General features: G+C 42.1%; 1 protein-coding gene across 1 annotated transcript; it reads left to right on the forward strand.

The window, feature by feature from the left end:
- The first annotated feature begins 14,574 nt into the window (after nt 1-14,574).
- PJA2 (praja ring finger ubiquitin ligase 2) lies at nt 14,575-94,385 on the forward strand. Its single transcript, XM_062212297.1, has 10 exons — nt 14,575-14,682; nt 44,459-44,575; nt 51,722-51,922; nt 53,331-54,366; nt 62,837-63,022; nt 70,697-70,882; nt 79,384-79,495; nt 88,226-88,340; nt 88,661-88,782; nt 91,771-94,385. Exons 2-10 carry the CDS (start codon nt 44,545-44,547, stop codon nt 91,894-91,896), a joined length of 2,115 nt encoding a protein of 704 aa, XP_062068281.1. The 5' UTR covers nt 14,575-14,682; nt 44,459-44,544; the 3' UTR covers nt 91,897-94,385.
- Nucleotides 94,386-144,179: the final 49,794 nt, after the last annotated feature.

A 144,179-nucleotide genomic window follows, 5' to 3' on the forward strand; every position in this document is an offset into this window, starting at 1 on the left:
ACCTCCTTTTGTGTTAGATATTGTATTAGACATTGTGTTAGAGACTTGGCATTTTCATCAAACTTTTTTTTTAAACTTTATTTTTGGGAACATAGTAACACAAAATAGTTCAGTCGTGTCAGGTTTGGGGTGGCATGGAACAAATAGTTGAGTATAGAAGGTTTGAAGCTATAGAAGAAAATACTTGGACATTTCTTTTGAAGAGGGAACTTTTGAACTTATAAACTAAGTCATTTTTTAGAGATGAAAAACTTGTGGATGCCTACAAAACGTATTTCAAATACATCTGTTCAATCTTAGAAACTTAAATGTGTGATTTTTGTGTTAAAATTATTGAAGCTTAAGTATTCCCTTAATCTGTGAAGGACAGCCCTTATTTATTATATAGAGCAATTGTATAATATGATGTTAGAAATTTTGGTATTGGGGCCGGCGCCGCGGCTCACTAGGCTAATCCTCCGCCTTGCGGCGCCGGCATACCGGGTTCTAGTCCCGGTCGGGGCACCGATCCTGTCCCGGTTGCCCCTCTTCCAGGCCAGCTCTCTGCTGTGGCCAGGGAGTGCAGTGGAGGATGGCCCAAGTCCTTGGGCCCTGCACCCCATGGGAGACCAGGAGAAGTACCTGGCTCCTGCCATCGGAACAGCGCCGGCCGCAGCACGCTACCGCGGCGGCCATTGGAGGGTGAACCAACGGCAAAGGAAGACCTTTCTCTCTGTCTCTCTCTCTCACTATCCACTTTGCCTGTCAAAAAAAAAAAAAAAAAAAAAGAAAGAAATTTTGGTATTGGGATAATGGTTAAGCAGGCTATTGTGTAATATAGAAATTCTTAGAAGATACCTGTGGGGGAAAGTAGTCTCCTTCCAAATAAAAGTTAATATCTTTGAAAAAAAAGAAAAAAGAAAATGTTATAATCAACTCTTGCTTGTCTACAATTACTAACTTTTACAGAAAATTAATGCAAGCTATTTGGTCCATTGCTTTATATTACTGCATTTTGTTCATATAGCTTTATGCTCTATTGTCAATATGGATAAGGATTTCAGTTACTTCAAGAAACATAAATACTACATCCTAAGAGTGACAGTGACAAGTATTGCTGAGAAAAGTGACAGGGCTATGATAAATCTGATAACCAAGTTATTTGATATTGTGATTTAATGTTAAAAACCCATGTATAAGTATATATATATATATATATATATGTATATATATATATATATATGTATATATTTGGTCTTGGGTTTGGCTCTTGCCACATAGCTCCTAAAACCCTTAAAATTTCCTAAGTGATGCTAGGAGTATCTTTTTGTTTTTTTTAAAATAATATTTTATTTTTATTTATTTGAAGTGTTGGAAGTGCAGAGAGAGGGAGACACACACACACACACACACACAGAGGGAGAGATCTTCCATCCTCTGGTCCACTCCCCAAGTGGCCAGTTTCTGGCTGGACCAGGCTGAAGCCAGGAGCTCAGAACTCCATCTGGGTTTCCCACATGAGTTGCAGGGGCCTGAGTACTTGGGTCATCATCTGTTGCTTTCCCAGGTGAATAAGCAGGGAGTTGGGCATTTGAATCAGTGTTCCCATCGACAATGCTAACAATGCAGGCAGTGGCTTAACCTGCTGCAGCACAATGCCAGCCTCCAGTGGCATCTTTTGTTCTAATATTTGGTTTTTGGTTCCTCACACAGAGGTGTTAAATCTGTTAGAAATTCCTGGGCTTTAGGAGCATCTTCGTGATGGGCTCCTGGATAGCTTCAGGTAGGAGATAGTCACCAGAAAGACCAAACCATAATGAGAAGCTTGGAAACCCTTTTCTCCAAGAAGTTGGGAGGGGCTGGAGATTGAGCATGGGGCCCGTGCCGTGGCATAGCAGGTAAGGCCACTGCCTGCATAGCCAGCATCCCATATGGGCACCTGTCCGAGTCCCCACTGCTCCACTTCCAATCCAACTCTCTGCTATAGCCTGGGTAAGCAGTGGAATATGGCCCTAGTCCGTGGTCCCTGCACCCGCATGGGAGATCCAGAGGAAACTCCTGGCTCCTGGCTTCAGATCGGTGCAGCTCTGGCCATTGCAGCCAGTTGGGGAGTGAACCAGAGGATGGAAGATACACACACACACACACACACTCTCTCTCTCTCTCTCTCTCTCTCTCTACCTCTCCTTCTGTGTGTAACTGTGACTTTCAAATAAATAAATCGTGTCTGTATGATGAAGTCTCCATTCATATCCCTAACACCCGGAGTCAGAGCTTCTCGGTAGGTGAACACATTCGTGTGCCAGGAGGGTGGTGCAGCCCAGCTTCCTACAGAGGTCACTCCTGTACTCAGGACTCTTCTGAACCTGGCCTTATGCACCTCTTCATCTGACTGTCCCTCTATATCCGTTATCATATCCTTTACAATAAACCAGTAAATGTGTTTTGGAGTTCTGTGAGCTATCCTAGCAAATTCTCAAACTTGAGGATGGTGTTGTGGGAACCCTGATATGCAGCCACATAGGACAGGGGAGTGGGTAACCTGGGGACCCCCCAACTGTGATTGACACCTGAAGTCGAGGGCAGTCTCACAGAACAGAGCTCTTGACCTGTGGGATGTGACACTAACCCCAGCCAGGTACATAGTGTCAGAACCGACCTGAAAGGTTGGACACCCTGCTGATGTGGGAGATTTTGTCCCTGTTGGGGGAGAAACCTACACATTTGTTCACAGAAGTGTTGGGTTTTGTAGAAGAAACAGTTTGTTTATCTTTCTGGCTTCCTACACAAGTTATATAAGGTATAGTTAATGGAACTGTAATGTTCACTATGGAGAACAGATGACATAAGTGTAACAGTCTCAGAATTTTAGAACCCAAAGGGATCTTGTAAAGAGAGTGTCATCCAAATACTGCATTTGGCAAAAAGAATACTATGCTACTTTCTAGGTTATGGAGTTAGTCCAGTACAACCAGATTACAACTGAAACTTCACTTCCACTTTCTTTTTCCAGTATTATTCTGTGTTTCCATGACAACTGCCTCTTAATTTTGAATGTCAACCATCATCACTGTTATCAATCAGTGATCATTGTCACTAATTAGTGAATAGTCACTCTGTGCGGGTTATTGTTCTAATCACAAATTGTCTCACCAAAATCTTTGTGATAGATGCTGTTACAATTCTCATTTTCCAGATACAGAAAACAAGAATTGGGTCAGCCAATTAGTTAAAAAAAAAAAAAAAGACTCCAGATGAAACTTTGGTCATTGTGTTGTGTTCTATTCTGAATGGAACAGTCATCAGATCTAGGACTCATGGGTAGACATTATAAAAGGAAATTCTCATCTCATCTAAGGAATATATTTCTAACTTTCTACTCCAAACAACTCAGAGTTGGAATGAACCTTATTTCAATGGGCTACCTGAATACTGTCCTGTTCTCCATTGGGTAAGAAGCTGGACCAGTCAAGAGCACCCTTTCCTTCTAATTCTTTAGATTTTTATCTTTTTACTTACAATTGACAAGGTGTTATGGATCCCAGAGTCTGTTTTTCTCTACATTTTGCAATTAGTACAATACACAATTACCCTAACTTTTCAAGATACTAAATATTCCTGTGTTTAAAAGGTATCCCGCCTATTGGCTGTGATGTTGCCTAGGAACCTACCATAGACACATATCATTCCTTTTGGCTGCCGGGCATCTGAACTTTCCTGTTCGGGGAATTTCCTACCATAGAAATCTTCAGTAGAGGCAGAGCTGCCCATTATAGTAGCATGCAATATCAGATACTTGCTCTCCCACCCTCTATCAGCATGTAACTTTAGCTCTAGTAATCTGGTACCCCTTCCACCCACTCAGGAGCTAGTGACATTAAAAAGCATGGTCAAGGATGAGTTAGTATTGGTAGCAGCAGCAGCCAATTTTGAGTGAGGGAGTTGCCAGAGGCACCCCCCTGTGTTGGTGTAGCCTATGTCACCTGTGTTCAGTTGAGTGGCAGCAGTGTCCTGGCCAGCCTGGACTGTGACAGCCGCAGGCTCTGATTCCACAAGCGTGGCCTCTGTCCCTGGGCTACCTCTGCAGTCTTCTCAGAGCTACTGGGTATCTTTTCAATAATTTCTTTTTCTTCTTTCATCACTAGGCTTTGGTTCATTACAACCCTGATACTGTTCCCACTGTAAGAATATAGAATTCATCATTGTCGGTTTGACCAAACAAGCTCTTTCTCTTACAAGTATGAAGTTCATAAAAAGTTAAATGAATCTCTATTGGGTCCAGTGCTCTGAGCTATACAGTGCAGAAGATACGTCTTACCATGTGACACAGAAATGTCTTCTAGGCTCAAAAAAGCTTCGCTTAGAGTATGCTCAAGATGGCACGCTATCTCCTTTTCCTCTTGAATCTACATTAAAGGCATTTTAAGAAAATGTAAAAGTGTGAACACCAAATGACAATGATAATGTAAGGGAGAAGGACATCAGCACCTAAAAGGATCCATTGCATTTTTAGGAAACAGTTCACAGATGGAGGAATTTGACTGATGGAGCTGGGCAGAAAAGTTAAAAGCTCAAGGACCTGCGGTAGGAGTTACAGCTGAGACAGGAAACAAGCAAACCCAGAGAATCCTAGAGACACTCAAGATTTCACAGTGCAACATATAAAAGCAAAAGATATAGAACTGGAAACAGAGTTAATTGAAATTTCTATATCATAATAAAACAACATGAAGCGACTTCAAAAAGTTCATTGAAGATGAAGTTCATTGGTAAGTTTATTCTACTGCCAAAAAAAATGAAATACATGCAGTTTTCTTACATACATTTTGATGAACTTTTTGTGAACTGGTATGCATGGATTTCAAAATTCATTTGCACTAAAATAAACTTATTTTTTATTTATTTTTATTTACTTGTGAGAGAGAAACAGACAGAGCTCCGATCCACCCTGCAATGGCCTGGGTTGGCCAGTCCAAGTCAGAAGCTATGGAGCCATAAAACTTTATCATGTGAGTGGCAAGCCTTCCAGGGTACAGGTTAGCAGGAGGCTAGAACAGCAAGCAGAGCCAGTTACTCAAGACATTCCAATGCGAGATGTGAGCATCCCAAACAGAGCCTTAATTGTCAGGCCAAATGCCTGCCCCTAATCTTATCTTTCATTTCCATTTTCCATGAAGTTTATGAAGGATTTGAAATTATATGCTAGTATTTATTTATTTGAAAGGCAGAGCAACAGAGAGGGATGGAAATGATATCGGACATAACCCCCAAAATCTATATCAAAATGTGGCCCCTTAAAGTTCCCAGAAGTGCCATCTGGGGTGCCACATATGTTATTATGCTTATTAATAAATCCCCAATATTAAAAAGCCCGAGAGGGTTGTTGCCAATATTTAGAGAAGAATTCGAAATACCGGCATAAATAAACGAGGCAGCATGGTACTTTTTAAGCTTTTATTTAGTGCGAAAGATGCATAGCAGAGAGAGCTTTATCTAAGAGAGAGGTAAATCTAGGTTCATACCGAGCACCAGGAACCAGCCACGTGGAGGAGCATCTAGGCCGGGAAGCATAGGGTGAGTGGCCCGAAGGCCACGCACACTGGAGGTGCAGGGCTACAGCCAGCTCCCTCCTGACTACAGGCCAGGGCAAAGGAGAGAGAAGAGCAGGGCACACTGTGTCCCGGGCTTTTAATCCACTTCCAAAGGGGAGTGGTTAATTAACCTGATTGGCTGGTGGGCACCCAGGTGTGGCCAGGTAGGAGCATGAGGTCACACAGGGGCGTGGCGAAGGCATGGTCTTTCAGCTCACAAACCTAATCCATTTTAACTGTATGCCTGCCTACTCCAGAGAGACAGAGAGAAAGATCTCCAGTCCACTGGTTTACGCCGCAAATGCCCACAGCAGCCAGTTCTGGGCCAGGCCTACAAGGGGAACCAGGAACTCCAACCTGCTCTCCCATGGGAGTGGCAGGGGCCCAGTGCTTGGGCATCTTGTGCTATCTTCTCAGGTGCTTCATCAGGCAGCTGGAACTGCTATGGGATTCCAGCATCGAAAGCAGCCGCTTAACCCATTGCACCACAATGCTGGCCCCAAATTTTAAATTTTCTAGTAGCACAATTTTTTCTTTTCAAGATTGATTTATTTACTTGAAAGAGAGAGAGAGGGAGAGACAGAGACAAAGAGGGATCTTCTATCAGCGATTTCAGTCCCCAGATGGCTGCAATGGCCAGAGCTGGACCAGATTGAAGCCAGGAGCTTCATCTGGGTCTACCATGTGGGTGCAGGGGCCCAAGTACTTGGGCCATCGTTTGCTGCTTTCCCAGATGCATCAGCAGGGAGCTGGATTGCTAGCGGAGCAGCTGGGATACAAATTGGCACCTATATGAAACGCCAGCACTACAGATGGTTGTTTAAATTGTTGCACCACAGCACTGGCCCCAAGTAGCCCAATTTTATAAAGGAAAATAGAATTCATTTAACATATAAAATATTAATATTTCAATATGCAATCTACATAAAGACTGTTAGTGAAATTATATATTTATATGTACTGAATCTGCAAATCTGGCGTATATTTTACACTTAGGCATCTTACTATACTTCAAGTGCTTAGTAGCCATTTATAACTAGTGACTACCATACTAGATGACATGGCTTTATATGATACTCTATGAAAAAAAAGAAAGTCAAGCATTTATTTCCCCAGACAGAGAAGTCAAAGGTATTGCCTTGCTCTGGAACAAAATTTTGCAATTTATTATTTATGGTTATAGTGTTTGTGGTTCTCCAATATAAAGCCTTCTGTATAAATAAATAAGTCTTTAAAAAATAAAGTTCAGGGTCCGGCACTGTGGGGCAGCGGGTTAATGCCCTGGCCTGAAGTGCCGGCATCCCATAAGGGCGCCCGTTCTAGTCCCAGCTGCTCCTCTTCTGATCCAGGTCTCTGCTATGGCCTGGGATAGCAGTAGAAGATGGCCCAAGTCCTTGGGCCCCTGTACCCATCTGGGAGACCCGGAAGAAGCTCCTGGCTCCTGGCTTCGGATCAGCGCAGCTCCGACCGTTGTGGCCAATTGGGGAGTGAACCACCAGATGGAAGACCTCTCTCTCTCTCTGCTTCTCCTCTCTCTGTATAACTCTGACTTTCAAATAAATAAATAAATAAATAAATAAATATTTAAAAATAAAAATAAAAAATAAAGTTCACCTTAAAGCAAGCAACAAGCTCCAGTCATATTTAGAGAAGTTCCTATTAATTTATTGTTTTCAAATCTGAACACAACCAGGGATTATCATATATGTAAAGAAAGCTTCAATCAGAAAATAATATTGATTTAAAAGTACTATACATGACACTGAAGGAAGCAGAGATGGTTCAAAGAACCGAAGAGAACTTCCAAGAAAAAGAAACCTCCACTTAGAATCTTTGGAGCACTTTAAGGAAAGATTGTATCTATAAAATAAAAGCAGTGTGGCTTGAAAAGGAAGAAATCACAGAAATTAAAACCATGATGGTTAAAAAAAAAATACCTCAGTAAAAGAAATTAAAGTTTAAGCATGCTCCTAGAACATTGGGCCAAAGTGGAGAAGAAGAAAGGAAAAGAATTGAAAGACACGTAGAGAACAAAGAAATGAAGAAATTATTGATATAGTGATACAAAAAGAATCTCCTTAGGCTCAAAGATTTAATCTTTTTATAGAAAGAACTTACGCAATGCCTAGCAAGCATGTGAATCAAAAAAGACCCACATTTAGGACGAATTATTGTAAAATTTTAGAACACAGAGGGAATGTGCTAAAAACTTCCCTAGGAAAAAGCAGGTCACCTGCTGTAGCATTTAGAGTCAGTTGTAGGCATTTAACCCACTATAACAAATTTAAGCAGAAAAAATAGTATTTGTTATGAAATGGCTCATTTTACTGTGGGGAAGACTGATGAAACAGGCTCTAATTTGAGCTTTCAAGAATTTCCCCCATAGGGCTGGCACTGTGACTTAGCTGGTTAAGCCACTGTCTGCAGTGCTGGCATCCCATATTGGCACTGGTTTTAGTCCCAGCTGCTCCAGTTCCAATCCAGCTCCTACTAATGAACTTGGGAAGGCAATGTAGAATGACCCAAGTCCTGGGGCCCCCGCACCCACACGGGAGACGCAGAGGGCGCTCTTGGCTCCTGGCTTCAGATCAGCCCAGCTCTAGCACTTTAAGGTCATCTGGGAAGTGAACAAGTGGATGCAAGATCTCTCTCTCTCTCTCTCTCTCTCTCTCTTTCTCTCTCTCTCCCACTCTGCCTTTCAAATAAATACATGAATCATTAAAAAAAATTTCTCCCAAAGTCATACTGCATGCATACTGGCCCACAAAAGAATGCCTGCCCTTGACATCTGCAACAAAACCGAGCACAAGATGCAGCTCGGCAACTCAAGGAAACCATGGCTGTGGTTCTCAGCTCCAGCACAACCCACCGCAGCAGCATAGACAGCCCAAACCCTAACTCTGCACTGCCACAGAACAGAGGCCAGACACAAGTGCCTGTGCCACAGCTGCTACTGATCATTCCAACTCCTCCAGACTGGCCTTGCAGCATTAACAGCCAAAGCAGTGGAACAGTGGATTCGACTTAGGACACTTCCACTTCCCAGGTCTCATGCGGGTGGATCGAATGGGCTGGTCCAAAACTGCATCTGAAAGCCCGGTGGCTAGGGTATCTAAACGGTGGAATTCTTAGCTTTCCAGAAGCTCCGGCACCAGGAGTCACGTAAGAAGGTGGTAAAGAAGGCTGAGAAAGCGAATCCATCACAGCCCAGAGCACAGACCCACTTCTTTCCACACTTGAACTTCTACAAAACAACAGTTACCATGTACCTGTGCTTAGACTGTCTACAAAAGGAAAAAAACATGAGTTTTATCAGTCACAGCTCCTATTTCTCAACTTAGGTTTTTTTATTTAAAAAAAATTTATTTTATTTATTTGAAAGAGTTACAGAGAGAGGTAGAGACAGAGAGAGAGGTTGTCCATCTGCTGGTTCACTCCCCAGATGGCCGCAACGGGGGAGCTGCGCCAATCCAAAGCCAGGAGCTTCTTCTGGGTCTCCCACGTGGGTGCAAGAGCCCAAGTGCTTGGGCCATCTTCTACTGCTTTCCCAGGCCGCATCAGAGAGCTGGATCTGAAGAGGAGCCGCAGGGACCAGAACCAGCGCCCATATGGCATGCCGGCGCTTCAGGCCAGGGCTTTAACCCGCTGCACCACAGCACTGGCCCCTCAACTTAGTATTGATGTCTTGTAACCCAGTGGCTCGTAAACCATAGCCTGCCAGAGAATCACCTGGAGGGGTCACCCATCACAGATGATTGGACCCCACTCCCAGTGTCTGATTTGCCGTGAGAGCAGCCCTCCGGTTTGCATTTCTACCAAGTCTAGGTTATGCTGAGGCTACTTATTCAGGGACAGCAGTTGGAAAGCCGCAGCTACAATCCGTGAAGAATTCATGTCACAGGCTGTGATCTGCAGAGCATTTGTAACTTCTTCTGAGCTCCTTTGCCCTCAATCAGCACTTAGCTGGCCAAAGTTCCTGAACTCTTTGGTGGAGATTATCAGAATGAACTTGGGATGGTTGGGCCTCTCCCAGGAAAGCGGCCTTGCATTACAGCATAAAACACAACTTCTGCCCTGAGCTAACTCTCCCCCACCACTAGACAAACTTTATGTACACATGAAATACACTGCTGTTGAGTTAAGCCATAACATTTTAGGCTTTATCTGTTATGTTAACCAATGTTGATTAATCAATGCAAGATTTCATATAACAAAGTATTAAAAACACATGGCACTGGGTTATCAGTTGCTGAGCCAACTGAAAACAGATGTAACAATGTTTGAAATCCATACCACGCAATCTCAAAGCATTTGGTTAAAAATTAGCTATCACTCGAGTGGGAAAAAAAATTGAAAATAGACTCTTATTGCTGCTGCCTTTCTAGTAAAGTAAAAGATGAAAGAGATGAATTGGGCAAGTAATGAAAATAGAAATTCCAAAGTTGGGGGCTGGGAAAGCAGAATTCCACTAGATCCTACACTATGAGCTAGGAAAATGAGGAAGATTTTGATGAACAGTGGCCAATTAAGACTAATCTTTATGAAAAAAATTCAGCCTGAAAGTGTGGCTTCTCTTTCTGAGCCTGTGGGTCTCAAGGCAGTCATTATTAAATGGAAAGAGAGTGAGCCATGGAAGTGAAGCAGCAAAGAATTAAACCAGACTTGAGAATTAAATCCGGGAAAGAACTCTGAATATGGCTAATGACTCATAAAATCGCCTGGAAGAAAAAATGTCACTTTATTAAGATTTGGAAGGAACTGTATTACTAAAGAACCATGCATGCATCTAGACTAAAAATGCATTTTCCTGTGAGACCTAAACCAACTCCCTGGTGAACTTCCAATTGCCACTGTTTACAGATGAACTTCTGTCTGACCGGCCCTCCCACTGCAGGCAACTGTAAAAAATAGGAAAATGGGCCAGGCAAATATTTGGAAGTACTGAAGAGCTGGCAGAGCAGTAGGACTTGAGAACCTATGATCCTCGAGAGAAGGGACACACGTGCGGTGAGCTGCCACTCCTCCTGGCTTTCCTCGGAGAGAGTTTGTGCCTGTTGTAGTGCCAGGGGAAGCATTCTAGGAAAAAGCATCCAGGGTAAAGGAGACAGAGGTCAAAGTGCAACATTGCCAAAATGGTAAAAATCCCCAAGAAGAGAGAACTGCAAAGAAGGAATCTCAGAACCTGTATACAAACTCCCCTGAGCCCTGTCTGACTCCTAAACGATTCATACAAAAAACAGCAAGCCTCCAAGAAACTTCGCGAGAAAAGAGGGTTTGGAACAGGGCAAGTTAAAATGCCCTAGAGCTCGCTGTTCTTACAGAGATGCAGCCATTTTTCTTGAATAAATTTGCTCCCTGGATTGCTGCAAGATGCTGGCTCATTTTCAGAGTCCTGAAAAAGTTGATCCTAGTAATTTTGCCTGTGTTCTCTTTGCTTTTATGGAAAGGAACATTTTCTGAGATCTGTTACCTCTCCTTTTTTGCTGACATCACTGTAAGGCAGTGATTAGAACACAAGTCCTTTTATTCCTTGACCAGCACCCCTTTTATTTATATCCTGGTCATCAAACATTACATGCGTCAGAATTACTTGGAGGCCTTCTTAAAATATAGCTGGACTCTGCACCTGCAGTTTCTGATTCAGGTCTAAGGTGGAATCTGAGAATTTGCATTTTCAAAGATTTATTTATTTATTTATTTGAAAGGTAATTACAGGGAGAGAAGGAGGGAGGAAAGTAGGGAGAGAAAGCAATCTTCCATCTACTGATTCACTCCCCAGATGGTCACATTGGCTGGGGCTGGGCCAACCAATACCAAGAGCCAGGAACTCCATTCCAGCACAGGCCCAAGTACTTGGACCCCTTCTGCTGCCTCCCGAGGCATATCAGCAGGGAGTTGGATCAGAAGCAGAGCAGCCGGAACTTGAATTAGCACCTGATATGGGATGCAGCTGGTGGTGGCTTAACTCTCTGTACCATAATACAGCCCCGCCTGGGGATCATTCTGTAAGAATTGCTGCATTACACCATGTGGTTCCTTCAACCCATTGCTTTAGGGAGTAGCTCTAAACTCTGGGATGGATAACAAAAAATATATAAGCTAATGATACATATTACCCACATTCCTATATAATAATATATGAGCTAATATGTATTTAGTATGTCATTCTAGGTGTGCTATGCATTGCATTGATTAGGTTACTTAATACCCCCCCCCAACAACCAATAAGTAGGTGTGATTACTTTCCCACATGAAAATTGGAAATCAAAGCCAGAGAGGAATGGAGCTTGCACAGAAGCACATAGCAATACAAGCAGGAGCTAGTATGAGAATATGCTCTTTGATTTGTACATGCTTTAAACCTGCAAACCAGTGTTTCTCAAAGAATAACATAGCTCATTTATGATGTCTTCAGATGACTGTAGCTGGGACATGGAGGCAAATTAAAAACCGTGACTCATACAGTGAGAAAATAATTGCTATTTTTGGCGCTATTTTTTCTAGCCTTTGATTACATCGTGATAAAAAGTGTCATTTGAGTGCTGTGTCTCTAATATGTGTATAATGCTTGGTAACCTCTCCGCTCAACAAAGAGAGTGGATTTGAGGCTCAGAGCCTTAGTGGACTGTACTTTCTAGCTAGTATTAAAAAGACTGTTTTACATTCACTTTTCTTAGTGACTTTCAGTTTAGGACAGGCGATGCTAATTTTTCAGTTCTTTAGTAGTTTCATAAAGGAAATGAAGGAGAGCCATTGTTGTGACGGAGCAGGTGAAACTTGCAACATGGGCATCTCAGATCAGAGTGCTGGTTTTGTTAGCGGGAGATGGGTGGGGTAGGTTCTTGTCTTCCCACAAGATGGGGGACAGAGAGCAGTGGTACGCAAAGGAAGCAAGGTTTAATGGGGTAGGGCATCCATCAAAATAGATGGGACAGAACCCGAGAGAGAGAGAGTGCCCAGTCATTCAGACTGGGGGAAGCAAGGCCACATGGCTCAATGGAGAGCATACACCTGGCAGGCCAGGCGTGCAGCACAGGAGAGCTGAGAGCCGGAGTGCCCTCAGTGTTGACAGGGGCTCCTAAGGGAAACGGGTCCAGTCCTTCCTGCAGTTTCTCCTTCCTTCTCCTCCTCCCTTTCCTCCTCCAGGACAAAGGGTTTGCTGAGGGTGAATCAGGTGAGATTCCTCCCAAGGTTTCACTATGCTACCCCAGGTTTCCCAGGGCTTTCAGTCTGGGAAGCCCACCTGGCTGGGGACAGAGGCGCCTACCCTAGGGTGTCTGCCTTGGAGGAAGGATGTAAAAGTTATTGCTCCACGTTATCAGGCCAGGTCAGCCATTTGGTGCTGAGGCCAGAGGATTCTCCTGGAGAGCCTTCCTTGGGGGGAAGGCGGAGACCACCTGGAAAGTGATCAGGGTCAGGGCAGGACTTGGTAGTGTAAGAGGGCTGCTTCCAAGGGGAGCTTCTGCAGATGCTTGTTGTCCTGCGGCCCCTCTCACACACAGGGGCTCATTTCTGACTTTCTACCTATCAGTTTGAGCCTCAGCTGCTGTGCTTCTGATCCAGTTCCCTGCTAACGCTCCTGGGGAGGAGGCGGTGGATGGAGTTCCTGGCTCCTGGCTTCCCTTTGACCCAGGCCTGGCTGTCACCGGCGTTTGCAGAGTGAACCAAGCAAATGGAGGCTCGCTCTCTCTCTTCCCCCTCTCTCTGTAGCTTAGCCTTTCAAATAAATAAAACAAGCAAACTTTTTTTAAAAAATGCATTTATTTAAAGAAAATAATGAATAAAAATGGAAATTTCAGAAACCCCGCCCACCCAAGGAAACTAGTGTTTTCAAGCAATCTGCAAGATCCTAACGGGAAATCAGGAAATACAATGACAACATGAATTCTTTCTCAAGTTGTGAAGGAGCTGGGTAGAAAAAGACGCCGAGCTCACACAGCAGCACGTGCGAAGGCAGTTAAGTACCAAGTGGGGAACGGGTTCTTGCAAAGATACTCACAGGTACTCTGGCTGCGCTGGGAATCAGACTTGCTGTCACAGAACACGCAGCAAGTTCCCACAAAACCAGCTTTCTACAGTACACTACGGATGATTTGTTTCCATCAACAAACTAGCGTCAGGTCCCTAACAGGGGCTGTCACAGGGCTGCAGGCGCGGGGCGCAGGGAAGCGATCGACCCATCCCGAGCGCCGCGGCCAGGGGCAAGGGGAGCGGACCCGCAGGTGCGTTTCAGGGCGGGGACGCGTGGCCGAGTGCGGGACGAAGCGGACTCGGTGTCGCGGGCGTAGCCAGTTACCCAGGTCTGAGCGAAGCCAGGCGTCCGGGGACGACCGCGGGCACTGCGGCCACGGCTGAGCAGGGACCAGGCGGGTCTCCCCGCGCAGGGGCAGGGCCTGAACTTCCGCCAGGTTTCCAGTCCAATCAGGACCGACCCGACGGCTCCATCTTGGCGGCCGCTCCCCGAATGCGTGATAAAGTCCTCCCTGCGCCAGCCCTGCCCTCCACAGCGCCCTGGGCTTCCCCGGAGACCCGCCCTCCTCCCCCGGCCCGCACCACAAAAGGCTGTGCGGCTTCAGCACCGCCCCCTGCCCAAACGTCGCAGTGCTGCGGGGCGAGGAGGCGGAGTCGGGCGCCGTCTTCCCGCTCCTCGACCAATCGGCGAGGGCCCCCGCCGAAGGACACGACGCTGAAGACAGTGCGAGTATTTTTCCCTTTTTCTGCCACGTCCCAACCATTGACGCGAGCCCACTCCTCAGGCTCCCATTGGGCGTGTGCGTTTAGCCCCCGGCAGAGGCTCCTGATTCCTATTGGCCGGCTCGGGCTCGGGGGCGGGGCCCGCGCGCCGTGCTCCTCCTCCTCCTCCCCACGGTGTCCGCCGCGGCGCAAGGGGCGGGACGCGCCGCCGCCACCTCTGCTTCCGCCGCCGCCGCCGCCGCCGCCGTCGCCGCCGCGCCGCGCCGCCGCCGCCGCCGCCGCCGCCGCCGCCGCCGTGCCGCCGCAGCCGCCTGCTGCTGCGCGTTCGGCGGGGGAGGAGTCGGAGGCGGAGAAGAAGGCGGTGGTGGCGGGTGGAGGATCGAGCGCCGTTCTCGCTCCGGAGCCGCTGCACATTTCGGTGAGGGGCTTTTTTTTTTTTTTTCTTCCTCTCCTCTTTTTTTTTTTTTTTTTTTTTCTTTTTAAAATCGGGCTTGTTCGGATGTCAGCAGTGTGGGGGTCGGGGCGAGGAAATGGCTGCCCTCATCTGCCGTTCTTGCCTCCCGGGAGCAGAGCGGGGCCTGTCCCCGGCCCGCAGCGCCGGCCATGGTGGGTGGGGTTGATGGCTGGGAAGAGGCCTTCCTCGCCTCCTGGGCCCTGCCCGCGCCGGGGGCCCCGCGGACGCCGCGTCCCCGGGATGGCAGCCCTCGGCGCGGCGGCGGCGGCGGCGGCGGGGGTCTCCGCCGGCCGCTCTCCCTCGGGCCTCGTCTGCTGTCCTTGGTGCCCTGGCCAAGGACCCCGCCGCCCTCGTCCCCACGCTCGCGGCCGCCCGCCAACGCCTCCCACCCGCCTGCGGTGCCCGCCGGGCGAGCCGGGCCGCTGACGCCGCAGGCCTGCGGCCCCCTCCCCCCGAAACCTGCCGTGGCCGTTGCCCGGCCGGCTGCGAGTGCGTGCTTCCACGGTCACGGAGGCCCCGGGCGCGCAGACACGCGCAGCCGACGGGCTCCCCCCGTCCCGGGAGCCCCTTCCCTGGGCGCCGCTGCCCGGGAGCGCGCCTCCGCCGCTGCTGGCCGCCCCGGGACGACTGCTAGTTAATCATTTTGCGCACTTCCAAAATGGTGAGTTTAAAGCCACTCAGACCCAGTCGAAGAGAGGGGGAGGCGGTCCAATAGCGTTTCTGCAGGGTGCAAGAATAATCCGGGAGGTTTCCCTGGCTTAGACGTAGCAGAAAAATTACATCTGCATAGGCACTGCTCGGAGTCCGCTGGTTCTGCGAAGTTGACGTTTTTCTTGGAAAAGAAAAAAGGTTCACTCCATTCTGTTATTTTTGTCATGAAATCTTTGGTCCCGTTTCCTTAAAATGGCAGTCACCTTTGTTAAAGGCTGCAGATCAGCTGAAGAGTATGTAAATAAAAGCGAAGATAATAAAGGTCTCAACTTTTTTTCGACTTTTGTCGTTTGTCTGGAATTGGTTTTCAATTGTGAAATAACCACTTCATTTCTGTTGTTGTTGACTACAGATGTGCAAGCTGGGTGTGCAGTCTGACGATGTAAATAAAGGACACTTAGGTGGAATGTGGAAAATTCTCCTCCTCCCCCAGTCTCACTCCAGTAACTAGCCTTAACAGTTTACTGTTAATCTTTCCAAATTCCTTTTACAAGTGCACTTTGAAACACGTGGACATCAAACATGCACAGTGCCTTGGCCTTTTTCTTGAGGTGGGAGTATATCCAGCACTTTTGTCCATCAGTCGTTTTTTCCACCTGATTGTACATCTTGGCGGACAGTTTCCTGGTCGTGTGTGGGTCTCTCCTAGAGCCCTGGAGGGGAAGTGGTAGTTCATCAGCCAATGGGCTGTTACTCAAGCAGCCAGCTTCTTCTTGGAAGACGTTTAAGTTAATTGCAGTTTCCTTTTTCAGTCACAAATAATGGCTTATAATGAAGTCCACTTTCTGATTTATTGCTTGATGTTTAATGACCTCCCTTAGAGCCTTGATTTACCAACTTTCAAGGGTGGAGGCCTGGAAGGTAAGAAGCACACCTCCCACTTGTCCTACCTGGCATCCTAAGAGTAGTCCCTGAGAACAAGTCAGCAAACTTCCTGTGTGAGCTGATTTCTGGAGCATGGATTCCTAGGGACGGAATTACTGAGTTAAAGGGTGGGCATATTTAAATTTTTGATAACCATTTATCTGTCATCTTTTGAGAATATTTTCTGCTTAAGCTTTTTCTCCTACTAGACAGACTTCAGACTCAAGTAAAAAGTATCCTGGGCTATATTGAATGATGTTGTATTGAACTTTTAGATTAATTTAGAGAGAGCTGACCTTTACAGTCCGAGTCTGTCCCCTTGGAAGAGGTGTTCTCTCCATTTTATCCACGTGTTCCTTCATATTCTTAGGGAATACAAAATTTTATAGTTTGTCTTTTGCCTTATATATGACATTCTGAATATTCCTAAATGTTTTAAAGTTTTGATTGTTGTGGTAGATGGTTCAATAACATTTTTCTTCTGGTTATAGGAAAGCATTTGAATTCCTAAGTTTATCATGTAGCTAATCATTTTATTGGGTGGTTGATGATTTGAAAATCTTTACTGTTTCGTGGTTTCCTTTCCAGTGTTTATAATGTAGTGAATTTCCCTCATTGCTGTATCAATCATAGCTAGTATCTAATGTTAATAATAGCACTAGTGGTGAAGCATTGAGTGTTCCTGACTTGAGGGGGAATACTCTTATTAGGGTGTTTGCTGAAGCTTTCTGATCAGTAGCCAGGATTAAAAAAATTCCTCCTATTCTTGGCCTTCCAACATGACTCTACTGTTTTCATTTTATTGATGTTTTTGATAACCATAAATAGGTATTGAGTTTTCTTGGATATTTTTGACATTTTTTGTGGGGAGTATATATTGGTGTCACCAGTATTATCTGGTTAATATTTTTCTCAGAGAGGTTAAATTAACCTTGAGGCTACCTTCAATACAATAAAATATACTTATTTGGAAGTAGAGAGCTCATTTTGTTTGGATAAGTGTGTGCTCATGTAGCTACCATCACAACTGCACAAAATAGTTTTGTGACCCAATCAGGATAGAGAAGATTTTCATCTCTCTTTAAAGTGCCCTTTTGTCATTTTGCAGTAAATCATGCTTTCACCCTCAGCACCAGGGAATCACGCATCTTTTCTCATAATATATTGATCTCATTGATTCTAGAATTTTATATAAATTAATTATATAATGTAAACTCCCACTCTCTTTTCCTCTCAGCATTTTTTTTTTTTTAAAGATTTATTTATTATTCGAAGGAAAGAGTTACACAGAGAGAGAAGGAGCGGCACAGAGGGAGAGGTCTTCCATCCACTGGTTCACTGCCCATTTGGCTGCACTGGCCGGAGCTGTGACAATCCAAAGCCAGGAGTCAGGAGCTTCCTCCAGGTCTTCCACATGGGTGCAGGGGCCCAAGGACTTGGGCCGTCTTCTGCTGCTTTCTCAGGCCATAGGAGAGAGCCAGATTGGAAGTGGAGTAGCTGGGACTTGAACCGGCACCCATATGGGATGTTGGCACTGCAGGTGGCGGCTTTACCCACAATGCCACAGCGCAACAGCATGTTTTTGAGGATCACCTGTGTTTTTGTGTTTAACTGGTTCACCCCTTCTTATTGCTGAATAGCAGCCCATGGTGATGATTTACACTTTCTTGACCATTTCACCTATTTCTGAATATTTGGATTGTTTTCCATTTGGTGTTGTTGTTAATAAAACTCTTCTGAACATTCATTCATTTTGAGTTTTGTGTCAACATGTTTCTGTTTCTGTTGGTAAATAGCTAGAAGTGGAATTTGTGGCATTGTATGATAAGTGAGTATTCCACCTTTTAAGAAACTGCCAAACTGGTAGACATGCCAGACTGACTATTGCATGTCTACCAGTAATGTATGAGAGTTCCAGTTGCTCCACATACTCATCAGCATTTGATTATTTCAGTCTTTTTCATTTTAGCCCTTTTCGTAGGTATACACTGTGGTACTATCACAATGTGATTTTAACTTAGGTTTACCTGAAGACTGGAGGCTGAGAATTTAGTCGTGGGCGTGTCATCCTGTCTAAAGGATATTTTTCAGATTTTTTTTTTTGCCCAGTTTAAGAAATTGAATTGTCTTACTAAATTTCAAGAATTTTATACATTGGTTTCTTTCTTTTACTTTAAAAAAGAGGAGCCTTACTCTACTTTTTATTTCTCTTTTTAAGATTTATTTATTTGAAAGGCAGAGTTACTGAGAGGGAGAGGCAGGAGATACATTGCATCCACTGGTTCACTCCCTGAATGACCACAACAGCTGGGGCTGGGTCAGGCTGAAGTCAGGAGCCTGAACTCCATTTGGACCTTCTACATGGGTGGTAGGAACCCAAGTATTTGGGTCCTCTTATGCTGCTTTTCCCAGGCACTTTAGCAGGGAATTGGATTAGAAGTGGAGCAGTTGGGGCTTGAACTGGTGTTCGTATGGGATGCCTACGTCACAAATAGTTTACAGTATGCCACAATGCCAGCCCCTCCAACTGAGAATTGTTCTCCTAGTGCAAGGTTGTACAGATTTCCTCTTTTCTTTGCTTCTACAAGTTTTGTAGTTTGGTCTTTTACATCAAAGTGTACTTGTTACACATTGCAGGTTCATTTTGAATATGGTGAATGATAGTGGTCCAGGCTCATTTTCTTTGCATTTGGGTATGTAGTTTGTTTGCTTCTTGTGTCAGGAGCATTTTCCTTTCCCCATTGAATTAACTGTCAGAAATCAGTTGAACATAAATGTGACTCTTACTTCTGGACTATCCCCTTGATTTTTCTGCCTATAATTTTGCCAGTAGTATTTTCTTTTTTTTTTTTTTTTTTGACAGGCAGAGTGGACAGTGAGAGACAGAGAGAAAGGTCTTCCTTTTCTGTTGGTTCACTCCCCAATGGCCGCTGTGGCTGGCGCATTGCACTGATCCGAAGCCAGGAGCCAGGTGCTTCTCCTGGTCTCCCATGGGGTTCAGGGCCCAAGTACTTGGGCCCTCCTCCACTGCCCTCCCGGGCCACAGCAGAGAGCTGGCCTGGAAGAGGGGCAACCGGGACAGAATCCGGCGCTCCGACCAGGACTAGAACCCAGTGTGCCGGTGCCACAGGCGGAGGATTAGCCTGTTGAGCCACGGCACCGGCCCCATGTTTATTTTTTTTTCACTTTGTAGTGAGTCTTGAAGTCAGGTAATATGAAGTCTTGAGCTTTATTCCTTTTCAAAATTGTTTCGACTATAATTTCTTTACTTTTCCATGATACTTGTAGAGGAATCTTGTTGGTTTCTATTAAAAAGTCCTGAGGGAATATTAATTTGTGTCGTTTTGAGTATATCAATCAGTTTGGGAACAATTGGTATGTTTGTATTGTGTCTTACAATTCATGAACATAGGTTTTCTGCATTTATTTAGATTCTCATTCATTTCTTTTGTAAACATCTTGTGGTTTCATCATCATCATACAGATAGTGTTACTTATTTTGTTAGGTTTATATCTAAGGATTTAATAGTTTTTGATACCATGGGGAATGATCATATTTGTTTCCATTTTTACTTTTTGCATATTGACCTTGAATCCTGCTACATATCCTAGTCATTTTTTTCTAGATTCTTTGAAATTTTCCTATGTTATTTGTGAGTTCAGTGCAACTTATTCTTTTTCAATTGTATGTGATCCCTTCTCCCTTTTTTTCTTGCTAATTTCACTAGGACTTCCAGCAGGATGTTGAATAGAAGTGGTGAGAGCAGATACACTGGTGATACACTTGTGATCTTCAGAGCAATCCTTTCTGCCTTTCATTTTTAACTGTGAAAAAGTGGTGCTATAATCTGAACATGTTCCCTCCAGATTCTTATGTCTAAACCTAATCTCCAGTAATAAGGCATTTGGGAAGTGAGAGATTGAATATTAATGGCTTAGTATCCTTATAAAAGAAGCCCCCAGAGAGATCCCTCCCCACTTTTAATGTATGAAGATTGAGGTCTAAGAACCAGGAAGTGACCCCTCCCTCTCCTGGAAGCTTCTGACACTTTGATCTTGGACTTCTCAAACTTCAGAACCTGAGAAATGTTTTTGTTGTGTATTAACCAGCCCAGTCTCTCAAAAGTTTGTTGTAGTAGCCTTAATGGACTAAATTAAGTAACCTTTTGTCACATTAAGGACATTCCCTTCTATTCTTGGATTGCTGTGCAAGTGGATGTTGAATTTAGTCAGATTTTTAAAATTGTATTGATTGAAATACTCATGATTTATTTATCTTCAGTGTTAATGATATGTTAATATAATCTCAAATGCTGAATAACCTTGTATTTTCTGATTAAATCCTACTTGATGGTGCATTATCATTTTCATAAATTGATGGGCTATATTTGCTAATATTCTGTTGAGTTGGGAATTTTTTTTGGTCCATGAATGATACCTCTTAATTCTCTATGTTAGGGGACTGCTGGCCTTATAGAGGGGATATCTTTCTTCCTCATATTTGCCCAGAAAAAACAATGATGTGAGATTACCGTTATTAGTTTGTAAATGTTTTAGACTTTACAGGCTAACCATTCTGGGCTTACAGTGTTCTTTGTTAGAAGACCTTTGCAAGATAGACTCAACTCCTGTAGTAGGTAGAAGTTGTTAAGATTAGCTATTTAATGAAAACTTTCAGATCTTGGTGATGTGAGTCACTTTCCCTTACTATTACAAGCATTAAAGACTTTTATCTTTTTAAGGAATTGGACTGTTTCTTGTAGACATTGCCTTAATGTTGTTTGTTAATTACCCTTTTGATGTCAGTAGCATTTGTAATGATGTCTTGTCTTTTCACTCCTGATGTTGGCAAAGTAGCCTCTCTCTTATCTTTGTTAGTGTGATTTCAGGCTTAACAGTTTTATTAATCTTCTCAAATAGCTTGTTTTTTTTTTTAATTAAACTTTTATTTAATGAATATAAATTTCCAAAGTACAGCTTATGGGTTACAATGGCTTCCCCCTCCTAAAACTTCCCTCCCACCCACAACCCTCCCCTTTCCCGCTCCCTCTCCCCTTCCAATCACATCATGATTCATTTTCTATTCTCTTTATATACAGAAGATCAGTTTAGTATATATTAGGTAACGATTTCAACAGTTTGCCCCATATAGCAACACAAAGTGAAAAAAAAAAAATACTGTTGGAGTACTAGTTATAGCATTAAATAAGAGTGTACAGCACATTAAAGACAGAGATCCTACATAATTTTTTTTTTAAAATTAATTAATTTTCTATGCCATTTCAATTTAACACCAGGTTTTTTTTTTTCATTTCCAATTATCTTTATATACAGAAGATTGATTCAGTATATAATTAGTAAAGATCTCATCAGTTTGTACCCATGCAGAAACACAAAGTGTAAAAATACTGTTTCAGTACTAGTTATAGCATCACTGTACATTAGACAACACATTAAAAACAGATCCCACATGGAATGTAAGTACACAGTGACTTCTGTTGCTAACTTAACAATTTGACACTCCTGTTCATGGTGTCAGTAATCTCCCTAAGCTCTAGTCATGAGTTGCCAGGGCTATGGAAGCCTTTAGAGTTCGCTGACTTTGATCTTATTTTGATAGGGTCATAGTCAAAGTGGAAGTTCTCTCCTCCCTTCAGAGAAAGGTACCTCCTTCTTTGATGGCCCCATTCTTTCCACTGGGATCTCACTCACAGAGATCTTTCATTTAGGTCTTCTTCTTTTTTTTCTTTTCCATGGTATCTTGGCTTTCCATGCCTACAATACTCTCATGGGTTCTTCAGCCAGATCCAAATGCCTTAAGGGCTGATTCTGAGGCCAGAGTGTTGTTTAGGACGTCTGCCATTCTATGAGTCTGCTGTGTATCCCACTTCCCATGTTGGATCTTTCTCTCCCTTTTTGATTCTATCAGTTAGTATGTCTATCAGTTAGCTTGTTTTTAAATTTTATTTCTTTTTTTATGTTTTTTATTTCATTAGTTTCTGCTTTTATCTTTATTTCCTTCGAGTTTAAACTTTCCTATGTTAATTTTTTTTTTTACTTTTATTTAATAAATATACATTTCCAAAGTACAGCTTTTGGATTACAGTGGCTTTTTCCCCTCAAAACCTCCCTCCCACCTGCAACCATCCTGTCTCCCACTCCCTCTCCCATCCCATTCATATCAAGATTCATTTTCAATTATCTTTATATACAGAAGATCAATTTAGTATATACTAAGTAAAGATTTCAACAGTTTGCACCCACACAGAAACACAAAGTGTAAAGTACTGTTTGAGTACTAGTTATACCATTAATTCACATAGTATGACACATTAAGGACAGAGATCCTACATGGTGATTAAGTGCACAGTGACTCCTGTTGTTGATTTTAACAATTGACTCTCTTGTTTATGGCGTCAGTAATCACCCGAGGCTCTTGTCATGAGTTGCCAAGACTATGGAAGCCTTTTGAGTTTGCCAACTCCAATCTTACTTTGACAAGGTCATAGTCAAAGTGGAAGTTCTCTCCTCCCTTCAGAGAAAGGTACCTCCTCCTTTGATGGTCCGTTCTTTCCGCTGGGATCTCCCTCACAGAGATCTTTCATTTGGGACTTTTTTTTTTTTTTTTTTTTGCCACAGTGTCTTGGCTTTCCATGCCTGAAATACTCTCATGGGCTTTTTAGCCAGATCCGAATGCCTTAAGGGCTGAATTTGAGGCCAGAGTGCTGTTTAGGACATCTGCCATTCTGAGTCTGCTGTGTATCCCGCTTCCCATGTTGGATCGTTCTCTCCCTTTTAATTCTATCAGTTAGTATTAGCAGACACTAGTCTTGTTTATATGATCCCTTTGACTCTTAATCCTATCATTATGATCAATTATGAACTGAAACCGATCACTTTTAACAAGTAAGATGGCATTGGTACATGCCACCTGGATGGGATTGAATTGGAATCCCCTGACTCGTTTCTAACTCTACCGTTTGGGGCAAATCCAATTGAGCATGTGCTGAACTGTACATCTCCTCCCTCTGTTATTCCCACTCTTATATTTAACAGGGAGAACTAAGAATAATTGTGTGTTAATTACAGAGTTCAACCAATAGCATTACGTAGAACAAAAAATACTAAAAGGGATAAAGTATCAAGTTGTTCCTCAATAGGACAAGGGCTGATCAAGTCATTGTTTCTCATAGTGTCCATTTCACTTCAACAGATTTTCCTTTTGGTGCTCGGTTAGTTGTCACCAATCAGGAGAACATATGATATTTGTCCTTTTGGGACTGGCTTAATTTACTCAGCGTAATATTTTCCAGATTCCTCCATTTTGTTGTAAATGACCAGATTTCATTGTTTTTGACTGCTGTATAGTATTCTATAGAGTACATATCCCATAATTTCTTTATCCAGTCTACTGTTCATGGGCATTTAGATTGATTCCAGGTCTTAGCTATTGTGAATTGAGCTGCAATAAACATTGAGGTGCTGACAGCTTTTTTATTTGCCAATTTAATTTCCTTTGGGTAAATCCCAAGGAGTGGGATGGCTGGGTTGTATTTTAGGGTTACCTTCAGGTTTCTGAGGAATCTTCAGACTGACTTCCATAGTGGCTTAACCAGTTTGCATTCCCACCAACAGTGGGTTAGTGTCCCTTTTCCCCCACATCCTTGCCAACATCTGTTGTTGGTAGATTTCTGAATGTGAGCCATTCTAACCGGGTGAGGTGAAACCTCATTGTGGTTTTGATTTGCATTTCCCTGATTGCTAGTGATCTTGAACTTGTTTTCATGTGCCTGTTGGCCATTTGGATTTCCTCTTTTGAAAAATGTCTATTGAGGTCCTTGGCCCATCTCTTAAGTGGGTTGTTTGTTTTGTTGTTGTGGAGTTTCTTGATCTCTTTGTAGATTCTGGTTATTAACCCTTTATCTGTTGCATAGTTTGCAAATATTTTTTCCCATTCTGTTGGTTGCCTCTTCACTTTCCTATTTCTTTTGCAGTACAGAAACCTCAATTTGATGTAATCCCAGTTGTTTAATTTTTTTAAGGTGTGAGCTTATGTAATTGGTTTGATACCTTCTTTTTCTTCAAAGCACTGTTTTAGGTGCTCACATAGATTTCATATGTTGATATATTGTTTCTAAGTTCCAATATGAATTATGTAAAAGTTTTTGTTTAATTTTAAATATATGGTGGTTTTGCTTCTCTCTATAATTGGTGTCTATGTTTACTTTTGTTGTAAATGGATAACATACTTCACATAATTTATTTTAAATTCATTTTTAAAGATTTATTTATTTTTATTTTCTTGTTTTGTTGATAAGAGTTGAAGTCTCCAATTATAATTTGTAGATTTGTGTATTTCTACCACTTATCCTGGTCGATTTTTCCTTCATATATTTTGTACTTCTGTTGGATACACTTATGTCTAGGATTATTATGTCATCTTGATGCGTTCAACTGTTTATCATTATATGGTATCCCTCTTTATCTCTGATAGTATTCCTTGTTATGAAGTCAACTTTAATATTAATATAGTTTCTTTAGCTTTATTTTGATTGGTGTTTGTATGTTGTATCCTTTTCCATCCTTTAACTTTCAGTCTATGCCCTCTTAATGTAGGTTTACTCTAGACTCTGCTTTTTAAAATTTCTTCCTGGCATTCTTTTAATTGCACTGATTAGGCCATTTATATTTAATGTAATTATTGATATGGTTGGATTTAAATCTATTATCTTAGTAATTGTTTTCTATTTAATTAACCTGATTTCTGCTACCTGTTTTAAAGTCCAGTTTGTCTTCAGTAATGGCTCATCATTTATACATACTTTTTTTCAAAAAATTACTTTCTTGAATGTTTTACATCTTTAATTACAAACTATATTTAAGCAGTGCTATACCTTTTTTTAAAATAGTGTCAGATCTCTAAAACAGTATATTTCAAATTTCCTTGTACTATTTTTGGGATATTTTACATTTTACTACGTTTTACTTTTACACATGCTATAAACCCCTAATACTTGGTTATGGTAGTTGTTCCTCTGTATTTGAAGAAGATTGGTTTCAGGACTCATTGGCACTACTGAAATCTGGATGCTCCAGTCACTAATGTAAACTAGCATAGTATTTGCATACAACCTGTGCAGTTCTTTTATATACTGTAAGTCATCTCTAAATTACTTACAATATCTAGTGTTTGTACATGTTATGTAAATAGTTGTATTGTTTAGGGGATAATGACAGGAAAAAAGGCCTGTACATGTTCAGGACTGGTGGTTTTTTTCTGTCAAATGTTGTCAGGATCCAAAGTTGAACATGTGGGTGTAAAAAGCTACTTGTATTCTGGTTATTTTATACCTGTGCTGTCCAGCATGATAGTTAATAGCCAGTGTAGCTATTTAAATCTGATTTTGAAGTACTTAATATAAATTAAGTTAAAATCCATTTCCTCTGTTGTATTTGCCACGTGCTTATTCCTTTTGCCTGAAGAACTTCCTTTTACATTTCTTTTTTTAAAAATATTTATTTATTTTATTTAAAAGTTAGAGTTACATAGAGAGAAAAGAAGAGGCAGAGAGAGAGAGATAGGTCTTCTATCCACTGGTTCACTCCCCAGTTGGCTGCAATGGACGGAGCTGAGCCAGTCTGAAGCCAGGAGCCAGGAGCTTCCTCCAGGTCTCCCACATGTGTGCAGAGGCCCAAGGACTTGGGCCATCTTCTGCTGCTTTCCCAGGCCATAACAGAGAGCTGGATAGGAAGTGGAGCAGCCAGGTCTTGAACTGGCGCCCATATGGGATGCAGGCACTGCAGGCAGTGGCTTAACTTGATATGCCACAGCGCTGGTCCCAACTTCCTTTTACATTTCTTGCAAATCAGGTATGCTGTAGCTCTCTCTGATTGCCTCAGAAATATGTTGTTTTACTTTTTCTTTTATAAGATATTTTGCATAATACAGAATTTAATCTTGCATAGTTTCTGGACAGGTGTCAGTTATAATTCTTTTTTCCTTCTTTTCTCTTCTACCTTATTTATAAAGATTTTTTTTTTTAAATAAAAAGATTTATTTATTTACTTGAAAGGATTTGAGGGAGAGACACACAGGGAGAGATCTTCCATCCTCTGGTTTAGTCCCCAGATGGCTGCATTGACCAGGGTTAGCCTGGTCTGGAGGCAGGAGCCAGGAGCTTCTTCTAGGTCTCCCATGTGAATTGCAGGGTCCCTAGCACTTGGACATTCTTCTGCTACTTTTCCCAGGCCATTAGAGGGGAGCTGGATCAGCAGTGGACCAACTGTGACTCAAACTGGCACCCATATGAGAAGCCAGCATTGCTGGCAGTGGCTTCACCTGCTATGCCACAATGCTGGCCACCCTCCTCCCCTTTTTTTAATGGTGGGTGGAGTTTGCTAAGTCCTGGTATGTATGTACATTTGTATTTTGTATTTACCTTGCTTTTGGAGGTGGTCACAGAACTTACTGAATTTATAATTTGGTCTTTTAAATAATGTTTGGAAATATTTCGATATTTTCTCTTTTATAATATTTGTTTATTCCTATTTACTCTTCTTTCCTTTTGTGAGGTTCTAATCACAATGTTTGCTTCACTTAATACAGTTCTGTTCTACTTTTTAGAGTGTTGTAACCACTTAAAAATCATTTTATAGGGGCTGGCACTGTGGTGCTGTGAAAGCCACCTCCCACAGCATAGGCATCTGGGCTGCCCCTGCTACTGTGCCTGGGAAAGCAGCGGAGGATGGCCCAGGAACTTGGGCCCCTGTGCCCACATGGGAGACCTGGAAGAAGCTCTTGGCCCAGCCTTGGCGATTGCAGCCAGTTGGAGAATGAAACATTGATTGGAAGATCTGTCTGTCTCTGCCTCTACTGTAGCTCTGCCTTTCAAATAAATAAACAATAGAAATCATTATGTAGATACATTTGGGTAATTTATTATGAATTACTGCACAACTCCTTTATACTTTTTTGACTAGTCTTTTGAAGAGACCATGAATGCATTCCTTATTTCTGTTATTTACGTTTTACTTCTTGCATTTCTATCTCTTGAAATTTCTCGTTTGTCTATATATGCTTTCCATCTTTTCTGGTACAGCCTATAGTAGAGTAATCTTAGTTATTTCAGTTTCCTTTCAGAGAGGCTCAACGTCTGGTTCTATTTATTGTTTTGTCTCTTGATGCTTTTTTTTTTTTTTCAATTTTGATTGAATAGTCAGCATTGAAGATCAGTAGATTGTGGTAAATTTTTTTTTAAAGATTTATTTATTTATTTGAAAGGCAGAGTTTCACAGAGGGAGAAGGAGAGCCAGAGAGAGAGAGCTCTTCCTTCCGCTGGTTCACTCCCATTGGCCGCACCTTTCTGAAGCCAGGAACCAGAAGCTTTCTCCAGATCTTCCCACAATGGGTGCAGGGGCTCAAGGACTTGGGCCATCTTCTACTGCTTTACCAGGCCACAGCAGAGAACAGTATTAGCCGGCGCCGTGGCTCAACAGGCTAATCCTCCGCCTTGCGGCGCCGGCACACCGGGTTCTAGTCCCGGTCGGGGCACCGATCCTGTCCCGGTTGCCCCTCTTCCAGGCCAGCTCTTTGCTGTGGCCAGGGAGTGCAGTGGAGGATGGCCCAAGTACTTGGGCCCTGCACCCCATGGGAGACCAGGATAAGCACCTGGCTCCTGCCATCGGAACAGCGCGGTGCGCCGGCCCAGCGCGCTACCGCGGCGGCCATTGGAGGGTGAACCAACGGCAAAAGGAAGACCTTTCTCCCTGTCTCTCTCTCACTGTCCACGCTGCCTGTCAAAAAAAAAAAAAAAAAAACAAAGTGGAGCAGCCGGGACTCGAACCGGTGCCCATATGGGATGCTGGCACTGCAGGCAGTGGCTGTACCCGCTATGCCACAGCGCCAGCCCCAGGTAAATTGGGTCTAAATGATGTGCCGAGCATTTAGTGTGGTAAGGCTGAATAATCAATGAGTGATCTGGGTTTGGATATTTTTGTTGTCATGATTACTTTCAGTGTACCAATTACCTTGACATTTGAGGTACCTGATTTTTCTAAGTGTTATAAGTCTGTCCTCAGCCTTCCCTGTGTGTCTGTGACTCACGGAGACAAGGCTTTCCAGATCCTGTCTTTTTCCAGTAGTGGACTTGTTACTTGATGCTGACTAGCCTGGGGATGGAGGCACAGGGTGTTCTGTCTTCCCCATCTGTGCTCAGGGTCTATACTCCCCGTGTCTCTTGATCTTGGGGATGGATCTGTGATCCTATTCCTTCTCTTTGTGGTAGCCAAACTCTGCTTCATATCCTCAGTGAGGTTTTTGTTTGTTTTTTGACAGAGTTAGACAGTGAGAGAGAGAGAGAGAGAAAGGTCTTCCTTCCATTGGTTCACCCGCCAAATGGCCGTTACGGCAATCCGAAGCCAGGAGCCAGGCGCTTCCTCCTGGTCTCCCATGCGGGTATAGGGCCCAAGCACTCGGGCCATCCTCCACTGCACTCCCGGGCCACAGTAGAGAGCAGGACTGGAAGAGGAGCAACCGGGACAGAATCCGGCGCCACAACAGGGACTAGAACCTGGGGTGCCGGTGCCACAGGCGGGGGATTAGCCAAGTGAGCCACGGTGCCCGCCCCTCAGTGAGTTTTATTAAGTTTTATTAAGGAGAGTCTTTCTGGCCCTTTTCCAGTCATGAGAGATCTCTAGTATGACCAGGACCATGAACTTTTTGCTAACCTTAATCCAGGGGTAAAGATTTATTTATTTGAGAGGCAGAGTTACAAACAGAGAGAGAGAGACATCCACTGGTTTACTCCCCAAATGACTTGGGTTGGGATCTAAAGCCAGAGCCAGGAGCTTCTTCCAGGTCTCTGACATGGGTACAAGGCCCCAAACACTTGGGTAATCTTCCACTGCCTTCTCAGGCCATGAGCAGGGAGCTGGATCAGAAGTGGAGCAGCTGGGACTTGAACTGGTGCCCATAAGGGATGCTGGTGCCACAGGCAGATGCTTAACCTACTATGCCACAGCACTGACCCCAAGGAGTAAAAGTCTTGTTTCACTTATCCTTACCATAGCCACAGATAAGGTCGATGATTGTCACCCTTCTGATGGTTTAAGGCTTTTTTCTGTGGAGCAGAAGAGTTATGTTAGGTTTCTTTAGCAATTAACACAAAAATGAGCTGATTTTTCTTTTATTTTTTTAAAGTTTATTTATTTACTTGAAAGAGTTAGAGAGAGAGAGAGAGAGAGAGAGAGGTCTTTCACCTGGTAGTTCACCCCCCAGATGGCCGCACTGGCTGGAGCTGTGCCAATTCGAAGCCAAGAGCCAGGAGCTTTTTCTGGGTCTCCCATGTGGGTGCAGGGGCCAAAGACTTGTGCCTTAGAAACTGTTTCCCAGGCCATAGCTGAGAGCTGGACTGGAAGAGGAGCAGCCGGGACTCAAACCACATGTGGGATGCCAGCACTGCAGGCAACAGCTTTACCTGATATGCCACAGTGCCAGCCCCAAGCTGATATTTTTTAATCCGCTTACGTGATGTGTGGTATCTTTTAACTCCCCTGTTAAAAGTGTTTTTAACACTTTTCTCCCCAGTGTTGTAGACAGCTTGATTACCATGCTACCTCAGATCTGATGGCCTTAAGAGAAGTGACTTTGTGGTTTATCTGGCACTTTTTTGTTAGTTTGGGAATGATATTTCAGGGTTTTAATCTTAGAACTTTTTATAACAACTGTTTATATGATGTTTAATTGTGACGTTTTCTTATCTTGATGTTATAACCAGCTTAGTCTATCCCTGTTGCTATAGGAAAAAAAATCTGAGCCTGCTTAATTTATAGAGAAATGAACATTTATTCTTGCAATTCTGGGTCCTGAAAGTCCAGAGTCAAGGAAGATTTAGTATCTGGGAGGGTTGCTCTTTGCTTCCAAGACAGCACCATGCTCCATGCTGCTGTGTCCTTACGTAGTAGAAAGGGGAAGGGCAGATGTATTCACTTCTGCACTTTCATGAGGTGCTAATCCATAGGCCCTGTCTCTCCTGTCTCTTCCCACCATCATTAAGTTTCAGCAAATTTTGGAAAGGGACAAAAACATTCAGGCCATGGTCAGTATTAGTAAATTTTCTTGTATGTTTCAGATTTTTTTCTTTAAGTTTTTTTTTTTTTTTGCTTTTTAAAAAGGATATTTCTTTTTTATTTTTTTCTACCTTTCCAATTTTTTTTTTTTTTTATATTCTGTTTCCCTTCCTTCTCTTCCTCCAGCTAGAACATTATATGTTGCCAAGTAGAAGCGGTGATAGGCGTTTAAAAAAAAAAAATAGAATGATATAAACATTTCACCATTAAATACAGTTTTGTTGTAGCTCTTTGATAGATTTTCTGAGGCTTAGGAAATTCCTTTTAGTTTGTTGTTTGTTGAGAGTTCTTTTTTTTTTTTAAGATTTTTTTTTATAAATAAAATCTTGTTTAACCTTCATTTAGTCTTAAGTTCTTTTTATTTTTTAAAGATTTATTTATTTATTTGAAAGAGTTACACAGAGAGAGGAGAGGCAAAGAGAGAGAGGAAGGGAGGAGGGAGGGAGGAAGGGAAGGAGGGAGGGGTCTTCCATCCGATGGTGATGGTTCACTCTCCAGTTGGCCGCAATGGCTGGAGCTGCACTAATCCGAAGCCAGGAGCCAGGAGCTTCTTCCAGGTCTCCCACGTGGGTTCAGGGACCCAAGCACTTGGGCCATCTTCTTTTTTTAAAGATTTTATTTATTTATTTATTTGACAGAGTTTGACAGAGAGAGACAGAGACAGAGAAAGGTCTTCCTTCCACTGGTTCACTCTGTAAATGGCTGCAATAGCCGGGCTGTGCTGATCTGAAGCCAAGAGCCAGGTGCTTCTTCTGGGTCTCCCACATGGGTGCAGGGGCCCAAGGACTTGGGCCATCATCTACTGCTATTCCAGGCCATAGCAGAGAGCTGGTTCACAAGTGGTAGAGCAGCTGTGCCCATATGGGATGCTGACAACTGCAGGTGGCAGCTTTATCTGCTGTGCCACAGCACCCTGGCCCATGAGAATTCTTCTATTCTTAAGGAAAGTTGAATTTTGTTAAATCTGTTTTCTTCCCTATTGAGGTGATTGCTGATGATAATGTAATTTATCACATCTAATGATGCAGGTATTTTGGAATAGACTCAGTATTACCATTATATTTATTGTAATTGGTTTGCAAATATCTTCATACTTTTCATCTTTGCTAATCACTAGAGCTGACCTGTAGACTTCCATTTTTGTAAATTGACTGACTGTGTTATACAGATTTTACTGTGCCTATAAAAGGAACTACATGTTTTCAAAACAAGCAATGAAGCTTTTTTCTGATCTCTGAGAAGTTAATTCAGCGTTAGCATTATCTTCCTTGAGTGTTTGATAGGAATTTCTATTAAAACCTATGGGCCTCATGCTTTTTTACTGGGAAATATTTACTCTGAGTTTCTTTAGTGAATGTTGAATTGCAATGCCTTTTTGTTATCTTTTGAGTCAACTTCAGTAATTTGTACTTTTCTTGCCATTTGTACAAATAAGTTTGCACATTTATTATTTGTGTGTATCTTTTTCATCTTTATTTCAAATATGAAAAACAGATGCACGGAAGTTAAATAATTTGTATGATATGAGTAAACTAGTCAAGGACCAAATTGAGAAATTGCCCAGGATGTTTTCACACAGGCTTGTAATAAACAATTTGAATAAATGAGTTAATCAAGTTTTGTAATGTAAAAGCCACATACTTCCCTCAAATACAGTAAGAATTCACTTGAAAGGTTTCTTGATAGCATCAATAAAGGTACAACACATTGTACAGAAATTGTATATTGAAATAGTCTGCAATGATGTGGAGGAGATGACAAATACATGCATTTTCTAAATCACACCAGATTTCATCATATACAACCAGACTTGTTTAATCCAAGACAAGAAGTCTTCCAGGATTTATTATAATATAGTCATTTAATCATCATATGACCAATTTTATAAGTATAGTGTATATTTTTATTTATATGTTTTGTGTAACTGGGTAATAACTACTTGATAAAATAGTGATTTAGATCTGACAACCTCTGCTTCATCTGGAGTTCTGCTCCAGTTATTTGGGCTCTCTTGCCCTTTTTCCCTGATTGCTTTCTAGAGCTTGAACTTTCTTCCAGTTACTATTAAGGTCTTCTCTCTTGGTGACCTGTACTCTTGGACACTATGAGAACACTAGGGGAATCTTATTTATCCTGTTTGGGATTCTTTGGACTAAGAATAATTCATGTCTTTCATCAATTGTGACACATTCTTGGCCATTTTATCTTTGATTATGGATAGCTATCCCCTTCTCTCATCGCTTTTTTGGAATGCTTAGAATTATATGGGGTCTTCAAGAAGTTCATAGAAAATGCCCATTATGGGAGAAAAAACCCATGGATTTCAAAAATTTTTGCATCAAAATAACTTATTTTTAATACCACTTTTCCACAGATATTTTGAAGTCCTCTCGTATTTGCCACTTTCTCACTGTTTCCTCCATATCTCTTTTCTTCTTTTTCATGAGTACATGTCTTTCTTTCTCTGTATTATATCCTGGTCATTTTTTCCCCCTAATTTCTGTCTTCTAATTAGAATTCTTTTTTTCAGCTTGATCTAATTAGCTATATTTAATTTATTTTTTCATTCATGCATTGTTTACTTTAATTATGTGTTACATTTTTAGAGGTTTCATTTTATTTCTGTTCTCTCTGGTCATTTTAACTCTTTTCCTAGTTATTTTATGTCTCATTTTTCACATATTAAAAGAAAAAGTCTGTTAATTTTAGTATCTAAATCTTAATATTTTGATATCAAGAATGAAAAGCATTTTCTTACTGGTTCATATTTTGCTAACTCATGTCAGTTTTATTTTTCATTTTATTTTGCTGTTTTTATTGTGAACTTACATTCTTTGGATTTTTCTACGTGAGAATTCTGACCTGGGTTGAAATTTGACTTGAAAGGTGACTTTCACCAGAGGAGAACTAATTAGCTTTACTTTTGCCATGTGCTTGGAACACTGTACCCTGAGACTAATAATATTCTCAACTGTGGCTCAGGGGCTCATGGAGGTAGTATTAATGTAACCACAAATCTAAATGAGGTGGGGGTTTGTGGGTTTGAATTATTAGGCAAGACATTCCTTTTCTTCCCTACCATCTTTCTGCCACGCAAAGATAAGATACTTTTAGGAGCTTTGAATTGAGAGGGGTTTTTGTTTGTTTTTTAATTGGCTTATGAGTACCATTGGAAATGGAAATAAAGAAGTTAAATTTTCATGAGCTCTTGTTCTATGCATGTGTTCTTTATTCTCTGATACTTACTTTAGTTATTAGAAGGATAGCCATATGTCCTAGTGTGCCCGGGGTAATTCCACTTGTGTTTTTTTCTTATGTAATTATTAATTGTATCTGTTTACATTCTCAAAAATACCTTACTTTACCAACCTAATTTTCAGTGACCCATAAAAGCCTGCTGCTAACAAAGCTATTAAAAGTTTTTCTGCCAATTACAAAAGCAGCACAAGTATTTGGAAAGAAAATTGGGAAAACAAACAAGATGGAATAAAAATCACTGGTAGACCCTAACTGAACTAGGATTTATTTTCTTCCAGTAAGTATTTAAAAGTTTGTATTGGAGTATGCATGTAGAAATGGGTGTAAACTATTGGGTATGCAACTTCAATAAGTTAATGCAGATTGAAGTCAGTCGAAACACTAACTAAATCAAGAAATAGATCATTAGTATGTTTGTTACCTTTTAACATTTTCTTCTTCTCCTGAAAGGTGCTTACTTTCTCTTGATTTCTAACATCATAGATTGATTTGTACTTTTTTTTTTTTTAAACTTGACAAAAGTGGAACCTACAGTCTGAACTTCTGTATTTCATCCTTTTTGTTTCATTGATCTTTTTGGTGAGGTAACATTCATGCTTGTGCAACTCATTCCTTTTAGGGTTAGCTGCATTTTTGTTGTATAATATTCTTTGTGTTCAATTCTACTGTTTTTGATAATTTGGGTTGCTTACAATTCAGGGTTATTATGAGCGGTGCTTCTCTGAACATGCTTGTACATGTTGGTACACATTTCTGGAGTGGATTGCTTAGCGATAGCATGTGCATATGCTTAGCTCTGGTAGGAATTTTCCAAAAGTTTTCCTTGATGGATACAGATATTTACACCCTTAATAATATATTAAAATATTCCAGTAGCTATAACATTCATACCAACGTTTGATATAGTTAGTCTTTTAATTTTGGTCTCTGTTGTGTAGGGGTAAATTGTTTTAATTTATATTTTTTGACAACTTATGAAATTAAAACCTTTTCATTTTTTAAAAACCATTTGAGTATACTTCTCTGGAATGTATGTCTTCAGATTATCCCATTTCTTTTAGATTCCCTTATTCATGTTTGGGAATGATTTTAGATTCCCCTATTGATTTTGGGTAAATTCTTTATATATTCTGGATGCAAGGTCTTTGTTACTTACATGTAATATATTTCTTTTTATTTGTGGCTTCTGTTTTTAATCTCTCAATGGTATCTTCTTATGAATTGAAGTTTTAAATTCTATTATAGTACAATTTATTGACCTTTTTCTTTGTTTAGAATTTGTGTGTGTGTGTGCCTTTCTTAAGAAAATCTTTCCTTATGCCAGCATCATAAAGATACCCTCTTTTAGGAGATTTACTGTTTTACATTTAGATCTACAGTTCTTTTGGAAGTGACTTTTGCATTTTTGGAAAACATGCCAAATTTTATTTCTGCATTTAGTATCCAAATACTCTAGTATATTTGGGGAAAAGCATCTTTGTTTTTTTTTTTTTTTAAGATTTTATTTATTTCTTCAAGAGGTAGATTTACAGACAAAGAAAGGGAGAAACAGAAAGTTCTTCATCCCCAAGTGGCCACAATGGCCAGAGCTGAGTTGACTTGACTCAGGAACTTCTTCCACACGTGTAGTACAGGGGCCCAAGCACTTGGGCCATCTTCCGCCGCTTTCTCAGGCCATAAACAAGAGAGCTGGATTGGAAGAGGAGCAGCTGGGATACAAACCAGCACCCAGATGGAATGCCAATGCTGCAGGCGGAAGCTTAGCCTACTACACCACAGAGCCGGCCCAAAAACATCTTGTTCTTAATAGCTCTGCAGTGTAGCGTTGTCATAAGTCAAGTCTACATAGCATGCATGTGTTTCTGGATACTATTCCTGTGCTGTTCAAGATGGAATTCACCATGTGTGGCCAGTGTTGTAGCACAGTGGAGTAGGCTGCCCCTAAAGATGCTGGCATCCATATTAAGAGTGCTGGTTTGTGTCCCAGTGTTGCTTTGCTTCCCATCTACCTCCCTGAAAATGTACCTGGGAAAGCAATTTAAGCTTGTACATTGCAGTTTCATCATTGTAGAAAGTTCTGTTGGACAACATTATTTTGTTCTATTCCACTGATCTATTTGCCCATTCCTATCTCTATATTAATAATTATATGGGTTTTCAAATTTTTCATATTTGAACTGCAGAGAGAGAGACAGAAAGACCCCCACCCACTGACTCAATGCAGCCCCCCTCTTCCCTAAATGCCCACAACTAGGGCTGAGCCAGGCTGAAGCCGGGAGCTGAGAACTCAATTCAAGTGTCCATGTGGGTGGCGGGAACTGAACCACTTTAGCTATTGCTTGCTGCCTCCCAGGTGCACAGTAGAGGAAGCTGGAATCAGGAGCAGAGACAGGACTTGAACCCAAGCACTTGTAGGTATCCCAGGTGGTATCTTAACCTGTAGCCAAAATGTGTGCCCCTATTACAGATTTTTAAAGGTATGGTTTGTAGATGAGTTGAATCTTTCTACTTGTTCTTTTTAAAGATTATTTTTACTGTTTTGGCTGTTTGCTGTCCTGTTTAAATTTTAGATTCACCTTATCAATTCACACAAAAAACTTGCTGAGATTTTATTATACTTACACTTCACTATAGATTATTTTAGGAGAATTGATATTCATAAAATTGATCTTCCATGCCAGTAAACATAGTATTTATGTTATGTATGCATTTAGTTATGTCTGCTTTAATATTTTTCAGTGATGTTTGGCATTAGGTTGATTTCTAGGAATTTGATATTTTTGATTGATATTGTAAATATGCTTTTTAGATAGCATTTGTAATTTAGCTTTGTAGCTATGTATCAGAATATCATAATATATATCAACCAGTTCAAACCTACTGTAATGGGTTATCTCTAAGCTCTTCCACTTTTGATGTTCAGAATTGTGCTGTCTCAATTATGAACTTTTTTCCTACTCCTTCAGTTGTTGAACTTCATACTCCCTTTTAACTTACTACACTAACAAGCACAGTCAGTTTTTGTTGTTTGAGTACATGAATTCCACTCAGATAACATAAATTTACAAACCAGAAATGTGGAAACCAGAAAACAATACCAATCTTTAACATGTCTAAAAGGAAAGAAAATAAATTGCCAAAGTAGAACTCTAGTCCTGTTGAAAATATCCTTCAAAAATAAAGATAGCTTTAGACCTCAGACCAGAGAGGGGAGTTATCACCAGCAGACTCATAATAAATGTTAAAGGATGTTAGCGGGCTGCAGGAAAGTCAAACAGATGAAGGCATGGAAATGGAACGTGGAATAGATGTCTTCAGAAACGAATATTGGAGATTATTGGGTGCTGAGCGAGTCATGATCTTGCTTGGTGGTATTTTTAATGTATGTAGTGTGAACGTATATGAAAATGACAGAAGGCCTAAGAGTAAATAGAGTTTAAACTGTTATGGTGGTCTTGCAATGTTTGGAGCATGACTGAAAGCTATTTTGAAAAAAGACAGCATTGGGGCCAGCACTGTGATGCAGCAGGCTAAGCTGCCATCTGTGATGCTTGTATTCATATTGGAGCACCAGTTTGAGTCCCAGCTACTGTGCTTCCTATCCAACTCCCTGCTAATGGATCTGGAAAAGCAGGGGAGGATGACCAAATTGCTTGAGGCCCCTGACTCATGTGGGAGACCCAGATGGAGTTCCAGGCCCCTGGCTTCAGCCTGGACAGACTTAGTCATTGCACCCATTTGGGAAGTGAACCTGTGGATGGAAGTGCTCTCTTGTGCTCCTCCTCACCCCCTATGCTCTGCTTTTTAATTAAATACATATTTTATTAGAAAAAAAGAAAGGGTAGTAGGAGCATAGGTCGTGCTTTCAAGTAAGGATAAATGGAAACGGACTTGCCCAACACAGGTCAAACCAATACTTCTGTGGTATTAAAGTGATCTCCCTGAGAGATGATTCCCTGCCAGAAGGAAGCTTAAATGCTCTTTTAAGGAGGGTAGGAACTTTTTTCTTTCTTAATTTATTTAAAAGGCAGAGTTAGAGAAGGGGAGATCTTACATCGCTGGTTCACTCCCCAAATGGCCACAATGGCCGGAGCTGAGCCCATCTGTAGCCAGGAACCAGGAGCCAGGAGCTGCTTCTGGGTCTCCCACATGGGTGTAGGACCCACTTTCCACTGGTTTCCCAGGCACATTAGCAGAGGAGCTGGATTGGAAGTGGAGTAGCTAGGACGTGAACCAGTGCCCATATGGAATGCCAGCATTGCAGACCGCAGCTTAATCTGTGCCACAGCACCGGCCCCTCAAGGGTTGATTTTTAAATTGGATCATAAATCTAAATTTAAAAGCTAATCTCTTGGAGGCCAGCGCTGTGGCACCGTGGCTTAAAGCCCCAGTCTACAGCGCCCCTATCCCATTATGAAGTCAGTTTTGAGTTCCAGCTACTCCACTTCAGATCCAGCTCCCTACTAGTGCACCTGGGAAAGCAGCAGAGGATGGCCCCAGTCCGTGGGCCCCTGCACCTGCTTGGGAGACCCAGAAGAAGCTCCTGGCTCCTGACTTCAGATGGGCTCAGCTCCAGCCATTGCAGCCATCTGGGGGAGTGAACTAGTGGATGGAAGGTTTCTCTCCTTCTGTCTCTACCTCTCTCTCTAACTCTTTCAAGTAAATTTTTTTTTTTAAGCTGAACTTAAGTTTCTAGGAGAAAACCTAGTGGAACATTTTCCTGATTTTGAGATAGGCAAATAGGACACAATATACACAAATTAGAATTCCTAGAATTTCTTTCCTTAAACTAAGGAAACTATTGATTTCTATTCTCTTTTTAATCTGAGAGATAGACACAGACTCTGTAGACAGACTGCAAACTCCCATCTGCTGGTTCATTTCCCAGATGCCCGCAATGGCTTGGATTAGGTGGACGCTGGGAACGTGATCTATCTCCAACATGAATGCAGGGACCCAACTAGTTGAGCCACCACAGGCTGTCAGGGTGCATATTAGCAGGAAAGTGCAGCTGCAAAAAGAGTCAGCACTTGAACCCAGGCACTGCAGTATGGGGTCTGGGCATCCAGATTGGTGTCAGCACTTGCCCCATGAGTTTCAAGTCTTGAAAAAAGGGAAGAAGTGAGCCACACAGACTCGACTGTATTCACAATAAAATGCAGAGGATACAGCTTAACTCTTATAAGTCAGGAAGAAAAAGGCAAACAGTCCATTAAAAATGTGGAGAGCTGAGCAGATTGTTTATAGAATAGGACATCTAAAAGACCAATATGCCTAGGTGAAGGTCCTTTGAATTATCACCCATCAGGGAAATGTCACAGTGAGACACCAGTACATCTCTCCTAGAATGGTTGAAACTAGAGACTATTTTAAATCAAGTATCGCAAACAACCGATACCCTTACTTATTTATGGTGGGAATGTAAATTGGCTTAGCCACTTTGGAAAACTGGCAGGATCTATCTCTTAAAGCTAATAAACACAGCCCTACAGTGGAGTAATTACAGGTCATGTGTACCTCAGATGGATTAAAAACATGCACGAAGATGTTTATAACAGTGAGTGTGAGTAAATCCCAGAAATGTGTTGAACAGCAAGTAGACACAAAAGAGTTTATACCTTATGATTCCACTTATAGAAAGTTTAAAACTAATTGGGGTAATAGAAGTCAAGATGCCTCTCTGTTTGGATGAGATAATGACTGGAACAGGGCAAGAAAGAACTTCCTGAAGTGCTATTCTCTATCTTAATCTAGCTGGTGATTATTCAGGTATATATGTTTGTAAAAATTCATTAAGTTGTGCACTTCAGCATTTTATATTTTATTATATGTAAATAATCTTTTACACATTTGATCATAGAGAAAGGAGAAATGCTTGAAAAGTTTTTAATCATGAAAATTTTCAAACAGATTTCTGTAGCATACAAAGAACCTCTGTCTACCCTGTTTCTAGTAATGTTTGTTGTAGTTGATCATAAATATATTTTGCCATAAAGTTTGTATTTCTGAATTTGTAGCTAAGTTGTAGGGAAATACAGAATAAATAATTACAGAAGTTTGGTTTTTCTTTTTTGATTTATTTCATTATTTATTTGAAAGGCAGAGTTATGGAGAGAGAGACCGGGAAATCTTGCATTTGGTGGTTCACTACCCAAAGGGCTACAACAGCCCAGGATGGGCCAGGCAAAGCCAGGAACCTAGAACTGCATCTGGGTCTCCCACAGTGGGTGACAGGGGCCCAAGTACTTGAACCATCTTCTGCTGCTTTCACAGGAACATTAGCAGAGAATTGGAGTGGAAGTAGGGATCAAATTATATTTTATTTCTCAACTAATCTTTCTTTTTCTAGAAGAGACTTTTTAAAAGTGAGGTTATTTCTGGCTCCTAGCAGATGGAGCGTACAAAGAACCATAGATCCATGCTATCAGTTAAACTTTTACATCTTCTGGAAATAAACTGAGTCTTTCTAACTCTGCGTAACACTTCATTTAAATAGTTAAAGTGATGATGTGATGACTTCTCAGTTACTTGGAAAAACTATATACCTCCCTGATTCACTTGTTTAATTCTTAGCAACTCATTTATATAATTTTTTTACAGTTAGTATGTAAATACCCTAAAATATTTAAAATGAATGATTGTCATAAATAGAAAGTTGTGTTATTTATTTGGTGAATAGTACAAGGGATAGAGTAATACAGCAAAAGAAATAGCTGTTTGGAGAAAACTTAGATACCGAATGTTCCCAGTTTAGTTTGTGTACAGAGATAGGAATCAGATAACAGTATCATAGACACTATTAAAATATAGTGTCCTCGGATGATGTAGAGCTAATCATTATTGACAGATTCCAGCCTGTGTATTAGTCATAAAACAAGAACCAATATTGAAGATAATAAAGAATTGGAAAACAAGAAAGAAGATATTAAAAAGAGCATTACAGACAATAATGGAAGACTAACATGGTGAATGAAATTTTCAGGCTAGGGAGTGAAAGTATGAACGAAAAGTTTAGAGTGCAGGTAGAAACCATATGGGCCAAATAGGAAAATAGGAAGAAAGTAAAGTACTTCTTTGAGGCATTGACAGGAGTCTCTAAATAAAACGGCGAAGAAGAAAATTTTATTTTAATTGCCTGCCTCTTAGTCCTTGTGAAATTGCAGAATACCAAAAGAATTTGGCTGCACACTAACAAGCAATGCTAGAAAACAATATTTTAGAGTTTGGAAAGAGTGGTTTTGTCTTAAACTGCACCAAAATGTGAAGAAAAGGTAAAAATACTTTCAGACATGCAGGGACTCAAAATTTACCTTCCACATACACTTCCTGAAACAATTATTTGTGGAGAAAAAACTGAGAAAAACATTCAAATCAGGGGACTTAGTGCAATCAAAAGATACCACAAAATTAGTTGAGTTAGGCCTTAAAAACAAGTAGATTAGATTTCAATCAGGATATTGGAGGGCTCTGAAAAGTATATATAAGAAGAAAAGCATGAGAAGTACAGTGGGGACAGCCACTTGACCTCAAGGTTGAGACACCCATGTGTCCTATCAGAGTACCTGGGTTGATCTCTGACTTCAGCTTCCTACTAATGCAGAGCCTGGGAGGCAGCAGTGATGGCTCAGGTCATTGGGTTCCTGCCACTCCTGTGGGTGACCTGGATTGGGTTCCTGGCTCCTGCCTTGGCCATTGTGGGGATTTGGGGAGCGAACATTTGTATGGGAGCTATGTCTCCATAATTTCATTCATTCATTCATTCATTCTCTCTCTCTTGGTCTCAGGCCTCAAATATTTTAAAAGGTGATTTTCATGATTTCTGCATTTATAATTCTTTGACTTTCTCCCATATTCCCACCAGGCTTTTGCATCCACCATTCTACAAGAGGAGTCCTTGTCTAGATCTCCAGCTTTCTCCATGTTGCTAAGTCTAGTGGCCAGTTAGTCTTTGTGATTCATACTGTATGCTTAAGAGGGCAGGAATGTGTATCCATTTTGTATATTGTATCCCCAGCTCTGAAAGTAGTGTTTAGGACATAATAGAGTAAGACCCTATCCAAAGAAAAGACTGAGTAGAATACTTGTTATATGAACTTAAATCCTTGGTCATCCATATTGAAGTTATGTCAGATTTCTCTTACTTAAATATGTTGGGGCAAGATTAATATGCAGCTTGGGACCCCTGCATCCCATATCAGAACACTGGTTCAAGTCCCACCTCTTCCACTTCCAATCCAGCTGCCTGCTAATGCACCCTGGGAGGCAGCAGATATTGGCTGAAGTACCTGAGTCCCTGCCACCTATGTAGGAGGTCCAGTTGGAGTTCCAGGCTCTTGGCTTCTACCTGGCACAGCCTTGGCTGGAACGGCATTTAGGGAGTGAAACCATGGCTGACAGTTCTCTGTGTTGTTCTTGTTCTCTTTTTTCTCTGCTTTCAAGTAAATGAAAATAAGTAGACATTTTTAAATTAGATTATTTGTTTTTATTGACGCACAATAATTGTACATGTTTATGGGGTACAATGCAATATTTTGATATGTGCATACATTTTAAAGATCAAATTAGGATAATTAGCATCCATCATGTCATATATTCAAGATTTCTTTGTAGTGTGAACATTCGAAAGTCTTTCTACTAGCTATTTAGACATGTACATTATGTTATTAACTATTTTTACCCTACTGTGCAGTAGAACACCAGGAGGATTATTTTTACAATAAGGAAAAAACTTTAATTCAATAAAAGTAAACCTTTCTGAGATTTAAATTATATTTTTTCAACTTCTGTGCATTTTTTGAGAAATAATTAACTTTGAAGAAGAACCCAAGAATGATACCATCTTTTGCAAGTACGTAGACATGACTATAGCTTATTAGACATAAGTATATCCTCCACTTAATACACTTAAACGAAGTAACAAGTTTTACTATTAACTCTCATAATCCAGCTCTTTGAGAATGAGGTAAATAGACGTTTTAAAAGTGGTAAGGAAAGCCTGTGTTTCTGCTGATATATTTTTTGTTTTGAACTCTAGCTACTGCTGACAGTGTGACCTGATTCATGTATATTTGGAGGATCACATCTGTTGATAAGTTTATCATTTATGGGGGTGAATGTGGATTTGCACACATACGCTTTATCCATATGCTGCTATAAAAGGTCAGAAAGATAACATACAAATCTTCTAATTTGCATTGGTGATGGACAATTAGCAACAGCTGTAGTGTTTTAAATTTTTTTTTTTTCAAACAGTCTTAAGAAAACCTACAGGTTGCAACTTTTCAAGTAGTAAATAAATAGGTCAATTTCAAAATGGAAGAAACTCTTTGCTTTTAATGCCTGTTCCCCACTGTCCCTGATGGCGCCTCTGGCTGCACTGCACATGCTCAGAGCTCTGGGCTGCTTCTACTGTCATCATAGTTATCAACCCGGATCTCACCCACCGTGATGAGCTGTTCTCCCACATTTACAAGGTCAAGAGTCTGCAGGCAGGCTCTATCTGCAGGTGGAGGGGAAGATGGTGTGGAGGACAGATGGTAACACTGATAACTTGTTCATCAGTGCTGATGCCTCCCCCAAAGGCCTGGAGGATGAAGGTACCAAAGGCACGGTGATCACTGATGGTGCAACCATCACTTGCAGGAAACTGGATTACAGGAAATCAAAGGCAAACATGAAGAACAGAGCCCAGAAAGAGTAAATCCTTTCATGATAGGGGCTGCAGAACAAATCAAGCACAACCTTACTAATTTAAAAAATCTTCCAGTTCTGGGCCAGCATTGTAGGTGCAGTAGCTGCAACATGGGCATCCCATATGAGTGCCTGTTCCAGCTGTGTGTCTGGCTCTGTCCCGGTGGCTGGGGCCGCTTTGGGGGTGAACCAGCAGATGGAAGCTCTATCGCTTACTCGCTCGCTCTTTCACATAAACAGTATAAATAGTTCTTAAACAAAACTGCCAGTTCAGTATTCGTGACAGCATGAACCAGGATGTCCTGGTTGCTTTGTTAGACTACTTTGAGGATGGTGTGGCCCATTTATGATTGTCTTTAAGGCTGGTTTAGAGATGGAAAACATTAATTTTGGCAGTTGCTTTGGGTCTATCACTGCCCATCATGACTGGCTGCTGCTCGTCATCCACACAGCACTGCACGAAGTGTTATCTTGAGCTCTGCATTTATTTTGACTGTGATTTACTTGGAGTGGAGGCATTGCTTTTAAGGAAAAAGCATTGTCATATAGGTTGTCTAAAAATAAAATGCATTTAAGCTTTAAAAAAGACCTCTTTTTGTATTTGTTACATGGTAAGTTTAGTTTTTTTCTAATTCAGAATAAGTTCTTATTTGAGGTTAAATTATCTGATGAGTTGGCTTTTGTAAAGAATAAATAATTATTTAGCAAGTCCAGGGTTAAGGAGCTATCATGCTTGATGGAATACCAAAGGTGCCACAGTGTGGTAGACTCCCAGACAGTTTGAGTCTGTACCACATTCAGCACTTCTTCCATTTTGGTTGCTTATTAATTATATGTGTGTTACTGTCATTGACAGTTTTAAGGCTGATAATGGGGGAGAGGTTTATTGCTTTATTAAGTATAGACATATATTTGTGTTTTAAATATTCATCTTGGTAGTTTTGAAGTTTGATTACCTTTTCAGATCAAGTTGTGTATTTCTGAGTTACAAGGCCAACAGAGTTTAACCAGGAAGAAATATCAATTTTGCCATTTTATTATTTTGTGCATTTATTATTAATAGTTTATTCAATCCATTGTTTCTCTGTAGGAATATTTTGCAACTTACCCATTGTGTGAGTAAAAAGTGAATTGCAACATAATTCTGCCGAACTGGGCACACAGAAACTGCCACATATGTCACAGTACACTGAAAAAGAGCCATCAGGTAAGGAAGGTGTCACTTCCTCTACCTTAGAGACTTCTGTAGTACCTTGAGTACCATATGTGACGTGTGATTGTCATACTAAAGGCAGGTTTTGGTTCATGTACTGAATACTTGTAATGCTTAATTTCTATTTTTTTATATGAAAATAAATATTAACAGGAATTCTAATACTGTTCCACACCTCTGTGGCTTCTGTTGTGTTTCCACTGTTCCTTTGGTGGAGCTGTTAATGGCATTGATTCTGGAATCATACTATTGAATTATTGGACAAGTTACCAAAGCACTTAATTTTGATTTTTGATTTTTTAAAATAGAATAGAGAATCAACCCCCTAAAGAAACTGAGGGGAGTTAATTAAGTGATGCTGTGTGTTATAAAGACATGCATGCTGTTTCTCCTTTGTGCTTGGAAGTGATATTTTTTATTTTGATGCAATAAAACAAAATATGTGAATATACCATCTATTAACTTTACATATAATGTTAATAAATATTTTGTTTAGTTCCTATATAGTATATGTCATTTAATTGGTTAGGCAAATTGATACTTAATATATGTATGTGTATGTATAAACAATATACTATGTAGTAAAAGATGCTACTGTTCACAATGTATATCCTTTGGATATCAAAACTTAAATTCAAATTGTTGAAATGTTAAATTACATTTTTACCATGATATCTGTCTTTCAGTGGTAGTTTGGATGGTGCGGTAGCATGTATTTGACTTGGCCTGTCACACTTTTCTCTGGGTGTACTTTATCTGATGCTAGTCATATTTTACTGTGATCTGGTTGGTTCTTTTCATGTGTTGTGTTTTTCTGTTTTAATTTTTCTACCTTTTTAATTTTTATTTTAAAATATTTCAATTCAGAAAACTAGAGAGAGTTCAGTGAGCACATAGATTTAGCAGCTTGCCCTATTTAATCTGTAAATAATATATATATACACACACGTGCCTGTTACTTTTGTTGAAAGCATGGATGGATATATTGATATCACATAACATAGGATTCATGATAAAGATCACAAAGTGAGAAAATAAAGGTACATTATTAAATAAGAGGTATAATGAAATAAAGACAGCTTTTACAAATACCTCTATATGCCAAATAATATGGCATTCACATGTTTTAATACTATATGATTATTTTCTACATAAGAGAAAAAAATGTGTTTGTCTTTCTGTGTATGATTTAATTGTACTTAGCATAATGATCTCCAGTTGCATTCATTTTGTTGCAAATGTCAGGATTTTGTTCTTTTTATGGCTGAGTAATATTCTATTGTGTATATATCACATAATCTTTTTTTTTAACTTTTATTTAATGAATATAAATTTCCAGTGTACAGCTCATGGATTACAATGGCTTCTCCCTCCCATAGCTTCGCTCCCACCCGCAACCCTCCCCTCTCCCGCTCCCTCTCCCCTTCCATTCACATCAAGATTCATTTTCAATTCTCTTTATATACAGAAGATCAATTTAGTATAAAGATTTCAACAGTTTGCACCCACATAGAAACACAAAGTGAAACATACTGTTTGAGTACTAGTTATAGCATTAAATCAAAATGTACAGCACATTAAGGACAGAGATCCCACATGAGGAGCAAGTGCACAGTGACTCCTGTTGTTGACCCAACAAATTGACACTCTAGTTTATGGCGCCAGTATACACCCTAGACTCTCGTCATGAGTTGCCAAGGCTTTGGAAGCCTTCCAAGTTTGCCGACTCTGATCATATTTAGACAAGGTCATAAAAGACAGAGTGAGGATAGTAACCAATGATCCCAAGAGTGGCATTTACCAGGTTTGAACAATTATACAGCATTAAGTGGGGAAGAGGACCATCAGTACACACAGGTTGGGAGTAGAGCCATTGGTGGTAGAGTAGAGGTTATGATTACAAAGGAATGAGGCCCAAGTGCACTAGACAGGGCCTAGAACAAAGGACAGAGTCATTATTAGGGGAGCTAAGAAAGGTGCTGTCCAAGCTACAAGTAATTTTTCTGATTGAGAGGCAAATAGAACCTGATAGAAGGGGCTTGATAATAATCTGGTGGGCTTTAGGCCTTGTAAGTTAAGAGGCCCAGGCCTATCTATCTCTTCACATGGGGTACATCCTAAGGGAGGTGTGAACCTCCTAGGGGAAGTCACTCTGTTGACTTTCATTCCTTGGCTGGCCTGGGAGGAGAGCTGGCCAGGTAAAGGCAGGGGGCATCTCTAACAAGAAATTTACAGTTCTGCCTGCAATGTTGCTGACCCTACTTGACCATCCCCTCAGCTGCAGTGGTCACTTTGGAAGTTGGGCTGAGTGAAGGGCTTTTCAGCTTAGAGCCAATAAGATCTGTGGCTCTGACCTGGGCATCCTTCGACTCCAGGGCAGGTCCATTTCCAGTGATCCAACTCTTGGCAGAGCTGCCAGGGCTCTTCACAAGCTGACTTCTGCTGAAGCCCAGGCTTACCACATTGAAAGCCACTGCTGTGGACTGGCCTGTTGGGTCTCCTTGAGGGCAGATCACTGTACAGATCAGCCATTAATAGGCCTGCCACCCATTGCTTCTGATGCCTAGCTTTCTTTTCCTCCTGGTTTGTGTTAAAGCAGACCAGAGGATGCAAGTCAAGGGAGTGCCCAAGTCCCATCTCTAATCTTCGCTGGCCTGAACTACAAGTCTCTAGTCACAGGCATGTTCTGTAGTAGTTTTTCTAAGGTAGACAATGCCCATGAGGAAAATTATATTCTCACTTTAAAACTTTCTTTCCCTTTGGTCTGAAAGGGAGGTTTTTTTCTACTTACTGTATACTTTGCTGATGGCGAAGTGAATCTAGCTATGAGATTATTATTTAAGTTCTTATTTTGGCTATGCTATTACAGAAAAATGTTAGTCATCTCTTTTATGAGTTCTAAAGATTAAATTGTGTGTCCTACAGATTCCTTTATAATAGAATTAGTTTCCTACCTTGAAGAGAATAGAGAAATGAAAGAACAAGTTGGGCTTAGAATAGAGAAATGAGGGAGCAAGTCCTAGATCGCTTGCTGACAATAGCAATATCACATGAATACTTAGCAAACCGTTTCAAACCATTAGATAACAACTTAAGAAAACATTTACCAGAAGGGCCAATGCCTTCTATAAATTTTAAGAATCATGTATTTGAAAACACCTCTTAAATATCTAACATGGTGTAGTTTGTTTAGCCAGTAAACTTAAGCACAACCATCTAAAATGTTTTTAGTTTCTTTCTACCAACACGTTTAAAACATATGATACACAGATTCAGGTCACACAAATTAAAATGTATCTTTGATTGATTTTAGCAGCTTAAATTTATGGACAATCTTATCTATAAGCCATTTAAAATAAAACTCTTAATAAAATTTCCCCATGTGGACATACAATATGTACACACATATAACATAGCATAATAGACCAATATAGCAATTTTAATAATAGCTTTTAAAATCTTTAACTCTTTTTGTAGATTGCCAATTGATTTGAATTGCTTTTTGTTTTTAGTAACCTCAGTTAACCATATTTTCTCTCAGTTGGTACTATTAATACATTATTGGCTTCATCTGTTGACAGAGCCATCCCAAAGTACTGAATACAATAGAAGTGGCTGGAAAAAGTCCATAGGAACCTATAGGAGGACAGCTAAACACAGAACCAACAACGCTTTAGTTTATGAGCAGCACATCATATATAACTATGGATTACAAAAGACTTTAAGTCGCCATGTTTAAAATTATAAACTCATCAACCAACAAGAGGCACTTGCTTCCTTCACAGTATTTTTGAAAGCACCTGTAGGATTTTACAAGTATTTAACCCTTTAGGCCTCTGGGGCTTTCTCATTAAGATAACTATCATGTCGAGTAACACAAGATCATTAGACTTTTTAATTCTCAAACATTTGTATTAATAGCATTTTCCATTATAGAAACTTAAAGTCTGGTACCACATCACATCTTGACAGTCCTTCTAATATACTCCAAATAGCCTGATTAGTTGGTGTCTCGATAAGATGAGAGACATAGGTCCTTCGATTTTTTCAATTGGGCCCAAACTGGAAAAACCAAAGTCCATGATTTACTGGAAATTTTAGAGACCAGATTGTTTGGAACTTTGATTTTTTGAATGCCTGTCAAGAATGCCAAGAAGGCTCAAAATCCAAAATATCTGGTTGAAATAAGATTCCTTAAAATCATGACATAACATAGACCAAATTTGATCACTGTTACAAGGTGATTATTCAAATCTTTGAAAATAAGCACATATTTAAATAACCCATAGCTCTTAATAAAAATTCAGCTGTTTTTGAACAATTAGAATTTAACAGACATCAAGAGAACATAATAGATTACTTTAACACATTGCTTTAACAGAGCATCAGAGTTTAATTCTATGTCAAAGAGAAATTGAGCTTCCTGTGATCTTTTGCTGTGAGGTTTCCTTCCTTTACCTTCTTTCATATTGGTGACGGTGTTTCTGTGTTTCTGTGTGTAACACATCTTTAAGCATCTTTTGCAGGGCAGGATGAGTGGCAACAAATTCTTTCAGTTTCTGTTTGCTATGAAAAGTCTTAATTTCACCTTCATTCACAGGATATAGTATTCTGGGCTGGCAGTTTTTCTCTCTTAGTACCTGGGCTATGTCTCGCCATTCCCTTCTAGCTTGTAGGGTTTCTGATGAGAAGTCTGCTGTGAGTCTAATTGGAGATCCTCTAAGAGTAATCTGACGTTTCTCTCTTGTGCATTTTAGGATCTTTTCCTTATGTTTCACTGTGGTGAGTTTGATTACAACGTGTCGTGGTGAGGATCTCTTTTGGTCATGTTTATTAGGGGTTCTATAAGCTTCCTGTACTAAGATGCCTCTGTCCTTCTCCAAACCTGGGAAATTTTCTGCTAGTATCTCACTGAAAATGCCTTCTAATCCTTTTTCCCTCTCCATGCCTTCAGGAACTCCTAGAACCCGAATGTTGGGTTTTTTAATAGTATCCTGTAGATTCCCGATAATATTTTTTAGATTTCTAATTTCTTCTTCTTTTCTTTGGTTTGCCTGTTTCCTTTCCTGTTCTCTGTCTTCTAAGTCTGATATTCTCTCTTCTGCTTCGCCAATTCTGTTTTTAAGGCTCTCTAATGTGTTTGTCATTTGATCTATTGAATTCTTCATTTCATTATGATTTCTCGTCACTATCACAGTTTCTTGTTCCACTAGTTGTTTCATTTCATTTTGATTCCTCCTTAATATTTCATTTTCATGAGAGAGATTTTCTATCTTGTCCATGAAGGATTTCTGTAGTTCAAGAATTTGTTTTTGAGAACTTCTTAATGTTCTTATCAATTTTTTGAGATCCGCTTCTTGCATTTCTTCGATCTCATCATCTTCATAATCTTGAATTGGGGTGTCTTTTTCATTTGGGGGCGTCATAGTGTCTTCCTTGTTCTTGTTAGCTTGGTTTTTGCGTTTGTTGTTTGGCATGTTGGAGATACTTGGTTTCTTCACTGTGGTGTTTTTTCTTGTTACACTATGGCTCTATATTAAGTGGACTGTCTGCTTTCGGTGGAGCCTTAGAGGCTTGAGATGAGTGTGGACTGAGAGCTGTGTTTGGTTCCTCAGGGTTGAGGGTGTGTCAAAGATGACACTCCCAGGTTAGGTGTGGTAAATCTCTCTTTCTTTCTTTCTTTTTTTGATTCAAAAGGGAAGTAATTCCGCACAGCTGAATGGAATTGGAGGTAGTTAGCAGGCAAATGATATACCCACAGGAGCCAGAGATCGGAAGCTCTTTCCCAAGGACCACACAGGGAATCTGTGCTGCCCTCAGTGTGGGCTCCAATTCTCCTGCAGTCTCCCACTGGGTTGCCAAGTTAGATCCTAATCTCCTGTTATTTCACCCCTCCCCCCAGAGTCCGGTGTTTCTGCTAGGCTCAGGGCCGGTGCAGACCTGAGGTTGCCCTGCTTATGACGTATGTCCAAAATGGCGCCTGCTCTGTCTTGCTCGCCTTTGAGAGGTGAGCGGAGAGAAAGAAACTTGTGTCCATATCGGTCACTTTTTAAATTTTTTTCCTCTCTCTCTTCTAGTTAGCCTGGTGAACTTTTCCCCACGGAGTTTCAAGCCTCGTTCCCTCTAGCCTCCTCTTTCCACTTGTCCGCTGGTGTCTCGGGCTATTGAGGTTCGGCTCACCTCGCGTTCCAGTGCTGGTGTGTTGAGTCTGCCGCTGGTGTCCCGAACTTGGGCTCCCACGCTCTCCACGCAGGTCCACTGTGAATCACTAGTTCCGGAAGAGTTTCCTCTGCTGTTTCTTCCCCTACTCTTCCTTGACCCTGCAGTATCTCCACTTTTATTAACCTGTCTCTCCCCCGGACTAATAGTGTGCTCTCTGCCTATTCCGCCATCTTGCCGCTCCATATCACATAATCTTGATCTAGTCATTCATTGGTGGACATCTAGATTGAGTCCATATCTTTGTTACTGTGAATTGGGCTTCAGTAAACAGGTGTCTTTCATATGCTGACTTCGTTTCCTTTGGATATATTCCCAAAAGTGGGATAGCTGGGACATATGGTAGGTCTAGTTCTAGTTTGTTGAGGAATCTACATACGGTTTGATTCTTTATGGTACAGTTACCATTTAAAGAGTTTACTTTTGACAGTAACATAGCCACTCTAAATGAAATCATCATGTTGTGTGCTAGTAATTGGCTCATCAAATATGTGTCAAGTGCTTATACATAAGGTACTTAGTTAATTTGGAAGATTATGCTTCACTCCATCAAGAACTTTGGCAGTATAGTAAGTAGGCATATGGAAAATATTTTCTGGTAGGTTTCATTATAAAAATCTGAAATACCTTAGAGGAGCCAAATTTTAAAAGATATTTTTTGGGGAGAAGAGACTAATAACTTTCATTAGATAGTATTCCATATTTAATTGTCTAGTATGTGAATATTGAAGAATAATGTTTCATAGTACTAGTAAGGTACTCTTGATTTTTAGTAGTATATAATTTGGTAAATAGCAGCATATATATTTTGAAATAGTACTCCCCCTCCCCCCACCGATTACCAGAACAAAAATTACTGCTATCGCTCTTTTTTTTTTTTTTTTTTTTTTTTAACTCATCCACTACCACTACCCACTCCAGCAATGGACCAAGAATCCAGCAAGGCTGCCTGGCCCAAACCAGCAGGAGGATATCAGACAATTACAGGCAGGCGATATGGAAGAAGACATGCATATGTTAGTTTTAAACCATGTATGACCAGGCACGAAAGAAGCTTAGGTCGGGCTGGTGACGACTATGAGGTGTTAGAACTAGATGATGTTCCAAAGGAAAATTCCTCAGGTATGTAAACATGTAGTTACATGAGTTATTAATTGTTATATAGGACTTGATCATGTACTTAAATTTTGAGTGGGATTTATATGTATCTATGTGTGTAAAATGCAGCACATTTCTTAGGAAATTCTATTTTGAAATTTTGTTATTGAATTTAATGTCAGTACCATGTATATTTAAACACAAAATAAAATAGAATATGGCTGTCATTAAAATACAACTACATTGTCATGGCAGTGATTATATTGCTCCATCCTTCATCCAAAATAAATCATCTTTCAATCAAAAAATCATTTTTATGTGAACTGAGTATATTTTTTCTGTATATTATAATTAAATGACTTTTCATTTTATCTCTGAATAATTAAGCTTGCCTAGTTTTTTAACAATTGTTTTATGAAATGCAGCTGTCAAATTCTACTTATTCAATTAAAGTTTCTTATTTAGTGGTTTGAAAAGGTATTTTGCATATATATATGTACTGTAATTTTTTATTTTTGGACTAGGTTTGTCTTTCTCTTATACTGAGCAAACTTCACAATTCTAGATTACTATTTATTATCATTAATATATAAAATCTAAATTACTTACTAAGGTAATTCTGTTAAAGCAGTTTTTTTTCCTAACAAAAATAAGCATCAGTTATTGTACAGTTTATAAATCCTTGTTCTACCAAATTCGAAATGTCTTGATTTTTAAAATGAAGCTAATGGTGATGAAAGATAGTCATGCTTAAAGTAACTTATAGACTAGATACAATTTTACTTTGTCTCAGAATTCTGACTATTAAACTTTGGCAAAGAGAATCAGCATATTGACTTACATGTTATTTTTCAGTCATTGCTATAGCACATCTAAAGTTAACTCATTACAGATATATTACAGTGATCAATTTTGACAGTAGAAATCTAATGTTATGTGTAGAGACTGAGGTAGAATCTTCTGAATTGACATAAAAACAAAATGGAATCTTGCATTTTTAATTTCTTGTTACATTTGTCATAAATACTTTCGAATTCTTTTTTAACTAGATGTAAGAAAGAAGGTAGGTTTGGAGATCATTGGCAGGGTAGGTTGGTTACCCTGTGGCTACCCTGTGACTTCCCTTATGCTTCCTGTTGAATGGCCTCTCATTAGACTTTCCTTTATGTGTGTTGCAGAAGGTTTAAGATACTAGGATTTAGGTGAAATCTCATCTACAGCAGACGTGGGAGGCTACACAGTGGCATAAATGAACTCAGAAACTAACCAGTCTATGCTTAGATAGGGAACATAGAAGCACTTGCCAAATAAATGCACTCATGTTTTTCAAGTAGGTAATGAATGGTGTAACTTCTCCTAAAGTGATATTTATTATGTAAAATTTTATCCAAATTAATTCCTCCAAATGTGTTTTGTTTTGTTTTCTGTGAAGGTTCCAGTCCACTGGATCAAGTTCATTCTTCTTTGCTCAGTGAATCCACATTTGAAAAAAATGAAACAGAAATTCCCTCTTGTGGTACAGCATTGAATCAAACTATTGAGAGCAGCCCATCCTTTGTTGCAGTGCATCATAGTGAGGAAGGCAGGGAGGCCTTAGAAAGCAGTGCAGATCTCCATAATCACTCTGAGTGCGAGTATACTCCAGGAGCTTGTAATGCTTCCACTGTCCAAAATGGAATTGCATTGGTTCATACTGACTCTTATGATCCAGATGGCAAACACGGAGAAGAGAATGAGCGTCTTCAACTTCCTGCAGAAGTTGTTGAAGATGGTAGATATCAGCAAGCATTAGGCAATACAATATGTGAGTTGGCAAATGGAGAGGCAGAGATGTACAATGGTCTTTCCCCACCAGTTCCCTCTTTTAACTGTGACATCAGAGATGAGTTTGAAGAGTTAGATTCAGCAGCTTTAGTGAAAAGTTCTACTGTCCATCCGAACAACCAGGAATTTCAGAGGTGCTCTTCTGAAGATGAAGTTGTGAGGAAGAAACAGCAAAATACTACTATCCAGGAAGGACAGACAGAAAGTTCAGCTGAAGATGCAGGCTGTGCTCCAGGGCATGCTTGTAGGGAACAAAATTTCCTGGAGAGGGACAGCCATCGAAGTTCTCCTGAACAGGTAGTGAGGCCAAAAGTTAGAAAACTGGTAAGTTCAAGCCAGGTGGACCAAGAAACAGGTTTTAGTAGGCATGAGGCTAAACAAAGAAGTGTTCAGAGATGGAGGGAGGCTTTGGAAGTTGAGGAATGCAGCAAAGATGATCCCTTAATAAAATGTGAAGAATATGATGGAGAACATGAATGTATGTTCTTGGATCCACCCTACTCAAGAGTTACACAAAGGGAAACAGAAAATAATCAAATAGCAGCAGAAAGTGGAGCCACTGCAGGAAGGCAAGACGTTGGAGATAATGCCTTTTGGAATGGCTGCGGAGACTATTACCAACTCTATGACAAAGACGAAGATAGGTAAGGTCTCATGCAGTACTTAGAGTGAACAAAGTGGTTTTTTTCTAGTATCATGATTGATGAATGGGTCCCTGATATCAGGGAGTTGGGTGTTTTCATTGATTAACTGTTCTTTTCATGCAGACTGCTGGTTACAGTTCTTCACAGAAACTTTCTTTGACATGTTTTAGTAGTTTACAGAAATCATAAGTCCAATAATGATTATTAGCTAATTAGTTCAATTTATGTTATTTCAATTAGTGAAATTATTGTGTTTATTAAAAGTCTGTGTTAAGCTAGTGTGGATTTAAAAGTGATTAAGATCACAAATTGTTAATAGGTAGTGTCAGCATGAACCAATAGTTCCTTATATCACCCATATCCCTTTTTGTCTTCCTGTTCTTCCCATCACTAAGTTTAAGTATTATTTATTTTTATTCAACATTTAATTCTGTGCTCTTTGTGGTAATTGCTGTTACTTCTCTCATTTGTAGGTGAGGAAACAGGCACAAGGATTTGACTAACTTCCTAAGGTCAGAGTAACTGCGTGATGCAGCTGGAACTTGAGCACCTCCTTTTTTTTTTGACAGGCAGAGTTTGACAGTGAGAGAGAGAGAGATGGAGAGAAAGGTCTTCCTTCCGTTGGTTCACCTCCCAAATGGCTGCTATAGCCGGTGCACTGCGCCGATTCGAAGCCAGGAGCCAGGTGCTTCCTTCTGGTCTCCCATGCGGGGAGCACCTCCTTATTGCTTAACTCCTGAGGCTGTGTTTTGACCACTATGAATAGTGTACATTTTTTTTTAATAAAACGTAACTTCTGATAATTCCAATTTCTCTCATGAATATAGATTCTTTTGTGTTGTAGACCATAAGATGGCAGAAAGAAAATGAAGAAATTCATTATACAACTGCTAGAATTTTCATTGTTCCAGTGTCCAAACTTTGTATCCTGTGAAGTTAGTTGCAATCCAGAGTGCTCAGTTGTAGCGCAGTTCCAAGATTTATTAACTAGTAGAAATAATTGTTTATTTTTAACTAGCAGTACTGTAATGGAGGATATTTACTATTTTGAATATGAATGCATTTTGTGTCAAAAATTCAAGGAATAAAGTAATAAGCATTTGATTTTTCTCTAGACATGAATTAAGCTACTATAGTACCAAACGTGTAACCTATTGTAGGAAACAATTGAAACAGCGTTTCTTATAAATTTCAAAGGCTACCTAGATAATTTTCACAAGATTTATTTTTTAAAACTAAGGATAAAGTTAAAGACTTCCGCCTCATTTCTGTTCTCTGTTTTCTTTTCTCAGTTCAAAATCCGTAAAGTTCTAGAAACAGAAATTGGACATAAAACCTGGCCTGATGTTAATTTCCTTGCTAGCAGATCTCAATCTGATTAAATTAAGATTCTTTTTTTTTTTTTCCAAGTATTCTTACATTTTGCTCCAGAAATATGAATATGTCTACTTAGTATATGCTGACCTGGAACACATATGGTATTATTAAAAAGTATGTATTTCTAAATCTAGGTGGAAATTGCTAAACTTCAAACCATATTCATCTCGGATATTTTTTGGATTGGATTGTGAACTCTGTTGTTATTCCTCTGGGTTACTGTATCAGAAGACCCAAAGCTCAATAGTTTTAGATAATGAATCTTTTTGAAATTATGTTTTAATTTTTTCCTCCTTTTTTTTCTTTAAAGAAAATTATTTAACCTGTTTGTTTTTGTTGTGGATATATGCCAATCAAAAATACGAACTTCTTTTGGGTGCTTTTTAATGTCACGTAATGAAGTTGAAATCTTCACATTGTTCGCCAACTAACCTCAAGAGAAAGTGTGGTTTCTTGGCTCTCAGTTTTTAAACTGTTTTTTTATTTTCTTTTTTTTTAATAATATTTATTTGAAAGGTAGAGTTATAGAGAGCGGAGAAACAGAGAGATCTTCTGTCTACTGGTTCATTCCCCACAGGACCACGGTGGCCAGAATTAAGCCAGGCTGCAGCCTGGGTCTCCCATGTGGGTACTGGGTATTGGGCCATCTTGTGTTGCCTTTCCCAGGCCATAAAATGAAGCAGCCAGGCCTTGAACTGGCACGCATATAGGATGATGGCACTGCAGGCGGCAGCTTTAACTCACTGCTCAAAACTGATTTTTGTAAAAATCAGTGATTGATTTTCTTTCCAGAGAATGACTCTGGAATTTAGTGGCTATCAGTTGTGTCCTTCGTATACTAATTGTCATTTTTTTCTTAAATGATGTATAAGTATTCTGAGCATTGAAGTAAACTTTTACAAACAGAACACACAGATGGGAAAAATACTTTATAGTTAACAGAGACTTTTTCAGTTCTCAGAACAAGTTGACTCTTGTGTTGACTTACAGAATTTTCACTTGTGGTATGCCAAAATGATAGAATTCATTTTGGAAGAGTCATTGAGATTCTTTGAATTGCTCAAAATACTAGTGTTTTTTGTTTTACATTTTTTAACATTTCTTTTTAGAATCACATAGTAAGGTACGCAGGATAATGACTACCTAGGCATCCAGTTATTTGCATATGTAAGTCTTAAGATAACTTTTAAGACTTGACGTCAATAGGCTGTACAGTTGTGAGGAGTAATTCTATTTCTGTGCTGTTTGCTGTTCCTCCCCCTAACTCCCTGTGAAGTATGATAGCTGCCAGAGTGCCTTTAGCAGGGCACCAACTGGAAGTTGAAATTTAATAGCTGTATCCTCCTATTCAGTTTCCCCTCTCCTCTTGTTCATCCATCTGATGTTTTACTGTCCTGTAGAGTGTAACTGCTCAGCTCTGAAATGAGCAGATTTGAGCACTGGGGAAATGGGAACTCAATTCTACGATTCTTAAAAAGGAAAGTATAAAAAGCTTTTGCTTAAGTTAATCTTGTATGATTTATTTTCTTGACTCTGTAAACCTTAAAGGTGATGATATTTTAAAAGGTCTTTTGTCATGTTTATAGGACTATTCAAAAAGTTCATAGAAGATACATATTGTGAAAAAACTATGCATTGATTTCAGAGTTTTTGTTCCAAAATAAACTTACTGTTTGATTCTATTTTTCCACCAACATTTTCAAATACCCTTCATAATGGCTGTACATAGAACTCTTTTCAAGAACATAAGTAAAACTCACTGTGACACTTTTAGGTGTCAAAACTTTCTTGAAAATAGGGATTATCCTTATAAGTGAAAAGATAATTTTCATGGATGTATGAGCCCCTTCTTCCATGGAAATTTCTACCAGATCACTTCCTAAGATCTGAAATGTTGCACTCCATGGATAGGCATTGCAGTTGGCAGTATTGCATTGAGCTTGCTGACAAGAACTGAACTCACCTTGTTGAATTAGAACTGCAAGGGGAATTCTAATAGGCAGTGTATAATTGCCAGACCTTGAGTTAGGCCAGAAAGAGCTACGGTTAGTACCCTGCTCTTTTCAAATGCACCCTGAGAACTTTCGGAGCTGTTTGATGACACAGTCTTCAGTGTAGTAAGGCCTTTCAGCAGTGTTAGCATGTCATAGCTCTGGGCTTCCCTGTTCCAAACAGATGCGTGCCATCTACTGACAATTTCATATAGCACTTGAGGTTTCTTCTAAGTTTTTCTGTCCCTGTGGCATCACTTTGTTTAAAAGCTAAAACTTACTTAAAGTTAAAACTATTGCTGTCTATGTTGATTTTAATTTGATATTTTAAAAGGATTTATTGAAATCTTGATATTGAGTGCCAACTTTTGTTCCGTGTGCTATGTAAATGCGAATAATAATGGTCCACGTTCCCCTCACAGCCTTATGAACAAAATGAAACATAAAGAAATACTACATAGAGTGAGTTTTCTTTGGTTGGAAAAAAAAAAAAGGAGGGAAATAATGATTTGCTGGTAGGAAAGTTTGAATTTCTATGTCTAAGCAGACAGCTCATATCAAGGCAGAAGTAACTACTGCCTTTATTAAATGTCCAGCATTTTGCAAAGGTTGTGCTGAGCATTTTATCTTCAGTATTCACTTAAATGTCAGTACAGACCTGTGAGGTAAGTGTTCACATCGTCCTTTTACAGATGAGGAGAAGTGAGCGTAGAGAAGTCAGTTGCCAGTCTTGCATCACTCGTAAGTAACTGAGCCAGGGTACAACCCACAGCCACCCACCTTCAAAGTAGGTCCTTCCTAGTGTATTTTCCACTGCTATGAGTAAGAAAACAGCAGTTGTGAATGGGACTTTCAACTCATTAAATGGAATACTTTCTTTCTTCAGTAAAGAAATGACCAGTGGTAGGAAATCTTATAGTTGCATGGTGTCCTCTGACTAGCCCAGTGTCATCCTGGAGAGCTGCAGATTAGTAATGGAGCTTGAAGTCTGAAGTTTGTCACAGCTAATGTTCAGAATGAAATATTAATAGAAAAGTATGCACTTATTACCTACTATCACTCATCACAAGTGTGTTTTAATTTCTGAAAACAAATTTGAAAGTGTTGACAGGTGGCCTCATGGAAAGTTTCCTATTTAAAATCATGTGGCTGCACAGTCTTTAGTACCTACCAGTGGCTTACGAGTACTTTACTATTCAGGCTCCTTGGAAACTTTGCTGGTGAATTATTAAAGAAGCAAATGCACTGTTAAGCAGCTGCACTGAAGTGAGTTGGACTGAATAAACCAGTCTGGTCTAAGACATAACTGAAAAACAAAAGCAGTTTTATATGAGGACCTTGAGTGAAATGAGATCTGTTCTGATCCAGAAGGTAAAAAAAGGTGAAGTGTTTGTGAAGACAGGCTTGGTGGTAAGAGGAGTGGTTGTAGCAAAAATTCACCTGGTGCTTTAAAGAGTAGTTCATTCATGTACCGGAAGGTCTGGATGTGCAACCATACTGGAAATAGATTAGAGTACATCATAAATGCTGTCCAAGAGATTTAACCTTTGTTCCAACAGTGGGTGAAATGTATTTAGTGGCACTTTTGCAAAACAGGTACTTTTAAACTTTGATAATTACTTATTTTAATGGAAATCAAAATACAGGTAGCATCTCAGGCATGAAGTTTAACTGGTACTGCTTTGGAGGTAGCCAAATGTATTTGAGTAAAACAAAATATATATGGTGCTTAAGAAAAGATTGCTAATAATGGTTGATGGTTTATTATTTATTAGGCACTGTTAAAATGTTATATATACTCTAACTCAAGTACCCTCCATATGAGTCAATGAGTTATTAAATACCATTATTATATTCACCTAACATGTGTTTAGGCTATAAAGATGCAGAGACGTTTTCACAGCTGATTAGTGGTGGATTCAGGTGCAGGCAAGCTGACTCCAGAACCTGTAGTAATATTATAAAATGTACCATTTTTTCTCAGTTGAAGAATATTCTGATACAGAATATATTTTGAGTGGATTGAGTGGTTGAGTTGGTTGAGAAAGTGGTATTAAATTTAGAAATACCAATTAATAATTGACTGTCTAGATGTGAATTTGGAGAAAAGCAATGGGACCAGGGTTTTTAAGGAGAAATATAGCTAAAGGAGCTCTAAGATATAAAAGCCATTGTCCGGGAGAATGGAAAGTAAGAAGGTATTTGAATATGGGAGAGTTACAAGGAGTCAAAGATAAGTGATTTCCTAAATGAGAACATGGTTAAAGCCATTAGCAGATAGAAAATCGAGAAAGGGACTTATGTGGTAGATAAATTTCATAATAAAAATACAACTTTGAAGAGGATGGTGAAAATTTTCCCCTTGGGCAGTTAGTGATTATGAAAGCTAAGTGTGGTCGTCAGAGCTGTGGATGCATATTTAAAAGTTGTCTCTGTGGAGGGGAGGTTACATGTCATGAGCAGCAATGATACTGAACTAGAATCTGGTCTATAGACATTTTCTTTGAGGTTCAGGTAGGAAATATTTTAAGCTTTACTATCCATGAGGCAAAAGCAAAGTTAATCATTTAAAAATCATTTTTAGCTCCCAGACCATAAATCAGTGGGCAGCAGGATCAGATTTGGCACTGAGGCTGCAATGTGCCAATCCGTGCTTAGGTTTCTTTAAATATATTGACTATTGATCATTGACATTCTCTTTATATTACAGTTAGAAAAACTCCATCAGTGTATTTCATTAATCTGTAAGAGTACCAAAGTTTCAAGTGTTATCTTTCTGGTCAGGTACTTACTCAGTGAAACATTTAAAAAATGAGGTCGTCTTTTGTGTATAAGTGTGTTAAAAATCACCACAAATGTATGTAGAAATCTCACGCTAATTGCTAAAGACATATCAAACTAGGAGTAGGAATTTTACTTTGAATTTGAGATGCTTCATAGTCAAAGAAACTTGGCTAAATAAGCCCCTTTTTTTAAAAAAAAATTTTTTTTTAATTTATTTGAAAGAATTAGAGAGGGAGGGAAGGAGGGAGGGAGGGAGAAAGGGAGAGAGAGACAGAGACAGAGACAGAGAGACAGAGAGGTCTTCCATCTGCTGATTCACTCCTGAAATGGCCACAATGGCTGGAACTGAGCTGATCCAAAGCCAGGAGCCAGGAGTTTCTTTGAGGTCTCCCACGTGGGTGCAAGGACCAAAGAACTCGGGCCGTCTTTCACTACTTTCCCAGGCACATTAGCAGGGAGCTGGATCAGAAGTAGAGCAGCTGGGACTTTAACTGGTGCCCATTTGGGATGCCAGTGCTACAGGCTGGGGCTTTTAACCCTCTTTGATACAGTGCTGGTGCCTGAATAAGCTCTTTTAACATGCTTCTCTGTGTTAGCTTTTGACATTCATGTGATCATAGATTATTCCTTGGGTCACAGGAAATTTTATAGACCATAAGCAGCTTTGTCTCATACCCAACTTACAGAATACCTTTTTAGTTGCTATGCCTGGTTTATATTGTATTGATTTCTTCTCCAGGATATTTGTATATTGTTGCCCATTGCGTATTTAAAGCTACAAGTTTATTTTATTTTATTTATTTATTTGTTTCTATGAAATCTTTTTTTTTAAAGATTTATTTTATTTATTTGAAAGACAGAGTTACAGAGAGAGGTAGAGATAGAGAGAGGTTTTCCATCTGCTGGCCACAATGGCCAGAGCTGTGCCAATCCAAAGCCAGGAGCCAGGAGCTTCTTCGAGGTCTCCCATGTGGGTGCAAGAACCCCAGTCCATAGCAGAGGGCTAGATTAGAAGAAGAGCAGCTGGGACTAGAACCGGCGCCCATGTGGGATGCTGGCACTTCAGGCAAGGGCTTTAACCCACTGTGCCACAGCGCGGCCCCATCTATGAAATCTCTTAGATTGGTGCTGCTGTTGTTAATAGCATCTAGATTTCTGCCTATAAAAAGAGGAACTCACTAGATATTAATAACATCATTAAGAAAATGAATTTTCACCTCCTTTGAAAAAATTTAAATTAAAATTTTTTGTTGTTTCCCTGAAGTCAAGTGAGCAAAAGAAAATAAAATCATATCAACCATTCTTGACCTACATAGTTGATATGATTGAAAGGGGCATGCAAGACTTATATTAACATTTGATCTTTTAGCCTTTGACTGTATAAGATGACTAATTTTTTAAGAACTAAAAGTAGTTAAGTGTCACAAAGTTACCCAAAGTTATTTTTTTTTAAAGTTACCCAAAGTTAAATGCAATGAAAGTAAATTTTCTGGGGATCTTTATTAATCTTGTGTTGATTTTGTGCTTGTTGTTTCCTTACCTGAATAGTTTCTTCAACTGAAATCTGAAATTTGTGTTCTTAACCTTGCCTAAGGACATCAGTAAAGATGTGTTAGTGTTACTTTTTATGAAGTTGAACATCCCTGCATCCCTGTTTTCAGAAGGGTTTGGGTGTGGGGGTGTATGTGAGAGAGGAGACAGGAAGAGAGAAACAGAGACAGAAAGGAAGAAGCAAACTTTTTTTTTTTTTTTTTTTTTTTGAGGCAGAGTTAGAGAGAGAGGGAAAGGTCTTCCTTTTTCCATTGGTTCACCCCCAAAATGGCCGCTTCGGCGCACACTGCGCCGATCTGAAGCTAGGAGCCAGGTAAAGCAAACATTTAATAGCAAAATTTATTCATGGAGAATATATCATTAATTGTTAGTTTTTAATTAAAGAGTTCTTTCATTCTGAATAGAATTTGTGGTTACCTAAATATGTTTAAAATTGTATTTAGCAATATGTCTAAAATAGGACAACCTGTATCTGTAATCTAAAATAGGACAACCTGTAAGTCGCCATGGACTTACATACTTTAGTGAAATAAAAAAATAAAGTGATCTATATTTTCTGTAACTTGCCTTATGCCATATGTGAAAGAGTTATGTTCTGCCAAATCTATTTATTTCTATTTTTTTTCAATATTTAAGAAGTTGAGTTGGCATCTGACAAAGCATGTGGGGTATCAGCAGTCCATCCAGTACTGTGATGTCTGGTTTACACTTCAAGTGATAAAATATCTAAACACATACTGATGATTTGTTTCATTGCATTTTTGTAGTTCAGAATGCAGTGATGGGGAGTGGTCTGCTTCTTTGCCTCATCGATTTTCTGGTACCGAGAAAGATCAGTCCTCAAGTGATGAGAGCTGGGAGACCCTGCCAGGAAAAGATGAGAATGAACCTGAGCTCCAGAGTGATAGCAGTGGTCCTGAAGAAGAAAACCAAGAATTGTCTCTTCAAGAGGGGTATGTTCAGTGTGAGATTTATGTTTTCATGTGTCTTGTACAAGAATGGTACATGTAGCGTTCAAAGTTGAGTATGCTAGTAATTGTATTGATAAGCCCCATGTAGAACAAGTGTCCCTACTAATTTTTTCATTTTGCTTATTTACTATTCTTTAGGGATTTTAAAAAGAATGATTGGGCAGACTGGCAGTTAAGACTCCTTCAACCCTTATTAGAGTACTTGGGTGAAATATCCTGTTCTGCTCCTGACGCCAGCTTTTTGCTAAAGCAGACCCTGGCAGGCAGGGATGGCTGAGATGTCTGCCACCCATGTGGGAGACCTGAATAGGTCTCTCCTCCTGGCTCCCAGTCCAGCCTCAGCTGTTGTGGGCATTTGGGAAGTGAACCAGTAGATGGGAGCATGCTTTCTATCTGTATCACTTTCTCTGCCTCTCAAAATTATAGTGATAATATAATCGTTTTAAAAAGAATATCTAAAAAAAAAGGACAATTAAAAAAATATTGGCAGTTTCAGCATCTTCTGTTGAAGGACAGCGTATTCTTCCGCTCTGCTTTATTAAGGAAAGGTGCAGTGGGTGGCATCCTGGAGAAGGAATGAGAAGGGAGAGGTCAGCCTCAAGGGGCAGTCGGCTCTTCATGGAAGTGGAAGCAGTCTGACTGCATTAGATGACACCTGCAGAACATCAGTGATTGCTGGTAACCACCTTCCTGGTGTTCTGGCTTCAACAGGAGTGCTCTTGTTAAAGGGGTTGTTGGACCATGAGCAGTATGTAAACTAATGGGTGTACCTGTCTACAGTAATGGTGGCAGACTGCAAACTTGTGGCCCAGAGTTAATGATCTTGCTCCATTATTTCCTCAGTAAGGATGATTCTGACGTTTTGGTTGATTTCATACATGGATGTAATTTGTTTTTGAATCACACTGAGGAAATAGCCACCTGTTAATTTGTAACTTTCTAGCAAGATTTTTTTAAAAATTTTGAACGGTTATTTGTTTATTTGAAAGAGTTCCAGAAAGGAAGAGACAAGGAGAGAGGTCTGCCATCTGTTGGTTCACTCCCCAGATGGCCACAATGGCTGGAGCTGTGCTGATCCAAAGCCAGGAGCCAGGAGCTTCTTCCAGATCTCCCATGGGGGTGATAGGGACCCAAGCATTTGGATCATCCTCACCTGCTTTTCCCAGGCCATTAGCAGGGAGCAGGATTGGAAGTGGAGCAACCAAGACATGGAGTGGCACCTGTATGGGATAAAGGCATTGCCACAATGCCGGCCTCTCTACAAAGAATGTTTATTAAATGTTGTAAAGTCTTATCGTTAGTGGAAATGATTATAATGATTTTTCACTTTTGAACACAAGGAATTATTTGCTTACGAGATTTGCTGCATATGAAACTACCCCGGCTCCTTGAAATTAACTCGACATAGTTTATTGTTGTTTTAATGAGCTACTGGATTATTTGCTATCATTTTACATAGGGTTTTTATATTGAGATCCCCATGTAGGAATTATTTTTAGTTTTGGCATGTTTTTAGGACTTGGCTTTGTTAAGAAAAATGTGTGTGCTTCTCTTTTCTGAGTCTCTGCTTCTGTTGTTTAAATATCTCACTTATTCCTTTAAAGATTGCTAATATTTTCTTGTGAGACATCTAATCTTGGTGTTTTATTGTAGGGGAGTATCTTTTTGATAATTTTAATTTTTACATGATAACTGGTTAAAATTTTTTATTTTTAATGGGATCTATTAAGGTTAATCGTATGTTCTTAGGGAGAAAAGTCTTTCAGCCTGGACTATTAAAATGTACTTCTCAAAACTTAAATTTCCAGCCCAGGATTATTTCTTTGAGAAAATCTGATAATAAAATACATAGAAAATCTGTATAGAAAGAAATTCACAATTGGTTGTGACAGTGGTGGGTTTAGTTGGTATTTTTTTCTCTTTGAGATCTTATGTTCTTTTGCTTTTAATCAGTGTTACATAGTTTACTAAGTATTGTTCAATGTTTCCTATGCCATTTGTGAGAATCATGCATCAGATACTTACTGCTTACTGAACAGTTACTATGTACCAGACATTATGCTGGATCTTGGGACTAGATCAGTGAATACAACAAGTAAGATTCCCTCGTAAACTCACCCTGTGGTGGGAGAAGCAGATCATAAATGAGATTCAAACACTGTAAGTTGCACACATGATGATTACTGTGAAGGGAATAAAATGGTAATGTGATAGAAGGTAACTGACAGGGAACTACAGTAGTTAGAGCAACCAGGGAGAACATCTCTTAGGAATTGAATTTTGAACCGAGATCTAAAAAGTAACAGTTCATAGTAGAAGAACTTTCTAGACAAAGGAAAGGTAAGAACAAAGGTATTGAAAAGGAAAGGGATTTGTGTAAATGAAGATGATGAGTGGAGAGTGCTATTGAATGAAGTAGACAGGAACTAGACTATGCAGGCCAAATTGTAGCATGAGACATGCAGTCAGAGAGCAGTCAGATATTTAAGTAGAGGATTAACTGATCTGATATGCATTTTTAAAAGATGGCTCTGGTTGCTCTGTGGTGATTAAATTGGAAAGCGACTAAAGCTTAGAAAAAACAGGGGGGCCATGGGTTAAGCTAGTGGATTGCTTGGTGATAAAGAGTAAACAGAGAGCTGGTGTTTAGGCTAGTGATCAAAATGCCCACATCCCACATTGAAGAACCTGGGTTCAATTCCTGGCTCTGGTTTCTGACTCCAGCTGCCTGCCCATACATACCCTAGGAGGCAGAGATCATGGATCAAGGAATTGAGCTCCTGCCACACACATGTGGGAGAGTTGAATTGCATATTTGGCTTCTGGCAGTGGCCCTGGCCCAGTCCTGTTAGTGAGGTTATTTGGGAAGTGAACTAGCAGATTGGAAGCATGCACGCACTTTTTCTCTTCCTTTTCCACTCCTGCTGCTTCTCCTCCCTCTGCAAAAAAATGCTAATTAATAAAAATAAATAAATAAAACATGACTTGTTTAGGAATATGTTTTCTAAAAAAAAAAATTGAAACACGAGTATATAGAAAGGTTGAAAGTAAAAGTCAATTCTATTTCAGGCAAATAACATTTGCAAAGTAAACTTAAAGATAGAAAAGCATTATTGGGAAGAGGGGCACTTGTAATGGAAACAAGTCCAGTTTACCAGTGAAAAGTGGCAGTTTTTAAACTTGAATGTACCTAATGAAAAAGACTCAAAAAATATAAATCAAAATTTGACCAGAAATAATATTGATAAAGTTGCTATCCTATAAGAAATAATTTGTGGATATTAAAAAACCGGTCTTGCTTCAGCAGATTTGAATACCTTATTTAAGCATGGTGGAGTAAAGACTGCATCCTGAAATATACAAACACACAAGTTATCAGAGAGCCAGTTTGAGTCCCTGTTGCTCCACTTCCAATCCAGCTCCCTGCTAATGCTCCCAGGAAGGCAGCAGATGAACCTAGTGCTTGGATCCTGGCCACCCAGCTGAGACCTGGATGAAGCTCTGGGCTCCTGGTTTCGGCCTGACCAAGCCCTAGCCATTTAGGAGTGTACCAGCAGATTGAAGAGCTCTCTCTCTCTCTTTTCAAATTAATAATAAATCTGTTAAAAAGGAGGGAGGAGGAAAACTCATATACCAGTCTGAGTTTATTACGTAAGTGTAAAAATAATTTCATGCAGGAAATCATGTTGTTTACCACATTAGCAGAATATGGAAAATATCCTTATTACAGATTGTATAAATGCAGGGGAAAATTCACTATACTTGTAGTATAAAAGCTCAAACATTAGGATTATAGTGGTATTTTCTTGAAGCAATAAAGGGTATTTTCCAGAAGAATATAATCAGTAGAATTCATTCTCAGTAAGGAAGCATTAAAAAAAGTTTCCCTCTTTAAAATTAAGAGGGATGACAAGGATGTTCACTAGCAGCATTCTAGAGATCTTGTAGTGGAGTGGTAAGGAATGAAAAATGAAAAAGGAGAAACGAATTCTAAATATTTTCAAGGTTTTTGAAAAATTTTTACTGAAGTTATGCACAGGGATATTGTTTTTGCCACTTAGAACGAAAGATTTCTTTGACCTGTAGGTCAGAATTATTTTTTTTTTTTTGAAGAGCAAAATTCCTTCTGTACTCTCAAGCCAGCGGTGGCCCACCATGGTGCCAGTCTTGCATTTTGTGTAAATGGTAGTAATATATATGTGATTTATATAACATGTCCAAAACATGTGTCCTATCCCACTTATTTTGTTTCTATAGCTGTTGAGAATGAATCATTACAGAATCAAACATTCAAGTGAAATATGGAGCCAAGAATTCCTTATGTAGTAAAAGAATATTAATGACATATCATAAATTGTTTAGATTCAGAATCATCTTACTTGTTCTGTTATTTTAGTTAAAAATGCCAGAAATGAATATATATTTTCTACACTGAATCATTTTTCATCAGTCTATTTAATCATGACTTATGTAATGTGTTTGAAGCACAGAGTGAGTCATTGTGATAGCTTTGTAATAAGTAAGTGTAAAGTATTTTTATTAGGTGTACATTAGAAGTAACAGAAAAATTCCCTAGGACTTTTCCAGGCTTAATCACTGAATTATTTGTTTTGTAAAAGCTGTTTCTCAAGGATTTATTATTATGTCTGCAACACATTTATACAGGGGGTGAGGCTCACAGTAAGACAGCCCTTCATGCCTCTTAGAGGCTGCCATAGTGGAGGAGACAGGTGAGTCACCAGAGGAGCTCCATTCAGTGTGACCAGTGCCCTCACCAGGGTTGCTTAGGAATTTTTAGTTTGATTTTGTATCTTCCATTTGGGTTTAATTTTTCACTGGATCTAATTATTATACCCAAAAAAGAAAACATCCTCTACATTTATATATTCAACTTTAGAAGTTTACCAGAATAAGTGTGCTTTCTTGTGCTCATCTTTCCCATTTTACTAGAGTAGCCATATTAGACCCTAAGTCTTACAAGCCTGTTTCCTGAAGTGCAATTTAGGACTGGAAATTACTGAGAGAAACATTTATTCAGTTAGGTGCAAAAAGAGTTACTATTCCTATTTATTTAAAATGCTTGGATTCTTCCATGTGCGTGTTGTCTCACTTTTTTCATATACAGTCCTTCCTCAGTATCCTGTGGGCATTGCTTGCAGACCCTCTGCTAGCATCAGAACCCATGCATGTTCAAGTGCCTTATATAAAAATAGTATCATATTTGCATATAACCTGTACATATCCTCCCATATACTTTCGGCCATCTATAGACTATTTGACATCCTTAATACAATGTAAATAGTTAACATTGTACTCATATTGCTTAAGGAATAATGACAAGAAAAAACGGTCAGTAATTATGCCAAACATAAATAGAATCTAACTCCAGCTGCTCTTAAAGCAGGAATATATAAATTGTTGTATTGCAGTTTCCTTTGGTGGACATTTACATTGTTTCACAGTTTGGACTCTCAAAGTAATGCAGCAAAAATCAAACAAGTACACTCTTTTGGGAGAAACATAGAAGCAGTAACACTGACTGGTTCAACGGTATGCACATATTTAATCTTTATTGGCAAGTTTCTCCATAAGGAAGTTGTTATCAGTTACTATCTCACCAATACTGTATGAATTACCTTTTTTCAAAATTTCACTAATATATTAGAATTTTTTATTTTTGCCAATAGTTTAAAACTTACATTTCACTGTTTTAATTTATATTTTACTTATTATAAATGAGATAGAGCATCTCTTCCTGTTTCAGAGCAGCTTGAATTTCCTCTTCTGTTAACTGATCAGCTCCTCTCCTTTCTGTTAATTTGCTTTTGAATATTGATTGTTCTTATTCATATGGTTTTACATTTTTATCCTGTTTATTAAGGGAACGCTTTTTGTCTCCTGTGTTTTAACCTGAATTTTTCTCAGTTTGAGCTTTGTACATAAATTGTTGGTATGCTGACTTTTCCATAAATGTTTTCTTTAATGTAGGTTCTATGAAATTTATCAGTTTGTGACCTCAGGGTTTGCCTTATGCTTAGAGCAATTGAGATTTTTGTAAAATTTTCTTTCTTGATTATTGTAATACTTTTATTTCAGTAGTAATGGGGAGGTACACATGACTTTCAGAAAGGAATGGATGAAATTTATTTAAAGGCAAATAGTGAAGTAGGATTTTGACTTCTTTTCCTCCAGATAGATACCTCATTGTCCCAAAACCATCTATTTACTGAGTATTGCTTTTCCTCCGATTTTGAAATGCTTCCTTTATCTCCTCCTCATTTTCTTTTTGAAGATTTATTTGTTCATTTGAAAGTGAGAGACAGATAGGATCTTCATCTACTGGTTCACTCCCCAAAGGGCCACAGTGGCCCGAGCCGCGCTGATCCTAAGCCAGGAGCCAGGAATTTTTTCCAAGGCTCCCAAATGGGTGCAGGAGCTCAAGCACTTGGGCCATCTTCCACTGCTTTCCAAGGTTACATTATCAGGGAACTGGATGAGAGATAGAGCAGCTGGGACTCGAACTGGTGCCCATATGGGATGCCAAGAACACAGTCACCGGTGCTGCCGACCCCTCCTCCTTCTTGATCTGTGCTATTAATCTGTTCCAGTTTCTGTAAGCTCATATTCTAGTGAGAATAACCTGACTATAAACAAATAAGAAAATGTCAAGTAACAATATATTCTGTAATTTAAATCAGCAGAGTGATGTGGTAGTTAGTAATGAAAGAATGACTTACGCTGGGTGTCAAGACAGCACCGGGGAGATCACGTGTGATCTAATGTGAATATCAGTGAGAGGGTTGCAATGCAACAAATCTAATGAAAGCACATCTCACTTGGAAGAAATGGCCTTAAGGTAGCAGTGCTATCTAAGTGTCCAGAGTAAAACGCAGTAGCAGCAGAGTAGACTGCTAGAAGAGGCTGGCATCGAGAGGGAAACACGGGGAAAGCATGTGTTTATGCAGGGACTGGCAGGCCAAAATCGGAATTTTATTTTAGCTATGAAGGGAAACTATCCAAGAGCAATATTTAAAAATTTAGATAGTCTAAGATGGATTTTTTTCATTTTGCTCCTGCAAAAAGAGGAATTATAGGGGCCAGCGCTGTGGCACAATGGATCAAAGTCCTAGCCTGAAGTGCCAGCATCCCATATGGGTGCCAATTCGAGTCCAGGATCCAGCTACTCCACTCCCAATCCAGCTCCCTGATAATGCACCTGGGAAAGCAGCGGAGGATGGCCCAAGTCCTTTGGCCCCTGAACCCATGTGGGAGACCCAGAGAAAACTCCTGGCTCCTAGCTTTGATCTGGCCCAGCTCAGGCCATTGTGGCCATTTGAGGAGTGAACCAGTAGATGGAAGATCTCTGTCTCTACCTCTCTCTGTAGCTCTGTCTTTCAAATAAATAAGTATTTTTTTTTAAAAGAATTATGGAACATACGCAATTCATAACTAAATATGTGCCTGTATAGGTAGAAATATCTCCATGTATATATAGCCCTATTACATATTTGCTTCCTTTTAAGATAATCTTTCATTCAAGGAAAACCTGTTTTTCAAACTCAAAGCATAGAGTCTGCTTGCACGAAACAGAATTGTTCTAAAAACAATATTATGTATTTTAAAATAATTTTTCTGTCGTTAACATGTTTGTATTAGGGAACAGACATCCTTGGAAGAGGGAGAAATTCCTTGGTTACAGTACAATGAAGTCAACGAGAGCAGCAGTGATGAGGGGAATGAGCCTGCCAATGAATTTGCACAGCCAGAAGCTTTTATGTTGGATGGTAACAACAACCTTGAGGATGACTCCAGTGTGAGTGAAGACTTAGATGTGGACTGGAGGTAGGTAACGCAGTGCCATTAGCACACTTAGTGTTCACTGCGGATAATTTGCTCATGCTTCTAAATTAGAGTTCTCATCTTCCTGTCTGTCATTCCAGTCTGTCTTCCTTTCTTTCAGAGCTCATTTCAGACCTCACTTCCTGCTGGGATTCTTTCCTGCTTCCTCTAACAGGAAGCCTCTTCCTTCTTTGATCTTTAGCTCTCTGAGTTCCTCCTAGCCATTTATACACTGTTTTTGGATGTCGGGTCTCATTTTATTATTGTTCTTATTTTGCTTTATATGCCTTGTAGCACTTAGCATAATCCATGTTTTTAAAAACATTTCTTAATGAATACTACTTGACTGTAAAACCCTGTGACAGAATCATAAGAATACAGTTTTCCTTCTCTGTCCTTTCTTTCCTTCTCTGTATGTAAAATAAGGAGAATAAAATTGTACCTTTAAGAGATGTTGAAAATATATTTACTTTATGCTGTCAAAGAATAGTAAGCTTCAAATAAAAGCATATAAGTGTAGTAGATTATAAAATTATTACTTCTGTGATACAACGATCAGAATTTAACGGTTTCAGTTTATAAAGTGAGATTTAAATTTCAAGTGTGCAGTAGCCCATTGGAAGCAGCCTAGTTATTGAGATGTAGATAAAACAGTTGTTCTAACTGAGCCCTTTTGTCACTTTTTCTGGGGAGATAAAAACTGGCTTATTGTACTTACCCTTATTTCCTTCTCTGCACTAACATATTTTTAAGAATTTGTCTTGTTTTTCTACTTAAAATTAGAAAAATAAGCCTGCAGTCATATCCCCAGTACCTCTGCAGGTTTCTGGAATCAGCATTTTTAAGGCCTCCCTCGTGTCTTCAGCTTCTCTCTGTATGTGCTGACTGTTTTTATACGTCTCCAGATTGTTGTGGACCAAAAAGTCAACATTTCCTTGAGATCCTCCTTACCCTTTGCTGTTCTGGATGGGTGTGTGCTGGGGTAGAGGGCTGGGGAAGGGAGGCACGTGTCAGAGCAGACTTTCATCGCTGTCACGCAGTTTATGATTCCACCTTACACACTCTAGTTGTCTGTAACCGATTTTCTGGCTTCCTGAACATCACAGAGAGTCACTGGCTTTCCCTGGTCCCAGCCTTGCTGATCTTGACGCTTCCTTTTCCTCTTTTTCTCATCTCCCCAGTACCCTCTTCCTGCACTGTATCTTAATTCTGAAGTCTGTCTCCATTATGCAAGTAATTCCTGAGTGTTCAGCAGATTAAAGATTCAGCTGTTTAGCATGATCTGTACATGGTGGGAGCCAATTACAATTTCATAAGAATCTTTTTCTATTGCACATTTTTAAGACTCTGTAAAAATATTTTTGATAGATTATTTTCCCACTGAAATAGTGCAGTGAAATCATCTCTCTTAAAACTTGTCTGTGGTTCCAGTTGTTCCATTAGGACTGATTAATAGAGTTGACATTCGCAAGTTATAGGTAGTATTTTTCAAGATCATAATCTGTAATTCACAAATAACTTGGAGAAAAGATTGTTACACATGACAATTCAAAGAGTAATATGCTTTTATTGAGTATAATACTAACTTAAATTTGAAAACTTTTATTTTAGGTTTTAATTCACTGATGATCTTTCTGGACATGGCTGTTGTGTTGAGATTTTAGAGATATCACTAACAATCCCAAAATTTGCGGAGCTTCAAGTTAGTTTTTTTAAATATGGAAAACACTTTAACATTGATCTTAAGACAAATTTTTTTGAAGGTTGCTGTTTTGAATCTAACTATATACCTCATTTGATTATGTGGTACTACATTTTTGTGGTAATAGTTAAAGGCTAGTAAGGTGAACATACCTACTGTGTGTTTTTTTTTTTTTTAATTGATTTATTTGAAAGACAAAGTGATGGGGAAGAAGAGACAGAGATCTTCCTTCTGCTGGTACACTTCACAAATGGCTACAACCACCAGGGCTAATTTCAGCAGCTTGAAATTGCATCTAACTCTCCCTCACGGGTACTGGGGATCAAGCATTTGGACCATCTTCCACTGCTTTCCCAGATGCATTAGCAGGGAGCTGGATCGGAAGTGGAGCTGCCGGGACTCAACCAGTGCTCATATGGGATGCCAGTGTGGCAGGTGGCAGCTTATTCCTCTGCGCCACAACACCATCCCCAAAAATATGGTTTTAATTTTTGTATTAAGATAGCATATCATCTTGACAGTAAATGAAAAAGCCATGGCAAACAGTCTCTGAAATGAAATGTTGACTCACTTTTTTATTTCAGTACTACTTAGAAACAAAGTAAAGCCTTTTGGATCCTTATTTTATTTTAAAGGAAAATGAGAAAAGTCCTCTCTCTCAAGTTTGTCTTTCATTAAAGTTATAGAAGTGTTGACAAAATACCCAGAGATTATCTCACAGCTTGGTGTGGTAGGACGTGATGCCAAGAAAACATGGTTTTTGGATTTAGAGAAAGTTGAACTCTAGCATTTATTTATTATGTCATAACTCCTTGTCTGTCTTCCTGTTAGGAATTAAGGATGGAATTACTAACCTAATAAGGTGGTGAGAAGCTAATTCTGTGTAGATACTACTAAGTGTAAATAATAAAATTTTTTGAAATAATTTCAGACTTACAGAAGAGTAACAAAAATAGTATGAAGAATTTATAAACATCTAACATTTTACATTATTTGCTTATTTATTTGAAAGGCAGAGAGTGACAGATCTGCCATCCACTGGCTCATGCCCTGAATGCCTGCAGCAGCCAAGGCTGGCTCGGCTTGAAGCCAGGAACTCAGAGCTCAGTTGGTTTCCCATGGGAATGGCAGTGAGCTGCTACTTGAGCCATCATCTTCTCCCCGCTGGGGTTTACAATAGTAGGAATTGAGAGTGGGACTGGGACTTAAACCCAGGGACTCTTATATGAGATGCAGGCATCCCAAGCCAAGCAGTGTCTGTCTGTCTGTCTGTCTCGCTCGCTCGCTCTCCTTAAGATTTATTTATTTGAAAGGCAGAGTTACAGAGAAAGAGAGAACCAGAGAGATCTTCCTGCTGGTTCATTCCCTAGATGGCTACAGTGGCTGGGACTGAGCCAGGCTAAGCCAGGAGTCTGGAATTCAGTCCAGGTCTTTTCATGTGGGTGGCAGGGGTCCAAGTATTTGAGCCATCTTCTGCTTTGCCAAGCATCTGAGAGGGAGCAGGGAGCAGGGTCAGAAGTGGAGCAGCCAGGATTCCAACAGGTGCTCATGTGGGATGCCGGATGTTGCAAGCGGTGGCTTAATCTGTTGTACCACAATGCCAGCTCCCCTAGCAGCTTCTTAACCACCGTGCCAAAGGTCTGCCCTAATGTTAACTTTTTTTTTTCTTTTGATAAAAGCAATGGGAAATTATTTCCAAGGGACTACTTACTAGGAACAAGGGCACAACTTATAACTTTTTTTGGTTTGAAAGGCAGAGAGAGAGAGAGATCTTCTGTCCACTGGTTCACTCCCCAAATGCCAGTAACAGCCAGAGGTAGGCCAGGCTGAAGCCAGGAGTCTGGAACTCAGTCTGGGTTTCCCACATTAGTGGAAAGCAACCAACTACTTGAGCAGTCCTCTGCGGCATTAGAAAGCAGCTGGATTGGAAGTGGAGCCAGAAATTGAATCCAGGAACTCCAATGTGCAGGTCTCCCAAGCAACTTAACTGCTGCACCAAATGCTCCTTCCCAATGTTAATATTTTGAAACAACATCTGTTTTAAATTTTGTGTTTCCTTTTTCTATTATGGTAAGGCTTTTTTTTCTGACCCACTTATGAGTAAGTTACAGACATGATGCCTGCTTTTATATAAAAATTCTAGGATGAATTTTCTACAAACAAGTACAGTTTTTCATAAATGGCAGTGAAATAGTCAAAGTCAGGAAATTAGTGCTGATAAAATCTAATACAGAGATTATATATATTTAAAAAAATTTTAAATTTATTTGAAAGGCAGAGAAAGAGAGAGGTCTTCCATCTGCTGGTTCACTCCCCAGATGGCTGCAACGGCCAGGAACTGGACCCATCTGAAGCCAGGAGCTTCTTCTGGGTCTCCACGCAGGTCAGAGATCCAAGCAGATAGCTGGATTGGAAGTAGAGCAGCCGGGACTCTAACCGGCACCCATATGGGATGCCGGCACTACGGGAGGTAGCTTAAACCTACTATGCCACAATCCTATTTTATGTTAAAAATAATAAAATACTATCTAGCATTATCTAATGTTTGCATTTTTATTATTATCTAATATAGTATCTAATTCTTCCTGGTGTAATGCAGGACCACTCATTACATTTAGGTAGCGTGTTTCTTTAGTCCCTTTTAATGGATTTCTTCCATTCTGCTTTGTTTTGTGTAATACACTTAGTTTTGTTTTTGTGAAAAGTACAGGCTATGTGTTTTGTAGAATATGTCTTATGTTGTATTTTTCTGATGTTATGAATAGATTTGAGAAAAATCGTAGAAGTGATGTTTAAACCTCAGTATGCATCAGAAGTTATACAGTGGGGCCAGTGTTGTAGTGTAGCAGGTAAAGCTGCCGCCTGTAATACTGGCATCCCATATGGGCACCGGTTTGTGTCTCAGCTGCTCCACTTCCAATTCAGCTCCCTAATAATAGCCTGGAAAAAGCAGCAGAAGATGACCTGAGTGTTTGGGCCATTGCTACCCATAGTGAAGACCGGGATGAGGCTCCTACCTTCTGCCTGGCCCCTCCATGACCTTTGCAGCCACCAACTGATGGAAGATCTCTTTTTCTGTCTCTCCCTCTCTCTAACTCTGACTTCCAAATAAATAGATAATTTTTTTTTTTTAAGAAGGTACATAGTATTGGGGCTGGCGCAATGGCACAGCAGGTTAAAGCCTTGGCGTGAAGTGCCGGCTATTCCTGTTCCGATCCAGCTCTCTGCTGTGGCCTGGGATAGCAGTAGAAGATGGGCCCTGTCCTTGGGCCCCTGCGCCCATGTGGGAGACCTGGAGGAAGCTCCTGGCTCCTGGCTTTGAATCGGCACAGCTCCGGCCGTTACAGCCATTTTGGGAGTAAACCAGCGGATGGAAGACCTCTCTCTCTCTCTCTCTCTGTCTCTGTCTCTGTCTCTGTCTCTACCTTTCTCTGTAACTCTGTCTTTCAAATAAATAAAATAAATATATTTTAAAAAAAGCTACATAGTATCATCTTACCTGATACAAGAAATAATGCTGATCATTTGTTATGGTATTCTGTTTCAGATTTCTGTACTATCTAGTTGCTGTCTCCCCCTTAATTAATAGGAATATTATGGGAAAATACTTGGACATAGTAGAGAACATATTTCTTCTTCTTCTTTTTTATGATTTGTTTATTCATTTGAAAGGGACAGATAGAGATCTCCCATTCACTGGTTCACTCCACAAATGGCTGCAACAGCTAGAGCCGGGCCATTCCAAAGCCAGGAGCCAGGAGCTTCTTCTAGTCTCCCATATGGGGTACAAGGGCCCAAGCACTTGGGCCGTCTTCTGCTGCTTTCTCAGGCAAATTATCATGGAGCTAGATTGGAAGAAAAGCAGCCAGGACCGTAACTGGCACCCATATGGGATGCTGGGGCTGTAGGTGGCAGCTTTACTTGCTACACCATAGCGCCAGTCTCCATGTTTCTTAAGCTTTCAAACTTCCCTTCATTGATGTTAGCATTGATTCTTATCTGAAACAATTATTGCCCTGGTACTTGCCAAATAAATTATATTAAAGCTTTTAATATTAATATTGTGTCAAATTACAACCACACTTTCTTTTTTAACTTTTACTTAATAAATATAAATTTCCAAAGTACAACTTTTGGATTATAACAGCTTTTTCCTCCTGTAACCTCCCTCCCACCTGCAACCATCTCGTCTCCCGCTCCCTCTCCCATTCACATCAAGATTCATTTTCAATTCTCTTTATATACAGAAGATCAATTTAGTATAAATTAAGTAAAGATTTCAACAGTTTGCACCCACACCGAAACACAAAGTGTAAAATACTGTTTGAGTACTAGTTATAGCATTAATTTGCATTGTACAACACATTAAGGACAGAGATCCTACATGAGGAGTAAGTGCACAGTGACTCCTGTTGTTGACTTAACAAATTGACACTCTTGTTTATGGCGTCAGTAATCACCCTAGGCTCTTGTTATGAGTTATCAAGGCTATGGAAGCCTTTTGAGTTATTTAGACAAGGTCATAGACAAAGTGGAAGTTCACTCCTCCCTTCAGAGAAAGGTGGCTCCTTCTTTGATGGCCCATTCTTTCTGTTGGGATCTCACTCACAGGGATCTTTCATTTAGGTCTTTTTTTTTTTTTTTTTTTTGGCCACAGTGTCTTGGCTTTCCATGCCTGAAATACTCTCATGGGCTCTTCAGCCAGATCTGAATGTCTTAAGGGCTAATTCTGAGGCCAGAGTGCTGTTTAGGGCATCTGCCATTCTATGAGTCTACTGTGTATCCTGCTTCCCATGTTGGCTCGTTCTCTCCTTCTTAATTCTATCAAATAGTATTAGCAGACACTAGTCTTGTTTATGTGATCTCTTTAACTCTTAGACCTATCATTATGGTCAATTGTGAACTGAAATTGGTCACTTACAACCACACTTTCAATATCTCTGCTTAGCCTGGAGATAAAAAGAATTGTTAGGAGACAATTTATTTGAGCAACTTGAAGGGATTTTTTGCAAAGAGAAGGTAAATGGAGTTTTTGTTGCTTTGGCAAGCAGAACTCCTGCTATGAGCAAAAGTTGTAAGTAGGAGTAAGTCTTCATATTAGCTGTGCTTGTTTAATTTATTTGAAAGAGAGAAAAAGAGCTCTCTTCTGCTGATTCACTCCCCAAAGGCCTACAACTCACAGGACCGGACAGAGGCCAGAGCCAGGAACACAATCCTTGCCTTCCACAAGGCTGAGGGGAGCCCAGTTCCTTGGGTCGGCAGCACTCCCTCCCAGAATCTGCAGCAGGAATCTGGTCAGGGGCCAGCACCGGGAATGAAACCCAGCCACTCAGGTGTGGAATGTGGGCATCTTAACTGCTCGAGCCGTTTCATGACAAGTAGCACCTGCGACCACAGTGTATTTTCTGCATGGAGATGTTTCTGCTATTGCGGTAGTGCAGTCTCTGTACCAGGCTCCCTGTTAAGTCGACTCATTTACTTTGTTTTATAGATGAAAAAACAGTCCCTTGAGCAAGTTTTTCAAGTTGTTTAGTTATAACTCAGTTAAATCGCCGTGTGTCTCTATGTTTCTTCTTCTTTGCACAACTCTGTACTAGATGAGGGAGTTCTGTTATTGCTTGCAAGGGTGGGTGGATTATGTCATTTTTAGTATTAATTCTAACATCTGTGATTGTGTGAGGATGTTCCTTTATACCATGTGATGTTTGCTGATTTCTAGGTACTACTGAGCTATAATATATTCTTTATAAGAATCACTTCTACATCTCTCAGCAATAGATTTGTAATTTTAATGGACTGACATCAGAACTGTTTTTGAGCTAGCTTGCATAACTGAATGTTTGCCACAATATTCAAATTCTGATAGGATATGGAAGTCAACAGATGTTTAGACAAATTAAACTTTGTTTTAGAGATCATGGACTTGTGAAGTCGGGGAGATACACCTATGCGGGTTCCCTCCAGACAACTAGAATTGGAGGTCAAGAGCTCCAGGGAGAGTGTGGAATTAGGTAGAGATTTAAGAATTACTTAAATTACTTAAATTACTTAATTGGAGCAGTGGGCTTGAATGTAATTTCCAGGGGAGCAAGATTAGAGAGAAGGGAATTAGAGACAGAAGGGAAACTTAAAAGTTTCCAAAATGTGAAACACTTAGTATTTCTGAGATGACAGGTAAAGGATGAATTAGTATTTGTCCATCAGTGGAAGAAGGAAATTAGAAACAGAAAGAGGTGTATTTTTCTTCAAGGAGTTTATAGTTCTTTTAGAAGAAAATAATAAAAATGAGCATTCATGAGTTCATAGTAATGAAGGAGACCTAGTTCTTAGCAAAGTTCACAAAGAGAGATTCATGAAGACGCTTGAGAATTAAAATATTTTAAAACAGTAATTAAGCAATACAAAGAGAAGGAAGAGAGACTAATTTTCTTTGTAGTAGTCTCACCAGCACTGAGATTGGAAACTAAAATATCCACAAAAGAAAATTCATGCGAAAGAAGTGGGTGGGAAAAGGTACTGCCATTAAGTATGAACTAGAAACAACAAAAAAAGAATTTTCCTCAAACTGTGTGGTGAGTGTGGCAGCATCTGGGCGAGGGAGTTGTATCTTAGTTCCTTATGCTAAGCATGGAACTTCTCTATTCCGCCTGGCCTTCCCTCTACAGTGTACATATTGAAATATTTCAGATTTTTCTGCTCAAAGTCTGTTGACTCATCAGTATGTTAACATAATTATGTCCTCAGTGTGAGATTTTCCCAAATCATAATTGTATATTTTTGTTTTGCATGTTTTCTTCCCCAGCCTATTTGATGGTTTTGCGGATGGACTAGGAGTTGCCGAAGCTATTTCTTATGTGGATCCTCAGTTCCTCACCTACATGGCACTAGAAGAACGCTTAGCCCAGGCCATGGAGGTATTTTAGTAACTCTGATGCCTGTGTTTTAAGTTGATGGGATACATACTGATAAAAGTTTAAAGGTTTTTTTAAGACACTTTAGAAAGGTAAATAGTTTTCTAATCAGTTTAATAACAGTCACTGAATAGTAATGGTCACCAGTACGCCTGTAAGTTACACTCGATGTCCTAGCAGTCTGCCTCAGATTGCAGTATTTCCAAATTTTTATTGCAGAATGGCTAAGGTTTTGCTTGCATTTCAAAAGTATACTCTTTCCCTCTATTGATTATGCAGGTGAGAGTGTGAGGTTTACATAGAAACACGCTGTCACAGGCTTGTGGCTTCTGAATATCATATTATTGCCTGCTGCTTCCACACACAAGCACCTTAATAATGTGGCGTGTGTGCTGCTAGTGTCTCTTGCCGTGTTGTCACTATTTGACCAAAATAGAAAGACATATACATTAGCTGATAGAAGCCAAAGCGCTTTCATGTTTAGGAACTTCACTGCACTAGTGAATTTCATTCTAAGAAGTCTTTCTTTAAATCAGTGTTTCCAAAGTAGAGTAATAACTGCCAAGTGAGCCAAAGGTCAGAAAACAAAAATGAGTAAGAGAAAACTTGAAGGAGCATTGTAATAACATTTTATTTTGCAATGTTCTGAGGTTAGAGACGCACTTTATTGTTATTTAGTTAGTTGTTTGACAAAGACAGACAGACAAAAAGAACTCCCATCACCTGCAGTGGCTGGGGCTGGGCCAAAGCCCCGAGCTGGGAATGTAGTTCAGGTCTCCCACATGGCTGCCAGGATTGCAGTTACCTGACCCGTCATTGCCACATCTCAGGGGCTAGATTGACAGGAAGCTGGACTCAGGAGCTGAAACCAGGAATTAAACCACAGCATTCAGATGTGGGATGCAGACAACTTAACTACTAGGCTAAGCAGAAAGTCTAGTTTACATAAGTTAGATAGCAGACAGAAGATAAACCTATCCATCTACACATGCACACATACATTTAGATTAACTCTGCTTGATTTCACATTTTTATATATGTATGATCTTCCATAGATATCATTGCTCTTATACTTTATGAGGTTGCTTTTTCTTAAAATAATCATAGCAGAAATACTACATACTAGGAGGAAAATCAAAGAGAACATCAAAGGACAGGATACACTTAGAACTTTGCCCAGATCATTTTACCTGCCTATCCAGATTCTGACACATACAAAATAATAGCCCAGCATCATAACTTGCGTCAGAAACAGAATATAAAGATTAAAGATCTCTTAACTTTCTTGCTAAAAACTTTTGAGTTCCCACAATAGAGTATGTCTACCTTAGGGTCTTGTTTGACAATGTTTAAACAGTCTTCAATTTTTGTGCTAGTTATTTTTGAGTTCTTTAAAAAGAAAGCTTGAGATTAAAACCCGTTTGCCATTCGCCACTAATGGGCAATGTGACATGTGATTAGCATCCCGAAGGAAGAGCCGGGGAGACTGATCATGAGAGGTCATGCTAGTAATAAGGGAAGGCAGTTGCAGGATGAACAACACAGGATGTCCGGGAACTTAGTGTGCCGGGCACTGCTAGCTGCTGCTGCTGCCTGGGACCCCAGCTGTGAAGTTGTTCTGACCCGTCGGCCTTCTTGCCTTTAGGCATCTCCCTTCTCCGTGGCTTTAACAGCCTCCTCACATGGCAGTGTTTCCATTGAGATGTCTCACCCCTAGAGAACTGATACGGTCTCATCTTCCTGTCACTACCCAGAAATCTTTATTTGCCCTGTGTCCATGTGCATTTACCTAAGTATTCTGAAAAATGATCAGTGACTTTTGATTTTCCTTTGAGATTTGGCACTGACATTCTTGAAATGAAACAAAAGACAACAAAATAAACTGTTGGCTTTTATTTGTTTCTTGAACAGCCCTGTCCCTCTTTGGAAGTGTCTGCCTTCATGTCTGTTTTTCCCCAGTACTAGATTAATCTTTCTTTTCAGGTGTGGCTTCTGGTGAAAATATTGAAAATACACAGTTGTCTTATATCTGTGGCTCCAGTTTGAGGCCAGGATAAAATATCAAACAATGATTTTAATTTTTTGAAACAAGGATTTTAAAGCTTTCTACTTATTCCCCCCCCCCCAAAATTTGAAACACATATATCCCCTTGCCCATGTTTATGTTTATAGTTGAAATTTACAGCATGTATCCAAGTCTTATTGCTCACCTTGTTGTACTTCTTTGTAAGAAAAACATGTTTAAAATTTTAATGTAAAAAGTGAATTTAAATTATCTTATAAATTTATAAAGTATCCAGTTGGTCAAAGATAAATTATTTTAAATTTTGATAAGTAATTATTTAAACATACAATAAAATTCTACTGACTGTGCATCTCTATGAGATGGAGGCTTTTTCTATGCCCAGTTACTTTATGAGTGAGTTTTACTTATTCCTAGACATATTTCAGTATGCATTTTGTTCCTGTTTGTCCTGCTTATGAATATAGGCTTGGAAAACCCTTTCCGTATAAGTAAACTGATAGGGATGGAAGGATTTTATCATAGCATTGTCATTCAGTTTTTCTGCCAAAAATCACATTAACTTCTCTAATTGTTTAGAGCCTCCTTGAGGTTTTTTTTTTTTTTTTTCTGAAAGCAAATAATTAGAAACTACTTTAGATTTGAAATTTCATCATTAGAGCCCAATTAGACCCAGCACTTCAGATTTGCTCCCTTGAATGGGGACGAAGTATGCTTTTATTTATATAGTGGGAGATGGGTGAGTATGTAAATAGAGTGTGGTTACGGAGAAGCAGAATGATACTTTGTAGGTGCTTTTTTTTTTTTTTTTTTGCAAGATTTATTTTATATATTTGAAAGGCAGAGTGACACAGAGGGGATGGGGAGAGGGGTAGGAGAGGAGAGAGAGATCTTCCATTTGCTGGTTCACTTCCAGATGACTGGGCCAGCCCGAAACCAGAAGCCTGAAACTCCATCCAGATCTCCTGAGTGGATGGCAGGGGCTGATGTAATTGAGCCTCTTCCAATGCCTTCCCAGGCACATTAACAGGGAGCTGGATCCAGAGCAGCCAGGACTGGAACTGGCTGTCTGATATGGGATGCCAGCTTAGCAGGCTAGCAGGCCATGGCTTAACCCACTGAGACACAGTGCCAGCCCCTGTAGGTATATTCTTAACGCAGATCAGTTTAAGGAAAGATCACTTAAGAAGCCTAATTCAAATTAATTTTCTTAATTCTACAACTATGGACCCCTTGGAAAGTCTTTTTACACTCAGAAGAGCACCTCACAGACACTGAGGTACAGGCACTAGATTTAGGCACAAGGAAGTTTAAGAGTATGAGTTTTTGCAATATGTAGTTAGGCTGGATGTGACTTTGGATAGTTTCTCTAACTGCTAAGCTTCAGTAACCTCAAAAATGGGACTTGTAAATAGCCTCCTAGAGCAATGGTAAGACCTTCAGGAAATAGCTGTATTCATAGGAATATTCAAATCAGCAGTCAGATAAGTGGGAATCATCCATCACTTCTGGATTCGTTAGTAGCCATTGAAGATCAGTGTTAAATCCTTGGCTGTAAGTTTTCTTTCTTCCATGATTTTAATTTCATTCTTTAAAAACTAAATTGTATTCTTTAGAAGTTAAATTTTGTGCTGACAATGGATTATGCTAATTTAAACCTAGATATGTTACATTTTGGTTAGGATATTTAGCTGTCTATTTTTTAACATTTGGACTAACTTTTGAAAATATATTGTATTGCCTAAAGGTATAGGTAGATTTCTATATTTTTATAGATTTTCATAGCAGTGGCTATAAAATGATCTGTTTTGCTTATGATTCAAGATCATCTTAAATGCATGTTAGGACCAAGGCAATACATTACTGTTGCATGCATGAAATTCCAGGTACTTATTAGCCCTGCAGATGTGCAGGTAATCATCAGAAAGGAAAAAAAAAATGACCCCACTGACACAGACATGTATCACAGATAGTTAGCCTGGAATAACTTCCCCAAATGGAAGTTACTATAAATAGTATCTTTTTTTGTCTGTGTGTACTGTAGATGAGTTCTTCCAAGCAGGGTCTATTTTGAGATGAAGGTAGGGCATTGGGGAACATTCGTGATTATTGTTAGGTGAGAAGAAAGGGACAGACAATAGGATCTTACCTGCCATTTCCTGTCTCCTGATGGGGACGTTTAATATAAATTTATAATGAGATGAGAGTAACAAGGGATTGATTAGTAAGAAGTAAACGTAAGTTTAAATATAGAAAAAGCTATAAAAGGAACAACTACCACCCATCAGGCTAAAATAGCGTACCTGCAACAGGCACCCCATATGTCCCCCGGGCTGAAATCTTGATGAAAATGGCACAGCTGTGGCTCGCTAGATGGCAGAGAAGTCAGTGTGGTTCTGTGCTGCAGAACTTGCTGGAAATCAGCCCCGTAGGGTGCCAGGGAAAGCCATTCTTACAAAGGCATGAACCTGTCCCAAGTTGGGTCCTGGGGAAGCTTGTGGGCATACACATTACATGAGCTGATGGTTGGAGAAGTAGCATACGTGGTCAGAGTCTCATGCTAGATTTGAAAGCCTCAAACCTCAGAGAAGGCGGTCAGCAAACCCACTGGGATCAGTAGCAAAGCCATTCGCCTCCTGGAGTGTTTCCTCCAGCATCCAGTGTAAGCAAGGCCAAACATCAAGCTAGCTGTTTGGATGGGAAAGCAGTTCCATGGCCCAGATCAGTATCCCAGAGCTGACAAGAGTAGCGACTTTGAATTTGAGGAGGAGTAATTTGGTACAGTGCGGTAGTAACTGGGACCGTGCGTCCCTTTGAGTAGTTGGCTTCCCTGTACACCTTGTCACACACACGGGAACCCCTAGCAAGGTACAGCTGTTCATACAGATGAAAACGCTTTCACACTGTCTCTACAATGAGCACATGCGTAGTCCCGAGAGTCGTTTATCTGTCACTAGCTGTACTGCTTACTCCTCAAATCCAGTTACAGCCCCACTGAATGTTCTCTTTATGTAAAGACTAAATTGCAGAGTTAACTTCCAATATCTGGCATATGGGATAGAAATGAGAAAGAGAAAAAGTGAAAATGACTAGCACATACAAATAAATACACTAATAGAACAAGCAAACAGGAAACACACAAAGCTGCTAATTCTTGCTCCTGTATTTGGTCGTGCGGCCCTAATAGCTATGGCCTTCTCCATCTGTGACCTGTTACACATTCCTTACCCTCAGCCAGAACCTCGGCATAATAGGATTCTTTACTTGGTTTGGGGACCGAAACCTACATCACCTACAAGTTTGTGTCCTCAGTTGCCCTTTTCTTGGCTGCTGTAATCTGGTAACTTTACTGTTGGGCCTGGAAATACTAAGCCATGCAAGAGCAAGAGTGATGACAGGGCTCTCCGTTGGAGCAGGCCTCGCCAGCGGAGGACAGACCGCTTTGGTACAGGGAGCCTTAAGTGACTGGGAGATCCAGCAGTGTCCCTCGTCTGGGTTCAACTTCATCTCCCCATCCCGAGTGTCAGAGTCCTGTTCTTTAGCTAGTCATTGATACAACTTACAAGAAATTGCATAGAACTTGAAAATTAAACTTGTACTTGAGTTTAGCAGTTCCCACAATCAAATTTTGTGTTTGGTTTTCAGAAATAAGAGGTGTTTGGGGGGCTATCATAGAAGCTCTCTAGTTCTCATACTCTGTCTGGAGCTGAGAGTTAAAAGAACTGTGCTTGTACTCTTCTCTGTAAGTGAGCGCACACAAGTACCTGGTCTGTCGCACAGTGTTTACAGTCAGATCAGTACTGCCGTAGTTACAGGTGCCTCAGTTGGCCCTGCATCACGGTGATAGCTGGAATAATTATGATGCCACTGCAGGTCATGGGCCACTAGCACCACATGTCCATTGTCAAGGATTTCAGCACAAAACGCAAGCCCAGAGGCCCGTCCAAGACTGACCTCCACATCCTGTTCTTGAAGAACTGTTCCTAAGACCTCTAGTGATCAGTATCAAGTATCAGTCACAAGGGAAAAAACAGTGATTTGAAGAGGCAACTACAGCAGGAGATTAAAATAATGAGGGATTGGCTAGAAGGAAGAAAAGTGGCCTCTAAAGAGTACAGGAATTACAGATGCAAGGAGCAGCTTCCGAGCCGAGATGACGGAGCCTTCTGCCTCCTAGCTCCTGGCTGAGATCCAGACCCGGCTAAGCAGGACGTAGGGGTGGCTCATCAAGAAGTGTTTATAGTACTGTGCTGGAAGAACTTGCTGGAATTCTGCCCCCGGGGCACCAAGAGGTGACCAGCTGGAAACACTGCTAGGAAACCATCCCAGATGAGTGCGGGGAGAAGTTCCCTGTACTGCAAATCTTGGGCCGTGAGAAACTGCCTATGCTTTAGGAGTGAGCTGCTAGAAGAGCCTCGCCTTGGGGCAGCTGGTGCAGGAGCGTCTGTCCCGCACACAGGAAGCCTGGACCCTGCAGGGTCCCGCCCAGTAAGCCCAAGGGAAACAGGTTGCACAGTCTTCTCCCTGCTGTGTCTCTCCAGCACCCTCTGCTGACAAAGGAGAACAGTTAAAAGGCCTGGATTTATTTTTCACAGAGCAGAAATAAAAGGTGAATTTGGAGCTGAGAGGCAACAATTCAGTCACTGGCACGTGGTTTCTCTTTTTGCAGTGTCTACAAGTCCAAAGCAAAATCTGGCATTCAGCATTATTAGCTGTATTTATTAACCTACGATCCTTTTTCTTTTTTTAGTTCTGATTTTGCTTTAGGCTTGTCTCTAGCCTTTATTTTAAATTGTCTCAGACACCTTTTTGAAAATAATATATGCTAATGCCCAAATGTAAAAGGTGGTCATCCAAAAGAACCCAATGTTAGCTATCAGGCAGAAGTTTTCTCCTACACAGGAAGCCCACCTTGTTTGTTTTTCACTGTGGTGAAATAAACAGTGCATGACATTCACTACGAACTAATTTTACATTTGCAGTCTGTCGCCATTAAGAACGTGCACATTGTTACAAGCAACAGCCCCTCATTTTCTGCTGTCCCTGGTCCCTGGCAGTTACCATTCTACTTCCTGCTGCATTCTATAATATTTATCCTGCTGTCACTGGTTTATCTCACTTAGGCTGTATCCTTAAGTTTCCTCCCTTTAGCATATGTTAGAATTCCCTTCCTTTTCAAGGCTAAGTAATAGTCTATTGTGCGCGCGCGCATGCACACACACACACACAAACACTGCATTCTGTTTACCCATCAGGGGACACTGGGGTTGCTCCCACCTTTTGGCTCTCCTGAATAATGCTGCAAGGAACCTGTTATAGTTGCTGTTCTCAGTGCTAGGTTTATGCTGGGAAGTAGAGTTGCTTCATTACATGGTGATTCTGTTTTTTAACTTTGAGGAATTGCCATACTGTCTACCATCCCCCCCCCCCCCCCCGAGGAGGCTCAGTTTTGATAGTTGCCAAATCTATTTCAACTTTTCCATCTCATCAAAGAATATTAAACTCATTCAATGCTAAGGTCTTTTGTAGCTCTATGATCTTACATGCTGTATTTAGGACATACTACTGACAGGTAACTATTAAACTATGTACTTGCGGATGATAGCAGTGCAGTGTAGTCTGGGACATAGGATTCATGGCAGAGAGAATTTACACAGCCCCTGAGGAGCGCTAGGACTTAAAGGATGGACACAGAGCACCAGCAGGAAGCACCATGTGTGCTGTGTTGGGGTGCAAGTGGCGTGCAGACAGGCCGAAGCCCTCCCCACTGCTCTTGTCTGGCTGGAGCACACCAGGTTGCAGATGACTCATTCTAGGTGGTCATCTGATCTGATGTTCTTTCCATTTCTGTTAGAGCAGTAATTCTATACAGACATTTGAACCCTTTGGTGAAATTCACAACCCAGGGAACTGAGTAATAACTCGTGGGCTGGTCACGTGGGGGACCCTGAGCCTACTAGTGGGGGACATAGCCACTGGGAAGTGGATTACTTCCTTGCAGGCCTTGAACTTGTAGTAAACTCAGCATTTTGCCCCTTTCCTGAAGTGAACCTTTCTAAAGGGGTGACTCGTTCACTCAGTTATCCCACACAGGACTCAGAAGTTTGAGGAGTGACCACTTTGGAAATACGCATGTGACTGGCAAATAGATAGTTATTGAGACAAGATAGATTTTCTGCTTGACTTCTGAGAGGCAGGGCTGTCTGTGTGTGTGTGAAAGAGAGAGAGATTTAGTTTGATGGTGATGAAGCTAGTACCTTTTGGAAGGGGGCAGAGGGAGCAGGGGACTGGAGCAGAGGGAACTAATAGGGAGAGAGTGAGGGCAGATACAACTGTTAAAATTCTTTCTTTTTAATTTTTAAAATATATATTTATTTGAGACCCAGACACTTCCCATCAGCTGGTTTACCCCCCAAATGCCCACAACAGCTGGTCCAGCGCCAGGCCAAAGCCAGGAGCCAGAAAGTCAGTCGAGGTCTCACACAGATGTTAGGAACCCAATTACTTGAGCCGTCACCTTTGCCTCCCGGGATGTGCATTAGCAGGAAGCTGGAATCAAAAGCTGAGCTGAGGCTTGAACCTGGGCTTGAACCTATGTGAGATATGGGCCTCCCAAGAGGGATCTTAACTGCTGCCCAAATGCCCACCCTGTAAAAGATAGTTTCAAAAATAGTTTTGCATTACTGTTGGACTGTAACTTTGTTTTGCAGACTGCGCTAGCACATTTAGAGTCTCTTGCAGTGGACGTGGAGGTGGCCAATCCGCCGGCCAGTAAGGAGAGTATCGATGGTCTTCCAGAAACCCTCGTTCTTGAAGATCACACTGGTAAGGGCAGAGCTGACCTCACCGCTTATATTATCAGTGAGCTAGAAGTCTGACATGAAATACTGGACCATTAGGAACTCTATTTAGATTTTCCATGGAAACCAGATGTTGGCAAGCTGAGACAAATGTCCCCCAGGCAGCTTGTCTGCTGAAGCAGTGTCTGTTAAATTCCAGACTGTTGTGTATTACAGGGAAACACGGCTTGCCAATTAACTGGCACTCAGAGTCGGGTTCTTGGTCCTCGTAGGCGTCCCTGAGTCAGTGCGCTGGCTTCTGGTTTTTAGACACTGAGCTCAGTGTGACTGATGCGCTTGTTTCAGCTATCGGGCAGGAGCAGTGCTGCCCGATCTGCTGCAGCGAGTACATCAAGGACGACATCGCCACCGAGCTGCCCTGTCACCACTTCTTCCACAAGCCCTGCGTCTCCATCTGGCTCCAGAAGGTGAGTTTACAGGTGCTTTTTGACAGCGAATATTTTAATGGTTTCTCCTACAAGTTAGCCATGATAATGGTCTCTTTTAAGCTTACTTTGCTTAGCTACATATTTGTAGTACTTTTTGGCTCATGGTTAAAAACTGGTTGCCTTTATGATTTTACAGATTTGGGATATGAAGCTATTTTACTTGACTAACATTTTCTAAAGAACAATAACTGTTTAACATTCTTTTAATCATTTTAGGAAATGATTACCTATCTGAAAAAAATCATTTTGGAATAAAAGTGATCTTTAATTATAACTCTGAAATGTGGTGTTTTCCAAAGTATTCTAAGCAGGTGTTGTGCGAAAATGGGCCATTTTTTAGAGTGCATGGAAGACAAATTTGGTCACCTAGCAAGTACCTTTTAATCCAGTTTGCATATACTGTTCTTAAATATTTACCCAAGAATTTTAAAGTGTACTTGAATTAGGAAAGAAAGCAAAGAAAAAGTTTTTACTAAATTTTCTCTGTGATTCCTTTTTTTTTTTTTTTTTTTTTTTTTTTGGACAGGCAGAGTGGATAGTGAGAGAGAGACAGAGAGAAAGGTCTTCCTTTTTGCCGTTGGTTCACCCTCCAATGGCCGCTGCGGCCGGCACATCGTGCTGATCCGAAGCCATGAGCCAGGTGCTTCTCCTGGTCTCCCATGTGGGTACAGGGCCCAAGGACTTGGGCCATCCTCCACTGCCTTCCCGGGCCATAGCAGAGAGCTGGCCTGGAAGAGGGGCAACCAGGATAGAATCCGGCGCCCCAACCGGGACTAGAACCCGGTGTGCCGGCGCTGCAAGGCGGAGGATTAGCCTGTTAAGCCCCGGCGCCGGCCTTGCTGTGATTTCTTTAAAAAATATTTATTTATTTGATAGGCAGAGTTACAGAGAGAGGGAGAAACAGAGAGAGTGTGATCTTCCATCCATTGGTTCACTTCTCAGATGGCCTCAATACTCAGAGCTGGGCCAGGCCAAAGCCAGGATCCAGGAGCCTTCTCTGGTCTCCCATGTGGGTGCAGGGGCCCAGGCACTTGTGCGATCTTCTGCTGCCTTCCCAAGCCATTAGCAGGGAGCTGGATCAGAAGTGGAGCAGCTGGGACTCGAGCAGTGCCCATATGGCATCAGGTGGAGGCTTAACCTACTACCCTTCAGTGCCACCCGATCTCCCTTTTTGCATAAAGGGTATTTTCCAGCTAACTCAGGAGAGATTACCAAGTCTCGCTCCCAGTTACCTAATCACAGACACAAACTGCCTCTTCCCTGCAGCCTCTCCCTTTTTCCTCCCTCTTTTCCTCCCCTCTCCTACCATCCTTCTCTTCTTTCCCCTTCATTTCTGAGCTGTGTTCCTTCCCTTCTATTGCCACTTCATTTTTCTCTCTTTTAAAAATCTCTGAGGGGCTGGTGCTGTGGCCTAGCTAGTATAGCCACCACCTGCATTGCCAGCATCCCATATGGATCTTGGTTCAAGTCCTGGCTGCTCTACATCCAATCCAGCTCTCCGCTATGGCTTGGGAAAGCAGCATAAGATCACCCATGTCCCTTGGCCCCTGCAACCAACAGGGAGACCTGGAAGAAACTCCTGGCTCCTGGCTTCAGATCAGAGTAGCTCCAGCCATTACAGCCATTTGGGGAATGAACCGGCAGATGGAAGACTTCTCTCTCTCTGCCTCTGCCTTTCAAATAAATAAATAAATGTTTTTTTTAAAAGTCTCTGAAATCTAATGTAGGAATGTTTAGTTTTCCTTTATGAAATCAAATGCAACTATTTGTTGTTGCTGACAGTACCTGTTTTTTGTTAAGGTGCATATTTGTATTATAGTTTTATATTCTCCTTTAATAAAACATTGCTCACATGTTTTTTATTTGCTATCGTCTTTTGTTTTCTTCTTCTCATCGCCAGTCCTCCACCCTCCCTCCATAACCAGCATTGCCATCCTGGAGTGTTGTGTTCATGCTTTGTCCCAGTTGCTGAAGCTGTATACTAACATCTGTGGGATTTAGGGCTTTTTCTTTTTCTTTTCTTTTTTTTAAATAGGACCATGCTACATTTTTTTCTGTACCTACTATTTTTCATACCCATTTTTGGGTAGTTTTTTGTTCTATTTGAACTTTTACACTTAGACTATTTAAAGATGTTTATGAGAAATAATGCTCACTTGAGCTAAGGTCAAAAGCTATACAGTTGATTCCAGGCTGTCACTATACAGCTGTTTCTTTGTTGCCTCAACAGCGTGATCTCTTCAGCCTCCTTCCTATCAGGGGGAGATGTCTGAGGGAGAGAACAGATTAGCAAGGGGACAGTCTCTGTGAGTGAACATTGGCCTGAAGTATCTGTTATACTCCAGGAAAACTGTGTGCCTCCCCTGCTTCCTTCCCAGGTCTACAGCTGATTTGTTCTGTCATTTAGAAGGCACCTAATTCTTCCTCTCTTTTTGGAGAGGAATTGCCACAGCCTGTGTAGCAGCTCTGAGGTCCATCTGCACTGACAGATCTGTGCCGCACTGAAGTGAGGCTTTGGTGCCCTAGAGGAAGGTGCTGGGGACAGGGTCTTGGTGGGAGAAGTGTGCGTGTGGTTTCTGTGTTGTACGTGCGATAATAATAACTTGAGGCACTGTTGAACAAAACTCTGATCTCCATGAGGACCTGCACCCTGATTCTTTGCTCACCCTCTACTGTGGCACAGAGGCTGAGATGGGGGCTCTTCATTAAAGCTCACCAAATGAAAGATGCCTGGCCTTGTAGCTACGAATAAGAGGGAGAGATGCTATTTGGAGGCTCGTTGAGGTGCAGAGCAAACAACATTCAAATTTTGCCTTCCTGTATCATGTGGGTTTGAAGTTTGTTTGTTTTTTGTTTCAGGGTACTTCATTTGCTATGAAGCAGTGGTACTGGTTTTCTTTCTTGGCCAAGTATGTGGCCGGTACGATGTTTCTGGTGGCCAGCTAATCCCTTGGTTTTTCTCCGCAGTCGGGAACGTGCCCTGTGTGCCGCCGTCATTTCCCTCCTGCAGTCATCGAAGCCTCCGCAGCTGCTTCCTCGGAGCCTGATCCTGATGCCCCGCCTGCAGGCGACAGCACTGCGGAAGCCCCCTAAACCCGAGCAGTTGAAATGCGATCAGTCTATCAAAATAAATCTGCAAATTCCTTCTAAAGCTGATGTGCAAATAATTATATATAAATATATTAAAATGCTATATATAGAATATGCCATAGTTTAGAAAGAGAATATTAACCTTTCTAAACTAACTTTAGGTTTGCAGAAAGTACTAAACGTTTCCGAGCTGAATGTTGAAGCAGTGCATCCGTTTTCTTTAGTTGAATATGTTGGTGTCCATTGTAAAGTCGACCTTACCAGTTTACTCTCTGCAGAAGAAATAATCGTCTATGTGGCACACATGATTGGTTTTGTCTAAAGTCCTGCCACAGAGTGGTTATCATTCAGCTCTCCTGTTTGCATCAAATGTGAAGTCGGTGATCACAACAGTAGTACAACTTGGTTTCATTAGAAATAAGGCAAAGTCTAAAGCACGCTGTGTCGCTGGTCCCTCTGCTTCCGGTGCACCAGGCCCTCTTGGTTCCTAATACCGAGAAGGGTGGTTTTTTTGGAAAATGCCTGTTTTCTCTTCTTGGTTCTAAGTTGAACTTTTTCAGAATGCCAAACAACAGAGCATTACAAAATGTTTACATCTTAGATGTAACCCCCGGAAATGGGTTGGCAGTAAAACAACCTAATTAATAAAACCCTGATGTGCTAGGAGTGAGGGTAGTAAAGCGGATGAGGACTCGGGCACCCCGTGCTGAGTGCAGCGAGATGCGTGAGGTGGCCTTGGGAAACTCCGAGCGCTCATGCAGCCTGTTTTTGCTTGGTCACAGGTATCCTTGAAGGCCCAGAACATGCGTGGCATATTGGTTTAGTAAGTATTAGATAGATGGTTTAAGATAATTTTGGTTCTGAAATATTTTGTAAGGTCTGAAAGCTTGCACAGGATCATCTTTGTAATTGTATAGCCCCAAGTAAGATGGCACGGCTTTTTCCTTGAGGTGATCACACACAGTGGACAGATGGGTACAGATGTGGGTATGACGGTCCACGCGCACGTGCGGTGTCATAGTAGCACCGGGGGACACGGGCTTCTAGCAGATCCCACTGAAGCAGGTAAAATAGGCAAGCATATAGGAGCTCTCCATCCGAGTGGCCCATTGATAATTTAATTTGGACACATAAAAGGAATATTTATATGCCTTCCCAGGTACATTTTATTTGTGTAATTTCTCTGAATATTTGAATTCTGTCTCTTTTCTCCATTCTTAAAAATAAATGAATTTTCACTGTTGGCACATTTGAGGCTTAAATATAAAGAACCTAACACTTGCATTCTAATTTTGCATATATTGTAAATGTGTCTGGTATTTACAGCAAAATACTGTGTATCCTTTTATGGGTAAAACAAAAGTGAACATTGCATGCATGTAATGTGGTGAATTTGTAATTTAGGGGTTCTTTGGGGCTTCTGTGACTTTGGAAATGCTTACATTCAGGCCTTAATGTTGCATTAGCTAGCATGTTTTCCTTCTGATGTATATAGTCATGTTGTATAAACTAATCTTTGCTTGTTTTCTACTCTGTGATCTTTCCATACCATATTTCATTGAGGATCAGTTAGTGTCAAGGAGTCAAATCAGATTAAAGTTAATTCTCATGTGTATATTGTGGAAATCCGTAGCTAGTACGATTTTGTTTCTTTTTAAGTAATGTTGATCAGTTGCAACACAGGTTAACTTACACTACCACAGACTTCTCCATAATAAGCCACACATTATATTTAGGCAGTATTAAGGGACCTTGGGTTTCCTCTAGATAGCAGCTGTCCCAAAGAAAATTCTTTCTTCTTTGCCTGTTAAGATTTAGCTGTTATCTGCCAGTTGTTCAGATTTTGGTTCCAAACTCAACCTAGCAGCGTTGAGAGCCGAACTTAAGAGAACGGTTGTACTTTTTGCTTTCCATCTGTTACCGCCCTTCATTCTTGGCTCCCTATATCTATACACAGCTGCTGTGCAGGAGAAAAGTTGACTGAGAGTTGGCTTCAATTTTTTTACAAAAAGCGATGATGGAGAGTGTAGGATTTTTGTGGTAATAAGCTGGTGTAAGCTAGGCTGACAAGTTCAGACGCCCAAATATTATTTGATTTCTCTTGGATCCTTTTGAAAAAGTTAAGAATATATGAAGGTAAATTAGAAATAAGTATGAATATTAATAAAATATCGTTTATTTCTCTATTTTATGTTGTGACTTGACTAATAATTTTATTTTTTGAACATTTTCTTATTTCTTGTAATATGAATGCTTATATTTAAAAATAGATCCATGTGGTTTTCTTTTGTGTTTTCTTGTTTAAACTAACTCTTTAAGATTATTTGTGATCTGGATTTATATATATGCTGTTAAATATATATGAGCTGTTAAAATGGAATGCAAGTTTTTCAAAAGCCCAGGTCTAAATGTAATGATTGGTTTATTGTTCCACAATTCCAGTCCATCATTTTCTGTGTAAATCATAAACAATAAACAGGATGTACTCAGTGGTCATTTCTAATATTTAATTGTGCAGTCGTTTCACTTCTACACAGTCAACCCTGAAGGACTTAACTTTTTTTTTCCCCTGCTTTAATTTGAGAGGCAGAGAGACAAAGACAGGGGTCAGGCTGCTGTCCATTTGCTCACTCCCTAAGTGCCAGCAGTGGCTACGGCCGGGAATTCAATCCAGGTCTCCTCCCACGTGTGTGGAAGAACCTAACTCACTTGAGCCATCACCTGCTGCCTTCCATGGTACACATGAAGTGGAAGCTGGAATCGGGAGGCAGAGTCAGGAGTGACACCTTTCAGGTACTCCTGATAGCACATGTGATTTGTCACACAGTCTTGACATCAGACTAAACACCCACATCTACCCCCTAAAGGATTTAGAGCTAACAGCAAAGAACACAACTACTGAGGGAGTCTAACATAGGCTCCTGAGCACAGGGTGTTTCCTCCCTGAACTGTAACATCTAAGGCCCTGAAGAAAGCTGGACAGAAGCAGCTGATGGGCTTCGTGCTGTGGAGGGGCTTGGAAGGAGCATTGCTTGTCCTCTGCTACTCTTTGCATTCCTGTATGTTTAGTAGAGCCTGGTTTCCACATTTAACAGGACTACAGAAACCCTACGATTTCTAGAAAGGAGGCCTGCATCACTTGAGTGCCCTCCAAATCAGGCATGGACTATGGCCCACTCTACCTGTTTTGACAGAAAGTCTAGTTTACAAAAGGTTTAGAGACCTCACTCGTTTCAGAAGTCTTGATCTGCCCATGTTATATCAGATAAAAGCTACTCATTTTGTTTCGATGCTTCAGGAAGTTTAGAATTCTGAGAATAAACAATGCTAGAAAAATATTGGGCCTCCGAGCTAGAAATTAGAATGGTACCCTTGTGTGGTGCAGCATCGCTTCCGTACAGGCTCCTCTGGATGGATCCACTTGGCCCCTGCCAGGCACAGATTTCATTATAGGAGAGTAAATGTCTTCATGAATGGCACACACGTGAAAGTGGAAAAGTTCTCTCTTCTGTGCGACCACCTCTCTGTTTTCTCTCTCGGGTTTCATACTTTTAGGAAACTAGTGATGTCTATTCCAGAAACTATGGCTGTTTCTATGTCTATAAAATATTTTTATGTTTTATAAAATACAAACTATGTTGCTCAGAGCTGAACACAGTTCTTCAGTGATAACTGGAGTGCAGTTCAGGGGCGTTGTTACCAGCCGCACGGTGCTGTCTGGGCTGGTTTACCTTATGTTATTACCAGCATCCGAGAAGCAGGTCATGTTTTCTGTGGTTGAACTATAGCAGGCATTCTTAGGAAGCCACATCCACCCCTGACATTGACTTGCACCATTTTAACCAAGTTGAAGGAAGATACTCATCCTTACTAAATCGAGCTTGTAAAGGTCTGTCTTCATTCCAGTACCTCCTCTTAGCCTTGTTCCAAGGCTGAGTTGAAGAGGATGGAATTCAGACCACCTGCAGAAAACTACTGTACCCTCCGGGTGTCTGAATAATGAGTACTGCTGCTGCTGTGGTTGAAGCAACTGGTGATGGCTACGTGCGCCTTTTCATCCTTCCTAAAGAGGACACCCGAAAAGTGTTGTCATATTTGCAGGCAATCAGATGTGTTGTCTTTGAAAGTAGCCTCGTCTACTGGTGCAGTAAGAAAGCAAAGTCACTACAAATTCCTCATTCTTGGTGAAACCAAGCTGCCTCCGTTTCTAATTGCTCACGTGCCATCTGTTTAATAATCCACCTTGGAATCTGATAAGTGATCCATGTCATGCTCATTTTAATAGGTTTTGGAATCCACCTTTACCACTCTCAAAAATTGAAGTGTTTGAGAAGACATGACCTTGACAATGAGTCTAGGACTCTGCTGTTTTCTCGGTGAAGTAGCAAGTCTAAATTACAGGCTCAGTACTACTGTTTGGGCTTGGAGAAAGGTTTGAAAGAAAATGATTGTTATGTGCGACGTCACCAGGAAACAACTGTGTGTTTGGTTTCCATCACTGTTTTCAACCCTGCTGTATGGAGATTGTGGAAATGACCAACATTTCAGATGAAGATCTTGAAAGCATCTCATCTCAGGAGTTGGGAGATTATGACAGGAGAACTTTATTCGATCAGATTGTCTTCATTTCACAAAAAGGGATAGTGCTGTGCCAGTGCTGACTAATGCTCAGGGATAGGAGAAGACGTGGCCTTTTACCCCATCGTACATTTTTAAGTTTAGAACACATTTACAGTTTTTGTGATGAAAATTGATAGGGAGAAGGTCTTCATCCCACCTTTTTTGAAAGATACAGCCTCTTACACATTCAGTGTCAGAGGTTCTGCCAGCCATTGAGATTGCCTTTCCTTTCATTAGAATAGCATTTATCCTTAGGCTGCATTTTCAAAATCCATTTTATAGTATGGTAATAGTTCCGTTTGTGAAGTGTCTGGTAGGCTCTCTGTCTTAGCCGATCTTCGCAATGAATCTAAAGAGTTGGTTTTTATCCCCACTTTACAAACGAAAAAAGCAAATCGAGCCCCAGCAATGACCAGAGAGCCTTGGTTGAGTGCAGCCCTGACAGTTCTTCCATCCCATGCTGCTTTCCTTGGTAGAAGCACCTAGCTCATCTGTTACTACTTAAGTAAAGCTGTTTGAGATGTAGTAAGGTTTTTTCTAAAATGAAAAAAGTTGAGATCTCTTCAAACTCGAAATGATTTTGTTCTTCCTCGCCTTATTACACTTGGCCTCCATATCCTTGTGTTCTGCATCCACCCAGGCAAGCAACTGCAGATTGAAAATATTCTAAAATAAAAATTGCATTTGGGTGCCGGTTAATATCATGGCTGCTCCTCTTCCGATCCAGCTCTCTGCTATGGCGTGGGAAAGCAGTGGAGAATGGCCCAAGTCCTTGGGCCCCTGCACCCACGTGGGAGACCAGGAAGAAGCTCCTGGCTCCTGGCTTCAAATCAGCACAGCTCTGGCCATTTCGGCCATCTGGGGAGTGAACCAGCCAGTGGAAGACCTTTCTCTCTGTCTCTCCCTCTCTCTGTAGCTCTACCTTTAAAATAAATAAATAGACAATCTTTTAAAAAAAAGTATCTGTTGAACAGACACATTTTTTTACATCCTCTAAATGATACAATTATAACTATATCACATTTGCAATGTAATTATTACAAGGAATCTTAGTCACCAGTAAAATCTAATGAGAATTTCCTGTTGCCTGGTAACTTGGTATCCTTAAACTGTTCTGCCAGGACCCTCTGTGACCCGAGAGATGTGTAGTATCCTGTTTCCTCCCCAACCAGCAAGAGCTACCCACAGCAGACACCAGCATACAAGTGGCACTCCCTGTGGTTTTCAGCTCTCTGGATTTCTTCCTCAAGAAGCCGTGGCCCTTTGCCCTCCACGGTTGCAGACACTCCCAAGAGCGGCTCACCCACTCCTGTGTTGTCTCGTCAGTGGAAATGGGCACGTGACAGAAGCTTTACTTGTGATGTCAACCCTTTAGTGCCATTTTAGATTATTCCGACTGTTTAAGCTCTGCGCTGGGTCTGTTCATCTAGTCCCATTTTCTTGTTAAACCCAAGTATTACAAGGGGCTTCATCTATCATTACCAAGGGCTTCACCAAGTACCATGCATTGACCAGCATTTGGCCTAAAAGTGATTTCTCACCTTGAGCTGCATCAGGGATATCCCAACCCTGGAACTGCTGTGCCCATGGTTTGGTGCCATTCTCCAGTGTCATTGAGTGATGGGGTCCAAGTTCTGGCCTTTGGTGCAAGTATTCAAGGGCAAGACATAGGTAAAGGGCAGAAAAGAAGCAAGCTTTATTTACTTAGCAAAGTGAAAGCCCACAGGAAGGAGTGCAGACATGTTCAAGAGAACTGCACTTAACAGAGTTCAGGCTCATTCCCTTATAGAATCTGGAGGCGTACAGGCTGGTGCCTGGGGCGAGGCTTAATTGAGTAGATTTGGGGTGCTTCCTTGCCCTCTTTTGGAAATAGCAGAAGGGCCATGGCATCCAGTGCATGATGGGAGTGGGAGTGTCGGCCATGGTGATTTTCTTAGAATGCCCTTATCATTAGATACAGGTCGCCACATGGCCAGCATCCACACTGGATGTTTTTGGTTAGTGCTGAATCTAAGTGGCAAAACCGTGGAAGCCACCAGTTTTCCCCTGCATGGAAGAAAGTAGGGGGTTTAGGTGGTGCAGGTGGGGCTGCGGTATAGGCAGGGCTGCAGGGGGTGCTGGTGATCTCAGCCCCTCCTTGCTAGCTACCTCCCTGCCTACATCAGTTCCATCCCAGGTCCCCTACTCCCACGCACACAGCAGAGTTCACTCTGTGGGAAGCACTCACTGTGGCCTGAACAATGCCCACAGCCCAGGGCCTTACACTGGTCTGTGGTGTCCAACCAACGCTGGGAGGAAGAGGAACAAGTGCTGAGCCCCCGGAGATGACTTGAGCTCCCGCAGCTTCTCTCAAGCCCAAAGACTCCATAGCTGGGTTGACATAGGCTGATGATCTCTGAGGAGGTTGATGACTGGTAGCCCCTAGCAGGCCATGATGTCTCACACCACCTAGGAGGTCCCAATGCATTTTACAGAGATGGGGCTGAGCAGAATGGAGCAGAACTCAACAGTGTTGCCTTCCGTGCTCTTTGTCTTCCCCTCCCTCTGCTCTAAGGCATTCTCCCATAGCAGCCAGTGTCACCCAGCAAATGGATCATGAAACGGGATTCTGAAGCGTTGCTTTGCTGCTGGCCGTGTAGTACCTGGAGCAAAATAATGCATGGCTTTTGGTGACCATACTGGTGGACCAGAGCTGACATAATGCAATCCATCTTAATAAGAGCTTGGCGAGAGTGAGTGCCACTGGAATTGTCCAGCTTGCTCCATTGTGGCTCTCCCAGTAGCCGAATGAACCAAGTCAAAGTACACTGGGTGCCAAGGGGACTAAGTGCTACCCAGAGACACAGCCGGGTCGGGACAACCTCTGCCTGGCTTGGCAGCAGGGCTGTAATTCACAAGAGAATCAATCCCGGCATGCCAGGGCTCAGGGAAGGGGGAACGGGTAATCCTTCGTGTTCTCCTCCATCCCCCACCCTGATCCAGAGTGCATTTGCACCCCAAAATGAGGCCCTGGAGAACCTGCCAAGTTCATTTGATCCACACATAGAGGAGACATTCTAGAAAAGGAAGTAAAACCAGAAGGCTGGATTACAGCACTGGCTACTGTCACTCGACGTAAATGAGAACATCGCTTCTCATCTAGAACCGCAAAGGCTCTGAAATTGCACCCTGCACGCATGATAACAAGGCTCCTGGATTCCAGCCAAATCATGAGACCCCTGGAACAGACACAAAGGACTTCACTCGTCAGGGTGACACAGGAGGTGGAGGTTGGCCCTGCGGGTGCTGGGCACACTGTGAGTCTGCGTCACAGCCCAGGAGATCAGCGCTTAGGGGAGCCCCGTCTAACAAGGGAGCTGCTGCCGCAGCCAGCCCAAAGCAACCCTTCGTCTTCCTTGTCTCGGGCAGAAAACAAATCTGTCCTCTGACCCTTGAGGGAGCAGGGGACAACCTGTCTTCTGGGACTGTTTGCCATACACACATCTTTGAAAGAGGAGAGGACAGAGCCTTTGGTGCCTCTTGCCCAGGAGAGACACAGGAAATCCATGAGGAATTGTCTGATGACAACACAGCCCCTTGCTAAAGGCACGGCCAGCACATCCCAAGTCCCCACTCCTCCCGACCACAGGGGCTTGGGCTGCTGGCGGGCCCCTGGCCACCCACGCACAGCTCGGCCAGTGATGAACGCTGAAGGTAAGCAGGCCAACAGGATCTCCTTGCTAACTGATGCTGCAAAACAGAATTCCCTGCAGGATAACGTTGCATGAGGAGGGACGTTCAGATTGCAAGGAGTCCTTACGAGGAAGCAGGACCCAAGAGCAAGTAGAAACTGTGAGCGGGAGGAAATGTGCAAGAGGGAGTTGCAGAGAATGCTGGCGGCACTGGGCGAAGGCAGCGGAACCGGTCTCAGGCAGAGCAGCGCCTCCTTTGTGGGGGCGTCTGCTCACTTACCGTCCCCGTCTGCCACCCAGCCCAGACAAGGACAGTCTCATAGGAACACAAACACAAGCCACTACTCAAGAGGAGTCGCCTGAGTCTCTGCTTCAGGTGAGTTAGATTTGGGGTTATGAAGAGTGGGAGAGGAGCAACAGTCACTGTCAGCTGGCAATGACTCACTGGGTGCAGTCCAGGGAGTCTTCAAAAAGGTCATGCAAAGTGCATATTGTTAAATATCTCTGCAAGGATTTCAAGGTTTTGAACGAAAATAAATATATTTTTTAATTTGAAAGGCACAGTTAGGGAGAGGGAGAGATAGAAAGAGGAAGAGATCTTCCACCTGCTGGGTCAGTCCCCAAATGGCCACACAGCCAGGACTTGTGTCAGGCTGAAGCCAGGAGCTTCTTCTCTGCCTCCCAGGTGGATGCAGGGGCCCAAGCACTTGGGCCATCTTCTGCTGCTTTCCTAGGCACATTAGCAGGGACCTGGATTGGAAGTAGAGCAGCCAGGACTCGAAGTGGCACCCATATGAGATGCTGGCATCACAGGTGGTGGCTTTACCTGCAGTGCCACAATATTGGCCCCCAAATCAACTTTTTAAAAAATTCATTAATTTTTTACTTACTCGAAGGGCAGAGGGAAAGATAGAGGCAGAGATTTCCCATCTGCAGGTTCACTCCCCATATGGCCACAATAGCCAGGGCTGGGCCAGGCCAAAGTCAGGATCCCAGAACTCAATCTGGGTCTCCCATCTGAGTGGCAAGGACCTGAACACGTGAGCCGTCATCTGCTGCTTCCTGGGGTGTACATCCGCAGGAAGCTGGAATTAGAAGTTGAGCCAGACAGGCAAAGAGTTCCTGGAAAAGACCCCAGAGGCACAGGCAGTCAAAGCCAAAATTAACAAATGAGTTACTTAAATTGAGAAGCTTCTGTACAGCAAAAGAAACAGGAAAGTGAAGAGGCAACCAACAGTATGGGATAAATTATCTGCAAACTATGCAACTGATAAAGGATTAATAACCAGAATCTACAAAGAGATCAAGAAGCTCAACAACAACAAAACAAACAACCCAGTTAAGAGATGGGCAAAGGATTTACACAGACATTTTTCAAAAGAAAAATCCAAATGGCCAACAGACACATGAAAAATTCTCAGGATCACTAGCCGTCAGGGAAATGCAAATCAAAACCACAATGAAGTTTCACCTCGCCCCAGTTAGACTGGCTCTCCTATGGAAATCAACAAACAACAAATGCTGGAGAGGATGTGGGGAAAAGAGCACCCTAACCCACTGTTGGTGGGAATGTAAACTGGTAAAGCCACTGTGGAAAACAGTATGGAGATACCTCAAAAACCTGAATACAGACCTACCATATGATCCAGTCATCCCACTCCTGGAAATTTACCCTAGGGAAATGAAATCAGTAAACAAAAGAGCTATCTGTACCTCCATGTTTATTGCAACTCAATTCACAATAGCTAAGACGTGGAATCAACCTAAATGTCCATCAACCAAAGACTGGACAAAGAAATTATGGTATATGTACACTATGAAATACTACACAGCAGTTAAAAAAAATGAAATCTGGTCATTTGCAACAAAATGGATCAGTCTGGAAAAGTTCATGCTCAGTGAAATAACCCAGTCCTCAAGGGAAAAATACTATACATCCTCCCTCATCTGTGAGAATTAATAGCACCCCTAAAATGAAAGCTGTAGAAGTGAAATTGACACTTTTAGAAACAATGACTTGAATAGCCCTTGTCCTGTTGAGGAACAGTTTTTTTATTTTTATTTTTTATTTCCTTTTATCTCTCTCTTCTTTATTTCTTTTCTCTTCTTCATACTATATGTTGAACTCTTTACTTAACATAGAGTTAATCATATGTTGATTGAAAATAGATCCCAGTACACAGCAGACTCATAGAATGGCAGATGTCCTAAGCAGCACTCTGGCCTCAGAATCAGCCCTTAAGGCATTCAGATCCTGCTAAAAAGCCCATGAGAGTATTTCAGGCATGGAAAGCCAAGACACTGTGGTAAAAAAAAAAAAATGAACTAAATGAAAGATCTCCGTGAATGAGATCCCAACAGAAAGAACGGGCCATCAAAGAAGGAGCTACCTTTCTTGAACGCAGGAGAGAACTTCCACTTTATGACCTTGTCTAAATAAGATCAGAGTTGGCAAAATTAAGAGGCTTCCATAGCCTTGACAGTTCATGACAAGAGCCTAGGGTGATTACTGACGCCATAAACAAGAGTGTCAATTTGTTGAGTCAACAACAGGAGTCACTGTGCACTTACTCCTCATGTAGGATCTCAGTCCTTAATGTGTTGTACAATGTGAATTAATGCTATAACTAGTACTCAAACAGTATTTTACACTTTGTGTTTTGGTGTGGGTGCAAACTGTTGACATCTTTACTTAATATATGCTAAATTGATCTTCTGTATATAAAGAAAATTGAAAATGAATCTTGATGTGAATGGAATGGGAGAGGGAGCGGGAGATGGGATGGTTGTGGGTGGGAGGGAGGTTACAGGGGGAAAAAGCTGCTATAATCCAAAAGTTGTACTTTGGAAATTTATATTTAAAGCCCTTCACTCAGCCCAACTTCCAAAGTGACCACTGCAGCTGAGGGTATGGTCAAGTAGGGTCAGCAACATTGCAGGCAGAACTGTAAATTTCTTGTTAGAGATGCCCCCTGCCTTTACCTGGCCAGCTCTCCTCCCAGCCCAGCCAAGTAATGAAAGTCAACAGAGTGCCTTCCCCTAGGAGGTTCACACCTCCCTTAGGATATACCCGATGTGAAGAGATAGATAGGTCTGGGCCTCTTAACTTACAAGGCCTAAAGCCCACCAGATTATTATCAAGCCCCTTCTATCAGGTTCTATTTGCCTCTCAATCAGAAAACTTAATTGTAGCTTAGACAGCACCTTTCTTAGCTCCTCTAATAATGACTCTGTCCTTTGTTCTAGGCCCTGTCTAGTGCACTTGGGCCTCATTCCTTTGTAATCATAACCTCTACTCTACCACCAATGGCTCTACTCCCATCCTGTGTGTACTGATGGTCCTCTTCCCCACTTAATGCTGTATAATTGTTCAGACCTGGTAAATGCCACTCTTAGGATCATTGGTTACTATCCTCACCCTGTCTTTTATGACCTTGTCTAAATATGATCAGAGTCGGGGAACTTGGAAGGCTTGCATAGCCTTGGCAACTCATGATGACAGCCTAGGGTGGTTACTGGTGCCATAAACTAGAGTGTCAATTTGTTGGGTCAACAACAGGAGTCACTGTGCGCTTGCTCCTGATGTGGGATCTCTGTCCTTAATGTACTGTACATTTTGATTTAATGCTATAACTAGTACTCAAACAGTATGTTTCACTTTGTGTTTCTATGTGGGTGCAAACTGTTGAAATCTTTACTTAATGTATACTAAATTGATCTTCTGTATATAAAGAGAATTGAAAATGAATCTTAATGTGAATGGAAGGGGAGAGGGAGCGGGAGAGGGGAGGGTTGCGGGTGGGAGGGAAATTATGGGAAGGGGAAGCCATTGTAATCCATAAGCTGTACACTGGAAATTTATATTCATTAAATAAAAGTTAAAAAAAAAGAAATATCAGGAAATTTATATTTATTAAATAAAAGTTTAAAAAAAAGAAAAAAGTAATTATGCATAAAACTTTGGCTGTAATATGAACTGAATATCTAGGACACAATGAAAATTTTAAGCTTTTTCTTAATATATACTAGAAAATAAAATTTTTCTGCACATTCAAAAAAAGAAAATAGATCCCAGGGGCCGGCGCTGTGGCACAGCAGGTTAAAGCCCCATCCTGAAGCACCAGCAGCCCATATGGGCACCGGTTTGAGTCCCAGCTGCTCCTCTTCCCATCCTGTTCTCTGCTATGGCCTGGGAAAGCAGTGGAGAATGGCCCAACCCCTTGGGCCCCTGCACTCATGTGGGAGACCTGGAAGAAGCTCCTGGCTCTTGGCTTTGGATCAGCTCAGCTCTGGCCATTGCGGTCATTTGGGGAGTGAACCAGCAGAATGGAAGACCTCTCTCTCCTGCTGTACCTCTCTCTGTAACTCTGTCTTTCAAATAAATAAATAAATCTTTAAAGGAAAGAAAATAGATCACAGTAAAAAATAAGAGGGAGAATAAGAGAGAAGAGGTGGTTTATAACTGTAAAGCTGTATAATTCTGCATACAGTCCCGCGGACTTACTTCTGTCTAAATACTGACGGAGTTTGTGGACTCAAAAGCCATCCATAGCTTTGGCAGCTCATGGCAAGAGCCTTGGGTGATCACTGACATCATAAATAAGAGTGTTACTGTTAAATGAACAACAGAAGTCACTGTGCACTTACTCCTCATGTAGGATCCCTGTCCTTCATGTGTTGTGCTATGAGAATTAACTACAAAACTTGTTCTCAAACTGTACTTTATATGTTGTGTGTCTGTGTGGGTGCAAACTGTTGAAATCTTTACTTAGCATGGAGTTGTTCCTCTGTATATAAATTAAAAATGAACCATAATGAAGAATGGAGTGGGAGAGGGAGTTGGAGGTGGGATGGGATGGAGTGGGGGTGGGAGGGCAAGTATGGGGGAAAGAACCACTATATTCCTAACGTTGTACCTATACAGAATGCATTCGTTAAATAAAAGCTTTAAAAATAAATAAATAATAAAAGAAAGTGGGGCCAGGACTCAAACCCTGACGCACGGCATATATCCCAAGGGACATGATAACCATGGCACCAAATGCCTGCCCCAAACTGATAGTTGCATTTTCCATGAGCTTTCTGAAGTCCCCTTGTATGCGAGGTGTGTGATTTTTCTGAGTAGTTTTTCGTGTCTTTTCGTAGTTCATCCCAACAGAACTTCCTGGAAGCAGACACCATCACAACCCCAAATCACTGGAGGTGAAGGGCCTGGCAAAAAAAAAGGGTGCCACGGCTGGAAGTCAGGACGTCAGGATTCCCATCCGCTGCTGTTGACTGCTTTGCCACCTGTCCTCCTGCGTGGGGAAGAGACCCCCACTCCGGTAAGTAGCGACGAAGTGGAGTTCAGCTGCATTGCTCAGCATCCCTGCAGACTCACCTGCAAGTTCGGTAACACTTTAAACGTTGTTCCAAGGGGCATGAAAATTGGACCAGAAAGGACCAGAATTTGGTAAACTGTCTGTATTAACAATCAGAGAGGCTAAGGAGAGGAGGCTGAACAATAAAGTGATCCATTCTCCTGCCTGGAAAAGAAACCACGATCGCAGCAGATGCAGGAGGGAACATTACTTTCCAATCCACTGCAGAGAGAATTCTGCCTCTGCCATTTTTGTCTTGGAAGCCCCTGTGGCGTCTCAGTGCCGGTGACCACTGGCCGCGATGGTAAATGCAGGCGGACCGTGTTGTGTGGCCAACAAGAGCCTGTGGTCCTCTCCAGACTGCTGAGGCCTGAGTGGACAGCAAGCTGTGAGTGAGAAGAGGCGAATGTTCCAGTTCCCACCGGGTCTGCTGCCCAGGGTCTAGTTCTGTCTTCGTGGCGCTTGCTCTCAGGAAGCCAGGGCCTCCCCCCCTCCAGAAGCAGATGCACGGGAGGCTGAGAGCACACAGCCAGAGCCCCTTGGTGGAAGGTGCTGTCGACTGAGAGACTGCGGTGGACTTGGACTTGATGAAAGGTTGACACCATCTCCACTGTTACTTCAATTGAGTAGGAGGTGGTGGCTCAACCGAGATCACACAGCCGGCAAATGTGGGAGCTAGGCCTCGAAGGCCGGTTCTCTGGCTACAAACACAGCTGCTCCCCATGCCATCGGCTGCACCCCTGCTTTGCTTTTGCCCATACCCATTGTCATCCTCCAGTGCATCAGGACAGCAGCCAATGCCAGCCCACAGAGGCTTTTGAGAAGGAGGTGAGGCTGGCCTACAAACCTGCCTCCCCGTAGGCACCCCTCTGCCAGCAAAGCAGAAATGATGAATTTAAGAAGCAGATCCAACCTTTGTTGGTGAGTCCTGTTTTCCTGCTTCCAGTCTGGCTGACTTGAAGTCAGGCAGCTTGGGCTGGGGAGGCAGCCATAGCTCCGAGCTGGCTCTGCAGGGGACTCGTTATGAAGATAGGACAGGATGGAGCTCTCGGCCCCTTAAAGATAACAGCACTGGGGATTGATCTCTAGGAGCTGATGATGGCCTCATGGTCCTGAACTAGGACGCCTGCTGATGAAGGGAAATTTGGTCTTGCAACAGAACAGTCGCGTTCTCTGTGACCTGTGGGCATCAGGGGTGATCTTGGCAAAAGGGGCGCTACGTTTCACGGCACAGGAGGAAGACATTTTCTCTTTCCAAGCGGGGAATCCACAGTTGTTCTGTGCAGACTTTCTTGAGTCTGCAAAGAGGCGGCCGAGGCCATGTCTGCAGGCTCCAACTTGTGAGGGAAGGAGCCCCACCCTGCCTGTTACTGCAGAGGGGCAGGCCCAAGTCTCCTCTCAACTCCTCTCTGCCCTCCGTCCTTCCTCACCTCCTGAATGGCTGAGTATCAACCCTCGTCCTACCATGTATCTCCTCCGAAATCCTGATTCGCGGGCTTCACCGCCACATGCCTGCTGCCTTGCTGCTAAGAGGGGACAGATGACCTGTGTCCCGCAGGGTTATTTTGAGGACAGGGTGGAGTGTGTTATCACATATAAAGTATTTAGAATCCAGCACTTTGTCAGTTTCGGGTGGGAACATTTCTTCCCCATTCCAGATGTTTCCTTCCACATGGAGGGAACCCCATTGCTGAGACACTGCTGGCCTCTCTCCCTTCTCACTTGCTTGGAGGGGCTGGTTCTGGTTAGCTCTGGAATGAATAAATGGGCACACCTGTCTCAGCTCCTTTTCTTGTCGTGGGGAAGGAGCACTTGCCTTTGCTCTGCTGAGGGTGCTGATGATGGCATGCCAGGATGCCTGCTTTTATGCCGAAGAAAAATAGCTTTGCAGGGCCAGCTCACTGGGCTGAGACCCTGCAGCTGCCCTGAAGGGCGTGTGGAGTTACTACAGGCCTCGGTCAGTGTTGGGAGCCAGCTGAGATTCCCCTAGGCCTGAGGCTTCCTTTACCCATTAAGAAGAGAATGCACCATAGAGTGACAATTGCTTTAAGTAACACTTTGACCTCAGAATCAGCCCTTAAGTCTTCCTGGTTTGGCTGAAAGGCCCATGAGAGCATTTCAGGCATGGAAAGCCAAGACACTGTGGCAAAAAAATGTTCTACATGAAGGATCTCTGTGAGAGAGACCCCAGTGGAAAGGAGTGGCCATCAAAGAAGGATGTACTTTTCTCTAAAGGGAGGAGAGAATTCCAATTTGCTTATGGCCTTGTCCAAATACTGATGGGGTTTGTGGACTCAAAAAGCTTCCATAGCCTAGGTAGCTCATGTTAAGAGCCTTGGGTGGTCACTGACATCATACATAAGAGTGTTAATTATTAAATTAACAACAGGAGTCATCATGCTCTAACTCCCCATGTAGGACCTCTGTCCTCTATGAGAGTTAACTGTAAAATTAGTTCTCAGTTGTGTATGTGTGTGTATGTGTGTGTGCAAATTGTTGAAATCTTTACTTAGAGTTGGTCTTCTATGTACAAAGTTAATTGAAAATGAATCTTAATGAAGAATGCGGCTGGCAAGGGGAGAGGGAGGAGGAGAAGGAGGGGTGGGAGTGTGGATGGGAGGGCAGGTATGGTGGGAAGAATCACTATGTTCCTAAAGTTGTACTTGTGAAATTTGTATTCCTTAAAAAATAAACTAAGAAAAAAATAAAAAAGAGAAGAATGCACTGGCACTAGGCTGGGATCCACTCCTTTAAAGGTAAACAGTCTCCCTCACCCACTGCTCTCAACAGAGGAGTTTGGTCCAGGCCCACTGAGGTGGAAACACCCACATTTCTTCTCTGTTTTTCTATTGTCCCCAGCACCAAAGACTTTTTTAAGATTTTTATTTGTTTTTATTTGAAAGGCAGGGTTATATGGAGGAGAAGTCTTCCACCCACTGATTCACTTCCCAGATGTCCACAACAGCTGGAGCTGAGTTGCTCCAAAGCCAGAAGCCAGGAGCTTCCTTTTAGTCCCCCACATGGGCACAAGGGCACAAGCACTTGAGCCATCCTCCATTGCTTTTCCAGGTCATTAGTAGAGAGCTAGATCAGAAGTAGAGCAGCTGGGACTTGAACCGGTGCCCATATGGGATGCCAGCACAGCAGGTGGAGGCCCAACTCACTCTGCCACAGTGCCAGCCCCCAAAGCTTTTTTAAAAACACAGAAGAGTTACTCAAAAAACCAAGACTATCTCTTCCTCTTTTTTTAAGATTCATTTATTTATTTGAAAGAATTACAGCGAGAGGGGGAGAGACAGGGGAGGCAGAGTGGGGATTTTCCATCTGCTGTTTCTCTCCCCATATGGCTGCAATGGCCAGCACTGGGCCAGATGAAAGCCAGGAGCCAGGAACTTTCTTCTGACTTTTCTACATAGGTGACAGGGACCCAAGCACTTGGACCATCTTCCAGTGCTTTCCCTAGGCCATCAGCAGGGAGCTGGACCAGAAGTGGAGCACCTGGGACAAGAACCAGTGCCCATATGGAATGCCAGTACCCTAGGAAGAGGCTTTAACCACTATCCCACAGCACTGGCCCCATCTTCTTGCTCTTTCCTTCCTGAACAACTCAACTCTAAATCTGTTAGGTGGTGGAGAGCAAGGAAGGTTGTGGGAGCCACAGTATTCCCAGCTGGTGGCAGGATCAGGGGTGTGTGGGGCAGGAGTGAGCAGCACCCCAGAGTCGGGTGACCCCGCTTGGCCAGGTCAGGTCCTGCAGAGGAGGGTATTGGAGTCCAAGTGAGTGTAGACAGTGGCTCCACAGACAATGGCTTAGGATGGGAAATCCAATCCCAAGATGAGATATCCCCGCGGTGGGTGGGAGGTGGCTGAGGGGAGGGCTGCAGCAGGGTGACAGAGCCACATGAGGGCAGGAGGACATCGACACATGGGTACCCAGGGCAGGGAGCAGAGCCCACACCCAGCAAGTGCACAGTGACCCTGGAGGTGGAAGGGTGTTTACATCCAAAGGGGTTGATGAAATAAATAAGTATCTTAATGATATGAAGTCAAGTTTTTGCACCGTCCGTGAAGGGAATTATAAATGTGGAAAGGAAGAAAGCAGAATGGACTGTGAGGGGTTGAACTGGAGTTACACAAGGGTGAACTCAGGATTTTCAGCATCATCCATGTAGAAACAGAGGTGTGTATTGGGGGGATGCACACCAGGGTACTTCCAAAAGTTCCAGGACAATAGAATCAAAGGGAAGAAGATGGGGAGGGGATGAGAAGAAAGCTGAAACCTGGGGCAGGTCTAAGGACTCAGCCAGCTGATCCGGGTGAGCCCCCAGCCTCCCTGCGAACCTGCACTGTGATGGGGTGGACCTTGAGACCCAGCCTCCAATGTTCTCAAACATCCCTGAACTTCCGATGGATTTTCCCAACATACCAGTGAGATTTTCTTGTAAGGAGCATTTTATCTCTCTCAGACAAAAATTCTGCTGTCGTTGCTATCTTATGTCTTCAACACCTTCTAAGGCAAAACCATTTGCATGATTAAAGTAACTGGCCAGTGACCTAAAATCCACATTTGTATTATATATAATGAAACAAGTCTCACTGTTTAATAAAAATACGATTATATCTTTCATGCTGGTGGATGATCACTTTTAATCAAGACAAGGAGGATGGTGGTATTGGGCTGATAAAATATCCTTGCATAGTGAGACATTTTCCAGGCAGGATACACTCCATTCCATCTCCAGGTTTAGTTTTCTGGTGGGGGTTCTCACGTCTATGAGCAGTTTCTCAGGAATGTAACTTTCTGAGAGCCTCATGGCCTGGAATTGGATCCCAGGGAACTTGGGTTCATGCCTTTTCCCACAAAGCCCAAGGACAGGACCTCTCTTTGTGGGGTGGCCTCTGAACGGGGCAGTGTCCCTGGAGTCGTGGACTCAAAGCACTGAGGGCAGACCTCTTCTCAGCTCAATCTGTGTGTCTTGAGCCTGAGCAGAAGGATGGACCCATCCTGAAATCTAATCATCAAATAGCACAACGGAAGCTTAAAGCAACTTCATCAGCTAAGATGATGTTGTTCTAAGTGATAGAAAACTGAATTGAAGCTGCTTAACAACCAAGCAAGCAATGTACTGTCTAACAGAGCTGAGGCATCAGTCATGGCTCTGCTCACCTGACCTGACGTCTCTAGGGCTGGATGGCTCTTCAGTTTCTGGCTGTCTTCGCTTACACTCAGCATATTGCCTGGCAGCTACCTGTTGTCCTGGGGTTGCAAGGCACCTGCAGCAGCGGTGTCTATACAGCCTCCCAGGTCTGACTCCAGGAAAAAAAAAGGTTCTTCCAGAAGTCTGCCCAACAATCTAGAAACTCACTATCTGCTCTGGCCATGCCAGTGACTCTTCTAGTCACTAGGAGATGGTGCTTTCATTGATGTGATTAAACACTGACTCCTGGCTCACAGGTTCAGTCATGGGGACCACCCTGGGAACCTTAGATGGAGCCCCATAGACCGAGAGTGGGGAAAGGATTAATCCCAATAAAAAATATGGACTACTGCAAAACCCAATGTGAGAAAGGAATGCTGGGAATGGAAATAGCAAAACACCCTCCCTCACGTGACCACAAGAGCCTGAGAGGGACCAGCACTGTGGTGTAGTGGGTACAGCCGCCGCCTACAGTGCCGGTATCCCATATGGGTGCCAGTTCGAGTCCCAGCTGCTCTACTTCCAATCCAGCTCTCTGCTATAGCCTGAGGAAACAGTGGAGGATGGCCCAAGTCCTTGGGCCCCTGTACCTATGTGGGAAGGACCCAGAGGAGGCTCCTGACTCCTGGCTTTGGATTGGCTCAGTTTCTGCCATTGTAGCCAATTGGGGAATAGACCAACAGGTGGACAACCTCTCTCCCTCTTTGCTTCTTCTTCTCTCTCTTCTGAGACATCTAATTTACTTTCGCCCTGGGGAAATTTTTTGAAAATCTGTGATTTTAATAAGCTTGTGGCTGTGCATACATAGAAACTAATTCTTTCCTATTGTCCGTTGCTTGATATTTGTGTTCCATTTGAATCTAAATACTGGCATAGACTTTTTCTAAGATTTATTTATTTATTTGAAAGGCAGAGTTACAGAGAGCCAGACGCAGAGGCAGAGGCAGAGGGAGAGAGAAAGACAGGTCTTCCGTCTGTTCCTTCATTCCTCAAGTGACTGCAATGGCTGGAGCTGCGCTGATCTGAAGCCAGGAGCCGGGAGCTTCTTTAGGTCTCCCACGTGGGTGCAGGGGCCCAAGGACTTGGGCCATCTTCTACTGCTTTTCCAGGCCATAGCAGAGAGCTGGATTAGAAGTGGAGCAGCTAGGACTCAAACCGGTGCCCATATGGGATACTGGCACTGAAGGCAGTGGCTTTACCACCTATGCCACAGCACCAGCCCTTGGCATAGACTTCTGAAATTGATGAGCTGGGCTCTTTGTCTTTCCATATGGGTTCAATAATTTTATTCACATGTCTTTTCATATCTGTAAAGAGATATAGTCTGATCCAAAGTCCAGCAAATATTATCTTTTTGGAGTCTTTTAAAATTCCAGAATTTTCTATAGCTGAGACACCAACTTGGTAAATCACTAACATATTACCATATCCTAGCCTCTGATTCTATCTGAATTAACTCAGTCTCTCCTAGGTGCTTGAAGTTTCTCCATAAATTTTCAAGCCCAAGGCCTGTGCCGTGGCTCAATAGGCTAATCCTCCGCCTTGCAGCGCCGGCACACCGGGTTCTAGTCCCGGTCGGGGCACCGATCCTGTCCCGGTTGCCCCTCTTCCAGGCCAGCTCTCTGCTGTGGCCAGGGAGTGCAGTGGAGGATGGCCCAAGTGCTTGGGCCCTGCACCCCATGGGAGACCAGGAGAAGCACCTGGCTCCTGCCATCGGATCAGCGCGGTGAGCCGGCCGCAGTGCGCCTACCACAGCGGCCATTGGAGGGTGAACCAACGGCAAAGGAAGACTTTCTCTCTGTCTCTCTCTCTCACTGTCCACTCTGCCTGTCAAAAAAAAAAAAAATTTTCAAGCCCAACACTGACAGGCTCTATTTAGCACGAATGCTAAATAAATAAACAAATACAAAAACTTCCCCCGCTCCTGGACCTCAACCTATCAGCTGCTAAATATTGTTGGGCAAGACCTTGTGTGTTGAGGAGTGCACTCGCGTGGTGGTCTCCTACCAGATTTCCCCATCTTGAGTCCCTCCTATTTCCAATGTATAGAGCAAGGGGCCCTTTAAGTGGCTCAAGGTAGATTCCAGGGCCTTCAAAGTGTAGGTGATGCATAAATTTCCCGTCTGTTCTTCCTTGTATTTGCTATTTTAAGAATGTCACTTTGAGGTGTTTTTTTTTTTTTTTTTTTGTTTTTTTTTTTTTGACAGGCAGAGTGGATAGTGAGAGAGAGAGAGAGAGAGAGAGAGAGAGAGAGAAAGGTCTTCCTCTTTGCCGTTGGTTCACCCTCCAATGACCGCTGCGGCCAGCACATCGCACTGATCTGAAGCCAGGAGCCAGGTGCTTCTCCTAGTCTCCCATGTGGGTGCAGGGCCCAAGCACTTGGGCCATCCTCCACTGCCTTCCCGGGCCACAGCAGAGAGCTGGCCTGGAAGAGGAGCAACCGGGACAGAATCCGGCATCCCAACCCGGACTAGAACCCTGGGTGCTGGCACCGCGAGGCGGAGGATTAGCCTGTTGAGCCACGGCGCTGGCCACTTTGAGGTTGGCATTTCGTGTTTAATAAAGGTAGAGCTAGGATGATGTCAAGGTTCAGAATATGCATAAGAGGCCAAATTACTAATCTTTTCAGCAAGTCCACTTGTCTGCCCCGTCAGACGGCACGTGTCGTTTTCCGTCTTCCTGATTGTATTGCAGGGACTTTAGTCATAACTCGTTACTGACCCAGGATGGTGATTAGCGATGTTTCAAGTCCTTAGACGTGGACTCAGCTGAGCGCTCAGTGGTCCTCTACTGGCTCGCCATCGCGCATGCAGCGCTGGCTATGCCATACCGCATTCTGCCTCCCCGGTACGGTAAACTGAAGTCTGCAGTTTCTCAAAACGTTTCCTGAGGTTTCAGGGAGGCAGACTGCCCCTTGGAGCAGATGGACCGCCTGGCTACACCTCAGCCCTGGTGGCTGGCAAGTTTGCAGACTTTCTCCCTGCTCTGATCCAATCTTCCACTTTTCGTTCCCAGCACAGACTCTGACTCAGATGAGATCAGGAATCAGAATGCGAGCCCTAGAAGCAACTGTAGAAGCCACGTGAGATACTTAGATTGGACCCCTGGGACTTCGAGGAACCATCCGAGCTTACTGCCAAGGACCACTCAGATTAAAGCAGGTGCACAGGACCCTGTGGTCCTGCAAAACTCCACCCTTTCCTTGAGTTTGAAGGGCAAAGTGACATGCTCCAGAGTGTAGTACAAATTGATAGAGTCAGGAATGAAGCTTGGAGTGCAAGGGGGCCTTCAACTTCCGGAGTGCATTGCCTAAGGCCTTGCTGCTGTTGCTTGCTGACACAAGGGGTCTACATTGAAGATACACTCATTCCCCAGTGTCCGCAGGAGATTGGTCCAGGATCCCCTACAGACACCAAATCTGTGGATACTCAAGTGCCTTATATAAACGATACAGCCTTTGCATATAACCTACCTACATCTCCTGTATGCTTCAAATCATCTCTAGATTACTCACATACCCACTACAATGCAAATATTATGCAAATTGTTGTTCCATTCTATTGTTTAGGGAATACTGACAAGGAAAAAAGTGTACAGGTTCAGGACAGAAGCAATTCTTTTCTATCATATTCTTTAGATCTTATACACTTATATCATATACTTTAGATATTTCGTTGAATTCCCAAAGCAAATCCTGTTAATGACAGAGAGCTGACTATATTATCTACTAGACCCAACTGTCATAAAAGTATCTCCCATTCGAAGACCCTGTACGGAATCTCGATCCCTCCAATCCCATTGATGTCTGTGAAGTTTCGACTCCAAGATTAGGAGTGGTTTGGAATATCCAGCCATGCACAGCTCATACAGTGCAAATTCATTGCAAAACAAAAGTGAATCTTGTGAAAGATGCAGGATTCCTTGAGGCGGATGGCGGTGATGTTACAGAACTGCTCAGATCACGCACACTGAGACCTTGATGGGGGAGGCACTAATTAATAGTTGGGAGGACAGAAGGACGTGGGAGCTGCTGCGCTGAGCGGCTCAAAGGAATGCTTGATGTGGAAAGAGAAGCCCTTAGGAGACCCAGGGAGCCCTCGCCTGCCTTTGTCAACTGGTGGGAAAATAATGCATGCGTGTTCTGGGCTGAACGACAATCTTGCTAGAAGTCACACCACAATCTGAGTTCTTCCCTTCATTCAATTCTATCAAACCTGTGCTGGCTTTGTTTTCATCATTTACTATGAGCTTCTGGTTCTGATTTTAAGTGAATTCACTTTCAGAAGTGTTTTTTTTTTCCTTTTAGCCCTTGTCCTTAGCTGACAAATTTGTCCTCTGTTTCATTCCAGCTTCGAGAAACAGACATTGCTTTTAAGAGTTGATCTTTAATTACATCTTTCTGGCCCCAAATATCAAAGTTCCTTGAGGATTGTCATTTTACAAATCTCCCCCTAGGATTTTTGGGGTCAAATTCATGGATCCGGAGTGGTGGTGATGACCGCTGGGGGATACAATGGTTGTGTTACAAATTGAGTAAACTTTGATTAACGGGAGGAAGTTTTCTGAAACTCCACATACAGCGTGACTCAATGCTGTTTTGACAAATGAGAATGTCATTGAAACCAAAGGGCATGTACCTGAAACAGATGGATTCTGGGTTACTTATTGAATGCCTCTTACAAATAGGATTTTATAAGGTCTTAGGAGGTTTAAGCAACTTGTCACTAGGCATGCTTCTCTTCCTGCACATTTTAATCATTAATTGTTCGGTGACATAAAACGCCATCCACGATACTTTTATACTGCTTGGGAATGGGAGAACAAATTATGAAATTGATCTTTATAATTACATCATTTGGATTTATCCAGCAGAATGGAGTTCTTGTTCACTTGAACTGAGGAATGGTGAGCAGTGGGACTTGGTCATGGCAAACACGTTCAGGGGCTCATATTGAGGGATCTCTCCTGCTTAGTTACCCAGTCAACATCTGCATACATTTGGCCTCAATGCTTTTAAGGCTGGATACCAGTGGTAACACAGGCCTCTTGTTAGGGTGATATAGGATATATCCAAACTGGGGCACTTTTGAGAGGGGTACTTTTAACAACTACACTGAAACAGTGGCTGTAAACAAAAATATCTGTCTATATTCCAGCAAACAAGGACACACGGCCACTGGATGTACTGATGACCTGTTACTGTTGCTCAGATGTCAGAGAGTCTGACTTTCTTTAGCCTGAACACTCCAGTCCACCCACTTGAGACCCAGGTCTGACCCAGGAGTACCCTGCGTCCCTGGAAGGAAGGCAGTGCGGTGCACACAGGAGGAGGCAAGCTATTCTGTCAGACAGAGTCCTGCCTCTGGCCACTCACCTGTATCTATCTCCTTGTCCCTGATGGCTTAAACCTCCCTAAGAGGTCAAAGCCAAACTGCATTCCAAGAATGAAAATGGGGAAAATGCCTCTAAGCATGGAACACTAGGAGCTGTGGGGTGTGTGTGTGTGTGTGTGTGTATGAGAGAGAGAGAGAGAAAGAGAGAGAGAGAGAGAGGAGAGAGAGAGAGTTCTGTACTTTCTTTAATGGCAAAAATCATTTCACAAAGGTTGACTAATGATGAGTCTTTTGGAGTCCCAGTTTCTCCATTTGTAAAATGAAGACAATGACCTCTGTCTAATGGAATTGTTGCAAGGTCAAAGAAACTGCTTGTTGTCCACAAATCTAGTGTCCCTGTCTTCCCGTTAGTATTGAAGACCGGCGAATTTTAATTGGTGCATGCTCCCTAAGCTATCATTACCTTGTCCAGCTTCTCTTCTACCTCTGGTGAAAGTGGTGCGGATGGCTTCCCAACTATTTCTTCCCCAGGAAGCTTCAGGATCTCCCCCCTGCCCCCACCTTTCCATTTCTACCTGCTAGGGAGTGGCAACACACAGTTCAGTGTGAGTGCTTGAGATGAAAACCAGTGTTCACCTTATTTAAGCCCTTGTATTTGGGAACCTCCTAATCACAGTCATAAATCATACAGGCCACAATGGTGGAATTGAAAACTCAGTAGAATTGGTGTCAAAAGGTGCATCTTGTAGTCCTGCCCTGGTGCTGGCTTGTCCTTGGGTGTCTCTGAACTTCACCTTGTCCATCTTGAAATATAAGCAGAAACAACACCTGAAAGGCAGCTGCCTAGTAAGTAAAAAGTAAGTATGTCATCGTGTTATTACTCTTCTTTCTGATCCAGGGTTCATCTTTATGTATTCACTCATTCACTTGGCGAACTTTGGAGGATCCAAGCAGTATTCAAGACATGATGTTATCTAGTGGTGTGTAAGATACTGAAGGTTTTGAATCCTCACACAGACAGAAAAGAAATCAACACACAATATCACATAGTACAGTGCAGGGCATACAAGACAGACTGATGTTTTGGAGAGCAACTGGGGCATATTCAAAGGCATGGCCAGAAAGAACTCTGCCATTCCCATTGATACTGAACAACTAAAAGAGCCAATCTGTGAAGGTGTAGGGGAGAAGATTCTATGCAGGGGCAACACCCAGGATGGAGAACCCCTGGTAGGAAACATCACTCATCCAAAGAACAGAAAGATGGCAAAGGGGCAGAGCAGACAGAATCGGAGGCGTCAGGGGCCAGATAATTCATTCGTACGCTTAATGGAATGAACTCTGAGTGCAGCCTGAAGCCAGCAGAGGGTGTGGACAGGAGCGCTGCGAAGACAGCATCAGACAACGACTTCCCAGATGCCAATGCTGTGCCCAGGTGCAGACAGCATCAGGGAAAACACAAGCTATTTTACAGTGTCAGGCAGCTTCCTCATATAGTGGAGATTCTATCTGCCGGTCTCTGAGAACGCATGAGGACATTACTAAGCAAGATGGTGACATTCAAGGCAGATACCAAGGCTGAGTCCTTTTTTTGCCTTTATTATTTCAGGAAGTCTGAGGCTTGCAATTTGCAGAGAGACACCAGAGGCTCCACCCCTACGTGGGTGCCTCTGCCTCCTGGAGCTGCACTTGCTGTCACCCACCAAGCGTGGGGAATAACACCCATCTCAGCAGTGTCGTAAGGCGTCAGTGCGGTACTGTGTGTAATGTCTGACACACTGAGCGTGCAATAAAGACTAGTACGTGAGTTTAGGTTTGTGTTCAGTCCTAGAATTCACTGAAAAATCATTAGGCTAACCTGGCAGCCCCAGAGCTGTGAATTGGAGCTTTAGGGCGCTCCCCTTACTGTCTCCAGTGCCTGTTAAATTTTTTTTCTTCCTCCTGAGCACGCCCAATGCACTGCCTCACAGTTTAGCTTTCATTTCCACATGCCACATGGTTACATCTTCTTTCTCCCATTCCAATAAGCACTCCCTGACAGAAGGGACTGCTTTTCCTGCGTTACCTGGGGTTTCCAAGGTGCCTTTGCTTACAGAGACATTTAACACATACCTGCTTGAGGAATGGAAGAAGGCAAAGGGCTGACAAGAGCACTCCGTTGATGGCCTTTGTCTCCCTCAATCCTTATCTGCCTGCCTTCATCTGCCCTGGGATCCACTGTGTGCTGTTCTCCCTGCTCCACGCCCCTGGAGGCTGCTTGCCTTCTGGCTCTTTACAGGATTCAGCCAGTGGGAGGCACTGGAAGGAGCTGGAGGGTGAGCAAACTGAGCTCTGGGCTGGGAAATTCTCTTTATGTAGTTGCTCATCGTGAGTTTCTACAACTGCTCTGTCCCATGCAAAGCCTAGGGCTGGTGACTCCCTGCTGTCACTGACCCTGGGAATTTTTTTTTTTTTTTTTGACAGGCAGAATGGACAGTGAGAGAGAGAGACAGAGAGAAAGGTCTTCCTTTTTCTTTCTTTCTTTTTTTTTTTTTTTTGACAGGCAGAGTGGATAGTGAGAGAGAGAGAGACAGAGAGAAAGGTCTTCCTTTTGCCGTTGGTTCACCCTCCAATGGCCGCCACGGTAGGCGCGCTGCGACCTGCGCATCGCGCTGATCCGATGGCAGGAGCCAGGTGCTTATCCTGGTCTCCCATGGGGTGCAGGGCCCAATGACTTGGGCCATCCTCCACTGCACTCCCTGGCCACGCAGAGAGCTGGCCTGGAAGAGGGGCAACCGGGACAGGATCGGTGCCCCGACCGGGACTAGAACCCGGTGTGCCGGCGCCGCAAGGCGGAGGATTAGCCTAGTGAGCCGCGGCGCCGGCTAGGTCTTCCTTTTTCTGTTGGTTCACCCTCCAATGGCCGTGCACCACGCTGATCCGAAGCCAGGAGCCAGGTGCTTCTCCTGGTCTCCCATGGGGGTGCAGGGCCCAACCACTTGGGCCATCCTCCACTGCACTCCCTGGCCACAGCAGAGAGCTGGCCTGGAAGAGGAATCCGGTGCCCCGACCGGGACCAGAACCTGGTGTGCCGGCGCCGCAAGGCGGAGGATTAGCCTGGTGAGCCGTGGCACCAGCCCCCCTGGGAATTTCTTTACTAGCTCCCTGTGTCCTCTCACACCATTGCAAATTGTCCATTTTTAAAAGTTCTACTCAGGCCGGCGCCATGGCTCCACAGGCTAATCCCCTACCTTGCGGCGCCGGCACACCGGGTTCTAGTCCCGGTTGGGGCACCGGATTCTATCCCGGTTGCCCCTCTTCCAGGCCAGCTCTCTGCTATGGCCCGGGAAGGCAGTGGAGGATGGCCCAAGTCCTTGGGCCCTGCACCTGCGTGGGAGACCAGGAGAAGCACCTGGCTCCTGGCTTCAGATCAGCGCGATGCGCCAGCCACAGTGGCCATTGGAGGGTGAACCAACGGCAAAAAGGAAGACCTTTCTCTCTGTCTCTCTCTCTCACTGTCCACTCTGCCTGTCAAAAAAAAAAAAAAGTTCTACTCAAATTACCCAATTTAAATTGACCATTGCATTCCTCCACACACACCCAAAGTGTCTGACCCATCTCGCATATACCATGTTAGGCAAACACACCGTATTAGATAGCTCTAAGTGTATCCTATTCTGAATTAGGGCTGGGACCCTTTATTTGTTCTAGAAGAGCAAATGTCACCACTTCCCTTGGTAGCCTTCCATGTTGCTACGGCTTTGGCAAAGAATTCGGATGAAGCTGTTCATTGTCTTGGAGAACGAAGCAAGATGTTCACAGGAATTAGAGAACTTAGCAGACGTGAACCGTTGCTGACAGTTAAATGTTTTTAACAAGAGTAAAATAAAATGTCATTTCATGATAGAATCTAAAAATACTTTTTAAAAGTGTATACTGTGCTTGAGTTTTTTCCTACTCTGGGTTGCCAAGCTGTAGGTGTTAAAATTTCTTCAAGGGATTTGGTCTGTCATGTTTGGATGGTGGGTGGCAAATGAAATTCTAGGTTCAAAAAATCCAACACATTTACTCCCTTGTCTCTTCTTTAAGTGTGAATTGTAGAATGTTGGATGCAATTTTTTTGACTGGCGATGATCAAGACCAGTTGGCGATTCCCACAGATGGACAGGTGACCTGTGGCGTGGAGTCCCACAGACATCCCCTCCTCATGCTCGGGCCACCACCTGATCGCTCTTGCAAAGGATAGCCAAAAAGATGTGGTCTTCTCTGTCAAATACAATCTTACAAACAGTAGAGGAAGGTTCCGTGGATTGGGATTTCTACACCAAAAAGCCATCCAATGCTTTGCATTTGCAACATTGATCTCTCAAGGGGAGAGAACTGTATGAATGAAAATCAATGAGAAAGCAAAGGGAAGAGGAGATAAGCAGGCTTCTGAGCCTGAGAAGTTACACTCTATTGACAGCAGCTTAGCAAACATTTCTCTTCAGCTCCCTGATTTGACAGCATGGAGACGCCGACACCCAGGAGCACCTGTTACTCTGTGTAGGGAAGAGCCTTTCCTCTTTGCACTGGCCACACCGCCCACTCTCTCACCACATTCCAGATTCCTGTTGGGATGCTGTGTCATGGTCTTTGATGAGGCTGAACAAAATGACCCCTCTCCAGGGCAGGCACAGTTTGCAGAATACACAGTCTCGGGCTCATCACCCAGGTGGCCACAGAAGCCAGAGATGGGCCAGTCTGAAGTCAGGAGCCAAGAGCTTCATCTGAGTCTCCCACATAGGTCCAAAGGCCCAAGCACTTGGAACATCATCTGCTGCTTTCCAAGGCCATTACCAGGGAGCTGGATTGGAAGTAGAGAAGCTGGGACTGGAACCCATTCCTATATGGGATGCTGGCAGCTTTACCCACTACACCACAGCACCCGCCCCATAACTGGCTTCTTAGAGCCTCCTGGTATGTGGTGTGCCCATCTGGCCTTCTGAGTACATTGTTGCAAGATGAGTTTCCAGGAACGTCTTTGAAAAGCAATCTCCAGGGAGTCGAGGGTTTCAATGTCTCTTGTGTTCTTGTGCCCTCTCTCGCCCAAGTCTTGTGCTCTCAGTTAAATTGACTGGATTAAGGCTGTATCTTCCTTGCCCAGGATTTCTGTGGAATAAGCCAGGAAAATAATTGGTATTAAAAATTGGGAGAGAAAAGAGATCCTCTCTGCTCCCTGGTTCCAAAGAAATACAATGGAAATAATTGGTGACGTTAAAGCCAAGTCCTGGGCCACCCCCACTGCTACAATCCAGCCGCAGGCGTACCCTCTCCCAGGGCGTGAGAAGGCAGACTGAGCAAGCCTCTAACTCACAGGTGTGCTTGGGGCCGAGAGTGAGGGCACATTGCAGTGCCCTAAAGACGTCTGGCCTGTAGACTCCGTGCTCTGGAGTGCATAGGAACTCGCCCAGATCCCAGGATTCTCGGAAGGGAGACTTCGCCTTGAAGTTTGACAAGCTCAGCACCAAGGCACTTGTCTGTGCGTCTAAACCAAGCTCGTTTTGTCTTGTGCTGTTCCCAGGAGGAACGGAGACCAGCTGTTCACCTTCTGGAAGAAAATAAACTTTCGTAACATTGTGGCTTCACAGTGCATGATGCCGTAACATTTCTTCCTGCTTAGTTTCATGCTTCTGTTCATATTGCAGGAAATAGAAGAAGTTGGCAAATGAGTGTTACTTGGCGGGGACCCTGCCTCTGGCTGCTGGTTGCCGGTTTACTCCTTAGAGACAGGCAGATTGCAAAGGAAGCCAAGACCATGGCAGGCAGTGCTTCGGCACGGAAAGCAACAGGATCTGAGGACAGAAATGGCATTGCGGCTACTGCCACTGTAATTGTTGTGTGCATCCGGAGTAGAACTTGCACTTGGGTTTGAGGCCTCTTAGAAATCTGTGCTAGGAGTGGTTCCGAGGCTGCTGCACATCTGAGTCACCAGGGAAGTTTACAACAGGAATTGATATTAGGGCCCCACTTCGGGTGCTGTGATCAGGGAACCTGATGGGAGGCCCAGGAGTCGTCAAAGACATTTTCAAGTGGTTCTGAAGTGCAGCCAGCTCTGAGAACCACTGATCTGGGCCAAGTTCATGCTCCAATGAGGAACTCCATGGTTCCCATGGAGACCTGCGTTTCCAAGACCGTTCTTTCCTTAGGTGGGCAGCTCTGGGTTCAGGCTGCTGCTTCCTAAGTGGGTCCCTTTGGTCCTAACAGCAATAGAGCACTCACTTTCTCCTTCTATACCCCAAGCCACTTACCTCTGCAGCTGGACTTTGGGGGTGGAGCAGCCTCTCCATCCCTCTTCCCATTCTTCCCATGGCATTTGGACATCACTCAGTATGGAAGAGGATCTGAGATAAAAGAGCACTTCAACATATACATGGAGAATGGAGTAAAAAGCTAAGTTCATTTTAATGAAACATTTTGAAGGCATGCATAGCTTTTATATGTATTTTTCATGAACTTCTAGAAGATATTTTGTATGCATGGATTTCAAATACTTTTTTGCACCAAAATATTTTTATCCTTTTTTTCTGCTTAATTATTTATTTACTTATCTTCATTTTATTTGAGATCTTCCACCCACTGGTTCATGCCACAAATGTCTACAACAACCAGCAGTAGGCCAGACCAAAGCCAGGAGCCAGGAACTCCGTCTGAGTCTCCAATGTGGGTGGCGATGATCCAAGTACTTGAACCATCATCTGCTGCCTTCCCAGGGTGTGTATTAGCGTGAAGCTGGAATGGGAAGTGGAGCTGGGTCTCAAACCTGGACACCGATACGGGATGCTAGCAGTCGACAACCGCACCAAATGCCCACCCTGACATTTATCTTCTAATTCCATTTTTTCTTTTTTTTTTTAAATGTATTTAATTTGAAATTAAGAGAGAGAGAAAGAGAGAGAGAATCTTCCATCTGCTGGCTCATTCCCCAGCTGGCCACAAGAGCATCCATGGCTGGGCCAGGCGCCTGGAACTCCATCCGGGTCTCCTACGTGGGTGGCAGGTACCTAAGCACTTGGGCCATTCTGCACCGCTTTTCCAGGCTCATTAGAATGGAGCTGGATCAGAAGCAGAGCAGCTGGGACTCAAGCCATCACTCACACGGGATGCTGGCGTCGTAGGCAGAGCTTAACCCACAGCTCCAGCCCCATAATTCCAGTTTTCATGAACTTTTGGAAGTTCCGTTGTATGGCCTCCAGGATGCCACCTTCACTGACTACCTCAGGAGCCACTTGGATGACCTGGGTAGTAACACCCACACCTCAGAACGTGCACTTAATCCCTTCTCTCCGGCATCCTGCACCATCTCGTTCCTCCTTGAGCATCAGCATCGCTATTTCCATCTTCTTCAGGTCACACCTTCTATGAGATTTCTTGTGCGCAAGTCCTGCCAAGCAAATGCATACAAGGCCAGATGAGGAGAAGCAGCAGCAATGTCACACACCACTGCAGGATCCGTGGTGTTCGCCAGAGGTGTTCATACGTAAAGGCCAGATCAAACGATGACAGCAGGTACCTAGAACTGTCAACATTAGCTAACCAAGGCATTAAGACCCTGAGCACAGTGCTCAAGATTACAGGCCACGCACTGCACGGGAGGGCTTAGCCAGGCTAAGAATTCTCACAAGACACGCACGCCGCGCTTCTGGCTGCTAGCTGTGTTCAAACAGCAAAGCGCATTAGCATTGCTTTCCAAGTACAGGCGCTCGGAAGACACGCTAGGAGAACACGGAGATGCGTGTGAGTGGGGCTGAGGGAAGTCACTGACGCAGAGAGCGACTGCTGTCAGACTGAAGCGCTGGGATGCGTCTGGATGCTTCACTAAACATCTGGAAGGAAAATGCAATCTGGACATCCTGGCACGTGGCTGGGCTGGTGTCTGGGCCCCAGTGCGCACACCTACACGGGAAGTTTTATTGTGATATATATCCGATGCACTGCGAATCAGCAACAAACATAGAACTTCCAAAGCACAAAATGCCTGGTAAGGCAGGAGTCGCCAGTTAGAGAAGAGAGAACAAAGACAAGTGAGCAGGCCGGGCCAGGCTGCTGCCGCTCTGTGAGTTTCAAACGCAGCATGGTGGCCCGTCCCCTTAGGTCACATAAAGGCACGGGTTGGTGCTCAGCTTCGGCTACTCACAAAGAGCATAAGTCTACAGTGCTTGTTCACCATGAGACAATATAGCCATCGAATAGCTAAATACAATCTGTTACACGCTTCCAAAGGCAGCAGAAACGGGAGCATCTGTCCCACAGTCTGTTATTAATACATGGTGCACGGCGAGGCGTGCAGGTACCGGAAAATGTCAGTGTTAAGGCCGGGGAAGCAGATGGCGTGTTCATTTAAACATGCTTTCTTGTCGGCTTTGGTAGAACGAGTGTTCTTACTATACTTTAATTTGTAAAGTATACATTTATTTTTAAAGCAAGAATGTCTGCCACATAAAGGATAAAACCTAATAGCAGTTCAGTGTTTTCTAAGGATGATTTATTTCTCATGCAGTACTTTCTGAGCCAAAGATCCAATTCTATTAGGAAACTGAAGAATGACAGAGGATTATTTTTACAGCAGTTTTTCTACTCATGCCCTGTAACCTCCGAAGAAGTCGAGCTTTAGATGATAGACACAGAGAGCAGCAACACTGTCATCATCTGTCCTTATGTTTTGGTGGGGACTGTTAACCGAGCATTGGCTAATGCCTTCATGACCACGGTCCTCGCGTGGGTGTGGTTATTCCATCATAATACTCTCGGAAATATGATTTACAGCTCCAATCAGCTTGTTTCCCTCTCTGTGTGTTCATTACACATATTTCTAAAGGTCATCTTAAATTTTTTTTTATTTAATGTAAAACCAGAGAAAAGCTGGCAGGAACAGTTGGAGGTAGGGCGTCTACTCAGGGGACATGGATATCACACCTGACTCTTCTCCTGGGCCAGGTCACGCTTCCAGCTCGGGCCAGTGGCCACCCGCCTTGAGCAAGCTCGGGGGGAGATGAGGAGCTGGCCCAGGGCTGGGAGCCGAGGGCACACCTCCAGGGCCTCTGTGGTACTCAATTTCACCTTCTCCTGGCCAGCTCCATGCTCGTGGTGCAGCCCCAGCACAGCCCTGCACCACAGGAGGAGTTGCTCACAGAGAAGCCACTGCCGAAAGCTTGGCTCAGTCTCCTGACCCACCCCAAGTTGGGGAAGCTGAGAGTGGGGAATATTAGCTCAGATGCTGTTAAGGGGGGAGGGCAGAAGGCACCACTGTGCCACCAGCCCATGCAACCCTAATTCAATCACACCCATTATTATTTTTCTTTACATTCCTTTTATTTTTATTAATTCTGGAGACTGAGAAACAGGAAGAGGCAAAGAGACAGAACTTATGAGGTCTTCCATCCACTGCTTCACTCTCCAGTGGTTGAAGCCAGGGTCTGGGAACTGAGTCCAGGTCTCTCACATGGGTGGCAGGGACCCAACTACTTGAGCCATCACCTGCTGCCTCCCAGGGTCTGCATCAGCAGGGAGCTAGAATTGGAAACAGAGCTGGTTCTCAAACCCTGGCATTCTGATATGGGATGCAGGCTTCTTGTGCTACGCCCAGTGCCTGCCCGTCCTCGTACTTTTTTTTTAAATGCTCACCATGCCTGGAGTCACCTGTTCTCTGGATAGTTTGCAGGGTTTCCCAGCCTTCATGCTCTGGCTGTCTGCACAGGATGGAAACACACAAAACAAAACAAACACAACAGCAGCACAGCCATCTTCCCTGCCTGAGATCCTTTCAGGCATTGTCCAGACATTCATGGCTCTGCGTGCGATTCTGCCATGTTCCCACGGACCACTGCCCTCCGAATCTGGAACCCCTCCAGCGTCTTTCCCCCCATGGTACCAGAAACTCCTCCTCTCCAAACCCAGCTTGCCCCGGGATCTTCTGCCAACACCATGGTTTCTGTGGGTGAACCTCTTTGACACCTGCTGGCAAAGGCCAGTGTTCCTTTGCACCCCGTTTAAGCATGAAGGGAGGAAATGGGACTGGAGACAGTTTATCAGCAAAAAGACAACCAGTAGAAATGTACTTCTAATTAATGTGCTTTTGCTTGTTCACATTAGCCCCCTTCTCATTCCTGTATTCGTACAATCATGAGTACATTGAGCACCCGCCATGCACCTGCTGTGGTCTCAGCCTCTGGGATGCAGTGAAGAGACACAGATCCCCACACTCATGGCAAGGCAGTGGGGAGACAGATGAGAAGTAAGGTGTAGTCTGCTGTTTGTTGTGGGGCATTGGGAACTCTGAGACAGATGTGCAGGCTGTTGGGGCTCAGGGGACATTTGAGCAGAGTCAAGGGAGTTGCAGAGGGAGCCAGGAGGCACAACCCAAGCAGACAGGAGGCAGAGGCAGAGGGTCTGGGCAGAAGAGAGAGCTGGCTAGTAGAGTAGTCAGCTCCTCTCTACCATAATGAAATACTGGAGGCAGCTAACTTACAAAGAGAAGTAGCAAGATCCAAGATTGGGTGGCCCCACTGGCTCAGCCTCTGGTTACAGCTTCTGGCTGGCAGAGTCTGGAGGTGGCACAGGGTATCACATGGCAAGACACAGGGAGTCAACAGCTGGGTCTTACGAAGTCACCAGGATGTCATCGTGGGAGCTTCACCCTAATGACTCAGTCCAATCACTTCCTAAAGGCCCTACCTTTGCACGCCAGAGTGGGATTAACTTGTTCCCCTTTGGGGACCATCTGTACAAGTTTGGGGGCCAAATACTCAAACCATAGCAGCTGGTATGAGGCAAGAGCAGCCAGAGAAGGGGACAGCAATAGGAGATTTGTGCAGAGTGATTCTAAGAGCAGAGCCTTGGGAGTCCCACTGTGGAGTATTGGGTTTTTGTAGTACGAAAACAAAGTTGTCCTTTACCATCATAGACAGGAAAGGATGCTCCTGACTGGAGACAGGAAATCAACCCTCAAACATTGGAAACAGGGCTGTACATGTATGGCCTTCTGGATAACCCTAGAAGGCAGGCCCAGAGAAGGGAAACGGAAGTACTAGAGTAGGGACAGGTTTTGGGTTCAACCAAAGCATTTATTATGCACCACTGTATGTGAGAAGGACTTTCAAGCAGGAAGACGTTCGGCAATTGCCGTGTTAGGCACACAGCACAGGGCAACAGGTGTTAGGATGGAGAAGGGTAAATTGCAAGGTGGCTTCCCAGGTGCTCCGAGATCACAGAGAGCAGAACTGATCCCCGCCTGCTCATGTCTGCGAGAGCTCTTCAAGATACGAAGAGCTGGGAAATGTGTGGGATAACAAAATAAGCGTGGATTTGCAAATCCTTTGCATCAAAAGAAACTTTTGTCTTTTAGGTTCATTTTTCCACGAATGATCTGAAGTGTCCTTGTGTATGCCAGCAGCCCCGTCTTGGAGATAAAGAAGAAACAAAGCAAACTGCAGAGCAAACACTTCATGACCTTGATGGCCCAGGCAGCACGGAAGGCTGGTTGGACGGGAGTCGGGGCTACAGCATCAGCGTGCAGACACGGCTGTTGGGACACTGGGACAGTGAAGGTCACTGTGTCCAGCGGAAGTTCCGGCCATTTGTAGAAATGCACGAGGTTGGCAGTGAGGGCGGTGGAACAAGGACAGTGACTGGCAATAAAGGGCAAGAGACGCACAATGGCAGCTGACCCTGCCTTGTTCCAGCTGCTGAAAAACGCGTGCTTGCTTACGATCCAGCATGGTGCGCTTGATCAACTTAGCAGGAATCCAGAGTCGGCAAGGACGCCCTGATGTGTGCACGTGGTGTGGACTAGTGTCATCTTGTCCTTACTCAGCTGGGAAGATTTGAGGAAGAGAAAAAGAAGGGAAGAAGAAAGTGCTGCAATGCTGGTCTTGCCAGCGCAGGGGGCACCTGTGTGAACCAAATCGCGAGGAGACTGATGTGTGTCCCACTTCCCCTACACCTCGCCCTCATAGTCTCCCTGAGAGTTGGGGAGCTGCCTCCTACACCTGTCAGCGGCAGCCGGCCCCAGGGCAATCCTTGGGGCAGGAGGGCATCCACAACCCCGAAGCTGCCAGCAGGTGCAGGGGGCTTGATCAAAATGCGTCCATGGGATTCGCACACAAGGAGGCTGTTTGTAATCTGGGTAAGAGCCACTTCTGTGCAGTGGCACATCGGGCTGCCTTCAGGGGGAGGGAGGAATGAATGGGAGGTGAGGAACTGATGACGTCAGCAGGTGTCAGAAACCCAATGTGAAAAGAAGGGGGTTGGCTTTGCTTTTGAGATCGAAGAACCAGGGGAGTGTTTTAATGAGAATGGAGGGGCAGGCATTTTCTCTCAGTGGGTTGGGCCCCGCTTGGGATGCCCGTATCCCACCTCTGACTCCAACCCAGCTTCCTGCTACTTCCTGCCACGTGGGTGGCAGCCAGGTGATGGCTCAAATGCTTGGGCCCTGCCACCTACATGGGAGACCTGGACGGAGTGCCTGGCTCCTGGCTTCAGGCTGGCCTGTCCTAACCGTTACGGGCATTTGGGGAATGGAGACAAAATCCTTCTTTCTCTCTCCACCCCACCCCCCCACCCCCCACCCCCGCCCAGTGCCTATCACTCTACTTTTCAAATAAATAAAAACAAATAAAGAAAGTTTATGAAATGTGAACAGAAAGGAGCCAGTGTCAAGGAACACACTGATGATCCCAGAGAGACCTTGGACAAGCAATACCGGAGGGCCTGACCCTAGCTGGGATCTTCATACAAGATGATAAACGACTTTGACCTGGCCTTCTGATCTGTTGTTGAGATGCAGCAAACAGGCCCAGGGAGATGATTCTGGCTGCCCCACCACATTCACGAAGCCTAAGCACCACCTTGAAGTGGGGTGCCTAGCACTGGAGCCATTTAATCCATGAACATGACAGGTGAATGGCACATAAAGCTATATGGAGAAGAGTCAGCCTCTCTGTGCTCCAGCGTTTTCTCCACATCCTGCAAGGTCTGTGACTAATGCTCTGATGAACCATTCCTGAAAGGCGTCTCCACATTAACATCACCCAGCTGTTTTTCATTATCCTGGAAACTCTTTTCGCCCTCTGCAGCACTATTGCATTTGTTCTGCCTTTAATTGTTTTAAAACAAGCATCACCTCCAGGCAAGACATCCCAGAGGCATCAATTAGTTTGACCTAAACTTAGAACTCTATGTGACATTGGAAGAGCTCAACCCTGACCAGCCAAGACCCGAGCCAAAGGGACGAGCTGCCGGTCACAGCACACTCAGCCACCAAAGAAACATTCTGCCATGAAGTGAGCATTGCAGAAGCAGGAGGCAAGGATTTTTTGCGTATGAGTAAGGAATCATATAACAAAGATGATAACAAGAGCACCTTGACCCTCAGACGCTGAGTGAGCACCGGCCGAACTTGACTCTGACAAGAGGCTCCTTGGCAAGCCCAGTGGACCAGTGTTATCCAAAGCTCCTCAGTGACAAGGAAGTAGACGTGGATTAGATCCTGCTGAATGACGAAGATGGTTAGTGATGCCACCCCTCTGGTCCACCGTATGATTCTTATTGCAATATGCACCCAGCATTTCCAATTTCTCCTGCTGGGAAGAACTTGCTCCAGCTGTCCTTAGCATGGCCAGATTCAAGCTTGTTTCAGGCAAAATTCCGACACTTGGATAAAATCTACCTTCTCCCTAAGGATGCTACACGGTGTAATAGACATTGATTTCCATTTCTCAAGCGCCCATAATACTTTCTTTTTTAAAAAGATTTATTTTATTTATTTGAAAGCCAGAGTAACAGAAAGAAAGAAGAGAGAGAGAGAGAGAGAGAGAGAGAGAAAGAGAGAGAGAGAGAGAGAGGTGTTCCATCTTCTGGTTCACTCTCCAAATGGCTGCAGTGGTTAGGACTTCATCCGGGTCTCCCACCCATAATTCTTCACAGAGCACCATGCTTTCCCGTCTACAAATAATGTCAAGGTGGGGCTCATGTTACTCTGTGTTTTCAGCATGATATGGGCCAGTAACAGAGGCCATGCGACTGCGGACTGGACACCTCAGATTTTATTTGATCAGATACGAGACCGACTCTTCCTGCAAGACTCTTCCCTACTTCTCCTAAGCCATGCTGCCAGCCTGTTGGACGAAACACTCTGTACCACTTCACTTAGGAGAGCGCTTGGGGGAGCCTGACGGATGTAAACACGCTGCTTGACTATGCTCATGGTGGAAGCCCCTGGTCACTTTATCCAAAAGCCATCTGTCCGTAACCACTCATGGCAGAGAACCAGATGCTGCCGGGTATCTCATCACGCTCCCGACCCAGGGACTCCTCTCAGTGGCTGTGTGTTCTACTGTGAATTTTCACAAAGTGCCAGACATGGACCCTACTGATAGTGCACTGGGTGAGAGGCAGCCCACAGAGCTACAGGGCTCTGAGTGGGCCACACACGAGATTCCAAGAAAGCCTGGCCCCAGCCCTTCGTGCTGCTGTTTGTACTGACCAGGGCAGGAAGTGTTCAGGATTTGGCCTGTGTTTCAGACATGCGGGGAAACACATGCAGAAGAATCCAAAGCAAATTGTCCTAATTTGGGTTCCTCCAGAGGCTGACCTTGAGACGAGGACTTATGATTTGGAGACCGAGCCCAGGAAGCTGTGGTAGGGAAGCAAGGCAGTGAGAGAGGGAGAGGAAGGAACCGACAAGGGTGTGTGTCCACCTGTCGCACTGTGGGGACTGGGACTGGGTCCTGCCAGGGACTCTGGGAGACAGAGGAGAATACAGCACAGGCTGCTCACCCTGGGAGGGACTGAGCAAGGAAGTCAGGATGTCGACTCCTCTGAAAGCATTAACCCATCCTCAATTCCTGCTGGCCCTATGCGCAGGCCCCTGCAGCAAGGAGAAGAGATGGCAGGTGTGGGCAGCAAGAAGATGTTGGGGTCCAGGGGGAGGCTGAGGGCAGGGACATAGGTCCACCATACCTGCACCATGAGCCATCAGGGGAATTGGAACCAAGTCCCTGAGTGGAGAGGGGAGGGGACCCTGAAGGAACTGCCCCAACTGGAGGAGGCTGAAGAGACACTAGTCCTACTCCTCCTCCACCTCCTTCCTCCTCATTTCTCTCTCTCTCTCTCCTACTGGTGATCTCCCTTCAGTCCCAGCACAAAGAAGAAGAAAGGAATAGTTGAGCATACAGATAGAATTTTTGGTTAGAGAGAAGACTCATAAACAATTATTGAGCACCTACTATATGCAAGGCACTGGGTGGCAACTATGATAAACATTGTCTTCCTCTCTTAAGGAATTTGTCAGTAAACTGGTGGGACAAAATAAAAAAAGACTTCTCCAAGTGCCCAAGTCCTCTAATTCTTGGAGGTAGTAGTGGATGTAAAGAAATAACTCATGCTGTGTGAAGAGTGCAGAGAGGAGATGAATGCTAAAGAAGGAGCAAGTGCCTTTGGGATTGTTCAGGAGACGCATGGAGACCAGCGGGAACTGGTTCTTTTGGCCTGAAATGTCAGTGGGATTTGGATGATAAAAAAGGGCATCATGGGGGGTGAGTATTCCAGATATGAGGGGACTTCAAAAAGTTCATGGAAAAACAGAATTCAAAGACAACTTTATTTTGGTGCATAAATTTTTGACGTTGATGCATAATTTGTTTTTCATAAATGTACTTTCCATGAACCTTTTGAAGACTCCTTGTATAATAAATATATGAAGTGTTTGAGATGATTAAACACTGGAAAAGACATACAATGAAACCAATGAATCAGTGGAACCTGTGCCTTTGGCCAACATTTAGTGTTACACCTACATCCTTCAGGCTTGTTGATGTGACTATGTTCAGAGTACAGGCTTGGACTGTAGGCATAGGATGAGGCATAAGATAGGCACCAAGCTACATATTCAGGAGACAGTATTGTGGTTCAGAGAGTTAACCACCACCTGAAATTTTGGCATCTCATATCAGAGTGCTGTCTGAGTCCAAGCTGCTCTGCTTCCAATCCAGCTCCCTGCTAATGTGCCTGGGAAAGCACAGAAGATGGCCCAAGTGCTTAGGCTCCTGCCAGCCACATGGCAGAACTAGATGAAATTCCAGGAAGCTGCCCAGATCACCAAGACTGGCTACTGCCAAGATCAAATGGGTGGGCGTCACCCTCAGGGAGCCTTGGTACCAGAGACTCTGCTCTGAGTACCAACCGAGGCTCTGGGGAGAAAGCTCAGTCCTAGGTGAGGGCACCACAGATCAGAGCTGTGAGACACATCATGAACACTGTACTGCACAGTTGCACTTCTTACTCTCATGAACCAATGGTTTCCCACTTCACCTCTTGCCTCCCACAGACCTGGAGTCCCTGTTGGAGGGCAGAACCTGAGTGATTCAAAAGAAGACTATGTTAGACGAATGTGATAATCACTGCACTACGGAAAGAAGAGCAAGGAGGAAGAAGGATAGGAGTGCGGGTGGGAGGGAGAGTAGGGTGAGAAGAATCACCATGTTCCTAAATTTGTATATATGAAATGCATGAAGTTTGTATACCTTAAATAAAATGTTTCTAGGGTGAAAAAAAGAGAAAGCTGTGACAACCCAATAACAAAATTAAGAACCATGTCAAAAAGGCACAAAAATTGGAGCAACTACTCCACAAAAGAAGATATTTGGATGGCCAATAAGCTCAAAGTAAATATCAAGAAACAAATTGAAACCAATGATAAGATGTCTCTGTATACTCAATAGTCTGGCTGCATTTTTTTATCTTTTTTTTTCTTTTTGCAGAACTATACAGCTTTACAGTTACAAACTTCATACACTTCATAATTACAACTTTAGGAACATGGTGATTCTTCCCACTGTGCCCACCCTTCTACAATACTCCCGCCTTCTTCCTCCTCCCTCTTTTATTACCACTCTTATTTTTTACTAAGACCTATTTTCAATTGACTATATACACAAATGATTAAATCTATGTTAAGTAAAGAGTTCAACAAGCAGTATTTTTTTAAAAAAACTGTTCATCAACAGTCAAGACAAGGGCTATTCAAGTCATTGCTTCTCAAAGCGTCAATTTCACTTCTACAGATTGCCTTTTAGGTGCTCTATTAGTTAACACAGGTCAGGGAAAACATATGGTATTTTTCCCTTTGCGACTGGCTTATTTCACTAAGTATGAAATTCCAGATTCATCCATTTTGTTGCAGAAGACTGGATTTCATTTTTTTTTACTGCTGTGTAATATTACATGGTGTACATATCCCATAATTTTTTTCCAGTCTTCAGTTGACAGGCATTGCGTTGATACAGCACTTTAAAAAACTGAAGAATAAAAACTATATCATTATCTCAATAGATGCAGAGAAAGCATTAGATAAAATACAACACCCCTCATGATGAAATCCTTAAGCAAATTGGGAACAGAAGGAACATTTCTCAATGCAATCAAAGCAATATGACAAATACATGGCCAGTGACCTATTGATTGGGGAAAAATTGGAAGCAATTCCTCTGAGATCTGGAACCAGACTACAGTTTCCACTCTCACCACTGCTTTTCAATATAGTCCTAGAAGTTTTAGCCAGAACCATTAGACAAAAGAAAGAAATCAAAGGGATACAAATAGGGAAGGAGGAAGTCAAACTATCCTTATTTGTAGATGACATGATCCTATACATAGGTGATCCAAAGACTTCACTAAGCGACTATTGGAACTCATAGAAGAGTTTGGAAATATAGAAGAACATAAAATCAATACGCAAAAACCAACATCCTTTGTGTATGCAGAAACAAGACTGAAAAAAAGCTTCTAAGATCCATCCCATTCACAGTAGCTACCAAAAAAATTTAAATACCTTGGAATAAATTTAATCAAAGATGTCAAAAATCTCTATGATGCGAATTATAAAACATTAAAGAAAGAAATAGAAGAAGACACAAATAAATGGAAAAATATTCTATGTTCATGGATTGGAAGAATCAATAGCAACAAAATGTCCATACTTCTGAAACCAATTTACAGATTCAACACAATACCCATAAAAATATCAAAGCATTCTCAGATCAAGAAAAAATGATGCTGAAATTCATATGAAAAAACAGAACTGGAATAGTTAAAGTAATCTTATACAACAATAACAAAGCTGGAGGTATAACAATACCAAATATCAAGACATATTACAGGGCAGTTATAATCAAAACAGCCTGGTACTGTACAAAAACAGATGGATAGACCAATGGAACAGAATAGAAACACCAGAACTCAATCCAAATATCTACAATCAACTAATCTTCAACAAAGGAGTTAAAACCAACCCTTGGAGCAAGGACAGTCTCTTCAAAATACGGTGCTGGGAAACTTGGATCACCACATGCAGAGCCATGAAGCAAGACTTATGTGACATATGATATAATGCTCAGGATCACTACATCAGAGAAATGCAGATCAAAACCACAATGAGGTTTCACTTCACCCCAGTTAGAATGGCTTTCATACAGAAATAAATAAACAACAAATGCTGGAGAGGATGTGGGGGAAAAAGTACCCTAATCCACTGTTGGTGGGAATGTAAACTGGTAAAGCCACTATGGAAAACAGCATGGAGATACCTCAGAGGTCTGAACATAGACCTACCATATTACCTAGAGAAATGAAATCAGAATATGAAAGAGCTATCTCTACCTCCAAGTTTATTGCAGCTCAATTCATAATAGCTAAGACATGGAATCAACCCAAATGCCTGTCAAATGAAGACTGGATAAAAAAAATTACAGGATATGTACACCATGGAATACTACCCAACAGTGAAAAAAAATGATGTTCAGGCATTTGTAACAAAATGGAGGAAACTGGAAAACATCATACTTAGAGAAATAAGCCAGTCTCAAAGGGATAAATTCTGTATATTCTCTCTGACATCTGAGAACTAATAGAACACCTAAAAGGCAGCATGTAGAAATGAAATTGACAGGATGAGACGCAATGATTCTGTTGACAGGATGAGACACAATGATTCTGAACAGCTCTTCTCTTGATTATTGAGGAACAGTTTTTTATTTTTTAAGAAGGCTTTTATTTAATTAATACAAATCTCATATGTACAGCTTTTAGAAATATAGTGGTTCTTTCCCCCATTCCCGCCTTCCCACTCCAACTCCCATCCCACCTCCTACTCCCTCTCCCATCTCATTCTTCATTAAGGTTCTTTTTTTTTTTTTTTTTTTTTGACAGGCAGAGTGGATAGTGAGAGAGACAGAGAGAAAGGTCTTCCTTTTTGCCGTTGGTTCACCCTCCAATGGCCGCTGCGGCCGGCGCATCACGCTGATCCGAAGCCAGGAGCCAGGTGCTTCTCCTGGTCTCCCATGCGGGTGCAGGGCCCAATGACTTGGGCCATCCTCCACTGCCTTCCCGGGCCATAGCAGAGAGCTGGCCTGGAAGAGGGGCAACCGGGATAGAATCCGGCGCCCTAACCAGGACTAGAAACTGGTGTGCTGGCGCCGCAAGGTGGAGGATTAGCCTGTTAAGCCACGGCGCCGGCCTAAGGTTCATTTTTAATTAACTTTATACACAGAAGAGCAACTCTACACTAAGTAAAGATTTCAACAATTTGTACCCACCCACCCACCCACACACACCAGGTATAAAGCACAGACTGACAGCAAGATTTAGAGTTATTTCTTATAGTACAACACATTAAGGACAGAGATCCTACATGGGGAGTAAGTGCACAGTGACTCCTGTTGTTGATTTAACAATTAACACTCTTATTTTTGAGGTCAGTGACCACCTGAGGCTCTTGACATGAGCTTCCTAGGCTATGGAAGGCTTTTGAGTCCACAAACTTCGTCAGTATTTAGACAAGGCCATATGCAAAGTGGAAGTTCTCTCCTCCTTTCAGAGAAAAGTAGATCCTTTTTTGATGACTCCTTCTTTCCACTGGGGTCTCACTCACAGAGACCCTTCATGCAGAACATTTTTTGCCACTATGTCTCAGCTTTCCATGCCTGAAATGTTTTCATGGGCTTTTGAACTAGATCTGCATGCCTTAGGGGCTGATTCTGAGGTCAGAGTGCTGTTTAGGGCATTGTCGTTCTATGAGTCTGCTGTGTACTCTGCTTCCCATGTTGGAACTTTCTCTCCTTTTTAATTTTATCTATTGTTACTACTAGATATTTGGTCCTATTTATGTGATTCCTTTGACACTTAATCCTATCTATATAATCAATTCCACACATAATATGATCACTTTATCACATAAGATGAAATAGTATCACCTAGCTTAATGGCATTTGGAGTCCCATGGCACGTTTTTAACTTTACCCTTAGGGGTAAATCCGTGGGAATGTGTGCCAAATTGTACAGCTCCTCCCTCTCTCATTCCCACTCTTATTTTTAACTGGGATCTATTTTTGATTGACTTAATACACTTATGATTAAATCTATGTAAAGTAAAGAGTTCAACCAATAGTATTAAGTAGAAAAAAAGAATAAATTAAAAAAATGAAATAATGAGCTGTTCCTGAACAGTCAAGACAAGGGCTGTTCAAGTAATTCCTTCTCATAGTGTCGGTATCACTTCTACAGGTTACTTTTTATGTGCTCTGTTAGTTATCACATAACAGGGAGAACATATGGTATTTGTCACTTTGGGACTGGCTTATTTAACTAAGTATTATGTTTTCCAGATTGATCCATCTTGTTGCAAATGACCAGATTTTGTTTAACTGCTGTGTAGTATTACATAGAGTACATAGCCCATGGTTTCTTTATCCAGCCTTCCGATGATGGGCATTTAGTTTGAATCCAGGTCTTAGCTATTGTGAATTGAGCTGCAATAAACTTGGAGGTGCAGATGACTCTTTTATTTGCCGATTTCATTTCCTTTGGGTCAACTCTGAGGAGTGGGATAGCTGGGTCGTATGGTAGGACTATATTCAGATTTCTGAGTTACCTCCACACTGTCTTCCATAGTGGTTTTACCAGTTTGCATTCCCACCAATAGTGGATTAGGGTACTTTTTCCCCCACATCCTCACTAGCATTTGCTGTTTATTGATTTCTGTATGAAAGCCATTTTAACTGGGGTGAAGTGAAACCTCATTGTGATTTTGATCTGCATTTCTCTGATGGCTAGTGATCCTGAGCATTTTTTCATGTGTCTTTTGGTCATTTGGATGTCTTCTTTTGAGAAATATCTGTTTAAGTCCTTTGCCCATTTCTTGACTAGGTTGTTTGTTTTACTGTTATTGAGTTTTTTGATCACTTTATATATTCTGGTTATTAATCCTTTATCAGTTGCATGGTTTGCAAATAATTTCTCCCCACCCTGTTGGTTCCCTATTTTTTCTTGACTGTTTCTTTTGCTGTACAGAAGCTTCTCAATTTGATGTAATCCCATTTTTAAAATTTGGTTTTTATTGCCTGTGCTTCTGGGGTCTTTTCCAGGAACTCTTTACCTATGCCAATGTCTCGCAGGGTTTCTCCAATGCTCTCTAGTAATTTGATGGTATTGGGTCATAGATCTAGGTCTTTAATCCATTTTGAATAGATTTTTGTGTAAGTTGTAAGGTAGGGGTCCTGCTTCACACTTCTGCATATGGAAATCCAGTTTTCTGAGCACCATTTGTTGAAGAGACTGTCCTTGTTCCAGGGAATGTTTTTAGCTCCTTGGTCGAATATAAGTTGGTTGTAGATGTTTGGATTGATTTCTGTCATTTCTATTCTATTCCACTGGTCTATCCATCTGTTTTTGTACCAGTACCAGGCTGTTTTGATTATAACTGCCTTGTAGTATGTCTTGAAATCTGGTATTGTGATGCCTCTGGCTTTATTTTTCTTGTATAAGGTTGTTTTAGCTATCTGAAGCCTCTAGTGTTTCCAAATGAATTTTAACATCATTTTTTCTAGATCTGAAAAGAATGTCTTTGGTATTTTGATTGGTATTGCATTGAATCTGTAAATTACTTTTGGAAGAATGGACATTTTAATGATATTGCTTCTTCCAACCCATGAACATGGAAGTTTTTCCCATTTTTAATGTCTTTTTAAAAAGTCTTCTTTTTTTAATGTCTTCTATTTTTTAATGTATTCTTCTATTTTTTATTTAGAGCTTTGTAATTCTCATAGTAGAGATCTTTGATATCCTTGTTTAAAATATTCCGGGGTATTTAATTTTTTTGTAGCTATTGTGAATGGGATTGATCTTAGAAGTTCTTTCTCAGCCATGGCATTATCTGTGTATACAAAGGCTGTAGTTTTTTGTGTGTTGATTTTCTATCCTGCTATTTTACCAAACTCTTCTATGAGTTCCAGTAGTCTACTAGTGGAGTCTTTGGATTTTATATATATATATATATATATATATATATAAAATCATGTCACCTGCAAATAAAGATAGTTTGCTTCATTCTTACTGATTTGAATCCCTTTGATTTCTTTTTCTTGCCTGATGGCTCTGGCTAAAACTTCCAGGACTATATTGAATAGCAGTGGTGAGAGTGAGCATCCTTGTCTGGTTCAGTATCTCAGTGGGAATGCTTCCAACTTTTCCCCATTCAATAGGATGATGGCCATGGGTTTGTCATAAATTGCCTTGATTATATTGATGAATGTTCCTTCTATACCCAATTTCTTAAGATTTTCATCATGAAAGGTTGCTGTATTTTATCAAGTGCTTTTTCTGGATATATTGAGATAACCATATGGTTTTTTTAATTCAATTTGTTAATGTGGTGTATCACAATGATTGATATGCAAATGTTGAACTATTCCTGCATACCAGGGATAAATCTCACTTGGTCTGGGGAAATGATCTTCCTGATGTGTTGTTGTATTCAATTGGCCAGAATTTTGTTGAGGATTTTTGCATCTGTGTTCATGAGAGAAATTTGTCAGTTTTCTTTCTCTATTGCATCTTTTCCAGATTTAGCGATTAAGGTGATGCTGGCTTCATAGGAGGAATTTGGGAGGATTCTCTCCCTTTCAATTGTTTTGAATAGCTTGAGGTTAATTGGAATTAGTCTTTCTTTTAGTATCTGGTAGATTTAAACAGTGATGCCATCTGGGGTTTTCTTTGTTGGGAGGGCCTTTATTAGTGATTCAATTTCCATCTTGGCTATCAGTCTGTTTAACCTTTCTGTGTCTTCATGGATCAATTTAGGTAGGGTGTATGTATCCAGGAATCTGTCCATTTCTTCTAGGTTTCCTGGTTTGTTGGCATACAGCTCTTTGTAATAATTTCTGATGATTCTTTATGTTTCTGTGGTGTCTATTGTTACATTTCCTTTTTCATCCCTAATTTTATTGATTTGGGTTTTATCTCTCCTTTTTATTTTGGTTAGTTGGACCAATGGCGTGTCATTTTTTTTTTTTTTTTCAAAAAACCAGCTCTTCGTTTTGCTGATCTTTTGTATTGTGTTTTTTGGTTTCAGTTTTGTTGATTTCTTCTCTAATTTTAATTATTGCTTTCCTTCTACTGGTTTTGGCTTTGGTTTGCTGTTTTTTTTTTTCCTAGATCCTTGAGGTGCATAGATTGTTCACTTATTTGGTGCCTTTCCAGTTTCTAATTGTAGGCACCAATTGCTATAAACTTTCCTTTTAACACCACTTTTGCTATATCCCACAAATTTTGATATGTTGTATTGTTATCTTCATTTGTTTCCAGAAATTTTTTGATTTCTCTTTTAAATTCTTCTATGACCACTGTTCATTCAGTAACATGTTGTTTATTCTCCGTGTGTTTGCATATGATGCAGAGATTCTTGAATTGTTGATTTCCAGCTTCATTGCTCCTTAGCTCAAGAAGATGCATTGTATGAAATTGATTTTTTTTTAATTTGCTGAGACATGCTTTATGGTCTAGCATGTGGTCAATCCTAAGAAAGTTCCATGTACTGGAGAGAAATATGTGTATTCTTTGGCTGTAGGGTGCAAGGTTCTGTAGATATCTGCTAGGTCTATTTAGTCTATAGTGTCATTTAACTCTGTTGTTTCCTTGTTGATTCTCTCTCTCATTGATCTGTGCATTAATGAAAATGGAGTATTGAAGTCCCCCATTACTATTGTATTTGAGTCTATATCTCCCTTTAAATCCTTTAAGATTTCTTTTAAATAGCCAGGGGCCTTGTAGTTAGGTGCATATCATTTTTAATAGTCCCATGTTCCTGTTGAATTGATCCTTTGATCATTATATAATGTCCTTCTTTGACTTTCTTAATGGTTTTTGTGTTAAAGTCTACTTTTCTGATATTAGGACGGCCACACCAGCTCTTTTTTGGTTTCTGTTAGCATGGATAATCTTTTTCCATCCTTTCGTTTTCAGTTTGTGAGCATCTTTGTTGGTAAGATGTATTTCTTCTAGGCAGCAAACAGATGGGTTTTCTTTTTTAATCCATTCAGCCAATCTGTGTCATTTTACTAGGGACATTTACTTGAGACATTTACATTGAATGTTAATATTGTTAAGCACCAAATTTGCCCTGCTATATTTCTGTAAATAGTTCTGTTTATGTACTTTGGATTTCATTTGTTCTTTTGCTGGGTAATTTTCTGTGTTCATCTACCTTTGTAGTCATGTTCCTGTTTCTGTGTTTCTCTGTGTAAAATATCTTTGAGCATATTTTGTAAGGCTGGGTGAGTAGTTACAAATGTTTTCAGTTTCTGTTTGTTGTGGAAGATCCTTATTTCCCCTTCATTCATAAATAAGGATTTTTCAGGGTACAGTATTCTGGGTTGACAGTTTTTTTCTCTTAGGACTTGGAGTTTATCTTGTCATTCTCTCCTTGCCTGTAGGGTTTCTGATGAGAAGTCTGGGGTGAGGTTAAGCAGCTTTTTTCTAAATGTGATTAGTTGCTTCTCTTGTGCACATTTTAGGATCTTTTCTTTATATGTTACTGAGGAGAGCTTTGCCACTGTGTGTCGAGGTGAGGATCTTTTCTGGTCCTGTCTATTGTGAGTTCTGTGTATTTCCTGAACTTGGATGTCTTTCTTTCTCCAGAAGGAGGAAGTTCTCTGTTATTACATCATGGAGGGTGTAACTGCAAAGCAATATAGTCCTACATACTCTCACATGGACTCACAGCTAAACAAAAATGCCATAGGACCCCAAAATCCCTTAAGCTGGCTGATAAAAATAGCAGCTTACGTGTTATAAAGATCAAATAGATAGGATTAAGTAAGTACTAAAGTGACCATATAGATAGGATCAAGTGAACAAGTGATCATATAAATAGGTCTAAGCGTATGGAAACAATAATAAATAGAATTAAAAAGGAGAGAAGGCTCCAACATGAGAAGCACTACATACAGTAGACTCATAGAAGAACTATTGCTTTAAGAAGCACTCTTTCCTCAGAATCAGCCCAGGCACTCCAGTAAGGCTATAAAGCCCAGGAAGAGCATATCAGGCATGGAAAGCCAAAACACTCTAGCAAAAGACATCCTACACAAAAGATTCCTATAGGTGAGACCCCAGAGGAAATAAGGGGCCAGCAAAGAAGGATTTATTTTTCTCTGAAGGGAGGAGAGAATCTCAATTTACTTATGGTTCCATCCAAAGGCTCCCATAACTGAGACAGATCATGTCAAGATTCTTGGGCCTTTACTGATGCCATACATAAGAGTGTTATTTGTTAAATAAACAACAAGAGTCACTGTGTACTAACTTCCCATGCAGGACCTCTGTCCACAAAGAGTTGTACTGTGAAGCTTAATAGTAAAATTTACTCTCAAGAGAGAATCAACACTTTCCTTTAGTATATTAAAAGGAAGATATTACTATGTCTCATAAATTATAATTATGTCCAAGAGCCCACAAAAGAAGTAACATCTTTGGTTTCTTCTTTAAAGACAATAAAGTTCTAAAAGGAAAGTAGGAGGAGGAAGGAAGGGAAAAGAGGAAGGGGGAAAAAAAGCAAAATCACCTTTGAGAAGCAATAACATAGATCAGCCCCTTGTACATACAGTTGAGGAACACTTCTCTTAGTTTTGTTTTTACTCCATTTGTTCTTTTTTTTCTTTGTCTTTCTTTTTATTTCTATTTCTCGGATAAAACAAGAGAGAGAGAAGAAAGGGGGTGGAGAATGGGTGGGAGGGCAGGCAGAATGGGAAGAATTACTATGTACATAATATTGTATTTATAAGACACCTACAAATTAAAAAGAAATAAATATTAAAAAAGAAAATCAATTAACAAATTCTTATATACTTTATACTTGCCATGTGACTGAGCAATCCCACCTTAGGTATTTCCCCAGAGAAATAATTAAAGACAGCTCACCATTTCCCCAAATTGGAAAACCAACTGTTCTTACCATCTTCCCAAACTGGAGAACCAAAACATTCATCGACTGTAAGTGGCCAAGTTGTGAAGCATCTATGCAATGGAATATCACAGAGCAATAAGAAAGGATACAACACTGATAGATGCAATAGTGTGCTGAACCTTATAACCATTGTGTTAAGTAAAAGAAGCAGATACACAACACTACACGGTGTGTGTCTCTGTATGGCATTCTGAAAAAGGCAACTTACAAGAACAGAAAGGAGACCAGTGCTTGCCAGGGGTTGGGGATAGGTGTAGGGTTGAGTACAATGTGGGTGGAGGAAACTTCAGGGGAGGATGGAAATGTTCTGTCTTGACTGTTGTATCACTCAACTGCGTATCTTCAGAACCTACCAATCGCATCTACAAGGGAGTAGATTTAAATTTTTCTGTTTGCAAATTATACCTCAATAAACTTGCTGTGATGTAGTATGTGAGGATGGAGGTGAGGAATGGAGTAGTGAGCCACGTGGTAACAGGCAGAAGGCTGGCTGTGTGGTGAAAGTTGCTGAGCCATTTCCTTCCTCCTCAGGGAATCAGAGAGAAGGTACAAGGTAGACCTCCCTTTGCAAGGTGGCAGCGGAGCACTGGGCCCCTCAAAGACATGCTCCTGGGGCAGATGTTTAGCCTGGCAGTTAAGACACCCGTGTTCTACATTGGAGTGGTCACTTCAATTCCTGGATCCAGCTCCTGATTCCAACTTCCTGCTAATGCAGACCCCAGGAGGCAGTAGCAATGGCACAAGTTATTGCATTACCTCCCCTCACATGGGAGACCTTGGTTGAGTTCCGAACCCCTCGCTCTGACCTTGGTCTAGCCCTGGAAAACAGTGAGGAATTAGAGAGTGAACTATTGGGTTGGAATTCTATGACTCTCAAATTAAAAACGATACTCTTCCCTCAGATTTCAGGTCAATTCCCCGCCTTATCAGGAACTAAAGTGCATGCTAACAGCTCACAAGTCTCCTGAGGCCAGGCATGCTCAGGATACCTCTAACAGGGAGCCCGAGTTAGCTGAGGCAGCCCCTTACCCAGGCACCTCTGTGTTCTCATGGCAATGTGCTCCTCTTTTGGGTTAAATGATGTGAGGTTGGGATCTTTCAAAAAAAATTGGGGTTAACTGTGAACAAAATGAGGATTAGCTTGTGTTTTGGTTTCTTTGCCATGATTTTTACCTGCTCATTGTAGTGCATGTCACAGTCTGAAATGCCTGACAAAACTGAGAATGAATTGAAAGGAAAGGTGTCAGTCGAGAGTGGAGGATCACGGGAATCCTCAGGTTCCTGTCATCCAGAAAACACAGCTGGAATTTCTGTCTTGAGTGGATTTGTCATTCATTTCCTTCTTGGCTCTGACCTGGGCCTGAAGCAAGGGAGGAAAATGTAAAATTCTGTGACAGTGACAGTCAACAGGGAAATGTCAGGAAGAGAAAAGAGCTCATGTAAACAACAACACAATTTTCTCAGAAGGGAGGCAATTTGCGAGAATTTAGTGGAATCCCCTAAGAATGCTTGGGTGTAAACATGTATATGGCCCCTGGCATTGCGTTTCTCACCCGTGCCTTTCAGCTGTCTCCCAGTAACAAGCAGAGTGTGTACCTGTAACCTCCTAATGAGTACATGTTTCTCATGTATTGAACCCTTCAGTTAGAGGCTGCATCTTATCCACTGAACCTGAATTCAATTTTGCTGGTTCTATTTGCAGGTGGCACACTATTGAAACGCAGGCAGGCGTCTCCAAATGCATCGCCTATGCAACTGCTTTCTTTCACAGCTCCTGTTAATGCAAACCCATG

The sequence above is a fragment of the Lepus europaeus genome, chromosome 15, assembly GCF_033115175.1.
Source record: "Lepus europaeus isolate LE1 chromosome 15, mLepTim1.pri, whole genome shotgun sequence".
Lineage (NCBI taxonomy): Eukaryota > Metazoa > Chordata > Mammalia > Lagomorpha > Leporidae > Lepus > Lepus europaeus.

What these genes read in the sequence shown, in the direction of transcription:
- PJA2 (XM_062212297.1), top strand. Translation starts at nt 44,545, where the DNA reads ATGTCACAGTACACTGAAAAAGAGCCATCAG. An exon ending in TATGACAAAGACGAAGATAG is followed by an intron (nt 54,367 to 62,836) that starts GTAAGGTCTCAT and finishes GCATTTTTGTAG; the next exon opens with TTCAGAATGCAGTGATGGGG. An exon ending in GAATTGTCTCTTCAAGAGGG is followed by an intron (nt 63,023 to 70,696) that starts GTATGTTCAGTG and finishes TGTTTGTATTAG; the next exon opens with GGAACAGACATCCTTGGAAG.